The 144,179-nt window shown below is 40.7% G+C and overlaps 1 protein-coding gene across 1 annotated transcript; it reads left to right on the top strand.

Annotated features, from left to right (window-relative positions):
* The first annotated feature begins 22,178 nt into the window (after nt 1-22,178).
* On the top strand, nt 22,179-97,631 carry LOC119855080 (polyadenylate-binding protein 1-like). Its single transcript, XM_038400527.1, is given in 3 exon segments — nt 22,179-22,286; nt 95,858-96,079; nt 96,082-97,631. Coding segments are annotated over 3 exon segments (1,632 nt in total). The 3' UTR covers nt 97,384-97,631.
* The last annotated feature ends 46,548 nt before the right edge of the window (nt 97,632-144,179 follow it).

Below are 144,179 nucleotides of genomic sequence, written 5' to 3' on the forward strand. Positions count from 1 at the left end.
ACAGTAATTGGTTTCATTCACCTCCTCTTGTCTAATGCTATCTAAAATCTCAAAAAGTACAGTACAGATATCTAACTTTACAAAAATGAGCTCAAAAACACATTTAAACTGACTCAGTCAAATTCATCCCTGTTGTAACTATTAGTACTATCAGGGATGATGTTGGCACATTATGTGTGATCCCAGTCCTTAAGTTACTGAGATTTACAATAAGAATTCCTTTTCACTGTAATATAGTGAGTTTCTTCTGTTTGATTCAACCACATAATCTGTACAGATTGTTTCTGCATATGCATTGCTAATCAGAAAACATAATTAATTCTGAATACTTAAGCATCAAACTGGCATAATTGATAACATATGACAAAGAATAGGCTTACTGAGGGAAAGAATAGGTGGATATTTAATTTCAATAATTTTTTTTGGCTCAAGAGTTTTCAGATGATCCTGGTCCAAAATCATACACAGGATATTAATTTCCTGGATTATCAGAAGTGGGTGTGTCAGTGTAGAGTAGAAGTCTGTGGTCTTTGGAATGGAGTGTTATGTATCCCCCAGAGACCCCAGCAGGCTATTCCAATGAAGTCTCTGAAGGCCATTGAAAAAAACTGTTTGCAATTTGTAAAACATCAGTTATAGCAAATGTAACCCGAAATCACCAAATAGCCCACATACAATCAGATAAGAAACCAAGGTATCTGCCAGCTTGGCTATAGTACTTTTATGTTCATTCTTCTTCATTCACCCCAGTGAATTTAGATCTGATGTTTAACATACATGTCTTCCGTTGGTTTTGTTCAAAACACTAAAAAGAGTCTGATGAATAGAGTAGCTTCAGTGATTTCTCATGGGTATCATTACTGAGGAAATCACATACTTGCTATTTGTTTGCTCAATATATCCATTTCACTTTGGATTGAATTCTCTAAGTAAAAAATGTTTTGATCTATGCTTAGAAAAATGGTCTAAACTTTTAAAAAAATTCTGGACAACTATTCCAAATTAGTGCAAATTAGAGTAGTTTGAATAACTGCTTTTTTTTACTAAACTCAGCAGAACTTTAAAGGATAATGTCAGGTATTATTTAATGTACTAATTCATCATTAATGTTATATGTATGGCTAATACATATATAAGCTGAACCAATATTCCCAAATTAATTTGTAAAGCAAGGGTTTTTGATAGATAGATAGATAGATATTGTGTTCAGATGGGGAAAATGATGATATTTTGTGAATTTATTCCATCTAAGGTACAAATGATTTTACCTTGTATCTACCCAAACAGTTGAAATATTGCAGAAAAAATTATACCCATCATACCAGCTGGGATTTGACCCTTCAAAAATTTATGCTCAGGGGCTGCTCTGTTTTTCCTCTAGCTGCCTAAGGGCTCTGTTTCCATCCAGAATACTCATAGAGCTGAGCACTACAGGAACATTAGATTCTTCTCTCAGTCCTCCCCCTTACACGCTGCCTACATCAGGGTCTGTCAGGAGGAACAACATACTACTCTTTGCATTGTCCTTATTCTGCTACAGTGCTAGGAGAATGGTCCCTGGGCCAGCTCCCATTCCTGTATGACACTTAGCTCTGGTCTACACTAGGCATTGAGGTCGAATTTAGCAGCGTTAAATTGATGCAACCCTGCACCCGTCCACATGACGAAGCCCTTTTTTTCGACTTAAAGGGCTTTTAAAATCGATTTCCTTACTCCACCCCCGACAAGGGGATTAGCGCTGAAAATCAGTTTTGCTGGGTCGAATTTGGGGTACTGTGGACATAATTAGATTGTATTGGCCTCCGGGAGCTATCGCAGAGTGCTCCATTGTGACCGCTCTGGACAGCACTCTCAACTCAGATGCACTGACCAGGTAGACAGGAAAAGGCCCGCGAACTTTTGAATTTCAATTTCCTGTTTGGCCAGTGTGGCAAGCTGCAGGTGACCATGCAGAGCTCATCAGCAGAGGTGACCATGATAGAGTCCCAGAATCGCAAAAGAGCTCCAGCATGGACCGAACGGGAGGTACGGGATCTGATCGCTGTATGGGGAGAGGAATCCATGCTATCAGAACTACGTTCCAGTTTTCGAAATGCCAAAACATTTGTGAAAATCTCCCAGGGCATGAAGGACAGAGGCCATAACAGGGACCCGAAGCAGTGCCACGTGAAATTTAAGGAGCTGCAAGCACAGGTGGATCACAAGGGACATTTCATCAACATCAACATGGGATGGCCGGGAAAGGTACATGACGCTCGCATCTTCAGGAACTCTGGTCTGTTTCAAAAGCTGCAGGAAGGGACTTTCTTCCCAGACCAGAAAATAACCGTTGGGGATGTTGAAATGCCTATAGTTATCCTTGGGGACCCAGTCTACCCCTTAATGCCATGGCTCATGAAGCCATACATAGGCAGCCTGGAGAGTAGTCAGGAGCTGTTCAACTACAGGCTGAGCAAGTGCAGAATGGTGGTAGAATGTGCATTTGGACATTTAAAAGCATGCTGGCGCAGTTTACTGACTCGGTTAGACCTCAGCAAAACCAATATTCCCACACTTATTACTGCTTGCTGTGCACTCCACAATATCTGTGAGGGTAAGGGGGAGACATTTATGGCGGGGTGGGAGGTTGAGGCAAATCGCCTGGCTGCTGGTTACGCACAGCCAGACACCAGGGCGGTTAGAAGAGCACAAGAGGGTGCGGTGTGCATCAGAGAAGCTTTGAAAACCAGTTTCATGACTGGCCAGGCTACGGTGTGAAAGTTCTGTTTGTTTCTCCTTGATGAAACCCCCCGCCCCTTGGTTCACTCTACTTCCCTGTAAGCTAACCACCCTCCCCACCTCCCTTCGATCACTGCTTGCGGTGATCACTGCTTCACATTCATGCATTCTTTATTAATTCATCACACAAATAGGGGGATCATTACCAACGTAGCCCAGGAGGGGTGGTGGAAGAGGGAAGGACAAGGCCACACAGCACTTTAAGAGTTTAAAAAGTATTGAATGCCAGCCTTCCGTTACTTGGGCAATCCTCTGGGGTGGAGTGGCTGGGTGGCCGGAAGCCCCCCCACCGCGTTCTTGGGCGTCTGGGTGAGGAGGCTATGGAACTTGGGGAGGAGGGCAGTTGGTTACGCAGGGGCTGTAGCGGCGGTCTGTGCTCCTGCTGCCTTTTCTGCAGCTCAACCATACGCTGGAGCATGTTAGTTTGATCCTCCAGCAGCCGCAGCATTGAATCCTGCCTCCTTTCATCACGCTGCCGCCACCTTTCAGCTTCAGCCCTCTCTTCAGCCCACCACTTACTCTCTTCAGCCCGCCACCTCTCCTCCCAGTCACTTTGTGCTTTCCTGCACTCTGACATTGTCTGCCTCCATTCATTTGTCTGTGCTCTGTCTGTGTGGGAGGACAGCATGAGCTCAGAGAACATTTCATTGCAAGTGCGTTTTTTTCGCCTTCTAATCTTCGCTAGCCTCTGGGAAGGAGAAGATCCTGTGATCCTTGAAACACATGCAGCTGGTGGAGAAAAAAAAAGGGACAGTGCTATTTGAAAAAAGACACTTTTTATAGAACAATGGGTACACTCTTTCACGGTAAACCTTGCTGTTAACATTATATACATAGCACATGTGCTTTTGTTACAAGTTCGCATTTTGCCTCCCCCCACCGCGTGGCTAACAGCGGGGAACATTTCTGTTCAGCCACAGGCAAACAGCCCAGCAGGAACGGGCACCTCTCAATGTCCCCTTAAGAAAAGCACCCTATTTCAACCAGGTGACCATGAATGATATCACTCTCCTGAGGATAATACAGAGAGATAAAGAACGGATGTTGTTTGAACGCCAGCAAACATACACTGCAATGCTTTGTTCTACAATGATTCCTGAGTACGTGCTACTGGCCTGGAGTGGTAAAGTGTCCTACCATGGTGGATGGAATAAAGCTGCCCTCCCCAGAAACCTTTTGCAAAGGCTTTGGGAGTATATCCAGGAGAGCCACGAATGCCAGGGCAAATTAATCATTAAACATGCTGGTTCTTAAACCTTGTATAGTATTTTAAAAGGTACACCTCAGGGAGAGGTCCCTTCTCCGCCTGGTGGGTCCGGGAGGCAGCCTTGGGTGTGTTCGGGGTGGTACTGGCTCCAGGTCCAGGATGAGAAACAGTTCCTGGCTGTTGGGAAAACCGGTTTCTCCGCTTGTTTGCTGTGAGCTATCATCTTCCTCGTCCCCAAAACCTGCTTCCGTGTTGCCTCTATTTCCATTGAAGGAGTCAAACAACACAGCTGGGGTAGTGGTGACTGAACCCCCTAAAATGACATGCAGCTCATCATAGAAGCTGCATGTTTGGGGCTCTGACCCAGAGCGGCCATTCGCCTCTCTGGTTTTCTGGTAGGCTTGCCTCAGCTCCTTCAGTTTCACACAGCACTGCTTCGGGTTCCTGTTATGGCCTCTGTCCTTCATGCCCTGGGAGAGTTTGACAAATGTTTTGGCATTTCGAAAATTGGAACGTAGTTCTGATAGCACGGAATTAAAATCAACAAAGGGGGTGGCTTTGCGAGAAACTGAATGGCCGCCTCAAGGATAGAACTCAAAACCTCAAGGATAGAACTCAAAACTGGGTTTAGCAGACCATTGATTTCACAGAGGGAGGGAGGAGAAAATGAATACAAAACAAATCTGGTCTATTTCTTGTTTTGAGCCACTTCATCTATCTTTATACATCTTGCTGGCAGCAGACTGTGCAGTACGACCGCTAGCCATTGACACCTCCTGGGTGCTCGGCAGAAGACGGTGCAGTATGACTACTGGCCATCATCTTCTGCTAGCTGCAGATTAAAAGACAGTGCACTGCTGATAGGACTCAATCGCCATGAGACAAAACAAGAGAAATTACCTGGCTGAGTCACTGTCATGTTTGCCCAGGCGCCTGGTTAAAAGAGCACCCAGGACTACGTCGATGACGGCTACCAGTCATACTGCACTGTCTGCTGCCAAAAGGCAATAAACTGCTGCTGTGTAGCAATGCAGTACCACGTCCGCCAGCACCCAGGAGACATACAGTGACGGTTAGATGAGCGGGCTCCATGCTTGCCGTGGTATGGCGTCTGCACAGGTAACTCAAGAAAAAAGGCGCAAAACGATTGTCTGCCCTTGCTTTTACGGAGGGAAGGAGGGAACGGGGGCCTGACAATATGTACCCAGAACCACCCGCGACAATGTTTTAGCCCCATCAGGCACTGGAATTTGTACCCAGAATTCAAATGGGCGGTGGAGACTGTGGGATAGCTACCCACAGTGCAAAGCTCCGGAAGTCGATGGTTGCCTCGGTATGGTGGACACAATCCGCCGACTACATGCACTTAGAGCATTTGTGTGGGGACACACACACTCGACTGTATAAAAACGCTTTTTACAAAACCAACTTCTATAAATTCGACCTAATTTCGTAGTGTAGACATACCCTTATACACTGCTGAAGCAGACTGGAGCAAGGCCAGAATTGGTCCCTTTATTTCTTGCTGAAAATTTGGTTGGTACTTTCACCTTGAATATTTCACAAAACAAATTATTTTTTTTCAAGTAGAAATCTTGTATCCACCAGAGAATGATCACCAAACAAATCCAGGTCCTTTATAACAGCTCTAGTCCTCCCACTACATGCAAATGTCTTCTAATTCTTTCACCTTTCTAAAAAAAACCCATCAAGATGGTGAATCAAGACTGACCTATAGTTTTGCCATTGTAATGTCAGCATATGACAAGAGCTTATCACACTGAGTTGTCTGTGATATTTTGCTGAATCTAGACAAGAAAATATATGCAGATTCTATTTTGTGATGGCAACTGGTAGTAAAAGTAAATTATTGATGAGTACTGTAATTGTTGCATTGTGTGCATATTGGGTGAAATTCACTCCCAAAGAGTAACAGAGGGTCTTTGCGCTACTCGCATCCCAAGTAGTGAGAGGAAATAGTTAAGGCTCTAGCCTACGATATGTGAGAACTGGGTCTTAGTCTTGTTCAGCTAGACTTTCTGTGGGATTTTGGGAAAGTCACAACATCTCTGTGCCTCAGTTCCCTGACTGTAAAAATAGGGATACTAGTGCTTCCCTCCCTCATGGAGGTGTTGTGAGGATAAATACATTAAAGATTGTGAGGTGCTCAGACACTAGCATAGTGGGGCCACACAAGCTCTTAAGCTAGATAGATTTGAACTCTAGGTTGAAGTCTTAAGTGGGACTTAAGTTGTGCAAAGACCCCCAGTTAGCCCACTGCAGACAGGTGAATTTCACCCAGCATGTAGTTCTCAACTAAACTTCATTTTGTTATTCGTTGCAATGCAATTCTTGTCTGTTTGACATGCCACAAATCAAAGTTAATTTGCTGATACCATGCAATCATGCTTTCTTTCTTTCTTATGTACATTTAGGTTTCTTCAATGCAGCTGACCATTTTAAATAGGTCAAGAATAATCCAATTTTGTAATATTTATGAACCCAAATGCTCATGTAAACTTGAAGTGTTGTATTGTGTCATTTAACTACTGTGTCTTCTGCCTGATATGTAATTCTAGACTGTATGACAACTGAACAAATCAAAACTAATGTAGTATGTAACTTAGGCTTTGTTTTCTGAGCTATCATGAAATCTTTCATAATTCATATGATCTTTGTTCATTATGTAATATGTCTTCAAAAATATATCCACACTAAAAACAAATATAACAATCATAGAAATTAGAATTGGAAGCAATCTATTAGGTCATTTAGAGATCACATCCCCCATACTGCAGGAATTTTCCCTATCGTACATCTTTAACGTGCTGGATGTCTGCTACTTTCTGAATCTGTATATGATTGATTGTACAATTTGAAAGTGAGGTCTTGGGGCAAATATTAGTCAGCCAGTAATTAATCCCACCTAGTGGCAAAGATTAAAACCATGATGCAGTAAGAATGACAACGATTTTAGGCTTGCTGAATCTCTGACTCCTCTGTAATTATTCCATAGCGGAAACAGCCAAGGAAAAGAATCTTCTGGTTATGTGTCCCAGGTAACAGGAGACCTCTATCATATTTCAAGGAGAAATACTGCTGTCTAGGGGAACCCAGAATTTGCTGGACCCAGAATCATTTTCTGACATCCACTTTTGGAAAGCAGACTCGGTCACAAGGCACTTGGGCATTTGTCAAGTGGGTTGGTCCTTTTCTTGAATCTCTGAGCCAGTTTGCTCCCAGTTGCATGCATGTATGCTAAGCATCTGCTCTTCAGAACATTGCTATATCCTTACAGCATGTGATGCCTCAGGCAACTCACAAGAGGAAAACAGTGCTTACCTGAAATTTGCCTGGTGAGGCTGCTCAGTTGTGAAAGCAGCATCAGTTGCAGGTACAATGTGCCTCTCTGCTGTACTGATTTCTTGGAGGTCAACAGCTGTGAAGACTCACAAACCTGAGGTTTTCCTTCTTCTACAACCCCACAAGAATCAAAAACAATCTAAGAGGGGAAAGCATGTAGCTTATTCTGATGGTGCTGGGAGAGAGGAAGCAGGTAAATTTTGTGGGAGAGTGGACTTCATAGAAGTTATGTATGAGTGTGCGACCCGCAATTTGAAAACCACTGCTATATACAAAATGGCAGTCTTCCTTTCATGGCCCTGATAGGGGAACCCGGGCCCACCCTCTACTCCAGGTTCCTGTCCATGAACCCTATCTCTAGCAATGGTGGCCTGCTCACTCCTATGCAGGTTGCTCTTCCCCTGGACTCCTTCTTACATCCTCCTACTTCTCAGCTCTACCTTCTGGCTCCCCCTCTCTCCAAGTTTACCAGCCCAAACTCCTTCGTCCCAGGGAGTAACTGCAGGCTACCTGGCACTTTAGCCCCAAACATACCTCCCTTCTCCCAGAAAATGACTGCAGCCTTTTTCTGCTGTCAATTTCCTGTTTTTATTCCAGCTCTGCCTGTTCTTTCTCAGCTGGGCTACATCCCCAAGCAGCCTTTCCATCCCTGGCTCTCCCTCAAGCTAATTGGACCCCTTCTCCAAGCAGCCTTTCCATCCCTGGCTCTCCCTCAAGCTAATTGGATCCCTTCTCAGAATCATGAATCTTTTCAAGGCTGGTATGGAGTGAATAACCCATCACATGTTAATTTCGTAGACACAAGGTGGGTGAGGTAATATCTTTTATTTTACTACATTCTGTTGGTGAGAGAGACAAGTTTTTGAGCTTACACAGAAGGTCTAAGGAAGAATTCTGTGTAAACTCAAAAGCTTGTCTCTCTCACCAACAGAAAATGGTTCAATAAAAGATATTACATCACCCACCTTGTCTCTCTAATATCCTGGGACCAACAAGACTACGACAACAGTGTGTGTTAATTTTATATCATTCTAGTTTTTTAATCAAAATGCCGTGCAGTCCTAAGTCAAACATCTTATAGAAGTCTAAGTCTAAGTTTATTACATCATCGCAAGCTTTGCTGCTGAGCCCCCAGCCTGCAAGAAGGACCAGGAACACCCCTTCTCTCCCCATTCTTAAAGTTATAGCATGCAAGTCCAATACAGTTCTCAGTACAACACATCATCACCTCTAGGAATCAGCCATAACCTTTTCCCCATACACTCAATGGAATACCTAGTTGATCAGCTGTATGGCTTTCAGGGGATTGAAGAATCTCCCTGAATAGAATCTCTGTTGTTCACTCTCTTCCCAACAATGGGAAGTGGTTAACAATGGAATTGAAGTGGTTTCTCTGCCTTATGAGTTACTGCAGTTCCTCCTTGCTAGATAAATTTTTTCTAAAGTGTCCAATTTTAAAAAATCTACTGTGGTCAGAAGTGAAAGTCCAAATTTGGGCATTTAAGTCCATATTTAGACATCCTAACAAATGGCATGATTTTCAGAGGAGCTCAACACTCATATCTTCCAGTTAAATCAATAGATTTAGGTACCTGTCAGGGGGTTGAACTCTAAACCTGGCAGTACCACCTAGTGTCGACAGCCAGTGGCCATATGGCCCAGTGGTAAGAGTCAGTGGCCTGCATAAGGGAATCTGGACCCTCCCTGCTCCAGGTTCCAATCCAGGACCCTATGAATAATAGCTCATATATGTGGCCAAGGGGCTCCCTTTCACCTGTTCCATAGGCCACTTCCTACCCCGGCTTTGGTTCCTCTGTCAGTGCCACCAGTCTGTTCCTGGATTCCCGCTGGAGTTCTCTCTGATCACATTCTAGAAGGCTTTCTCTATCAGTGTTTGTGTTCCCAGGGTACATGGGGTGAAAGGCCTGTGGTAGCTCAGCAGGGGGACGAGTCCTGGCTGTTTCTCAGCAGGAGCCTGCAGCACGCAACTGCCTCCCCCTCTCACTCTGTCCACTCAGACTGACCTGAGCTGCTCCCTTTCAAACCCCACCTCTGGTGTGATCATGCCCAGCAGGTGCAGCTGAGTGGGGCTTTCTGGCCCCAAAGCTATTCTGTAACTCCCAGTTCACCAGTGTCGGGCTCATATATCCCATCCCTGTACCAACTTTGGAAAATGTTGATGTATGTCCCTCGTTTTCAAAAAATATCATATTGAAATCAGTGAATTATTTGTTTTGTAGTACCACTCTTCTGTTTTCCTTGGTAGTGAATCTGTATCTAGAGGAAGTAAGGTTTCTTGCTGAAAAAAACAAGACAATTTCATTAATTCTAAAATTAGAATTGAGATTCATTATAATAATATATCTGGCTGTGAGAGAAAAATTACATAATCATAAAAGCCATCATAAATTCTCTTTTATCTGATTTAGTATTGAATGCATACTTTTACATCCTGAGATATGACAACCTCTACTTCATGGTTCTGATTGCAATCAAGGTCCATTATTTCTCTGTATCTGATGGTCTTCATTAATGTTTCATAACAGTTTTGGAGCTAGAGTACCTGGCTGCTGCAGCCCAAAAACAATGTCCAAATCTGTTTTTATAGACAAAGAGAGTGAAACTTTCTTAATGAATGAAGCTCATATCATCAATCCCCATGGCTTTAACCTATTTTTTACCCAGGATCTTATCGTGTTAATCTCAGCTATTCTAGAAGGACTAGAGAACAAACAAATTATTTGTCTCATTTCTCTCACTTAAATCCTTTGATCTCTCTAAATACATTTCCAGATAGATGATTCACTGACTGATCTCTTTATCTGTGGCATCTCTCTATAGATACACTTTAATCACCTCTCAAAAGTCATATTTTGAACTTCCCCTTTAAATATCTATCTAATGTTTGATATTTAACCAAGGCCCTGATATGTAATGCTAATATTTTGCTGAACAACAATATTTTATTCCTTCTAATTGTCTTACTCCGCATTTATCATAGTCTAATTTTAGTAAATGTAATAAACCAAATGAATATCCCCAAAAGATTTAGTGTTGTGTTGTGACTTGTTTTGCTAAACACCAATTTGAGTCACAGCTTTGAACAACAGCTAAAGGAATAACACATGACAAGGTATATATCCCTAATAGGTATTCATTGCTAAGAAATAAACTGTTAATATTGAATGTCCCTAAGAGACAAAGAGCCCGATTCTGATCTCAGTTATACCAGTATAAAACCAGTGTAGGAGAGATCAGAATCAACAATTTTTCCCCAATAGTCTATCATAATCACTCAGGATCGGGTTGTGCTAGGCAAGCATAGGCCTCTGTATGGAGCAGTGTAGAACCATACCACCCCATGCGATTTCAAAGAGGCTTTTTGCCTCCAGAGGCACCATGCCTACTAGAGACTCCTGTGGATCATGCATACTGGACATCTCTTAAGCTGAAACATCTTTCTACCCCTTCTTTCACACACATATTTAATCAGGTCAGTGAGCTATCTCCTCCCAATTCCCTTTGAGATGGGATGGATTAAACCCCACAGGGCAGTTGCGCCTAAATAATTTTATTGGGCTAGAGCACAGCTGAAGAATCAATTTCGCTAAAATGTCATGTCTATGTCAGTATAGACAAGGACAAGTCACATTCACCACAGTATCAGCTAGTCATAATTAAACCCTGGTCCTACAGAGTTCATCCATGACTAGCTGACATGACACTGAACATGATTTGTCCTTGACTATACTGACTGTGAAAACATGGTTGCATCATGTTAACTAACTGGTTTCTGCAGTCAGGCTCTAAGATAAAATGTTTTCTTGAAGGGATCAGTCCTGCTTGCAAAGGATATGATTAGGTACTATTTCTGCACATGGAGCTTCATTTGTGCTATTCTGCCCCTTGTGCACCTGTGCAAGATCAGAGCAATATTTACCCCTAGTTAATTCACTGTAACTAATTTCTGAGCAAGTTCCACTTTTTTTTCCTTAGAAAACATTTTTGAGAGAACTTGTGGTCAGTATCATCTCTAGAGCTGGTTGGGAATTTTTAAAGAAATCTGGGGGTCAAAAAATGCCAATTTGTCAAAACCAAAAGTGTTTGTGAAACAAGATCAGTTTCCACAAATCTTCCAACTGAAGAAGAAGAAGTCGGAAAATAAATTAAAATAGTCAAAATACTTTATTTTTGCATTTTCAAAACCAAAAAAAAAAAAACCCTGGGTTTCTGGTTCAAAACAACTTTTTAGAAATTTAAGCTGATTAAACTGAAAAAGTTTTTAAAAAGGAAAAAGGTGAAATGCAAATGAAATGTTTCAAAAAATTATTTAAGCCAAATGTTTTGATTGGCCTGAACCAAAACATTTTTCAGTTTTTCCCATTCACATTTTAGAGACTGATTCTTTGTTCTGTTTTGGGACCGTAAACATTTCTAAACTCTTAAAATATTTGCAGGATGGAAAAAACATTTCCTGACCAGCTTTCATTAAATTCATCTATATAACAAGAACTTGCTAGTCCTATCATCTTCTTTACGCTGATAGGAGAATAGAATCATAGAAGTGTAGAACTGGAAGGGACCTTGACAAGTCAACTAATACAGTCCCCTGTACTCATAGCAGGACTAAGTATTATCTAGACCTTCAAGACAGGTATCAGTCTAACCTGGTCTTAAAAATATCCAAAGATGGAGATTCTGCAACCTCCATGGGCAATTTATTTCAGTGCTTAACCACACTGACAGTTACATAGTTTTCCCTAATGTTCAACCTAACCCGCCCTTGCTGCAATTTAAGCCCATTGTTTCTTAACTGATCCTCAGAGGTTAAGGGGAATAATTTTATTCCCTCCTCCTTGAAACAACCTTTTATGTACTTGAAAACTGTTCTCATGCCCCCTCTCAGTCTTCTCTTCTCCAGACTAAACAAACCCAGCTTTTTCAATCTTTCTTCACAGATCATGTTTTCCGGATCTTTACTCATATGTGTTGCTCTTGTATGGACTTTCTCCAATTTGTCCAGATCATTCCTGAAATGTGACATCCAGAACTGGACACAATACTCCAGCTGAGGCCAAATCACTGTGGAGTAGAGCGTAAGAATTACTCTAGTGTCTTGCTTACAACACTCCTGCTAGTACATCCCAGAATAATGTTTGCTTTATTTGAAACAGTGTTGCACTGTTGACTCATATTTAGCTTGTGATCTGCAGTACTCCTTCCTAGGCAGTCATTTCCCATTTTGTATGTGTGCAACTGATTGTTCCTTCTTAAATGGAGTACTTTGCATTTGTCCTTATTGAATTTCATCCTTTTACTTCAGACCATTTTTTCAGTTGGTCCAGATCATTTTGAAATTTAATATCCTCCAAAGCACTTGCAACTCTTCCCAGCTTGATATTGTGTGAAAACTTTATAAGTGTACACTATGATCTTATCTAAATCACTGATGAAGATATTGAACAGAACTGGATCCAGAACTGGTCCCTGCAGGACCCCACTCAATATGCCCTTCCACTTTGACAGTGAACTACTCATAACTACTCTCTGGGAATGGTTTTCCAACCAGTTATGCACCACCTTATAACAACACCATCTAGGTTGCGTTTCCCTAGCTTGTTTATAAGAAGGTCATGAAAGATAGTATCAAAAGCCTTACTAAAATCAAAATATACCACATCTTTGGCTTCTCCTCCATTCACAAGGTTTGTTACCATGTCAAAGAAAGCCATTAGGTTGTTTGACATGATTTGTTCTTGACAAAGCCATGACGACTGTTAATTATCACATTATAGATATTTTCAAATTGTTTGCTTAATTATTGGCTCCATTATCTTTCCAGATACTGAAGTTAAGGTGAATGGTGTGTAATTCCACAGGTTGTTATTTCCCTTTTTTATAGATCAGCAATATATTTGCCCTCTTCAAGTCCTTTGGAATCTCTCCAGTCTTCCATGGTTTTTCAACGATAATTGCTAATGGCTCAGCTATCTCCTCAGTCAGTTCTTTGAGTATTCTAGGACAGTGGTTCTCAAACTGTGAGTCGGGATCCCAAAGTCGGTTGCAACCCCATTTTAATGGGGTCACCAGGACTGTTGTTAAACTTGCTGGGGCCCAGGGCTGAAGTCAAAGTCCAAACGCCACCGCCCAGGGCTAAAGCCCTCAAGCTTTGGCACCCCCCATGGTGAAAGTGCTCAGGCTTTGGTCCCCCTACCAGGGGTCTTGTAATAATTTTTGTTGTCAGGAGGGGGTTGCAGCACAATGAAGTTTGAGAAACCCTGTTCTAGGATATATTTCATCAGGCCCTGGTGATTTGAAGATGTCTAACTTGTCTAAATAATTTTTGACTTGTTCTTTCTTCATTTTAGCCTCTGATCCTACCTCATTTTCACTGGCATTCACTATGTTAGCTGACCAATCACTCCTAGACTTTTTGGTGAAAACAAACAAAAAAGCCATATAAAACTTCTGCCATTTCCACATATTCTGTTGTTGTTCCCCCCCCCACCCCGTTGAGTAATGGCCTACCCTGTCCTTGGTCTTCCTCTTGCTTCTAATGTATTTAGAGAATAGTTTCTTGTTACCCTGTATGTCTCTAGATAATTTAATCTCATTTTGTGCCATGACCTTTCTAATTTTGTCCCAATGTACTTGTGTTATTTGTTTATATTCATCCTTTATAATTTGACATAGTTTCCACTTTTTGTAGGGCTCTTTTTTTTGAGTTTCAGGTCATGGAAGATCTCCTGGTTAAGGCAGGGTGGTCCTTTGCCATACTTCCTATCTTTCCTACGCAGTGGATAATTTGCTTTTGTGCCCTTACTAATGTCTCTGAAAAACTGCCAACTCTCTTGAACTGTTTTTCACCTGAGACTTAATTCCCATGGAAACTTACCTACAAATTCCTTGAGTTTGCTGAAATCCAGTATTTTTTTGTGCTGTTTTCCCTCCTCCCATTCTTTAGAATTGTGAACTCTACCATTTCATGATCACTTTCACCTAAGCTGCCTTCCATTTTCAAATTCTCAACCAATTCTTTCCAGTTTGTCAAAATCAAATCTAGAACAGCCTCTCCCCTCATAGCTTTCTCCACCTTTTGAACTAAAAAAAAATCCAACTCAGTTATGGGAAAGTTGAACTTGAATCTATTCAAGCTAAGTAGCTTTTGTTTCAGCCTCTCTTTCTCTTTCAGAGACCAAAATTCTTCCTTAGATTTTGTTCAGTAAAGGAGTCAGCCTAATTCTATATGTTCCAAAAATTCTAAAGATACTGAATACTGAGAGGTGGATGTGATGATTGTTTTGCCATCCCTGTTAGCGTTATTCTTTACAGATTCTCAATGGAAATTCCATTCTCAATGGAAATCAAATATCAAATTATATGGACGATCCTCTTTGTCAAACAGTAGAAGTTGAAAGCTTCAGTAATAAAGAACAGTTTTCAAAATGCTGGGTGTAGATCTGCTAATGATTCAACCAGAACCCTCTTGGTAACTTATGATTTCTACATTTAAGGACATTTGAAATCAATTACTACTTTGGCAAGGAATTTCCAGAGATGTCTCTTTGAAAACTGAGCAACAATCAATTCATCTATTTCAACCATAAGACTATTTTCTTAGATGCCCACTCTAACATTCATGCTTCCAAAGCCCTTCTTTTGTAAAACTGAGCTCTGTTGACTAAGATGGTAATATTCAAATCAAGCCCAAACAATAAAGAAAGAGGAACACACATTATGATTTTTTTCCTTTTATGGAGCTTAGTTATCTAGATTTTGCTATGGAAATACAATAATTAATAACAAACAAAACTGATCAAACTGTAAAAAGAACAGGAGTACTTGTGGCATCTTGGAGACTAGCAAATTTATTAGCGCATAAGCTTTCATGGCTACAGCCCACTTCATCGGATGCAGGTGCCACAAGTACTCCTGTTCTTTTTGCAGATATAGACTAACATGGCTGCTACTCTGAAACCTGATCAAATGGTGCATTTTTTGGCTAGTCATAACACCAGTGAAAAGGCAAATCTCTGCTACTGCGAACTTTTGTATGCCTATGTTTAGCTAGAACCAGTGACAAATTCCTGTATCTTCTCAGATAATATTGTGACTGAAATAATAAGTGACTACAGATGAGTGATGAGCATATTATAGCCATATATAAGAGAAGAAGGGAGCTTATCGAGGAGTTGAAATTGAATCTAAGCATCACCCTGTAATGGTAGAAGTACCATGAAACAGGGTAACTAAAGGAAAGCTGAAAAAGCATCATTACACTACAGGACTCAGAAAAGGAGTCTCAGTTAAGGCTGGTGATAGAAAGTTAATTTACTCTGCTCACTGCTCAGACTAAGGCCTTGGCTACACTTGCAAGTTAGAGCACATAAAATCAGCTTCGGGCACACTAACTCCTGAAGTGTCCACACTGGCAGGGCACTTAGAGTGCCTGGACTCTGCAGCTGGAGCACTCCTGGTAATCCACCTCCATGACAATAATAGAGCTTGCTGCGCCCTGGCTGAAATGCCAGGGTGTCAGTGTGGACAATGTGTTGCATTACTGCACTGTGATTGGCCTCCAGAAACATCCCATAATCCCTTGAAGTCAAGTGGCCACTCTGGTCGTTGTTTTGAACTCGGCTTCATGCACGTGGATATTCCCTTTCAAAGCTATGTTTCTGACAGACGGCAGGCTTCTGCTCCAGGACAAAGCAAACCATTACTGTGGAATGCTCCTGCTGCAGAGGCAGGCACGCATGCGTGTGAGAGAGAGAGGTGGGCGTAGGGGGCTCATGTCAGGGTTCCCCGTTCTCCCTGCCTCTGTCTGTCAGCATGCTGTCTTGTAAGTTCACACTGACCCCAAAACACACTGTCTCTCCCCCCATATACACACACAACACACTCCCTGTCACACTCCACCACTCCCCATTTGAAAAGCAGGCTGCAGTCACTTGCACGCTAGGATAGCTACCACAATGCACTGCTCTTTGTGGCATTGCAAGAGCTGCTAATGTGGCCACGCCACTGCGCTTGCAGGTGACAGTGTGAACACGTGGCAGCACTTTCCCTGCTGCAGTCTCCGAGGGCTGGTTTAACTCCTGGCACTCTACATCTGCAAGTGTAGCCATGCCCTAAGAAAGGGGATGTAGTGAGACTGTGTATTACTTGCTAGAAAGCTATATCAGAATAGCTGGAGAAAGGGAAGAACACCCTGGAATTGATTTGAACTAGCACCTGATTCAGTGCTCATTGACATCAATACAAAGTTTCACATGGATTTCAGTGGCCTTTAGATTAGCGGTCCCCCCCAGTCCCTCATCCCTGAAAGCAGTAAAATTTGGATTGGGATCTAGATTTTGAACCTCCAGGAGCTTGGGATGTTCAGCTCAGGATATTTATAGTCAGGATTGTTACAGAGACAACAGCCAGCTACAAAATCCATATACAGATCTAGGTTGGTTCATATCTGTGGGGCCTTTCTCTCCATGTAATATTACTTTCCCTAATGAGAGAGGCCATTTAATCCATCCATTACCTGGAGCAAGAATTTGTGAAGCCACTCTAAGAACACTATTAACCCAGGATTAAAAAAAAAAAAAAAAACACACACACACCACAGATAGCAGGTATATTCATTTAACTTCCTTACAGAAATATAAAACTATGCGTAACTGATTCAGTCAAAATGATAGGGAGAGATGAGGTTAAGGGATGGAGAGAAGGGAGATGGAAACATAGGGAGCCAGTGATGGCAATTGTAGCAGCGCATCGGGCAATTGTGAGTGATTTGGAGGTTACAGTTTAACAAAGAACAGGAATAAAGTCTTAATGAGCATAAATGAAAACTGAAATATCCAGCAAGATGTGCTAAGAATTGGTGACAGAGCAGATCCATTAATAACAGAAGGAGGAAGGGTTAACCAAGAACAATTTTTAAATGGCTGAGATAGCAACTCCCATTTAAAATCCATCTTTTGCAGGAAAAAGAAGAGGTTTGAGCAATACAGAACTAAAGACCTTGTCAGATAGCTATAGATAAAAATCAAGCAAGGAAATATCTGGAAAAGATATTTATAAATGAATCAGTAGGTCTGGTTGATGTGCATGCTTGAAGTTTAAAATAATTAATTCACAGACTTACTGAACCACTGCCAATTTATTTTTGAAGACTAATGGAGGACTGGGTACATACCAGGAGAAGGTGGAGGAAATAATGTAAACATAGGAGGAGGAAACTAGTGCTCATATGGAGCCAGCCTTGAATGATCTGTTTTCCATTAATTTTTACTTCAGTCCCCAGTAAAATAATAGAACCAATATTATGATATAAAAACAAACATCTAATGGATACCTGACTCATAGCACTGAGGAAGCATAGGTTTAAAAACAAATAATCTTGTCAGACAAATATGATTGCTTTTTTGTAGAAGGGCAAATGCAATGGATGGAGAGAACACAGTTGATTACATGTGTCTGGGACAGTTTCATGAATGCATCTTTCCAAGGGGAGCATTGTGATCATGTAGTCTGACTTCCCGTATAACATGGGCTGTAGAACTTCCCCAAAATTATCCCTAGAGCATACATCTTTTAGAAAAACATCCAATCTTGATTTAAAAATAGCCCACCACATCCCTGGATAAAAAGAAATAACCATGACCTTGGATAAATTGTTACAATGATTAATTATCCTCTCTGTTAAAAAATGTATGCCTCACTTCCAGTCTGAATTTGTCTATCTACAAATTCCATCCATTAGATCATATTATACCTTTCTCCACTAGATTCAAGAACCCATTATCAAATATTTGTTCCCCCTGTAGGTACTTAATAGATTAAAATCAAGTCACCCTTTAACCTTCTCTTCGTTAAGCTAAATAGCTTGAGCTCAAGTCTATCATTTTAAAGCAGGTTTTTTAATCCTTTAATCATTTCCCTGGCTCTTCTCTGAACCCACTCCAGTTTACCAACATCCTCCTTGTTGGTATTGTCTTGTCTCATATATTCTGCAGAGATATGGAAGACAGGGCAAACAGTAGAACTGGGTGAAAAATTTTTAGCCAAAACTTCTTTCCACAGGAATTAGCAGATGCAGGTCAACTGAAACATTTTTTGGGTTTGTGTCAAATTCACTGACTTGTTTTGGTTAGGAATATAAATCTGAAAAAAATCTAAATATTTTGATTTGACATTTTTGAAATTAAATGTTTTGATTTTTGTTTGAAATTTACTTAAAATTTTATTTTTTAAAAGTAAAACATTTTTAAAAGCTCAAACAAAAAACATTTTGTTCAAACCAAAACAAATGTTTGGGTATTTTTACTTTTTAGTTCACCGAATTATATATATAGTTTAATTGATTTTTTCCCAGTTTTCTTAGAATGGCCAGCAAACCAAGAAATCAATTAGTTAGACCGCTCTAGTAAAGAACACTTCAGTTAAAATTGACAGATGATACTAAATAGAGACAGAGATTTAATAGAAGGGGGACATTTCATCTACAGATGTCCTCTTGCTCCTGCAGAAAGACATGGGGTATCCATATTTGAAATGGCATATCAGGACAATGAGCATACTATATGTACTGTCCCACCTGGGAAACACCAAAGAATCTGCTTGAGGTTGGATTAGCTTTGATGCACAGTTAATTCATCCAATGGAACCCACTTTTTGTACATGTTCCAGACCAGGGAATGCCTGCAAGTGTGCTAGCACAGAGCATCTGTGCCTGCTGGCGAAGCCAAGATCCTTACAGATCTTTGTTTTGTGGGTGCTAAGGATTTCCTTGTCACCTATGGACTAATCAGATGGTAACTCTGCAAGACGAACCTATACTGTATCTTATGGGGACTAGCTGGTATAGCCAAGGATAAGATAGATATGGCTGCACTGCTCATGGTCAGAGAATAGCAACATGTGATTAGATTGGAAAAATGAAAGAAGGACTTCACTCTATGAGCACTGCTGTACATGAGTGACTTTACTCTTGGGAGTTGCCCCATTGAATTCAGTGGGGTTACTTGACAGTAAGATTACTCATGTGTTTAAGTGTTTGCAGGATTGGGTACGAAGACTGTGCATGTAGGAAAAAATAAAAACAGAACAGGCATTCAATGGAGGCTTCATATCTGGAAACAAAACTAATAGAATTAGATACGTGCTAGGAGTCAACAGGATAGATCTAAGTTATAATCAGCTAAATGCATGTTAAGTATAATTTATGAGTAGTTGCTTATCCTTGCAGTTGATTTATGAAGAAGGATTAAGAGGCAAATACTGAACCTATAGCCACAGTGTTAGGGGCTTATTCCTTCACCCACTTACTTCCCTGGTCCTTCTCTCATGAACAGAGAGCAACAATACCCAAAGTCCAAAGGTGTAAACAATTCAATGTTTATTGGGGTGAACTTCCAGCAAGCATGATTCCAGTTTCCTTCCTTAGTGTCCCCCTTCCCAGCTCTGACACCACAGAGCCTTACCTGTGTCCCTGTTCCCATTCCCCCCATTAGCAAAACATGATTCCAATTTCCCCACCCCCATGCCAATTTCCCTGTTCCCATTCTCCCCCCACACTTCCTGATATAGTAAAACTTGAGTTCTGCTTAACTATACCTTAACCAATCATTTTCCTGAAATTTAACTAACCAATCCTAACATATTGTAACATGATTATGTAACCAATTATATCCCTCCACCTTTATTAGTTTACACCCAGCAAACTTAATTATACAGCAGATGGAAACAATCACAGAACCAGACAGATTATACAGACAAACAATAGGGAAATTGTAGTTGTAAGAATGCATGATAGAGATCTTGTAGGTGTTTGTCTCTGTCTGAGGGGTTGGAGCAAATGTGGTTATATCGTAGAGCTTGGCCGTAGACAATGGATCGTGTGGTGTGATCTGGATGAAAGCTAGAGGCATGTAAGTAGTAATAGCGGTCAGTAGGTTTCTGATATAGGGTGGTGTTTATGTGACCATGGCGTATTAGCACTGTAGCGTCCAGGAAGTGGATCTCTTGTGTGGACTGGTCCAGGCTGAGGTTGATGGTGGGATGGAAATTGATGAAATCATGGTGGAATTCCTCAAGGGCTTCTTTTCCATGAGTCCAGATGATGAAGATGTCATCAACGTAGTGCAAATAGAGTAGGGGCATTAGGGGACGAGAGCTGAGGAAGCGTTGTTCTAAGTCAGCCATAAAAATGTTGGAATTCTGTGGGGCCATGCGGGTACATGCATCCGATGAAGTGAGCTGTAGCCCACAAAAGCTTATGCTCAAATAAATTTGTTAGTCTCTAAGGTGCCACAAGTACTTTTTCTTTTTTGCAAATACAGACTAATACGGCTGCTACTCTGAAACCTGAAATAGGGAAATGGGGACTGTGATAAAACAACACAGAAATAAGGATTTCACATCCCAGCTATTGATAAGTGAGTTCTTGCCAGACAGGATGCTATCAAACTAAGTTTCCTTTTACATCTTCTAGGCACTTCCCTTTCTTTGGAGGTGTTAGGAATACAATTCTGTCCTGATAGTGCCTAACAGCCCAATAGTACCTTATTTCAATGTGACTAATTTGGAATGTGAGGATGTGACCATTCCCTTCACAGTTTATGGCTGCTTCTGCTGCTTAGCCAAAAGATCTTAGCCTAAGAACAGGGCCTCAGACTGTCACAGTAAGAGAAGGCCTTTACACCAGCAGACAGTGATTTTGATTCTTTCTTTTATACCTCTATAACTAGCTAAGTGATAAGAATACACCTAAATTCTTAGTGGATAGGCTTTTACAGGCAGGCCTGAATATCTATATTTAACACTCAGGTGCAGAGATCCTCTGGCAGTGGTCTTTGTGCACCTCCAGTGTGCAAGTTGAGGCAGAGTTTTACAGAGGTGATTGTTAGAATTTTAATTGCAGAAAAAAATGTTTCTTTTAAGAACCTGATTGCTTTTTCATTGTTCTTAAGATCCAAGGGTTTGGGTCTGTGTTCAGCTATGCAAATTGGTGAGGAAAGGAGGTGTAGGGTTTGGGAGGATTTTGGAGGGAAAAGTTTCCAAGCGGGCTCTTTCACGGTTATATATATTTGTTAGATGGTTGGTGGTGGCAGCAATAAAGTCCAAGGGCAAAAGGTAAATAGTTTACCTTTTACCTTGGGGAGTTTAACCTAAGCTGGTAAAAATAAGCTTAGGGGGTTTTCATGCAGGTCCCCACATCTGTACCCTAGAGTTCAGAGTGGGGAAGGCTTGATAAAAATCCTCACTAATTTGCATAGGTGAACACGGACCCAAATCCTCTGTAAAATCAGGATGGTAAATACCTTACAGGGTAATCAGATTCAAAACAGAGAATCCCTCTAGGCAAAACCTTAAGTTACAAAAAGACACAAAAACAGGAATATACATTGCAGTCAGCACAACTTATTTTTTCAGCCATTTAAACAAAACAGAATCTAACACATATCTAGCTAGATTGCTTACTAAGTTCTAAGACTCCATTCCTTTTCTGTTTCCAGAAAAAGCATTACACAGACAGAGAGAGCCTTTGTTTCTCCACCCCACCCCCACCCCCCGCCAGCTTTGAAAATATCTTGTCTCCTCATTGGTCATTGTGGTCAGGTGCCAGTGAGGTTATCCTAGCTTCTTAACCCTTTACAGGTGAAAGGGTTTTTCCTCTGGCCAGGAGGAATTTTAAAAGTGTTTACACTTCCCTTTATATTTATGACAGGCTCAGATACTTCTTCATGGTATTGGTATTGCTTCATGAAGATCCCCCAGTGCCTAGCTGACATATTTGAGCTAGGTTCTGGGCTAGCTCCTACAAGTGTAAAATATGGATGAGAAGGACATGACAAGTGTCTACAATGATCTGAAGGGAGTAAATTCTAATGGTGGAGAAGAATTGTTTGGAGTGGTAAAAGCTGGAAGCAATAGTACAAAGGTAGGAAAAGTAACAATGAGGCTGTACTGTATATGGAAAAAGAACATCTTGAAACTGATCCCTGTTATGCTGTGGAATATTTCCCAGTCCCAAAATAGCTTGGACATTTCAAAGATGGCTGGAAAAAGACTTGGAAAGTATACCATAAGGAATACTACTGTATTGCCAGGGAAATGGACTAGAATATCTTATAGGTCTGTTCCTTCTCTAGCTTCTATGATTTTAATATAAATAGTCTCATCTCCAGGAGATGATTCCATGTGATGTAATGAAAATAAGGAAGAGTTCCGAATTTGATGTAAAATGACTTCAACTGATGTCAGTGGAACTATGCTGGTTTACAGCAAGCCTCTCTTAAAATGTTCTTCTCTTCTGTGATGTCAATTCTTAGCCTTAGTCAAATAATTATCTCAATCTTTTGAACCCCTCTCACTTTTGGAAGAATTAATTCAATCTGGTAAAACAATGTAATTTCAATCTGCTATGTATGTGGAAATGTATTTTGAAACTAAATGTGCCCTTTAGCACTGGCCTTTTTCTGTGTCAAATTATGTATAGATTTTCTTAGCATTAGGCTCTCACTTCAGAAAGTGGTCCAATTGGCCTGGCATAACTTAAACAAGAGGTAGCTAGTGCTACCATATGCAGCTGTATTACAGAACAGTGAGGCTTTCAGAAAGATGCATTTCTTCACCAGACAGGAACTGCACACAGCCGATCATTGGTAACTGTACAGCTGGGATCTGAAGGTATTGTTCAGTGGAACTGAGTCAGCGCATCTACTCAGGCATGAAAAAGAAGAACTGTATTTTAATCCTGACACAGAACACAGTAAATTATCAAAGAAAATAAGAGGCTGGTGACAATATGCTGTTGTGTTAAAGCCTTCAGAATTGAAAGCCTGAACTTCTCTCTCCTGCACATTGTGACTAAAGGTGGGAAGTAAAAAACATTTGGAGCACTGTCTTAGAGCAAGTTAAAAAAATTAGAGGAACCCAGTCTGAATGCAGATGTGATGCTACAAAAGTGCTCTCTGAAGGGTTCTGCCCATTAAAAAATGAGATTAAAATAAAAGTTTAGATCCAGATTCATATCCAGATCCAAACTTCCCCAAAATTTGATGATTTTTGAAGCTGGGATTTATTTTAGGGACATCTCTAATATAAATGTTTGGTAGAGTATTTTTTGTGAAGGTGGGAAGCATCAGATTTTGTCCCTGCACTAGTCTTTATTTTTATGCTATGACAAGTTATATGGTACCATAAACCTTCCCATCTCATGTATATTGGGAGGAGTAATAAACCCAAAGATGAATGCTTTCAAACGTCCAGGAATGACAGGTATCTAATATAAATGCACTATATGAAGTTATGTTTTTTCTTATGCGAGCATGTGTTTGTGTTTATATTTATACACACATTATATATTTCTAAATAAACTTTCAAAAGAAACTAATTTAATTTGAAAATACACTAAAAAAATAAAATCCACAGTATTAATCAAATGTAGTGCATCATTCATAATGTATTTGTATTAGTCTGGGTCATTACTACAGAATATTGCTCTTTTTTATGTTCTTATAAGCAGGATTTTTACATAAAAATAGCAATGATCAATATCCAGCATAAGTAAAGTACTGGTAACGTGAAATATATTTGGTCTTAGCTGAATGAATTTTATACCAATAATTACAAAGAAATTTGTGGTACAGATTCCCTACTAATGTAAATGGATAAAACTTCACTGAAGTCAATAGGGCTACAGCAGAAAGCATACACCAGCAGACAATATGCACACAAATTTCAAGTCCACTATCTATGGAATTATGGTTCTCTAAATCAGAAAAATAAATGCAACTGTTGGACCCTTTGGCCTGAAATATTTTTAAATGTTATTTAACAAACTACTTCAGTTGGTTGAAGTGTTAGAACTCTTGTAAATTCCTGTTGCTCCTATACACTGCCTTGTGTTTCCATTTTTTTAAAAGAGGAGGGGGCTCCATAAAAAGAAAGGTGAAGGTTTAAATATCAACATATCTAACTACTCTGTGTCTATGTCTTTCCTAGGCATTTCTAATGTGCCTTTGGATTCCAGATGACTTCAGGTAGGGCTAACTAGTGTCTGCCTGTGCAATTAAACTGTTCACTCTCAGGCACACCAAGGACTAAAGAAATTGAGAGGCCTAGAAATAGTTTGACAAATAGAAGTTGCAAAGTATAGTATTGTCAATTCTTGTGACTATATCACGAGTCTCATGATAGATATTTGGTGTTTTACATAAAACTCCCCTGACTGCTGGAGTTAGGACATTACATGAGAATTTCAGTTTTAATCTAATAGAAAATATGTTGCTAGCCATCATGGTTACAGAGAAAAGCTTGAAATGGTGACCATAAAGGCTCTGACACCAGTAGGCAAATAAAAAGAATTCCACACCATAGCCAGAACAGCATAGTGGAATGCAGCAGCAATGAGGTCATGAAGAGATCTTTGCTGCTGCTTTTTTGTTTGACTGGCAGGTGTCTCAAGGAAGGGATGCTGTTAATTTCTGGAGGATCCAGGAGATAGGAGAGAGAACTTGTAGAGAGGAAGCAGCTTAAGAGGAGGAAGCAGGAGGCACTGCAGAAGTAAGGTTGTCAAGTGAGGAGACATATCAAGAGGGCTTACAGATGCTGGAGATGGGCCAGAAGCTCCTGCCAACATGAGACCAATGGTCATCTGTACAGGATATTTTCAGTATATCTAGATAGCTCAGATACTTGGTCTGTTGTTCCTGGGTTCCAGCCCTGCACAGATTTGTACACATGCTGAACTTTTCATACTCTAAGCTGTCCCACTGAAGTCAGAGTTAGATTGTAAAGAGCAGGCACAGAAAATGAAGTCTTTTTTTTCTTCTTCTTCTTCATATGAGGCCCTTAGAGTGCCTCAGAACATTGGGGAATCCTGATTGAATATCCATTTATTAGCAAAGAGTTAATAATTTATCCTTTTGCAGTAATGTCAACCATTCTACAATGTATTAACGAACCCAAAGAAGGAAAAACTTATTTAGAGATCTCCTTCATTTTTTGTTGTCACATTTCCAAGTACTTAGCTATGGGCATGTACTGTGCAAATTTAATGAATGTAAATTGCCCTCTATGTACATCACACAGTGGCTTTTATATACAAAGTATACAGTTTAGCAAGGGAGAATAGTAAAGGACATATTATAACTTAACATCAAATGCATGAATGTAGCCTATGTTTTTCAGAGAACAAAGACTGACTTTTTGTAGACGTGTATGTTTTATTCATCACTGAATAACTGGGCTATAAGAGTATAATCTGTAACATTATTGACTTGCAATATGTGCATTTTCGCTTTAGTGTTTGGCCACATTCAGTTTGCTTTCTGCCATTATCTGCTGCTCACTTTATCTATAATTAAAGTGAATAAATTTTTTTTAATGTACTTACTGTTATGTAGCATTAAGTAGTAGTTATAGTCATAAAACTTCATTTGTGCATTAAAATCATAAGATGATGTGGAATGTACCCTAAAAACACTCTTTTACATTGCATAAATATAATGAAAGGTACTTTTAAAAACAAAAGCATAATGTATTAACAAACATTTATTTTAATCTATAATGACTCAATGTATATAGCACCCCATTAATATTAATTTTATATGTTCTTTACAACCACTGGTAATCCAAAAAAGGATTCATAGATACTAAGGTCAGAATGGTCCCTTCTGACCATCTAGTCTGACCTCCTGCACAGCGCAGGCCACAGAGTCTCACCCACCCACTCCTATGAAAAACCTCACCCACGTCTGAGCTATTGAAGTCCTTAAATCATGGTTTTAAAGACTTCAAGGAGCAGAGAAGCCTCTCTGAAGTCAACCATGCCCCATGCTACAGAGGAAGGTGAAAAACCTCCAGGGCATCTCCAGTCTGCCCTGCAGGAAAATTCCTTCCCGACCCCAAATACGGCGATCCGAGTGTGTGTGTTTGCTTGCTGAGGAAGTATCCGAGCGTGTGTTTGCTGGGAGGGCAGGGAGAGAGCCTGAGTGAGTGTCTGATTGGCTGCTAGCCTGCAGGGGGCGGGCATTAGGGTGTCTGTGTGTTTGCGTCAGGGAAGCCTGGCTGTTTAAAAATAGCCAGAGCCTCGCGAACCAGCTGAGCGGCAGCGGAGCAGCGGGGACAGCAGAGCAGCTCACAGCAGGAGTTTGCCTGGGAGTTCGTCTGGAGTGAGCCCAGTGAGGCTTACATCTTGCCAACGTCTCTGAGGAAGCTCATAGTAGGTAGGTGATATGGAAGGGGGGGTTCAGCTGTTGTGACCTGCACTGGATGTGCCATGTTTGTCTTTCTTCCACAGGACAGAAGCGACTTTGTCTGTACAAAGTGCAAGCTGGTCTCCATATTGGAAGAGAAGATTGAAGGTCTGGAGCAACAGGTAACGACCCTGTGTTGTATACGAGAGACTGAGGATTTTCTGGACCAAACTCAGGATAGCCTTCTAGGGGCACAAAGCTCTAAAGATATAGAGCAGGTTGCACAGAGGAGCCAAGAGGCCAGTGAAGAAGCTTGGCAACATGTGACCTCCAGAAGAGGTAAGCGGAATGTCCGGGTTCCAGTAACACAGACACAGGTAACTAACCGCTTTCATGTTCTCTCCACAGGTACCAATGCGGAGAGTGGACCAGATGATATGTCTGGGGGGAGAAAGCAGAAGGAGACTCCGCTGGTTGGGAGGCATGAGATGCGATGTCCTGAGGTTGGGGGTTCCACGACCACCACTCCCAAGAGGAGAAGGCGGGTGGTGGTGGTCGGGGACTCTCTCCTCCGGGGGACTGAGTCATCTATCTGCCGCCCTGACCGGGAAAACCGAGAAGTCTGCTGCTTGCCAGGGGCTAAGATTCGTGATGTGACGGAGAGACTGCCGAGACTCATCAAGCCCTCGGATCGCTACCCCTTCCTGCTTCTCCACGTGGGCACCAATGATACTGCCAAGAATGACCTTGAGTGGATCACTGCGGACTACGTGGCTCTGGGAAGAAGGATAAAGGAGTTGGAGGCGCAAGTGGTGTTCTCGTCCATCCTCCCCGTGGAAGGAAAAGGCCTGGATAGGGACCATCGAATCGTGGAGGTCAACGAATGGCTACGCAGGTGGTGTCGGAGAGAAGGCTTTGGATTCTTTGACCATGGGATGGTGTTCCATGAAGGAGGAGTGCTGGGCAGAGACGGGCTCCATCTTACGAAGAGAGGGAAGAACATCTTTGCCAGCAGGCTGGCTAACCTAGTGAGGAGGGCTTTAAACTAGGATCACCGGGGGAAGGAGACCAAAGCCCTGAGGTAAGTGGGAAAGCGGGATACCGGGAGGAAGCACAGGCAGGAATGTCTGTGAGGGGAGGGCTCCTGCCTCATACTGGGAATGAGGGGCGATCAACAGGTTATCTCAAGTGCTTATATACAAATGCACAAAGCCTTGGAAACAAGCAGGGAGAACTGGAGGTCCTGGTGATGTCAAGGAATTATGACGTGATTGGAATAACAGAGACTTGGTGGGATAACTCACATAACTGGAGTACAGTCATGGATGGTTATAAACTGTTCAGGAAGGACAGGCAGGGCAGAAAAGGTGGGGGAGTAGCACTGTATGTAAGGGAGCAGTATGACTGCTCAGAGCTCCGGTACGAAACTGTGGAAAAACCTGAGTGTCTCTGGATTAAGTTTAGAAGTGTGTGCAACAAGAGTGATGTCATGGTGGGAGTCTGCTATAGACCACCGGACCAGGGGGATGAGGTGGATGAGGCTTTCTTCCGGCAACTCACGGAAGCTACTAGATCGCATGCCCTGATTCTCATGGGTGACTTTAATTTTCCTGATATCTGCTGGGAGAGCAATACAGCGGTGCATAGACAATCCAGGAAGTTTTTGGAAAGCGTAGGGGACAATTTCCTGGTGCAAGTGCTAGGGGAGCCAACTAGGGGGAGCGCTTTTCTTGACCTGCTGCTCACAAACCGGGTAGAATTAGTGGGGGAAGCAAAAGTGGATGGGAATCTAGGAGGCAGTGACCATGAGTTGGTTGAGTTCAGGATCCTGACGCAGGGAAGAAAGGTAAGCAGCAGGATACGGACCCTGGACTTCAGGAAAGCAGACTTTGACTCCCTCAGGGAACAGATGGCCAGGATCCCCTGGGGGACTAACATGAAAGGGAAGGGAGTCCAGGAGAGCTGGCTGTATTTCAAGGAATCCCTGTTGAGGTTACAGGGACAAACCATCCCGATGAGTCGAAAGAATAGTAAATATGGCAGGCGACCAGCTTGGCTTAATGGTGAAATCCTAGCGGATCTTAAACATAAAAAAGAAGCTTACAAGAAGTGGAAGGTTGGACATATGACCAGGGAAGAGTATAAAAATATTGCTCGAGCATGTAGGAAAGATATCAGGAGGGCCAAATCGCACCTGGAGCTGCAGCTAGCAAGAGATGTCAAGAGTAACAAGAAGGGTTTCTTCAGGTATGTTGGCAACAAGAAGAAAGCCAAGGAAAGTGTGGGCCCCTTACTGAATGAGGGAGGCAAGCTAGTGACAGAGGATGTGGAAAAAGCTAATGTACTCAATGCTTTTTTTGCCTCTGTTTTCACTAACAAGGTCAGCTCCCAGACTGCTGTGCTGGGCATCACAAAATGGGGAAGAGATGGCCAGCCCTCTGTAGAGATAGAGGTGGTTAGGGACTATTTAGAAAAGCTGGACGTGCACAAGTCCATGGGGCCGGACGAATTGCATCCGAGAGTGCTGAGGGAATTGGCGGCTGTGATTGCAGAGCCCTTGGCCATTATCTTTGAAAACTCGTGGCGAACGGGGGAAGTCCCGGATGACTGGAAAAAGGCTAATGTAGTGCCCATCTTTAAAAAAGGGAAGAAGGAGGATCCTGGGAACTACAGGCCGGTCAGCCTCACCTCAGTCCCTGGAAAAATCATGGAGCAGGTCCTCAAAGAATCAATCCTGAAGCACTTAGAGGAGAGGAAAGTGATCAGGAACAGTCAGCATGGATTCACCAAGGGAAGGTCATGCCTGACTAATCTAATCGCCTTTTATGATGAGATTACTGGTTCTGTGGATGAAGGGAAAGCAGTGGATGTATTGTTTCTTGACTTTAGCAAAGCTTTTGACACGGTCTCCCACAGCATTCTTGTCAGCAAGTTAAGGAAGTATGGGCTGGATGAATGCACTATAAGGTGGGTAGAAAGCTGGCTAGATTGTCGGGCTCAACGGGTAGTGATCAATGGCTCCATGTCTAGTTGGCAGCCGGTGTCAAGTGGAGTGCCCCAGGGGTCGGTCCTGGGGCCCGTTTTGTTCAATATCTTCATAAATGATCTGGAGGATGGTGTGGATTGCACTCTCAGCAAATTTGCGGATGATACTAAACTGGGAGGAGTGGTAGATACGCTGGAGGGGAGGGATAGGATACAGAAGGACCTAGACAAATTGGAAGATTGGGCCAAAAGAAATCTAATGAGGTTCAATAAGGATAAGTGCAGGGTCCTGCACTTAGGATGGAAGAATCCAATGCACCGCTACAGACTAGGGACCGAATGGCTCGGCAGCAGTTCTGCGGAAAAGGACCTAGGGGTGACAGTGGACGAGAAGCTGGATATGAGTCAGCAGTGTGCCCTTGTTGCCAAGAAGGCCAATGGCATTTTGGGATGTATAAGTAGGGGCATAGCGAGCAGATCGAGGGACGTGATCGTTCCCCTCTATTCGACACTGGTGAGGCCTCATCTGGAGTACTGTGTCCAGTTTTGGGCCCCACACTACAAGAAGGATGTGGATAAATTGGAAAGAGTACAGCGAAGGGCAACAAAAATGATTAGGGGTCTAGAGCACATGACTTACGAGGAGAGGCTGAGGGAGCTGGGTTTGTTTAGTCTGCAGAAGAGAAGAATGAGGGGGGATTTGATAGCTGCTTTCAACTACCTGAAAGGGGGTTTCAAAGAGGATGGCTCTAGACTGTTCTCAATGGTAGCAGATGACAGAACGAGGAGTAATGGTCTCAAGTTGCAATGGGGGAGGTTTAGATTGGATATTAGGAAAAACTTTTTTACTAAGAGGGTGGTGAAACACTGGAATGCGTTACCTAGGGAGGTGGTAGAATCTCCTTCCTTAGAGGTTTTTAAGGTCAGGCTTGACAAAGCCCTGGCTAGGATGATTTAACTGGGACTTGGTCCTGCTTTGAGCAGGGGGTTGGACTAGATGACCTTCTGGGGTCCCTTCCAACCCTGATATTCTATGATTCTATTCTATGATCAGCTAAACCCTGAGCATATGGGCAAGATTCACCAGCCACATACTACAAAAAATTCTTTCCTGGGTAACTCAGATCCCATCCATCTAATATCCCATCTTACGGGATTTGGCCTATTTACCCTGAATATTTAAAGATCAATTATTTACCAAAATCCCATTATCCCATCATACCATCTCCTCCATAAACTTATCGAGTAGAATCTTAAAGCCAGATAGATCTTTTGCCCCCACTGCTTCCCTTGGAAGGCTATTCCAAAACTTCACTCCTCTGATGGTTAAAAACCTTCGTCTGATTTCAAGTCTAAACTTCCTGGTGGCCAGTTTATATCCATTTTGTTCTTGTGTACACATTGGTGCTGAACTGAAATAATTCCTCTTCCTCTCCTATATTTATCCCTCTGATATATTTATAGAGAGCAATCATATCTCCCCTCAACCTTCTTTTAGTTAGGCTAAACAAGCTAAGCTCCTTAAGTCTCCTTTCATAAGACAAGTTTTCCGTTCCTCGGATCATCCTAGTAGCCCTTCTCTGTACCTGCTCCAGTTTGAATTCATCCTTTTTAAACATGAGAGACCAGAACTGCACACAGTATTCTAGGTGAGGTCTCACCAGTGCCTTGTATAACGGTACTAAAACCTCCTTATCCCTACTGGAAATGCCTCTCCTGATGCATCCCAAAACCGCATTAGCTTTTTTCACAGCCATATCACATTGGCAGCTCATAGTCTTCCTATGATCAACCAATACTCCAAGGTCCTTCTCCTCTTCCGTTACTTCTAATTGATGCATCCCCAACTTGTAACTAAAATTCTTGTTATTAATCCCTAAATGCATAACCTTACACTTCTCACTATTAAATTTCATCCTATTACTCCAGTTTACAAGGTCATCCAGATCCTCCTGTACAATATCCCGATCCTTCTCTGAATTGGCAATACCTCCCAGCCTTGCATCATATGCAAACTTTATTAGCACACTCCCTCTTTTTGTGCCAAGGTCAGTAATAAAAAGATTAAATAAGATTGGTCCCAAAACCGATCCCCGAGGAACTCCATTGGTAACCTCCCTCCGACCTGACAGTTCGCCTTTCAGTAGGACCCGTTGCAGTCTCCCCTTTAACCAATTCCTTATCCACCTTTTGATGTTCATATTGATCCCCATCTTCTCCAATTTAACTAATAATTCCCCATGTGGCACGGTATCAAATGCCTTACTGAAATCTAGGTAAATTAGATCCACTGCATTTCCTTTATCTAAAAAATCTGTTACTTTTTCAAAAAAGGAGATTAGGTTGGTTTGGCACGATCTACCTTTTGTAAAACCATGTTGTATTTTGTCCCATTTACCATTGACTTCAATGTCCTTAACTAATTTCTCCTTCAATATTTTTTCCAGGACCTTGCATACTACAGATGTCAAACTAACTGGCCTGTAGTTACCTGGAACACTTTTTTTTCCTTTCTTAAAAATAGGAACTATATTAGCAATTCTCCAATCATTCGGTACTACTCCTGGAGTTTACAGATTCATTAAAAAATTCTTGCTAATGGGCTTGCAATTTCAGGTGCCAATTCCTTTAATATTCTTGGATGAAGATTATCTGGGCCCCCCGATTTAGTCCCATTAAGCTGTTTCAGTTTCGCTTCTACCTCAGATATGGTAATATCTACCTCTCTATCCTCATTCCCATTTGTCATGCTACCATTATCCCCAAGATCCTGAGGCAAAGTATTTGTTTAGATATTGGGCCATGCCTAGATTATCTTTAACCTCCACTCCATCCTCAGTGTTAAGCGGCCCCACTTTTTCCTTTTTAGTTTTCTTCTTATTTATATGGCTATAGAACCTTTTACTATTGGTTTTAATTCCCTTTGCAAGGTCCAACTCTACTCGACTTTTAGCCAGTCTCACTTGATCCCTACATGTTCTGACCTCAATTAGGTAGCTTTCCTTGCTGATCCCTCCCATCTTCCACTCCCTGTATGCTTTCTGCTTCTTCTTAATCACCTCTCTAAGATGCTTGCTCATCCAGCTTGGCCTACAACTCCTTCCTATGAATTTTTCCCCTTTCTTGGGATACAGGCTTCCGATAGCTTCTGCAGTTTTGATTTAAAGTAATCCCAGGCCTCCTCTACCTTTAGATCCATAAGTTCTTCAGTCCAATCCACTTCCCTGACTAATTTCCTTAATTTTTGAAAGTCAGCCCTTTTGAAATCAAAAACCCTAGTTGCAGATTTATTTTTGTTAATCCTTCCATTTAGTTTGAACTGAATTAGATCATGATCACTTGAGCCAAGATTGTCCCCCTACAACCATTTCTTCTATGAGGTCCTCGCTACTCACCAAAATTAAATCTAAAATGGTATCCCCTCTAGTCGGTTCAGCAACTACTTGATGAAGGAATCCATCGCATCTAGGAAAATCTGAGCCCTATTATTATTACTAGCACTGGTCCTCCAGTCTATATCTGGGAAGTTAAAGTCTCCCATGATCATGCAGTTTCCATTAGTATTTACTTTATTAAAGACATTAAAAAGGGCTCTATCCATATCCAAATTAGATCCCGGAGGTCTATAGCACACCCCAAGCACTATCGTAGGAGAGGCTTAACTAGTTTTCTTCCCCAATGTAATTTTTGCCCAGACGGACTCTGTCTTATCCATTGCATCGCTTCTTATTTCTTTACCTTCTACCTCATCATTGATATACAATGCTACTCCACCCCCTTTACCTTTGTTTCTGTCTTTCCTAAACAGCACATACCCTTCAATACCTGCAGTCCATCATGACTACTATTCCACCATGTTTCTGTTATCCCTATAATATCTGGTTTCACTTCCTGCACCAGTAGCTCTAGTTCCTCCATTTTGTTACCTAGACTCCTCGCATTGGTGTATAAACATCTTAATTTTTGCTGTTTGGCCTCGCTCCCATTTTGTACCCTATTAGGCAGTCATTCTACAGCCAGTATAACCTATTAGACTAGTATCCACACAGCCCTCGCTCCTTATATACATTCTCCTACCCACGGCTGTACCCTTTCTTACTTCGTCTTCTTCCCTCTCAATGCTAAAATCTGGCGTGGAGATTTCCTGGACATCTCCCATCCATCTCCCCCTAATTCCTAGTTTAAAGCTCTCTTTATCAGTTGTGCCAGCCTTGATCCTAGAAGTCTATTTCCTTCCCTACTCAGATGAAGTCCATCCCGAGAGAACTGTCCTCTGTCCGTGAATGCCTCCCAGTGGCCATACATCCCAAAACCCTCCTTATAGCACCACTGCCTAAGCCATCTGTTGACAGTCATAATCTTGTCACACCTTTGTTGCCCTTCTCTAAGAACAGGAAGGATCCCGCTAAAGATCACCAGAGCCTCAATTTCCTTAAGCATCTTCCCCAGCCTAGCATAGTCTCCCTTAATACTTTCCAGCGAGAATCTAGCCGTATCATTTGTTCCCACATGAAGGATAATTAGGGGATTCTTTCCCGCTGCCTTTAGGATCCTTTTCAACCTCAGGTCTACATCCCATATCTTAGCACCTGGAAGACAGCACACCCTTCTATTCTCTGGATCAGCTCTAGTTACAGGCCTGTCTATTCTTCTCAATAAAGAGTCCCCGATCACATAGACCTGCCTTTTCCTGGTGACGGTGCTATTCTCCAGTCTCTCCCCTGTTCCCTCTGGCTGCAAGTTCTTTCCATTCCTATTTTCCCTTATAATCTTCTTCAACCCATCCTGTATCTTCCTGGGGCTCATATTTGGTGTAGTCTCCCTTGACTCTTCCCCTTTTTCTATAGGACTAGCCTATCCTCTCTTCTCCCTTACCCTTCCACCTTCAACAAGTACCTGCTGAGCCCCTTCTTCATTTTCCAACTCTGCAAACCTATTCCTAAGCTCTATTTCTCCTTCACTAGCCCGTCTTTTCCTCTGCCTGGTTCTTTTAGTCACTTGTTTCCACTGACCACTTTCCTCACCCAGTCTCCCCTCAAAATTCCCCAGCCCTGCTTCCATCCGTGAGTCTGAGCTTTTCCCTTCAGATACCTCATATCTTTGCTCCATCATCTGCTCAAACCCCTTCCTAAACTCAACGAGACTTTCCACCTGCATCTCCAAACCTCGGATCTTTTCCTCCATCAGCTCTATCAGACGGCATTTCATGCAGAAAAAAACTCTTACCGGTTTCCCCCCTCCAGGATCATGTACATACCACAGCTTCCACATCCAGTCATCCTCAATGTGTCTTTCACTACAGGAGTCACTCCCACAGCTGCCTCTGTATCTGTCATCTCCTTCCCACCTAAATCCTGTTAATCTGGGAAACACAAGCCACACCAAAAAGACCACCCCCCCCAGCAAAAGCAAACCCCAAACAAGCACCACAATCCAAACTCCCCTTGCAAACTCCCACTCAAACTCCCCTGTTTAGACCTCTGTTTGCTAGCTCCTGTGCCACTGCCTGATTGGCTGGCTGGCTACCTTTATAGCACCTCTAGTCAGAAGCCCCACTCCCTAAGCAGGGCTCAGCTGCTCTCCCAGCACAAAGCCCCACCCCCTAATCAGGGCTCAGCTGCTCTCCCAGCACAAAGCCCCTACACACACACACACAAATATTAAAAATACAAAACCAAGTACAACTACCTTCTCCTCCAACAGAACTCCCACTCAAACTCCCCTGTTTAGAGCTCTGTTTGCTAGCTCCTGTGCCGCTGCAGCTGTCTGAGTAAATGTTTTTACCCTAAAAACATTCTTTTACATTGCATAAATATAATGAAAGGTACTTTTAAAAACAAAGCATAATGAATTAACAAACATTTATTTTAATCTATAATGACTCAATGTATATAGCACCCCATTAATATTAATTTTATATGTTCTTTACAACCACTGGTAATGCAAAAAAGGAGTAATTGCTGAGTCATGATATGGGTTTCAGTGGGAATAAACTGGCTATCAGACTTGAGGACGACCTCTGTTTAGCTCAAAAGCTTGTCTCCATCTCTTCCACCAACAGAAATTGGTCCAATCAAAGACTGTAAGGGCACTGAAAGTGTTAAGATCAGCTTAGAATGTGGTTTGCTTTTGTTTCATTTGATCAAATCCAGCTTCTTGTGCTTTGACTTATAATCACTTAAAATTTACCTTTGTAGTTGGTGGATTTGTTTGTTCGTTCTGCCTGAGCCAGTGCATTTGGTTTTAGGGGGCATCACGGATACCCCTTGGGAGGGCAGGCCTGGTGCACATCAATTTCTTTGTTAAATTGACAAACTCATATAAGCTTGCAGTGTCCAGTGGGCACAACTGGACACTGCAAGATGGAGGTTCCTAGGGTTGTGCCTGGGACCTGAGATATTGGCTAGTGTCATTCGGTTGCACAATCTAAGGAGCAGCTTACATGCCAGAGGCTGTGCGTGAACAGCCCAGGAGTGGGGGTTCTCACCTTAGAGCAGGGTAGAGCTCGCTCCCAGAATCAAGGATTGGAGTGACCTAGCAGATCACACCAGATAACACCAGGGGAATGTCACACACATAAAATGATTAGTGATTTTTTTTCCAGTTTCCTTTGGCTTTGTCAAAAGGTAGAATTAAAATCAACACTTTAAAAAAAAATGTACCAGGAGAAAGATGCGTGATGGCAGAGGAGGGAAACTGAACATTTAATCAAAAGTAAATTTCATTTAGTTTGGCTTTCTGTAAAACTGATGTATTGAAAAATGATCAATACAAATGATATATGAAGACATCTGAGCAATCCAAACTCACAAAAATGGGTACTGTCCAGTAAATCTCTATCTAAATAATTGTTCAATTTATGTTTATATGTGTACAGGTTGTCAAAGGGCTATACAGTTAATAAGACCAAGCAGGGTACTGCTCATACAAAACCTATTTGTCAGTATGATGTGATTTACTATTAAGGTATTTTCTTCTTCAGCAAACACTAAAAGGGAAGCTGTACTTCACAATGCAGTCTGCTTTTGGCATCTAACATACTATAGGTCAACTTTTATTTTACTAAAGAATCCGATGGGAGAAGAAGTTCTTTTGTTGTCCACAGAGACACAACAGTACCATCGATTCAAAAGAAATAGACCATAACAAATATTTTGTGAATGTTAAAAAACATAGGTAAATATCTGTAAGATATGCACATCTGGCCAGATCCTCAGCTGAAGTCAATAAACCTATGTCAATTTACATGAGAGGTGGGGGGGGGGTAGAAAGAGAAATGGGGAGAAGAGATGGGGTGCTTAAAACATTTTCATTGACACTGTAAGGGGTTGGTACTGCTTTGTTGCACAGAGGCAGGATATGGGGGGAAGAGTTCATCTATTCTTTCCCTCTTTGTCTTGTATCTCCCTCTCTAACCTTTCAACTGGCAGTTCCTCTTCCATTTCCCCCACCTCAGTTTTTGCTTATACTTCTGCCCCCTGCTATGCTGACCTATAAATAATTAGATATAGATATCCTAACTGAAAAGTGTGCAGACAATGGAAATAAAGATTATTAACAAACCCTTCTCCCACTATACTATCCTTTATTGTCGGTCTTCACTATTACATTTTGTCTGTTCCTAGATTGCAAGCTCCTTGGGGTTCCTACACAGTCTTAAATATTCTGTAAAGCACCCAGCACAGTTAAATCCTCATGGGCCAGGTTATGTTTGCCATGATGCCCGAAGGGAATAAGGAGGCACTAGTGTGCCGCTACTGCTTTCAGAGAGCAGAGTTTAGCAGAAGCCACAGACCTTCTATATCCCTCACTCACGAAAGTGAGCATATAGGGATGAAAATGGGTGGGCAACACTGGTACAATGGGGAACATATTCTGTACAGGTATAGACCTATTGTGGTGTCTCCCCCCCGTAAGCAGTAGGTGGACCAAGAGGGAGATTTTGACTCTGGGTCTAGAAACAGCTCCAAGCAACACACTGCTTCTTACAAATGGAAGATTACAGGTTGATGATATAGCTCTATATAAATCGTACTGAGATGGGTGAAATTTGTCAGCCAAAGCTTTTTGGCAAGAAATCCAAATCTGATGTAACCAAAACATTTCACAAATTCTTGTCAATTTTGCCAAACCTCTTTGGCTAAAAAAAAAACAAAAAAACAAAAACACCTCCAACAATTTTTAAAATAAGTTCTGAAAAATATAAACAATGTATTTTGAATGTTTAAATGAAATATTTTGATTCAAAACCTTTTTGTTTAGGAATTTTCTTAAACAATTCAAAAAAATATTAAATGATTGAAATCAAAATGAAACATTTTGTTTTGGGGGTCAAACAAAACATTTTGTTTAATCTGAAATTTATTTTTAAACCACACACACACACACACACACACACACACACACACACCACACCACTTTTCCATTTGTTAGAAATTAAAAAAAATAAAAGATTTCAGTTCAATCCAAAGCACTTTAAAACTTATTTTTCAGAATTACCAGTGTATCAAAAAATCCATTTTCACCCTGCTCTAGTCATGAGCTGTTTTAAGCCCAATTCTTGTTTTTCCATGTCAAGTGAAAATGGTGGGACTTTATTGGCCACATTAAAGCTCAACGTCAAGGTAATGAGCAGAATTACTGCAGATTAGTCATACGCTCCTTCCCCCCCCCCCCCCCCGTCATTCCCCCCAGTTCTACAATCTTGTTTTTCACAGCTCTCAACTCTCTAGGCTGCAAGGAAAAATTTCTCCTTGCAGCCTAATGTTTCTTTCAGCAGTGAAGGGGTTTACTTAGAACAGCATTAGCAAGGGAGCTTGCATGTCAAAGGTGTTCAGTCTGAAGGACAATTCTGAAATTAATTGAAAGTTCTCTCCATTTGGAAGATTTATAAGTTACTCCTTTTCTTTTTTGTTTAAGTTCTTCACAGCTCTACTTTGTTTTTGCCCCTATTGAATACATTTCTTCAACAAGCAAATACATTTTTATACATCCACACTGTTAAGTTTGCTGAAGGATTTGTGCTCTCGGTAAACAATACCAAATTAAATAAAAAGGGATAATAAGTTATTGTTAGTTTTAACTTCTGCTTGCATCAATCTCTTTAACTAGACTGAATTTTTAGACACTACACAACTTACATTGCAAGCTCTCTGGGGCAGAAACTGTTTTCATTCTGTGTTTGTATAGTACCTAGAAAAAACAGGGTCCTGACCCAGGACTGGGGCTCTGAGGTGAAGCAATGCAAATAGTAAACAACAATAATTAAGAGGAACACATTTGCAACACTAGGATGAAAGCATAAGAATAGATCGGCGACCCACTTAATGTCTTTCATATAAACAATCAATTCAGTATAAAAATAACTGACAGGTACTTTTTAGAGCTATTTTATTGTTTTCCCCCCTATCCTTTGGTCATAGGTAGTTTTTCATTGAATGCATACACCAGTGGACAATCTAGTAGCGCTAGACTTCAAGTCTCAACACGTTGCTTGTTTACTTGTATATGATATTTTAAAAGAAAGGACTATATCGTGCTGATTTCTGTGTGAAGAAAAATAAATACAAACACCAGTATGAATCCTTGCTTACAGGGTAAAATGGAATGTTTATTAGCAAATATTTGTGTACAGGAAGTGCTTTTAAAATTTAAAAATGTGTAGGTATACTGCTGCCCTCTACTGGATGGATTCAGAACTGCACTGCAGCAAACTCACCTCAGACACTGCCACCGTGTTCTATTTACAAAGAATGAAGCCTAGTGCAGATTAAGTTGAACAAGTGGGACTTTATTAAACCAATAGCAAGTACTTGAAATGCAGAGAACTCTGTTTAGAACATTAGTTATGAATTCTAAAGCCAGGGCAGAGGGGACAGCCTTTCCTGCCACGACAACTGAAATGTGTTGAGATTTCACCGCCAGTCAGATTTCTGTTTCTGAATCACTATGCAGAATATTCATTCTGGACAAAACCACCATCACCAGAGCAAAACATCTCAGAACCTTTAGCATTGCCCAGCTGCACCCACCACATGCTCCATGCAAAAGTCAGGCAAATCACCCCAAAGCCTGAAGAGAGGCGATTAGGCCATGGACCTATGCTCCTTCTACACCAGCTGTAGATTGGGCCAGGTGCACCAGAGGGAGCAGGCTTTACTATCCTGTGCACTCTTACTGCACACTGAAAAGTACTTTGAGAGACTGAGTCTCCCTGAGGCATAATCCTTCCACACTGGGCAGCGCCAAAATCTAATCCTTAATAAGAACCTTGACATTTGTGTTTAAATAGGAAAGTGGTACTTTGGAGGCAAATTTAGAATAAGCCTTCCCTTTCTTTAGCAATAAAGTGTTATTAACTAGTGATCTGGAAGCTGCGTGGATTGTAAAATAAAATAAGAGAAAGAGTTTCAGAAGTGATCAACAGGAGTTAAGCCAATATTGAAGTTAGTAGTAAAACTCCCATTGTGAATGTCTTTGGTAGGAATTAGGAAACTGTAAAAGTCTTTGCTAAGACTTGGAATAAGACTACCTGGTGTGATTTCTAATGACAGGAGTTGTTCTTGGTTTGGGAGAGCCAGAGATAAATCTGGCCAAGAATTTCTGGGTTCAGTCCCAGGACAGTAAAATTAAGATTCAAGAGTCTATATCCTGTTTTCCATTATTTTCAAACAGATCATCATACTGTTTTTTTTTCTTAAAAAAAAAAAACCCTCCATTTGGCCACATTCCTCTACCCCTTTCTCCAATCTCTTTCTAAGATATCTAGTTCCTCCTTAAAACTTTTTATAAACTGGTGCATAATAGGGGATTATGCTACCTTTCAAAACCAACCCCCTGGCTTCCCAAAACGTTCCTGGAGAGAGTTACTAATTCATATTTTGATATATTTATCCACTGTAAGCCAATTAATTTATGAAACCTGGAGAATCTACTAACTGAGTGAGGCTGTTCCATTATCTATTTGTAGATGCAGAAAATAAGGGCATGGTCAGAGGATGTGGTGTTCCATATTCTAGCTGCAGAGCTAAAATTATATGGTGAATCTGCTGAGCAGCAAACTTACTATTAGAGAGGCAATGTGGCTGAGGTAATATCTTTTATTGGACCAACTTCTGTTGATGAGAGAAGCTTTTGAGCTACACACAGCTCTTCAGCTCATATTCACACTTTTTGGGGCATTCTGTGATATTTGTCCCTACCATAACCAGCTTCTGGAAATTTCCTCTAATTCCCTTTTCAGATGTGAGAATTTTCCCCACTGGTGTTCTTCTTTTTCACCTTGAATCCATCATCTTACCCCATCTTACATAAACATTAGAGCAAAAACTGATGCATTTACAAATTGTCTGTGATCAGCTTAAAGTGCCAATCTGCAAATGAACCAATAGAAATGTGAGCCATTCCAGACAGTGCCTTTCCAATGCCTCCTCATTGATTGTGTGTTGAAGTAATTTCCATTGAGGAAAAAAGTGGAGAGGGGAAAGAAAAATTTGTGATAGCACAGAACCAGACAACGCCTCAGATACAGAATGTTTTATCAGGCTCTTGCTCCTATTACAGGTTCATTTATGGGTTTACCAATATTGCAAAAATATTGTATAGGTTTGTTGAGAAAGGGAAACTATTTCAATGATTATTAAAAATGTGATTTGCATTTGCAGAGTTAAAAAGGACACTTATGACCGTTCCAGTCTTAGCTTACCCGTGTTTCAAAACCTCTTTCATATTAGTCAGATGCTAATGCTTTTGCAATGGAAACTTCTTTAGAGGGTCTGATTCCAGAGTGAGCTCTTTCTCTGGAGAGGATGCGCTGTCAGGTGGCAAACCGGAAGCTGAGCTTGAAAGCAGAAGCTTGAGTGCTGCTGGAGGAGAAGGAAACTAGTAGGGGAGAACAGGCTTCAGTAGAAGTTGAGGAGCCACATGCAGCATAGGAAGCTCACCTGAGAAAGAATAGGAACTGGAAAACCACATGCAGAGCAATCATTGACCTTGGCACAAAAAGTGGGAGTGTGCTAATAAAGTTTTGCAAAAAGAAAAGGAGTACTTGTGGCACCTTAGAGACTAACAAATTTATTAGAGCATAAGCTTTCGTGAGCTACAGAAGTGAGCTGTAGCTCACGAAAGCTTATGCTCTAATAAATTTGTTAGTCTAAGGTGCCACAAGTACTCCTTTTCTTTTTGCGAATACAGACTAACACGGCTGCTACTCTGAAACCTAATAAAGTTTGCAGATGATACAAAGCTGGGAGGTATTGCCAATTCAGAGAAGGATCGGGATATTATACAGGAGGATCTGGATGACCTTGTAAACTGGAGTAATAGTAATAGGATGAAATTTAATAGTGAGAAGTGTAAGGTTATGTATTTAGGGATTAATAACAAGAATTTCAGTTATAAGTTGGGGACGCATCAATTAGAAGTAACGGAAGAGGAGAAGGACCTTGGAGTATTGGTTGATCATAGGCTGCCAATGTGATATGGCTGTGAAAAAGCTAATGCGGTTTTGGATGCATCAGGAGAGGCATTTCCAGTAGGGATAAGGAGGTTTTAGTACCATTATACATGGCACTGGTGAGACCTCACCTAGAATACTGTGTGCAGTTCTGGTCTCTCATGTTTAAAAAGGATGAATTCAAACTGGAGCAGGTACAGAGAAGGGCTACTAGGATGATCCGAGGAACGGAAAACTTGTCTTATGAAAGGAGACTTAAGGAGCTTAGCTTGTTTAGCCTAACTAAAAGAAGGTTGAGGGGAGATATGATTGCTCTCTATAAATATATCAGAGGGATAAATATAGGAGAGGAAGAGGAATTATTTCAGTTCAGCACCAATGCGTACACAAGAACAAAATGGATATAAACTGGCCACCAGGAAGTTTAGACTTGAAATCAGACGAAGGTTTTTAACCATCAGAGGAGTGAAGTTTTGGAATAGCCTTCCAAGGGAAGCAGTGGGGGCAAAAGATCTATCTGGCTTTAAGATTCTACTCGATAAGTTTATGGAGGAGATGGTATGATGGGATAATGGGATTTTGGTAATTAATTGATCTTTAAATATTCAGGGTAAATAGGCCTAATCCCCTGAGATGGGATCTGAGTTACCCAGGAAATAATTTTCTGTAGTATCTAGCTGGTGAATCTTGCCCATATACTCAGGGTTTAGCTGATTGCCATATTGGGGTCGGGAATGAATTTTCCTCCAGGGCAGATTGGAGATGCCCTGGAGGTTTTTCGCCTTCCTCTGTAGCATGGGGCACGGGTCACTTGAGGGAGGATTCTCTGCTCCTTGAAGTCTTTAAACCACGATTTGAGGACTTCAATAGCTCAGACATAGGTGAGGTTTTTCATAGAAGTGGGTGGGTGAGATTCTGTGGCCTGCGTTGTGCAGGAGGTCGGACTAGATGATCAGAATGGTCCCTTCTGACCTTAGCATCTATGAATCTATGACAGACACTGCAGCAGCTTACAGAATTTGTTGAGAAGCAGCAGAGAGTGATCAGAAGCCCTGCATCCCTGAAAGTTGTGTAGATTTTATGACTATAAGGGACCACTATGATCATCCAGTCTGACCCCTGACTTACTAGGCTTGGAAGGATTAGATTTGTTGGTAAATGTTGATTTCACCATACACACAAACAAATATTTCCATTATAATAATTTAAGTTTACAGATATGCAAAGAAAAATGCTGTTTGAGAACTTAGAGTTGATTTAAGAGTGTTTATATAACCCACATACCTCCTGGGCGGGTGTTCTGTCCCATCTAGTGGCACCAAGACCACTTACAGAGAGAGTTAAATGAGTCTTCTCTACAGCCTTAGTTAAGAACCAGTTGACTTTTAGCTCATGCACTGAACTCTAAAAGTCCCAGGTTCGATCCCACCCACCAATGACTGCGGTCTTTCGGTGTTACACTTACTTTGTACGTTTTGACAATTTGCCTTAATGGTTATAAAGCTTGAACCTTAATGTCTATTGTCATTACACAATTACTGATTGACCTCCTCCGTTCTGATCTCCCCATAATTTCCCACAGCTGTGACAATTTATATCAGTTTTTAAAATGCTTAAAAAGATACTAAACGTACAAAAAATAAAAATCAGGTTCTGCCAAGCCTATGTGTAGAATTTCACCAAGTGATTTCTGCATCAAGCTCATAAATTCTGGTTGAGCTATATCTTTTAGAAAGACATCCAATCTTGATTTAAAGAGTTCAAGTGAAAATCTACCACATCAGTAGCTACGTTGTTCTAATGGTTATTACCCTAGTAATAATTTGCCTTTTTCTAGTCTGAATTTGTCTAGCTACAGCTTCCTTCTATTGGAACTTATGCCTTGCTCTGGAAAATTAAAGAGCCCCGAAGTCTTTTACCCATATAAACTTGGATCAAGTCACCTTATAACCTTTCTATTCAGTACTATAAACCACACAGACAGAGCTTCTTTAGCCTTTCACTGAGAGGCATGTTTTCCATCTCTATGGATCTACTTTCCCCTCCAAAAAGCCTGAAAGGAACTTGTGGAGACATTGAGCCAGCTAACCCAGACTTTTAAAGGGACAGCAGCATGAAGAAGGCTATCAATCATACCCGAAGTATGAAAAGTACTGATAAACAGCACAAATGGTGGCACTATTTGACAATCCCCGCTCAAGAAAATTCCAGGATTATCCTATACAGTTTTGGCAAAGTAGAAAAGGATGTGTGCGCATTTTTGTAATATTTCTCAATGGATTCCAGACCACCATTGGGTTGTTGCTGGAACATCAAACACATTGTATCAACCCTGCTGTCTTCTATGAAAAGACAGGTTTGGGAAGATATGTTAAAAACCAAATCACTGCAATGGCAATGAGGCTTTCCAACCTGCCCTGAGTTGTCTGGCAGGGTTTCAATTTGAAAGCAGCAACCCATGTTTTCTCCATAACTCAAGGGTTAATATATTTTATTATTGCCACTGGGGAGTAGAGCAACCTCAAAATTTTCATGCCACTAGAGTGCCCCTTAAAGTTTAAATGTACTCATTAAGCGGTTTCTCTGTGTGTGTGTGTGTGTGTCTGATGTGAAATATAACAGCAGTAAAACCTACTATTTTATTATTTGCCCCTCAGAGATAGGAGTCTTTAAGATCAGTCAACACAGACTGAAAAAGAAAAAAGAAAAGTCTCCAAGAATAAAACACTGCAAGTGTCTTCGATGCCCATTGTTTGGGTGAGGAGTTGTGGGGAAGCATTTAAAAAGTGCTCCTTTGGAATCTCCTTTTCTCTCTTTTATTTTTTCAGTTATGAGCATTTTGAGGTACATAGATTTACCATGTGGAATTTGAGGCTTAGAACAACATTTGCCCCACTCTCTGTTTCCCTAACATGCCTATGGAAGGAAATAGGACATAACCTGCTAGGATGCAATGTTCTGGGACCTCCACTTTCAAAGTACTCACCTATAGCTACAAATTTTATTGAGGATAGAAAGAATTTGAAAAGCTGCTTAGCTGAGCACCAAGATGTTGTTACAGGAGGCCAAGACTGGTTGTCCATGATTTTAAAGGAATTGTTTAATAGAATATATTGTGTGCCTATTTTCTCAGAAACATCTGTCCTAAATGTTGTGTTCTTATATCCTTGTTCCCTATGTGTCAAGAGGACGTCTCTGAGCTCCTAGAAAGGAGCTTGTTGCCAGGATAGCCAATGTTATGGTGACTTTGGAACAGGTGGAGTAACTCCTCTGTTTCATGTTCATTAGGTCATTCTTTAGCAAGTCACAAAGGCTTTGGTTAGTATAGAGATAGAGCCTATACCTCTAAATATTCCCCTGCTTGATGAAACCCAAGAAGCTATAGCAAGTCTGGTAGACCTTGTTAGGAAGTAAAACTTGTTTTCTCCTTCCACAGCCTCCTGATGAAGTAGTGGCCAAACTTTGTAGGCTGCTCTATGGCCTCCTCCCCTCCTACAAATAAGGATCATTTCTCTTCCCTTCCTCACTAACAAGCAATTCTTCTCTCCTTCCCTATAGCAATCTACTCAGACCCTACAAGCTGCTTCCCCAAACCTCCATCTGATTGTCTAGCTGTCTTTACCAGTAAGGTAGGTCCTCTGCCTGTCTTGGTCAGAGACCCTCTCTTGTTCTTGGGCTTCCTGTTTCAGTTGATGCCTCTTTTGTAGCTTAACTGCTGGCTTAGCAGTTAATGGTTAACTGATTTTTAACCCACATGTCCTTATATTTAATGGAGTATGCCCTGTCTACAGCTAATGTTCTGGTACCTTTCCATATAGCCTCCTAACCATTATGAAAATCCCAGTTGGCTGCTTAAACCCTTGTCTATACTACAATGCCTAACATTTATACGCTGCCAGCCTATACACCCAGAGGTCCTGGCCCAAATTTAGTGCCCTGTAAAAGAAAATCTCTTAACTTTCATCAAGGCAGCTATGTGCTAGCTAAGTGTTTAAAGACCAAGTTCAGTGGCTACAGATCTTTGAATATCCGGGCAATGTCAGTCCTATGTATCGGAGTATTCACACAGCACTAACTAAATCCCCAAAGTTCTATTCCAGCATGCACCGATTTTACTTTGATTCTCCAAGCACAGTAGGTTTTGTAAAGTCCTGCTGAAGAATCTGGAACTTGGGGGCATTTGTTTTAATTAATTCACACATTCCAATTCCTCCACTTCCGAGTCTGATATTTTTTGGCTACAAACTGCTTTGTACTCAGTCCTTGTTCCCTCCTATTACTTCCAACTGTAATTAATTCTCTGACAGTCGCTAATATGAACCTTGCCTTTCTTCACACCTTCCCCTCCAAAAAAAAAAAAAAAAAAAAAAAAAAAAAAAAAAAAAACACAAACCACCATATTTAGGTACTACAATACAGTGATCTCCCTCCAACCATCAGCTTACACTAAAATAGTTGTGTTGATTCATTTCCTTTTCACCGTGTAAGTTTCCCCCCTGTTCAGTGTTGAACTATTTCACAGTTCCTTTAGGCTTTCCCTTTATGGTGTGCCTACTGAGTGCATTTAGATTTGCAATGAGAAGATGGCATAACAGCAGACAGCTTGTGAGCCAAAGCCCTTGAGCTTTGAGGGGCTTGTCTGCCTGAAGGGAGAACATATCACCGTAGCTCTGCTAAAGTTCCATTTTGTTAATAAAATGTGTAACATGTAGCAGGCTAAATGAAAAAAAAATGAAACTAGGTTATAATTCCTAAAAGGACCTCAGGGATGCGTTAGACTGACAGGACACCAATTTGTATCTTTTCTTGGACATTATAATGGTGGAATATCAGAACCATTTTATAGGGGTGAATACTACAAAGTTCACAAGCATTCTCTCAGCTGGAATAGACTTTGGAATGTAGTTACAATGAAAGTGCAATTTTTACCCTTTATCTGTCTGTTATTTCTATCTTTTATGAACATGGGAACAGACTGATATTCCTAAAATACATCAGACCAAATGCAAATCTCAACTCAAAAGGAATGAATCACTGTAGTGTAGAAACCATAATAAAACCCACCTCACTTATTCTGTTCTTAATTATCATGCTTGCATCTACTATTGTCCTATTTTGTATAATAAATTGCATACCATATCCTAAACATATTAATTCCTTCTTGCTGATTCTTTTAAACTTTTTTTGTTGTAAATTAGTTTTGGCACAGGAGCACGCGCACACACACACACACACACACACACACACACACACACCTCCCTGCCCCCATCCAAATTTCAATAACTAATTACTACCTTTGTTGCTCTGCTGTCTACATTAGCAATGTTAATTCCTGCAACAAAAAAACCCTGGGTTCGATCCTGTCCTCAATAGGAGTTGATGTTGATGAAAGTTATTTAATACCTGTGGTAAGAGAAGCAGGCTTATTGAAATTACTAGTTATTATATTATTAGTTTGGTGCTGGTGTTAATGGGTCCCACTCAGGATTAGGACTCTATTGTGCAAGGTGCTGTACAAACAGAGACAGGGAAAGTACTTTCACCAAAAAACAAATAATCTAATTTGAAAAATACAAAGATCTGCAGCAAGGCCAGCCTGTATGAGGCTGTATGTAAAAATGTTTTTACAAGAAAGCACTGAAAAGTGAAGAAATAGTAGTAGTACCATCACTAGTTGTTATTGTTTAACATTTGTATGCAAGTGTAGTATGTGTGCATTGCACTTTATGCAGACAGTAAAAAACTAAAGGGTTTATATTCAAGGTTCTGATTCTGCAACCAATTTAGTAGGAGTAGATTCCCTGGCTCATGGAGGGAGTCATTACAGGATCAGGGCTTATATCTTTAGCATTGCGCAGTTTAAGAAACATAACATAGTATAGGACAATAAATGAATGCTTTTTCCAACTGAAATTGCAGAGGCTATGTAGGCAACGTACTTGCCTAATTTGGGAACTAGCCATAGCACCAAGGTTAAGATCCTTCCCAAAGTGCTGCTGAATATTTAACAACCAGCAAATAATCAGAACTTCAGGTTTAGGTCTCCTTCAGAAGACATTACCTTAGTGCCGTATAGCCAACTACCACCACCATGGGGGAATTTATTTAATACTGATTTAGAGGAAAGGGGTCCACTTGATGAACTACAGTGCTACTCTCTACAACATACAAGTATGCTTTCCAGGTCTCCCATCCACAGACTAGCCCAGCCTGACCGTGATTAGATCTGACAGCATTTCAGTTTAAGGTGGATTGGCAAGAGATGTAAGGTAACCAGTTATTAGCAGAAAGAAAAAAAAAACTTCAAAAAAAAAAAAAGAGATTATTAAACATTTTAGAGAAATACTTACAAAGCTCTAGACTCAGTACCCCAAAAGCTTCAAATTTTCTTTTTTTCCTATCTAGCTCATATCATATCATACTCATACTTATGCTTTGTCTTCTCTTCTTCAATTTCAAAACTCACCAGCATTACTACCCTCAGAACCTGATAGGAAAGTTCATTTGGGGCATTTTCTAGGTTATCAGCTCAGCTCATACAGCTGCAAACACAGCTGGAGTTGCAATTGCCACTGATTTCCATTAACAGTTAACAGTGTGGAATGCTCATACATGGTGTTTCTACAGTATGTAAAATCCCTATATTCTCTCTTGTTTTTTAATTAACAGAGGACAATTTATTTGTAATGTTGAAACTTAGTTCCTAGTGCCCATTCAAGAACAGCCAAAATTAGTTAATGTTTATAGTAGCTAAATTCTGACCTCAGATCAGATGGGCAAGTATCATTATGTAAAAAATAGCTACTGCTCATTACCAAAAATGTACTCACATGTATGAACTTGGGAGACTGGAAATAAACCAGAGGAGATTCTGCCTCAAGATTATGGTTTGAATATGGACTAGATCAATAATAAATGGAAATTGTTACTAGCCAATAGCTGTTAACTGATCTCTGTAGAGTGGGTTGGTGGTCCTAGTATACATCTATCTGCATAGTACTTGGTACTAATTGTTATACTTTCTGGAAGACTCAGAAGGAGATAAACAATGGAACAGTTATAGGGGCTAAGCTACCCTATCAAGCTCAGGCCTTGTCTACACTAAACTTATAAAGGTATTTGAAAATATTTTCAAGCACACTTGCAAACTATAGCAGTTTCTGTCTGTGATTTCTCTGAATGCTAGCCATTCACAAAATGGTGGATCTTCTCAACTGAGAGAAAAATTAATTAGTTTTTAATTGCACCAACTGAACCCTATGGTTAGCTTCACCAGGGATACAGCTGACTCCCTGAATCCCACTATAATGTTGGATAATGTTTTCTCAGAGTGGTCATGTTAGAATCTAACTCTCTCCCCTTTTTATCTTACTACTGTTATTTCTGATAAAACAGACTCCACAGGGTAGGAAAATAACATATAAAACTATCATTTATTTACCATTTGTGACAGGGTGTTGGACAAGGAATGCTTAATCAGCCCCGTGCCAGGTGCCACGCCAGACCCAATTAAGGGGAATAGATTGGAACTGGCTGAATAGACTTGTGCCTGGCTGGCAACTAGAAACAGCTGCAGCCTAATTAGCCAGGGGCTATAAAGGTTGGAGGGGAGAGTAAGGGAGAGGTAAGAGGGCTTGGTGGCTCTAGTTTATAGCTTGTGAATCCTGGCTAAAATTCTGTATATAGATAGTGGGAAATAGATATAAATAAAGTACACTAGTGATTGTATCAACTGACTGGTTTGTGAGGGTAGCAGGGTCAGAAGCAAGAGGGCCCTAGCTGTGCCTTGCTGCAACATTAGACTCCAGTAGAAATGTATATAGAAGTATATAAAAATTGGAAGGGAAAAAGCAAACTAGGCTTGAAAAAACAAAAGATATTACTAAAGGACTCAGTATAACCCAGATTAGCCTCAAGAGCATTTAAAGCATACTTAAGGACAACTGGTAATATATAGCATGGATTTAGGTAAGACTCTTATGTCTTATCAGATATCTTTTGTGTGGAAGGGGAAAAGCCCTGTTATGTACATCCCATCCTCTGGGGAGGAGGGAGTAAACTGACTACATAGGAGTATTCACACATCCCCAAAACTAAGTAGAAGACTCTTTCTCTTCAGGTCCCACTCTCTTGTCAGCTGAAGTGCTAATTATGACTCTGAGGTATCATTCTATTGTCCCTGGTGCAGGGTTGAGGGGGGCACACAGGAAACTAGAGATCATTGGCCCCTCTGTTAATATATTGTTGATAGTGAACTTCCTGGCAAAGTATTGCCTACTCATGTAGGCGTGTAACTCCCACTCTCTAGCAAGAGCAGCACTGCTTCAGGGAAACTGTCTCCAAGATGGCCCCCTTTCCCGGCTGGTTCTGATTGGTCCACAAAAGGAAGGGAGAAGACAGGGAGAAGCAGAGCACCAGTGGCTGAAGAGGTATCCAGCCCAGAAGAAGAAGCTAGCACAAACTTGCCTCCACCCACCTCTCAAACAGAATAATTGTCACTGTCTGATGCTTCTGCTCTGAGGCAGGGCAGCGGGAAAAAAAGTAGTTAGCTGCTGGTCTGGGTGCCGGGGGGAACCCAGCTCTGATCCATCCTCAGCAGTTCCCGAGGCAGCAAATTGAGAGCAAAACACATGGAGGAGACTGCCTCCTACCGAACCACCAAAATACCTGATGAATGGAGCATGGACAGGGAAGTGAACAAAAGGGGGATGAGGAAAGAGAAAGATCTAGAGTAAAAGGAAGGAGAAGCACATGAAAGAATTGTAGGCTGGTTGAAGAGAGGAAGAGACAACAAAGGGAGGAGCTGGAAAAGGAAGGGAAGTAAATGGATCTATTGCAAGTTACAAGAAAGGTCATGTGTGTGGGAAAGGGGGCTCAGAAGTGGACAGACTTTTAAGTAGAGAGGTCTCACTCATAATTTGCATTTGAGGCTTGTCCATATATTATGAAACCCTGAACTGAGGGGCCCTCAAAGTTAAAGAGCACATCTGCAGTTGTGGAAACAGAAATTATGCCTAAATGGGAGGAAAGGAGTCAGCAAGCAGGGAAGTAATTTTGGAATTATTTGTAAACCAGGGTAGAAACTAAATTTGATTCAGGAGTGGGCAGGTAACCAGTGAAGATGATGAATGAGATATGGTCATCCTTCCAGGGACAGCTGCATCAGAGCCATGGAAATTTAGATTGATGCATTTAATTTACAGCATTAATATGCAAGTACAATACCTATATAAAAAGTAGAGCACTTACCTTAGAGGTAATGCCAAGTCTCTTACCATTATTACAAGCATAATAATGCTCATAGGAGGGGTCATATAGCCAGTTTATCCAACACTCAGGGACAGTAGTAATGTTGAAAGATATGCAAGCGTAGGTGTAAATATTATTAAAATATCCTCCAAATTCAATACTTTACTGTACATTTATTTTCAACTTTATTTTTACAATAGCCTTTAAATAACATTCTTATTGAATTAATAGTACATAACCTTCTATCAGTTACAGAATTATTCTATATCATATATATATTTGCATTGTCAATGGAGGATTGTAGTGTTAGGCACAACATAAATCCCGGTCTGGGACCAGGCAAAAACTTTTTCTACTGGCAGTTGATTTTTCAAATTGTATGTTGCTTTTTAGAGCTGCACAAGCTCCTTTTCAAAAGCTTCAGAATATCTATAACAGAACGCTATGATAGGAATAATATTGGTAGGACATGTGATCCTTTACTGCCACAGGTGTTTAAAAAAAGACTTCAACCTCATAGAAACAACCTACCCATGGTCTTTTTCAATTATAAGAAAATGGAAGAAAAAGAAATTAAATGTAATGTAGATCCTTCTCTTTCATGGTCTGCTGAACATGAATATACAAGTAAAACAAACAAACTTTTTTGTATAATCAGCTTAGTGATTGAAACTGGGGGAGGGGCAAAGAATTCATTTCTATTTGTGACAAATACTCCCCAAATCAAAATGAAAGTTAAAATTCAGGCTAAATATCAGCAGTGCACAAATGACTATTGCCTTAATTGAAACACAGAATGAAGGAGTGAGCCTGTGACACATACGCTTAGAGCCTGGTGAGCTTTCATATATCTAACTCTGCCCAAAAATCTGTCTAAGAGGGCCAAGGACCAAAGCAAAAAAATATTTTCCAGTCTTAGGGCCTATTCCTGCAACATCATTTCTACAGAGAGGTGCTGAAGGCACTCAATTGTCATTAGCTACACATTATGTCTGAATCTTACAGAATCCAGCCCTTAGAATCTTCTTCTTTCTTTATAATATTCTGCTTAATATGTTCCAGAAATGAATTGTTTTATACAAAAGAACACAGGGACAACATGACAATTACTAGCTGTAACCAGAGCTGAGTAAATACTTAAATATTCCACTGATATTTGCATGAGCTTCTAAACAAATGCACTTTGCTTTTGTGTGCATTCATTTTGTTTTTTCTTTGTGGTTAAGTCACCCTGTGCAATGAATCTCTTTTTTAGATGTTAAGTAGGACTGAAATGAGGCATAGGTTCTGAGCTACTGTTTTGCACTCCTTTGTGGATGAATTTCATCTTCTTTGAATACATATTTTAACAAATGAGTTTCCTGACAGATATTTGTACAAACATATTTTCAGTGAACATTGGAAAATATTCACACAAAAAGAAATTTGAATGTTTAAATATGAGCATTCATACCAGAAATAAGATTCCCCTTCCCCCCTCATAATTATCTAGTCAGAGAACAGAAGCAAACCATGTGATATAGCTATTCAATCAAAGCTGACCAGCATAGTTGAAAGTTCAGTCATTGAACAATCACACAACAAACTTCTCATGAACAACCTACAGGCCAAGAAGTACTGACAGAAATGATTTGAGGGCCCACTTCTGCCAACATTGCTCACACTGAGTGGATACTTTCTCTGTGCATAGTCCTATGAATTGTGTACTGGTAGATTCAGGTAGTAATCATACTGGGTAAGACAGGCAGAATTGGTCCCTTTATTACTACAAATGATGAATGAATTCAAGAGAATGTTCACTTTTCTCTCTGAAACTGTCTATAAGGAGTTTAAGTACAATTCATGTAATAAATTATTCTGTATAAACTATTCACCCAATTCTACGTATGCAAATGCACCAATTTCATTTTTTGGACTTGCATTTGCTGCTTTGACTGCTCATACATGAAGAAAAGGGTCTGTGAAAACCCCAACTTTCATGAATGCAGATTCTGAGGGTGTATAATTGAGCATTTGAAAATCTGGGTCTAATTCTAGTAAGAATTAAAATGCATTTATGTGGGCAAACCACAAAAACTTCAGAGCACAGGTTTGGATGAATGTCCAAATTACATCTAAAATACATCTAAATCTAATTAATCTGTAAAATGGTGTAGGAAATGTCCTGGAACAAGAAATGGCTTTCTCATGATTTTTGCACTTCTACTTTCAGACCAAAAAAGAAAATGAAACACACATTTCAGACCCCCTGCCACCCCCACCCCCCTACACACACACAAAAGGTTCAATTTGCATTTGAGTGTAAGAATGGGCTAAAGTTTACAGGATTCTACTTTTTCTGAACATCTTCATCTATCCCGATTGTTGAACTGAAATAGTTGGTAAAACCTCATTAAATATCTTGTTTCATGTTATTATGCGTTTCACAAATTAATGCATTAACAATCAATAACAGGAAAGAATTTCTCATAGTATAAGTACTTGTTAATACCTCTTCCAACAGAAACTGGATGTGTGATCAATCAGGGATCTTAGAACTTTTCTAATCCCTTAGGAGGATCTTCACAGTTATAGAAGTTACTATGTTGGGAAGGATTTGGTAATGGGCTTCATTTCATGTTCAGAGATCAATATGGAGAACAGGATTCATGGAGAAGTGAATTACTGAATTTATTGATTAGAGATGGGAGTTGCAGCACCTTCTGTCTACATAACAGAGAGATGCTGGTGTATTATGTTTTGCTGCAGTGTGAGATGTACCTCCCATACGAGACCTTTGAAATATTCCAGTATAGGACAAATGCTGGCCTTAGACAAGGTATGTGATATGTAAAAGGTATGTTTGATACTGTGACTTGATGATATTGCTCATTGTGAATAATACACTGTGTTGTTAATGGATGGGGCAGAGACTGTGGTGGTGTATTACCTGAACTACCTGAACAGGCAGGTGCTCATTAACTTCAGGCATAGGTATTAATAAACCTAAGAAAAAGCCAGCAGAGAAAGAGAAAGCAGGCAGGCAGGGTTAAGGCATTAAATGATGTAAAAGAAAATGTACTCTGTCTTGAAATAGCAATTAAATTTAATGTTTTGAATAAAGGGACAATCTTAGAAAGATTAGCTTGACTTAAATAGCTCATTTAAATGTTTCAGCTCTGTGATCCAAAGGTTTGACAAATGAAACAATAACCATTGACTTCAGTTTGCAAGTGTAATGTTTGCACTGATTTTTACCTTGATGTAATGCTCACTATTGAATGCCATAATGGAAACTCCTTTATTCCTTCATGTTTTCCACCCTAAATTTTAACAATTGTTTTCTTTTAATGAAAAATTGTGACTGAAAAAGAGATGCTGTCAGAAGCTATTTTTCCAGCCACAGACTTGCACATGTAACCCATATTTATTATCCATCTGTATTTGTCTCTGTCTTGAAAAATAACTATTTATTTTTGAACTGCTTGTAGCAATATTTAATCACTGAACCCTTTAATTACTTATGCTGCTGACAAGCAGGGCTCATTCAAATGCAGTGAGAAAATAGCTTTTTAGATGCAAGCTGAATTAAAATGGTAAACGAGCAAACCTTTTCCTCTTTGATATGCTGCCCCTTTTACAGCAGACTGTGAGTAGCCACAGCTAATTTCATAGATGCTGAAGTTACCCAGTTTATACTTGATGATGATGATGATGATGAATAGTTTACCAAAGAGATCTGGCATGCTGAAATTCAGTTTCTAGAATTACCTGCACAAAAGGTGTCTGTTAAAACTATGACAAGTTTCAGAATAGCAGCCGTGTTAGTCTGTATTTGCAAAAAGAAAAGGAGTACTTGTGGCACCTTAGAGACTAACAAATTTATTTGAGCATAAGCTTTCGTGAGCTACAGCTCACTTCATCGGATCACTTCACTGCATTTCTTTTCTTTTTGTTAAAACTATGTGTTTCACAACCAGGAAGAGGGCAGTCAGTCCCTATGGCTGGAGCAAGAGTTGGGAGTCAGGCCAAATCCGGTACCAGGAGGTCAGATTCCAGGACAAGCCTGAGAGCAAACCAAGAGTTGGGCATCAGGAGGCAGGCAGGGTCAGGTTACCAGGAAATCAGGGTTAGGTACCAGGTTATGCACACAAGTCAAAGAGCAAAGTCAAGCACAAACCAGGGACATAAGCCAGAGTCTAGGGTCTATTACCAGCTGAAGTAAAGTCAGACTGGCAGATTTCATTGTTGCTCAGACAGTTTCCCATCATGGCTTCCTGGTTTAAGTACTGATACCAGCCAATCAGTGGGATATGAGGGGCTGCCTCACAAGTCCTGCTGGGCAGTACTTCCTGCCAATCCCCGCGTCACGGGGTCCTCCCGTGGGAGGTTAGCCTAAACCTCTGGTGGTGAGGTAGTAGAATCAGCAGCGTAGAACCCTATGGTCTCAGATTCTAGCCCTGCTGGTTCTTACAGTAGGGAATAAGCCTATATATATTGGATGGAGCTCGTTAATCAGATGTCATTCTTCTGATTGGTCCTTTGCCTCTTATTCATAATTTCAAGTTTGTGTCAGCTTTCTTCAGTGTATTGATCATCCTCCATTCAATTTTAGCTTTCAGTAGTATGCCACTTCTATGCATGTGCAGTGTGTAACCTAACAAATTTACCAGTGAGTTAGCTAGTAAAAATTAGTAAGTGTTCCTATTTCTATGTCCATTTTAATTATTTAGGGGTCTAGTATAAGATTGAATCCATCATTTTTCACAAGCACTTTATTCTTAGCACAGTTAGATGGATAGAGAACAAGTATTTCAGATCTAGACTTCAGTTTTGAAAGAGATTTACTTAATCTTACCATGAGTGGATACCTTTACCAAGTTGTTCCACAGAAATAGTCCACACACTATGTAAAGTGCAAAGTTTACCCACTTGCTAGAGTTTTTGGTTTTATCAACAAAGACATCAGCAATTTGGTAATATAAAATTCCATTCAAATCTTCTTCCCAGGCTCTGCAAATTTCACCCACAGGACTGCCCAGCCCCACACCCTAGATCCTCTCTTCCCAGAGAACTATACCATTATATCCATATGAAAGAAAGAAAAGGAGTACTTGTGGCACCTTAGAGACTAACAAATTTATTTGAGCATAAGCTTTCGTGAGCTACAGCTCATAGCTCACGAAAGCTTATGCTCAAATAAATTTGTTAGTCTCTAAGGGGCCACAAGTACTCCTTTTCTTTTTGTGAATACAGACTAACACGGCTGCTACTCTGAAACCAGTTATATCCATATGGAATAATATGTCATGTGCCTTAATGTATTGTCAAAAGCCACTTAATCCTTTCCCAACAAACTGCTAATGGGATGGGGGCCTTTCAAGCAAACACTGCAAAACTATGATATAGCTCTCCCAACTCCCAGAATCATGCCCAAGGCAAGCTCTCTGTTTTTTGCCTATTGACAATGCTTGTGGTATCCATATTATTGTTAGGATGAACTGATGGCTGTGGAAGAGGAAATCTATGACCTCCTGGGTTCCCCTGGAAACCAAGGGGAGACTGAAGATGTATCCAGTCTCATCTCACAATAATGGCCCAGTTTAGTGAGAATGCATCCCACACTGAATCAGCCTCACTTATACCCACTCACAAGAGAATTACCACCAATGGATAGGTCCCATAGTTCTTGCAGATGTGATGAACCTGAACAGGTTCTGTCTCCATGAAGGCACTCAGATTGTACCAAACCTATGCAACTTCACTCCACTCTGCTGCTACCATTCTCTCCTCTATTTGTACGAGCACAGCAAATCCCAGGTAACTGTAGTGAGGAGGCAGGCCTCCCTTGGTTGTGAAGGGAATGCTGCAAGCTGCCTGGAGGGCGGAGCCAGGAGGGCCTTGCCCCACCCCCCAAAAGCAGAGGGGTAGAACAGGAAGGGGAAGTATAAAAGGCCGGCCCAGCAGCTCAGCTGAGAGGCAGCTGCTGAAGGAGACAGATGTTTCTTCCCTGCTGCTGGAGTGGGATGCTAAGGAGAACTGCTGCTGCCCTGGAGAGCAGCCTAAGCTTCCAGAGAGCCCTGCCACTCCTGATGCTGAGGAGCTGCTGCTTCTACCCTTGGCAGTATATCCTGGGGAGGCTGAGGATGACCCTGGATGCAGGCACACTCAAGGGGCAAAGTAGGAAGCAGCCCAGGGAAACCAAGCAACAGTCTGGTTGAGAACTGGCCTGATATAGGGCCAGTGTGTTGCAGGTGGATTCCCATTGACCCAGGGTGGACCACTCTGCCACTGTTAGGGCCCTGGGCTGGGATATGGTGGAGTTGGGAGGGGGTGGCGTGTCTTCCTTTCCACCCCATCCCTGGGGTGGCAGTACTCTCCCTCCTTAGGCCATGAGGCCTGCACTCCTTGGGCATCCCTACCTAAGTCCCATAGACTGTACTGATGCTACAGCTCTTCCTTGACTGCTTGCTGCCCCACTCTGCTTAACGGCTGGGTAAATAAACTACTACTGCTCTGCATGGTTGCAGGCCAGAGCCCAAACTATTTACAACCCTGCCCTGCTAGAAGGCTGGGGCCCATTCAGAACCACTAATTTCCGCCCCCCCTTTTTTTTTCTTTGTGTGAAGACTCTAGCAGATCAAACTACAAGGAGATGTGGCCTCCCTCAGATGCAGACACAGAGGGCTGGCCATGCCAGCTTACAGAACCCACAACACCACATTTCTACATTAGTATGCTCCAGAAAATAATGCTTTTGTATGTGCCCCCATCTTTTATACAAAAAACAGACAACAGAAGGAGCTGGGTGACTTTTCTCTAGAATGTGAATCAGTGTTCTATGTGGCCTTGCTGAGGCTAGGACCACAGATCTCCCCAATATCACAGTCCATCATGGGACATCATTTTTATAATCCTGTTTCCTACAAGCAAGGCAAACTTCTTCCTAGAATCTGAGTGAATCTTTGTGGCTCCACCTTAGAGTCCTTGAGTTTTCTCAGGGTTGGTTGGTCCATCCCATAGGCTTTCCTGTGTGGAATAGCTACTGTGTTGCTTTGGTGGCCTGCCTAGTGGCTCAGATTTCACATAGTCTTCCATGTGCCACACACACACAATCCATCAGCATACACAGCTGGGACCAGCACACACTCAAATCTGCAATCTTGCAGAGAGAGTGTATAAAACTGGTCCAGTACAATAAAGTCTATCATTTTTCCCACTGACTGAGACTGAACCTGTGAGTTGTACAGTTAATCAACCACTAGGCAAAAACATGCAGCTGCACACCTAAGGAAAAGGCCGCACTCTCCATTCTTTATTACTTCTGAGATCTCCAATCACTACAGAGGATGGTAGCTTTGTAACTGTAGCACAGGGCCCAATACTCATTATGTGTTTCATGTTTTAAAAAGATGATAAACGGATGGCCCAGATCTATTTCTACTGATCAGGAGTGGCTACCCTCTCAAGGATGACCAGGAAGGCTTTGGTCATCACCTGATCCCAGAAGCACCAGTGCTACTGGCATCCAGAAGATAATGGGTACCCAATTAGTTAAAATGAATGCAGATTTAATGAAAGTATTTGAACCCTTTAATGAAAAGATTCTAAATTCCTCTATTTCTCCATAGTGATCTCACTGAAGTCTGTCTTTTCACAGAAAGGCAAATGTTCTCTTTTTACCTGTCACTGCTGTGGATTCTTACATAGACTTTTTTTTTTATAAAGGCACAGCTGGAGAGACTTTTGGAATTAAGCACGTTAAAGTAATTTCACCTGGAATCTATTTCTTACATAAAATGAATCCGATTAGTTTTAAAACAACTTCCTGGGGCCTGCTTGTCCTTCAGTCAGCTTGGTGGAACCCCTATGTGTGTGAAACAAATACAGAAGCACACACACATCCGGAGAGGATAACTAGAATCAAAGTTGAACTATCTTCATGACAAAACTTTTAAAAGAAGTCACATTTTACACTTTATATCCAACCATTAATATGTTTGGATTTTTATGTTCCAGGCGATGGAGCACCCCATTAGAAGAACTGGCTAATGACTCACTTTCAATGTTCTAATGCTTGTTATAGGAAGATATTTTAATTAACTTTAAAACTCCCAGTAACTAGTGAAAGAATATTTGGGACCAAATTTTTGAAAAATAAGAGTTCACAATTTGTATATCCAATATGAGTTAAAATGCAGACATGGGTAGTTGTGTGGAGAGGGACTAGTATATATGGTTACCCGTTTTGACAAGACAATTGTCTGTTTGTTCATGCAGGCACCTATTTTGTGGGTGCAACTCAAGAGTTTGTTTTTAAAATACGGCCCTTGGTTTCTTAACCATTAGTTTTAGATGCCGAGATGTGTGAGTCACCCTTCCATAATATGCAAAATGTCTAGCATTATATATTGCACAATGTCCCTGCCCAAGTTAAAAACCATAGGAGGAAAGTTTTCATGGGGAAACCACTGAGCAGATTATCTCGCTTTATGCTATCATGGAGAAGCAAGATGCCTGCACTCATGGAAAAGCCAAAAATTCCATAGGATCCTCCATGCAGAGGCTCTGAAACCCCAATGAAGTTCTGACCCATGGCATCTTCTCCTACTTTGCAGCAGCAGTTCCTGGGGGACGTAAGGAACAAGATCCATGAAAAAATGGTTTTTGCCGAAATTGAAAAATGTCAACTAGCTTTAAGACCAATGACACAATTAACAAATAAGGACACAGGACTAAACAAAAAGAGAGCCTAGAATAGGACCAGACTAAGTGTAGCCATTGGTTTGTTCCCATTTATAACCTCTGAGTATAAGCAATCCTGTATCACTGTCTGTTATTACTAAAGTCACTTACTATCTCTGGAAGGCTATATTTCCACAAGCATTCTTGAGTGTGAATAGAAATATGTTTCAGTGTTTCTCCATGTGACATTGCCTGATGCACACACATAAGGCATAATTCAGTGCTCAACTGTGAAAGGATGCTTCTGCCATTGCTGCAGGGGAAAATAATTAACTGCAATTATATGGCTGTTGATGAACAGAATGATGTTTTCAGAAACAACCTGGTAAAGGAAACCTTGGGGGTGTGGGGGAAAATATCCTTTCAGAGAGTCTTTAGAGCAGGATGTCAAATTGCAAAGAAAGAGCTAGACTGAGACCTTAAGTCACAGTCCAGCAGAAGCAGGTGTGACAATGATATATATACACAACTAGCAGCTCCTGGAGGCACCAGCACTGAGGCTTCCAGAATATCTCTGGGAATGCTGTGACAGTCAGCTGTTACGACTTTCATGAAGCCCCATGCCTTGGTGACACCTTCACTTCTTGTGAGCCATGGGTTACAAGGAATGAGACTGTACCCGGCTTCCACTTAGGTGGCAAGAAGGTGGGACAGCACGTAAATATTTAGATATTTATTTTATTTATACTTTTTAAAATGCACCCATCAATGTGCCCAAATGCTCTGGGTGCATGTTCGTTTAACAACAATTTAATCTCTACCGAATTGCTGACTCTCACAGAAACTCCTTTCTTGCTCTCCCATTACTATGCCCCTTATGTCACTTAGAGAGACAAGGTGAGTGTAGTAATATCTTTTATTGGACCAACTTCTGTTCTTGAGAGACAAGCTTACCTAGAGCTCTTCTTCACTTGACATTCACACAGGGTGAGGCACAATTTAACTCAAACTGTGAAAATTTAAAAATCTAAACTAAAAGTGAGGGAGACTCAGATTTGATCTCTTGCTTCCTGGCATCCACCTCATGCCATGGAAAAAAAAGTATTGTAAGTGTGACATAATATGGTATAATATAATTTACTAGTTATCGTTGTATAGTTAGGTAGGTGATGTATTAAGACTACTGCTTATCATGATGACTAACATCCTGACCCTCCACCTCCATCTGTCTGTATCCACCTGTTACTCGTTGTCTTATACTTAGATTGTAAGCTGTTTGGGGCAGAGAATGTCTTTTTCTTCTGTGTTTGTACAGCACATAGCCCAATGGGGCCCTTGTCTCCTAAGTTCTATATTAAATAATCAAAATAAAAAAATAATTAATTATAGTTCTTTTTCCCCCCTCCCTTAGGTAAGGTGTGTTGGGAGGAGAGTACCTGAAAAGAAAGATAAATGAAGGAGAGGAGATATTGCTGGGAAAGGTTAGGAAAAAGAGAAGGGTGTGGGCAGGGTGGGGAGAAAGGGAACACAGAGGATGGGTGGAGGGAGGCTGAATGGTAAGGGAAGGGGTAGGAGGGAACTGGAGCAAACACTCAATCAGCACAGAGGAAAAAGTCCAATCAGAAACTGATGATGGGTGCAGGCCCAATTTGTATGTGGGGGGGGGGGGTGTGCTGAGAACCATTGAACCAAACTGTAAACCCTGTACAGAATGGAAACTGCGTCAAGCCAGGGGATATGGCAGCACCCCTAGTCCCAGCACCTCTGTATCTCGGGGGACTTAGGGTAAAGGTGTAACTGCAGTGGTGTTACTACCTCCTGTGAAACAACTGTACCTTCTACAAATTCTACAAATGCTTGTCTCTGCTCTTTCTGACTTTCTGGATGACTCCTGCAACCAATTTCTCTTATCCCAGAGTTCAACTGGCTTGGGAAAGAACTAGACTGCATGCACCATGGTGCCCCTAAAGAAGAGGTCTCCCCTGCACATTTCTCAGACGAAGGGCTTTAGAGGAGGTGTAATGCCAGAAGAATCTCCAGCTTCCCCCTAGCACTTCACCTGCTGCAGCTGCTTTAATCTGTAGAAATATTTGCACTAGCACAAAAGGAAGCCTATAAAATAACATTCAGCCCAAATCCTTAGGGCCAAATTCTCATTTGAGTAAATGTGCATGTGATGACACAAGTAAGTTCTATGGTAGCTGTTGCTGGAAGGAATTTGCACCATCAGGCCATGTAGAAGCAGCAGAGGCAAGCCACTCTGCAGTCTTAGGGTTGTAGTAGCCCCTGCTGATGTAGTCCCAGCCCCATCATCTCAGTTGGGGTCAGGGTCGGGGTTCTAGGGGTATGTCTGTGCACATTTGTTCTTGTGCTTTTTCAGGGAGTTTCTTGAGCAAATGCTGTAGTTTCTTTTGGTAACTCTCAGTGGGATCAGAGGATAATGGCTTGTAGAAAGTGGTGTTGGAGAGCTGCCTAGTAGCCTCTTGTTCGTACTCCGACCTATTCATGATGACGACAGCACCTCCTTTGTCAGCCTTTTTGATTATGATGTCAGAGTTGTTTCTTAGGTTTCAGAGTAGCAGCCGTGTTAGTCTGTGTTCGCAAAAAGAAAAGGAGTACTTGTGGCACCTTAGAGACTAACAAATTTATTAGAGCATAAGCTTTCGTGAGCTACAGTTTCTGAGGCTTTGGATGGCATTGTGTTCTGCATGGCCATGGCTACATTTACCACTTGTAGCATAACAATAAAAATGACCCTTTACCCAGGAAAGAATTTTCTGTAGTATCTGGCTGGTGAATCTTGCCCATATGCTCAGGGCTTAGCTGATTGCCATATTTGGGGTCGGGAAGGAATTTTCCTCCAGGGCAGATTGGAGAGACCCTGGAGGTTTTTCGCCTTCCTCTGTAGCATGGGGCATGGGTGACTTGAGGGAGGCTTCTCCGCTCCTTGAAGTCTTTAAACCATGATTTAAGGACTTCAATAGCTCAGACATAGGTGAGGTTTTTCGTAGGAGTGGGTGGGTGAGATTCTGTGGCCTGCACTGTGCAGGAGGTCGGACTAAGGTCAGAAGGGACCATTCTGATCATCTAGTCCGACCTCCTGCACAGCGCAGGCCACAGAATCTCACCCACCCACTCATATGAAAAACCTCACCCATGTCTGAGCTATTGAAGTCCTTAAATCATGGTTCAAAGACTTCAAGGAGCAGAGAAGCCTCCCTCAAGTCAACCATGCCCCATGCTACAGAAGAAGGCGAAAAACCTCCAGGGCCTCTCCAATCTGCCCTGGAGGAAAATTCCTTCCCGACCCCAAATATGGCAATCAGCTAAACCCTGAGCATATGGGCAAGATTCACCAGCCAGATACCCAGGAAAGAATTTTCTATAGTAACTCAGATCCCATCCATCTAATATCCCATCTCAGGGGATTTGGCCTATTTACCCTGAATATTTAAAGATCAATTACTTACCAAAATCCCATTATCCCATCATACCATCTCCTCCATAAACTTATCGAGTAGAATCTTAAAGCCAGATAGATCTTTTGCCCCCACTGCTTCCCTTGGAAGGCTATTCCAAAACTTCACTCCTCTGATGGTTAAAAACCTTCGTCTGATTTCAAGTCTAAACTTCCTGGTGGCCAGTTTATACCCCTTTGTTCTTGTGTCCACATTGGTGCTGAGGTTAAATAATTCCTCTCCCTCTCCTGTATTTATCCCTCTGATATATTTATAGAGAGCAATCATATCTCCCCTCAACCTTCTTTTAGTTAGGCTAAACAAGCCAAGCTCTTAAGTCTCCTTTCATAAGACAAGTTTTCCATTCCTCGGATCATCCTAGTAGCCCTTCTCTGTACCTGCTCCAGTTTGAATTCATCCTTTTTAAACATGGGAGACCAGAACTGCACACAGTATTCTAGGTGAGGTCTCACCAGTGCCTTGTATAACGCTACTAAAACCTCCTTATCCGTACTGGAAATGCCTCTCCTGATGCATCCCAAAACCGCATTAGCTTTTTTCACAGCCATATCACATTGGCAGCTCATAGTCATCCTATGATCAACCAATACTCCAAGGTCCTTCTCCTCTTCCGTTACTTCTAATTGATGCGTCCCCAACTTATAGCTAAAATTCTTGTTATTAATCCCTAAATGCATAACCTTACACTTCTCACTATTAAATTTCATCCTATTACTATTACTCCAGTTTACAAGGTAATCCAGATCCTCCTGTATAATATCCCGATCCTTCTCCGAATTGGCAATACCTCCCAGCTTTGTATCATCTGCAAACTTTGTTAGCACACTCCCACTTTTTGTGCCAAGGTCAGTAATAAAAAGATTAAATAAGATTGGTCCCAAAACCGATCCCTCAGGAACTCCACTGGTAACCTCCCTCCAACCTGACAGTTCGCCTTTCAGTAGGACCCGTTGCAGTCTCCCCTTTAACCAATTCCTTATCCACCTTTTGATGTTCATATTGATTCCCATCTTCTCCAATTTAACTAATAATTCCCCATGTGGCACGGTATCAAATGCCTTACTGAAATCTAGGTAAATTAGATCCACTGCATTTCCTTTATCTAAAAATCTGTTACTTTTTCAAAAAAGGAGATTAGGTTGGTTTGGCACGATCTACCTTTTGTAAAACCATGTTGTATTTTGTCCCATTTACCATTGACTTCAATGTCCTTAACTAGTTTCTCCTTCAAAATTTTTTCCAGGACCTTGCATACTACAGATGTCAAACTAACTGGCCTGTAGTTACCCGGATCACTTTTTTTTCCGTTCTTAAAAATAGGAACTATATTAGCAAATCTCCAATCATTCGGTACTATTCCTGAGTTTACAGATACATTAAAAATTCTTGCTAATGGGCTTGCAATTTCAGGTGCCAATTCCTTTAATATTCTTGGATGAAGATTATCTGGGCCCCCTGATTTAGTCCCATTAAACTGTTTCAGTTTCGCTTCTACCTCTGATATGGTAATATCTACCTCTATATCCTCCTTCCCATTTGCCATGCTACCATTATCCCCAAGATCCTCTTTAGCCTTATTAAAGACTGAGGCAAAGTATTTGTTTAGATATTGGGCCATGCCTAGATTATCTTTAACCTCCACTCCATCCTCAGTGTTAAGCGGCCCCACTTTTTCCTTTTAGTTTTCTTCTTATTTATATGGCTATAGAACCTTTTACTATTGGTTTTAATTCCCTTTGCAAGGTCCAACTCTACTCGACTTTTAGCCTGTCTCACTTGATCCCTACATGTTCTGACCTCAATTAGGTAGCTTTCCTTGCTGATCCCTCCCATCTTCCACTCCCTGTATGCTTTCTGCTTCTTCTTAATCACCTCTCTAAGATGCTTGCTCATCCAGCTTGGTCTACAACTCCTTCCTATGAATTTTTTCCCCTTTCTTGGGATACAGGCTTCCGATAGCTTCTGCAGTTTTGATTTAAAGTAATCCCAGGCCTCCTCTACCTTTAGATCCATAAGTTCTTCAGTCCAATCCACTTCCCTAACTAATTTCCTTAATTTTTGAAAGTCAGCCCTTTTGAAATCAAAAACCCTAGTTGCAGATTTATTTTTGTTAATCCTTCCATTTAGTTTGAACTGAATTAGCTCATGATCACTTGAGCCAAGATTGTCCCCTACAACCATTTCTTCTATGAGGTCCTCGCTACTCACCAAAATTAAATCTAAAATGGTATCCCCTCTAGTCGGTTCAGCAACTACTTGATGAAGGAATCCATCAGCTATCGCATCTAGGAAATCTGAGCCCTATTATTATTACTAGCACTGGTCCTCCAGTCTATATCTGGGAAGTTAAAGTCTCCCATGATCACGCAGTTTCCATTAGTATTTACTTTATTAAAGACATTAAAAAGGGCTGTATCCATATCCAAATTAGATCCCGGAGGTCTATAGCACACCCCAAGCACTATCGTAGGAGAGGCTTTACTAGTTTTATTTCCCCGATGTAATTTTTGCCCAGACAGACTCTGTTTTATCCATTGCATCGCTTCTTATTTCTTTACATTCTACCTCATCATTGATATACAATGCTACTCCACCCCCTTTACCTTTGTTTCTGTCTTTCCTAAAGAGCACATACCCTTCAATACCTGTAGTCCCGTCATGACTACTATTCCACCATGTTTCTGTTATCCCTATAATATCTGGTTTCACTTCCTGCACCAGTAGCTCTAGTTCCTCCATTTTGTTAACTAGACTCCTCGCATTGGTGTACAAACATCTTAATTTTTGCTGTTTGGCCTCGCTCACATTTTATACCCTATTAGGCACAGTCATTCTACATCCAGTATAACCTATTAGACTAGTATCCACACCGCCCTCACTCCTTATATACATTCTCCTACCCACGGCTGTATCCATTCTTACTTCATCTTCTTCCCTCTCAATGCTAAAATCTGGCGTGGAGATTTTCTGGACATCTCCCATCCATCTCCCCCCAATTCTAGTTTAAAGCTCTCTTTATCAGTTGTGCCAGCCTCGATCCTAGAAGTCTATTTCCTTCCCTACTGAGATGAAGTCCATCCCGAGAGAACTGACCTCTGTCCATGAATGCCTCCCAGTGGTCATACATCCCAAAGCCCTCCTTATAGCACCACTGCCTAAGCCATCTGTTGACAGTCATAATCTTGTCAGACCTTTTGGTCCCTTCTGACCTTAGTATCTATGAATCTATGATACTGCTTTTCCACAATTTCAGCTCGTGCACGTCGGCGGAAGCACTCTATGTAGAAATCCAGTCTGCTGTTTCGATCTTCAGGAGGAGTCCACCGAGAATCCTTCTTTTTGTAGTGTTGGTAGGAAGGTCTCTGTGGATTAATATGTTGGTCAGAGGTGTGTTGGAAATATTCCTTGAGTCGGAGACGTTGAAAATAGGATTCTAAGTCACCACAGAACTGTATCATGTTCGTGGGGGTGGAGGGGAAAAAGGAGAGGCCCCGAGATAGGACAGATTCTTCTGCTGGGCTAAGAGTATAGTTGGATAGATTAACAATATTGCTGGGTGGGTTACGGGAACCACTGTTGTGGCCCCTTGTGGCATGTAGTAGTTTAGATAGCTTGGTGTCCTTTTTCTTTTGTAGAGAAGCAAAGTGTATGTTGTAAATGGTTGTCTAGTTTTTGTAAACTCCAGCCACGAGGACGTTTGTGTGGAAGGTTGGTTCTTTATGAGAGTATCCATTTTTGAGAGCTCATTCTTAATCTTTCCCTGTTTGCTGTAGAGGATGTTGATCAGGTGGTTCCGCAGTTTCTTTGAGAGTGTGTGGCACAACCTGTCAGCATAGTCTGTGTGGTATGTAGATTGTAATGGATTTTTACCTTCAGTCCTTTTGGTATGATGTCCATCTGCTTGCATTTGGAGAGGAAGATGATGTCTGTCTGTATCTGTACGAGTTTTTTCATGAAGTTGACAGATTTCCACTCTATACGGCTAAATTCAGTGCCTTGCATGACAGGTTTCAGAGTAGCAGCCGTGTTAATCTGTATTCACAAAAGAAAAGGAGTACTTGTGGCACCTTAGAGACTAACAAATTTATTTGAGCATAAGCTTTCGTGAGCTACAGCTCACTTCATCGGATGCATTTGGTGGAAAATACAGAGGGGAGATTGACATACACACACAGAGAACATGAAACAATGGGTTTATCATACACACTGTAAGGAGAGTGATCACTTAAGATGAGCCATCACCAGCAGCGGGGGCGGGGGGAAAGGAGGAAAACCTTTCATGGTGACAAGCAAGGTAGGCTATTTCCAGCAGTTAAGAATATCTGAGGAACAGTGGGGGGCGGGGTGGGGGGGAGAAATAACATGGGGAAATAGTTTTACACAAAGATGGACTACAAGCCGTCAGGAACAGTATCCCCAATAATGTCACGGCTAACCTGGTGGCTGAACTTTGTGACTTTGTTCTCACCCATAACTATTTCACATTTGGGGACAATATATACCTTCAAATCAGCGCCACTGCGATGGGTATCCGCATGGCCCCACAGTATGCCAACATTTTTATGGCTGACTTAGAACAATGCTTCCTCAGCTCTCGTCCCCTAATGCCCCTACTCTATTTCCGCTACATTGATGACATCTTCATCATCTGGACCCATGGAAAAGAAGCCCTTGAGGAATTCCACCATGATTTCAACAATTTCCATCCCACCATCAACCTCAGCCTGGACCAGTCCACACAAGAGATCCACTTCCTGGACACTACGGTGCTAATAAGCGATGGTCACATAAACACCACCCTATATCGGAAACCTACTGACCGCTATTCCTACCTATATGCCTCTAGCTTTCATCCAGATCATACCACACGATCCATTGTCTACAACGAAGCTCTACGATATAACCGCATTTGCTCCAACTCCTCAGACAGAGACAAACACCTACAAGATCTCTATCATGCATTCCTACAACTACAATACCCACATGCTGAAGTGAAGAAACAGATTGACAGAGCCAGAAGAGTACCCAGAAGTCACCTACTACAGGACAGGCCCAACAAAGAAAATAACAGAATGCCACTAGCCATCACCTTCAGCCCCCAACTAAAACCTCTATCAGAGGCTCGTTCACCTGCGCATCTACCAATGTGATATATGCCATCATGTGCCAGCAATGCCCTTCTGCCATGTACATTGGTCAAACTGGACAGTCTCTACGTAAAAGAATATGTGGACACAAATCAGACATCAAGAATTATAACATTCAAAAACCAGTTGGAGAACACTTCAGTCTCTCCGGTCACTTGATTACAGACCTGAGAGTGGCTATTCTTCAATAAAAAAAACTTCAAAAACAGACTCCAACGACGAGACTGCTGAATTGGAATTAATTTGCAAATGGATACAATTAACTTAGGCTTGAATAGAGACTGGGAATGGAATGAGTCATTACACAAAGTAAAACTATTTCCCCATGTTATTTCTCCCCCCCACCCCACCCCCCACTGTTCCTCAGATATTCTTGTTAACTGCTGGAAATAGCCTACCTTGCTTGTCACCATGAAGGTTTCCTCCTCCCCCCCCCCCGCTACTGGTGATGGCTCATCTTAAGTGATCCTTACAGTGTGTATGATAAACCCATTGTTTCATGTTCTCTGTGTGTGTATGTCAATCTCCCCTCTGTATTTTCCACCAAATGGATCTGATGAAGTGAGCTGTAGCTCACAAAAGCTTATGCTCAAATAAATTTGTTAGTCTCTAAGGTGCCACAAGTACTCCTTTTCTTTTTACAGGGTGTTTAGTAATGGTTGGCTATATGTTGTGAAAGAAGAAGAGACAGACTGGGCAGAACTGATGAACACATTTGTGTTTTCTGATTAGAGATGGATGAGAAGAGAGAATTGGAGATTCTGGGGTGCCTGGATTTAGGTACAGAGAGGATGGATCAGAAGATGCCAGGGTACTTGACCATGTGGGAAGACATAACTTGAGCTATTATATTTTGATATTGTTGTACTGCTTTGGCAACATGGTGAGAATTTTTCTAGTTCTATTAGGACTCAAAAAGGCCTGATCACACTTGTTTTGTTGCAGCCATTCTATCCCCTCTGGTGCCAGGCACCTATGCTGACACCTGTCTGGGGGTCATCTTCCTCTGGCCAGTTGCCAGCTCTGTGGCCTGATCTTCCAGCAATACTGCACAAAGAAGTCACGCTGCACCCAAGTCAAGTACCATTTCTGCCTAGCTCAGGTGTTACTGTACTAATAAAGCACACATACAGGCAATTTAGATCTGGAAAGCATTCTTCACACTGGATTTATAGTGGATTCTGCTTTTCATATCTCCCTGACCCCAGAAGCATACCAAATTTTCTTTCTGGTTGTTGTTAGTAAACCAGCAAAACCAGTGTAATTCCAAATTCCTGACATGGATGGGAAAGCCCCCTCCGGAAGTCAAAGAGCAGTAAGTCTAAAATAACTGATGATTCAAATACTACCATATAGGAATACCAAATTTCATTGTGGGCTTGCGCCTGTGGGTGTTGTGTTGTTCCCAGTTATCTTGTATCCATGATCCAGTGAGTTCATTGAGTTCACACTGCTCTGATTTGATTCCCAAACACTTACTCCCTACTAGGGCATCTTGTTTCCTCTGTAGGCTTCTGTGACTATTCTTCTGTTTCCATAAATAATTAATTATTTTAAAATTATTTTTAATAAACAGTCTTTATTTAAAATGAGGTAAAAGTGGCCCCATAAATTAGTGCATCGGCCTATTAGAGAGTCTGATCTTGTTCTCATTAAAGTTAATGACAAAGATCCAATTGATTCCAATAAAAGCAGACACAGGTCTAGTGGTAGTAAAAGATCAGTTCATAACTCCTGCACTGTGGCCTTGATTAAGCTAATGTCTGCTTAGAGGTCTTTTTTTTCAGAGGGTTGTTGACAAGGAATCAAGAGATATGTGGTACAATAAGGTGCCCTAAATATTTTGTTTATAAGAGAAGAGAAGATGCCCGCTGGCATTTCTAATCTTCAAATATTCTTTAACACTAAAACATAAAGACTGAGGTCAAAATTAATCCTGACATTGGGTGTCTAAGTCATAAACACCAGAATCTTTGCAAGCAAGTCACAGGGTAAGCAGAACAATTATCAGGTCCCATCAAACTCATTGTTACCTGGGTTCTGAGAGGATCTTCTCAAAAGATGCTGGGCAGTTATCATGATGAGACCACAGCTTCCTTTGGGTCACCACTTAAATCTCATAGGACTTTAGGGGACCTGATCCTGGAAGCTGCTAAGCACTTTGAGGTGCTGGGACTCCTCAACGTCCATTGAATTCAGAAGAGCTGGGAGTGCTCAGAACCTTGCAGGATAGAACCCTCAAAGGGTGCAATGTTTCAAACAACTCTGCAGCTGTCTGAAGTCACCTAGATACTGATATCTCAGCAACTGTTTCATTCTTTTTTTTCTTTTTTTACTGAAAGTAGGATCCTAGCCAAAAACACTCCAAACAACTTCTACCAGTCCCCATTAGGCTGGCAGTCCTTGGCATATCCAATATATTCTTCCTTGTTGATATCAGTCTCAGAGGTATTCGTTTTTTATGTCTTCCCTGCATCCTTTCTTATTATAGATGACTCAAGAGGGGAAAAGATACAAAATCATGTATGTTTTATTAAAATAAACATCTGAGCTAGGAAAGAATTAAAGCTAATGAGAATAACATATGGTATTGTATGAAGGGTTAATAGCTCAGTACTTAAGACAACTATTCATAGGTGAGCAGTTAGTTCTTCACCTTGCATTTAACCTGAGGTTCATTGAATTCAAATTTACCTCCTTCATGTTTCAGAGCAGCTATGCAAACAGGGATAGCTCACTTCCCAGAGATCACCAGACATATTGACCCCAAGCCCAGGGAAGTTGAGTGGCATATGGCATTTGCTTGGAAGCAATTGTGACAGAGCTAATGCTCCACCAAAAAAATTGTAGTGAAGCTTCAGAATGGCTGGGAAATTGAATACAAAACTGGCTTTTCTGGACTTCTCAAACTGTTGCTAAAGTTGTAACATTTGCTGCTGCAGTTGCTGTTATTAGCCGTCCTTGTTAAAGGCAGTTAATGGGAACTATGTTTTAAAAAATAGGCTATTATTCATGTGTATTCACTCATAGTTCTCCTCTCAAGAAAATATCTCACTGCTACATCCTGAATCTTTCCGAGCTACTGAGAAATCTTGACAATACTATGGTAGTTTGTCTGCTGCCTGTGGCTACTTCTGCCAGTTCCAAGTTTCAAATGTGAAAGATTTTCTTTGAGATTTGCAGTTTCCTTTACATTTCCTAAATATATCGCATCTCTTTCTAGATTTTTTTATCAGGATTCAGTTTTTCTAATTTACTGTTCAACTGTTCAGGAAATCTTGATGCCTTACAGTATTTGCCACTGTTCCCAGGAGATTATATGTCTGTTATTGGCATCTGCCGCTAGAATTAAATAATTTTTAGATATACAGTATCGCCTTCTTGTGTTCAAAAATTTCTCCTACCATTTTTAGAAGTTCTACCTTCTATTCCACTGACTTCTTGGTTCTTTCTGCTTAAAAAAAATTGTATTTTTTTTATCCTTAAACAGGTTTTCTCATTACTTTTGTAAGTCTGTATATCACTTTTTCTGTACCGCCTCCAAGGAAGATGAGGTGTAAATTTTGTGCCCAGATTCATATTTACTTTTATAGGCAATCTTGTGCCTCTTGACATATGCTGTCTTCATCGATTTTGAAGCTCTTGGAGGAGAGGAAGAAGATCAGGAACAGTCAACGTGGATTCACCAAGGGCAAGTCATGCCTGACCAAGCTGATTGCCATCTATGATGAGATAACTGCCTCTGTGGATATAGGAAAAGGAGTGGACGTGATATACTTTGACTTTAGTAAAGCTTCTGATATGGTCTCCCATAGTATTCTTGCCAGCAAGTAAAGAGGTATGGATTAGATGAATGGACTATAAGGTGGATAGAAAGCTTGCTAGATTGTCAGACTCACAGGTACAGATCAATGGCTCAATGTCTAGTTGGCAGCCGGTATCAAGTGGAGTGCCCCAGGGTTCTGTCCTGAAGCTGGTTTTGTTCAACATCTTCATTAATGATCTGGATGATGGGGTGGATTGCACCCTCAGCAAGTTCACAGATGACACTAGGCTGGGGGGAGAGGTAGATATGCTGGAAGGTAGGGATAGGGTCCAGAGTGACTTAGACAAATTGGAGGATTGGGCCAAAGAAATCTGATGAGATTCAACAACAACAAGTGTAGAGTCCTGCACTTAGGATGGAAGAATCCCATGCACTGCTACAGGCTGGGGACCAACTGGATAAGGGGCAGTTCTGCAGAAAAGTACCTGGGGATTACAGTGGACAAGATGCTGGATATGAGTCACCAGTGTGCTCTCATTGCAAGAAGGCTAACGGCATATTGGGCTGCATTAGTAGGAGCACTGCCAGTAGATCGAGGGAAGTAACTATTCCCCTCTATTCGCACTGGTGAGGCCATATCTGCAGTATTGTCCAGGTATGAGCCCAGAACTATAGAAAATTATGTGGACAAATTGGAGAGAGTACAGTGGGAGGGCAACGGAAATGATTAGGGCGCTGGGGTACAAGACTTACGAGGCGAGGCTGAGGAACTGGGGTTATTTAGTCTGTAGAAGAGAAGAGTGAGGGGAATTTGATAGCAGCCTTCAACTACCTGAAGCGGGGGTTCCAAAGAGGATGGAGCTAGGCTGTTCTCAGTGGTGGCAGATGACAGAACAAGGAGCAATGGTCTCAAGTTGCAGTGGGGAGGTCTTGGTTGGATATTAGGAAAAAACTATTTCAATAGGAGGGTGGTGAAGCACTGGAATGGATTATCTAGGGAGGTGGTGGAATCTCCATTCTTAGAGGTTTTTTAAAGTCCAGCTTGACAAGCCCTGTCTGAGATGATTAGTTGGTGTTGGTCCTGCTTTAAGCAGGGGGTTGGACTAGATGACCTCCTGAGGTCTCTTCCAGCCCTAAACTTCTATGATTCTATTATTCAGACCAAGCCCATACAATGCAGAGTAATAGTGAGGTGATGACTCCTTGGCCTTAACAAATTATAGAAACAGTACGGATCTGGGGGTAAGTTTAGTTGAAGAAAGACACGCACATTAAAGAATACAAGCCAATGAGGTCCCCATTTAACTTGAATAACAAAAAGAAAGATGTAAGGATAAGTGTATGAACAAAAACAAAATTACATGCATCTAGGTCTATGTAACCCACAGGTGGAGCTAGCAGCATACAGGGCCAGGTTCAATATCTGGGTTCCTTTTCAATAATGCAGTACAGAAACACTCATGCCCCACCCAGTAATCTCGGAAAATTACACACCACCCCTGGGTGCCTCTGAGAAGCAATACTTCCCCATTCGCAAGCATAGAGTCTGAGTGTAGAAAAGAAAGGAGGCGTGGATATCTGTCCCCACCCCTTTTACTTTCTCAGGGGTCTGACGTTCGAGCCTCTGGCTTAATGAGGTCCTTTCAGCTGAGGGTGACCCCCTCATTTGGGACAGGTTAAGAACAGTTATGCTCCGCTTTAGTCATACAGTAAAGACTACAACATTGATAACATTTCACTACCCCTGCGTTCAGTTTTAAAGTGATTTGTAACCTAACATCAGCCAAAGTTGATCACTTTGAGTACCACTACTATCTGCTGTCTATATAAGCAAAGTACGTGTGTTCATGTAAATACAGTTTGCTCCTGACTGTCTTGTATGAAGGACCATAAAGAACACCACCCAGTAATCCTCTAGGCTCTGTTTTCTGGTAAATTCAGAAACTCTGGATCTTTGGGTACACTTGAAAAGAATCACTCTTTTCCTTCCTCTCTATTACCAAATGATTCTGGAAGACAGAATAGGTACCCCCAATGGTGGATTTGAGACACATACTGGCAGCATTGAGTTAACTGCAAAGCCATGTGGAAATCAATGAACCCTTTTGCTCAGTGGTAGGTCACGTTAACTCATCTCCCTAGAGCTGTATTAGTACAGCACTATACTGATTAAAAACATAAAATAAAATAACCATAGCTGTATACCTTCTCTCATAGCCCCCCTTCCCTGTCTACAATCAGGTAACAAGATTAGCTAACACACATGAGCTAATATTAATAAGGGATTTTAACTTCCCTGATGTCTGTCGGAAGACTATTGCAGCAAAATATAACACATCCTGCAAATTTTTAGTGTGGATAGGGGACAGCTTTCTGATTCAGAAAGTTGAGGAAAACAACTAGGGGGGTCATCCACTTTGGATCTGATTTTGACCACCAGGAATGGAAGTTGGGAGGAGGTGATCATGATCTGACCGAATTCAAGATCTTATGGAAAGCAGGAATCACAACCTCAACATGAGTCAGCAATATGATGCTGTTGCAAAAAAAGCAAATGTAATTTAGGTGGCATTAACAGAGGCACAGCATGAAGTCCACAGGAGGTGATAGTGCTGCTCTAATTGGCACTGGTTAGGTCGCAACTGGAGTACTGTGTCCAAATTGGTCACACTGTAGAGAAGGATATAGCGAAACTGGAAAGTATCCAGAGGAGAACAACAAAGATGATCAAAGGGATGGAATGCAAATCATATGAGCAAAGGCTGAAGAATTGGGTGTGTTTCCTTTGGAAAAGAGGAGATTAATGTTGGATATGATAGCAGTTTTCAGACACAGTTTTGAAAGGCTGCCATAAAAAGATGGGGAAAAGTTGTTCTCTTTTACCACAGAGGGCAAGACAAGAGGCAATGGGCACAAACTACAGCATAGCAAATTTAAATTAAATCTCAGGACAAAAATCCTATTTGTAGGAACAGTAGAACAATGCAACAGACTGCCTTGGGAGGTTATGGAAGCTTCTTCATTGGAGGTTTTCAAAAGAAGGCTGGATAGCTATCAGTCTTGGCTGGTTTAGACACAACAAATCCACGCAGGGGTAGTGAAATGTTATCAATGTTGTAGTTTTTACTGTATGACTAACCCTGCAAGGGGGTTAGACAAGATGGCCCTTGTGATCCCTTCTAACCCTATGATTCTATCTCTGATGCATTCAGTATAGGGCCATGGTCAGGAAAGTAGCTTCTACCTCCAGCAAGAGGATGGAGTATTTTCTATTCTCAGGGTGAAATTCACCCCATGCAGAAGGCAACACAAAGACTATGCCCATTAAAGGTTGGTGAGCGCTTGTACTCTGATACTCATTTACATTAATGCCTCTTTAAACCTAGCAGTATAAAGGGACCTTAGTGCAAATGGAAATCAGGCCCCAAATCTCTGCACCAGGCCTTGTTCAGGCTTTGGTGAAATGCCCTAAAGACAGTTGTGCCAACATAAAATAGACTGCTGTCGAATAACTTACACTCAAAAGATTAGCAGTTAAAATACAGCATAATACACCCAATTTTTCCATAAGAAAAGAGCATATACATATAGATTCATTTAGAATGAACTCTATAATTGGAAGAAATCTGAAGCTCTCCATAGCAGAACACAGTGAGTGTGTCCCCATTGTAGCATGTGGCATCTGAACGCAAAATGGCAGCTCAACAGCGGTGAGGGGGACATCTCTTCATATATGTATATTACACAGGAAACAACTCAATACAGATACAGGGTGCTAAGAGAGCATCTGGTCTTCTGTTTGTAAATAGAAACCTGAAGGCTGAATAGTCACATGTACTGCCTCAAACAAGCTGTGGTGGCTTATACTGAGGACCTCCATCATATGAGTGAGAGACACAGACCATGATCTTTGCTTATGCTGTTTGTGGATCAGGTATTATCTCTACCCTACTCTTTTTTTTTTCTCCCCAGGTCTGTCATTGGCCAGGGAAAGTCTTGATATTGGTTATCCTTAACTTTCTTCATGTGTTTATATTGACTTATATTGATAAGTTGGCAAGAGACTGTGTATCAGTTAGGGAAGCATCTAGCAGTCATGGGGGAAATGGCTGAAAGTGCAAATGAATTAAAGGTCTTTTATCTCTGGTGATAGTACATTTCCAGTAAAGGCTAGGATGTAATTTATTTTCTTCTTGTTGTTTCCAATGAAAAAAGCAAGAGTCCTAATGAAAATATTTTCAAAGCAATCAGTGAAAAACTATTTGTGAATGTGGATGGACCAGGAGTCATTCAGAAACTGAAAAGTCAGATTTCAAAGGTGGAATCATTAACATACTGCAGATTGCTTGTTTAATGCATGATCTTTCAATGTGTTTGAAATTATGCATCTATTTTGGCTTAAATGAAAAACTTGGATTAAAGTTTATAAATATAAAAATAGCAAACATTTCTTATTGGTATTCATAAAACAAGCAAGTTTGGGGAGAAAGTCAATGGAGGGAAGATGATAATCTGGCATTTCTTTAAATTTATATTTTATTGGATTTTAGTTAACACACTTAATGACAGTGCTTCCTTGCAGGGCACATGGCTCCTGCAAAGTGGTCAGCATAGGCAAGATGCTGTGGTCCTTAACCAGAATAAAGTTAATGGGTTAACACGTTGAGCAAAGCTTGCAACGAAAGAACACCACTGTACAGACCTACTAAGGTGTGAGAACTTATGGCACTGTGTTTTACTATCTGTTACTTACGCCGTGTGCTGTTGAGTGGCTCCATTTGGGGTGCCAACATGAGTCCCGTCTAAGGGCTTGATTTCAGAAAGTGAGCACATACAGTCTGAAAAATTGGATCTCTCCAAGTTGTCTCAAGTTAGCTATCCCAAAAATGGAGGCACCCATAAAGGATAAATCACTTTTGACAAATCTTGGTGTATGATTTTATTGGTCTTGTATTTTGTCAATCACATTGGACATATTACACATGGATTCTGAAGCAGAACTCCCTTTTGGCATGAGTTATGAAATCCATATGATGTGATATAGCCCTATTTTGGCCCTTAACAAATAATTAGTAATAATAATGAAAGACACTTCATGGGACCGCTACATTTTTCCCAGGTTCAAAGAGAGCCATTCTTGAATACTAATGTACAGTATTTTTCAAGATCGAAAGCGGCGTGTAACATTTTTATTTAGACGTCACACTACTTTTGGTCTGGATCCTACAACTCCTAACAAGTAGTCACTCTGCAGTTAATGAGACTACAGAAGTGAATAAGTTAATTCATGTAAGTATGACTGGACTTAACACTGGATTGTTTGAAAAATGCAACTAAGTTACAGAAACATAAGATTATGTAGTATTCATTATAGATCTTTATTAAATGAGTTACTGTCCTCTCAAGATACTTTTTTCATTCATTTTTCATGGTTTACTTATATAATAATTTATACAGATGTTACAATTAATAAAATCTTGCCAACAAATCATACAATATATGTTGCCACAGTAGGTCACTCTCGATAGGTCAAAGTTCTCTGGAGTATTTTACTCCAATAATGTCTTAAGAATATTACTGTCAAGCTATCTTACTGTCAAAATGTTTTTTGAATTACAACCAAAACTAATTACTTTAAATAATCCCCTACATATATTTACCATGTTTCACTTGCAAGATATATACAAGTTTCCATACATTTCTCAGCACTTGGGTATTTTCAACAATGAGTGGATTATACAGAAACACAGAAACAGTTAAATGTCTGTAGCCATGGTTATGTTTATAGAAACATATATTGGGATACATAAGACATAGGCATTTCCCTTGTTTATTGATCAACAGCATGATCATTTCACACTTATACGACTACCCATACTATAGGTTTTCACTAATAAGGGTTCTTCTTAACATTCGTTTGTTGAGAGAGCCATGATTCAAAAGTTTGTAGGCACTAAACAGTGAATTATGTAAGTATATTCAGCATGAGCATTAAAAGTGGGTATTAAGTCTTCATGAGAAAATATTACTGCTTCTTATGATAATGTTCCGAAGAGGTTCATATTCAGTGAGAGAATTTCCACCGTATGTTATATCATAAGGGATTAACCGTACTTGTGATAAACTACTTGCTGACACTGAATCAGATATCCTTGTAAATCCTTAATGCAATCATAACAACAGTTTACCCAGTCATTGCCACATCCCTTTTGGATTTTACTGTAATCGGTGCAAACAGATGTAACATAACTGAATTCGGCTCAGGTAGCATTGTCATATCATTGCCGGGAAGACAATGTGGGCATTTTCTTTCTTTCTTTCTTTTGTCAATTTTAGAATATCCTACATGTTTTCCAAATATGCATATATCAACATGCGTGACAGATTAAAATGGACTGATTCTTGGATTTCACTGGGTCATTGATGCAACAATGACCATGTAAGCAGAATACTGAACTGCTGATTAATTTGCATTATGAGTTTTATAGGCAAAAGTCCAACCAAAACCCTCCCTGTGTAATTTCCTAAGGAAATACTTACACAGCCCAGCTTTGTCAACAGTCTGATTAGAATTGTTTCCCGTACTATAGCAAATATTTAGTGGGAGACATTGTCTAAACCAGTGAAATTGTCATGATGACAAAAATAATTCCCTTCCTGTAAAAATTGTATTTTACCACACATTTTACAAAAATCCACCCCCCCACACATTGGATTTTAGCATAGTTACCAGTTATTTCCAGATAAAGTTCCTCTAGACAAATGTAAAATTATGGTTTGTGCTGCTTCTAACATTGATATTATACTCAAAATGAACATTTTGAGATCTACAAATTAAATGAACAATGTAAATTACATGTACCTAAAATAAATTCATTCTAACATACAACTGCCTTTCAAAGTTGTGGCATAACCCAGATAGTCTATGCAGTGGTGGGCAATCTGCAGCCCATGTGCCACACAGCCCTCAGGGGTAATCCACTGGCGGGCCGCAAGACGGTTTGTTTACATTGATGTCCGCAGGCACGGCGGCCCGCAGCTCCCAGTGGCTATGGTTCACCATTCCTGGCCAATGGGAGCTGCAGGAAGTGGCAGCCAGCACATCCCTGCAGCCTGCGCCGCTTCCCACAGCTCTCATTGGCCGGGACCGGTGAATCGCAGCCACTGGGAGCTGTGGGCGGCTGTGCCTGTGGACAGTCAATGTAAAACAAACTGTCTCGTGGCCTGCCAGCAGATTACCCTGCAGGCCACGTGTGGCCGGCAGGTTGCCCACCACTGGTCTATTGGATTCTAAACACTTGCTCTTATGACTTCATTTCCTGTCCTAAATATTTGTATATTTTGTTGTGCTCTAGAAAACACCTGCTGCACTCCACTCAGGTAGAACCAGGTAGATTGGGCTGTTATGTGGATTTCCCCAATACCAGTTTCCACAGAATTCCTTCAGTTTCCACAGAATTTAAACTTTCATTTAAAAAGTCCTTTGACATTTCCAACCTATCATACATCTCAACCTGCTAAGGCCTAAATGTGGGATGCAATATCTAACAAAGACCAAAAATAAAGGAGGCCCAAAAACTGTTCAGGCAGTCAACATTAAATGCTGTTGGATTCTTTCCTTTGATGTAAATAACTTTGATGTTCTATAATCTCCGTTTCATGATTGTTAGTTTCTGACATAAAACATTTTCAGTGATAAAAGTTAGGGAGAGACACAGCAAATTACAGAAACACACATAAATTTGAAACTGGATTGAGTGGCATCCCTCAAAAGGAAGGACACTTGAGAGGCCTGGCACCAGCAGCAATTATGATGGCAAAGATAATATCCCAAGAGTAAACTGACAGCAAACTGTCTGTTTGGGACTGTGAACACACGGTCTGAGACACAGTGGCTAGGTATTGCCTATGTGAAGGTGGTTTTGTTAATGAAGGAGTTTAGTTGTTTTCGATCATTTCTGTTCCACTGGCAGAATTAGTTTAATTGCTTTGCTGATAGAATTGATTTACTATAGTTATTATACAGTCCTCAGAAATGTATGTTTTAAGTCTCAGAGACTGGGGCCTAGATTTTTCAAGGTATTCAGACATGCTCTGCTCAGCATTGCAAGGCTTCAGTCCCATTTTCAAAAGTGATTTAGGCAATTAGGAGCCTAAACCCCATCGGTTTTCAGTGAGACTTGGGTATGTCTACATGGCAAAAAAAAAAAAAAACACGGCAGTGAGTCAGAGTCTGGGTCTACTTGGCTCTCACTAGAGTGTTAAAAATAGCTGTGTAGATGTTTGGGCTCAGGCTCTGAAGCATTTGCAAATAGGATGTAACCATCTAAGGGACGTTTACATGTACATACCGTGCAGCAAGCAGGGGTATAAATCAATGGAGCTTTAGCACGTCACACACTAACTGTCTGTGTGGACCCTGCTGCTGCCCACTGGAAGTTCCCTAGTGCACTTCCAAACTGCAGTATGCCAATGTGCCCTAGGGAACCTTTAGTGTGCAGCAGCTGGGGCCACACAAACAGTTACTGAACTACACACTGGAACGCTATAGAATTATACCTCAGCTTGTTGTGCAGCAAGTGTTCAGGTAAGCATACCCTAAGTCACTTAGGCCTTGCAACCCTGAACACAGCAATGCCTAAATAACTTTAAAATTCTGTGCCTCATTGTATAGGAGCTCTCTAGCTGAGGGGGGAAGGTTGAACAACATCTTGTGCCAGTTGCTAATTTGTTGTTGTTTGGTTAATTGAGGGTAAGGCAGAAACGGCCCAGTTTATCTCATTTTGTACGTACATACCATTTTTACCATTGTTTATTCATAGAAGCAAACGGCAAGAGTTACTTCCATTTTTTCTTCCCACAGAATAGGTGTATGTTTTTATTTCCATCTTGTAAGATGGGAAGGACACGGACTCACTTCCCTACGTGCAATAATTGTACAATAACTAAAGTCAATCAATCATCCCAAGTTTGATCAAATCTTTGTAAGAGCCAGGCTAACCAAGAGATGCAAAGATTTAGACTTGGCACAAAAACATTTAAACAGTGTTAAATTAATGACAAATCAGAAAGAGGTCATTTCCATTAGCATCATTCAAACCACTCACAATAGCTTTACTTTAGTACATTCCTAAATAGAACAGGCAAGGATTTGAGAGGCATAATCACTTCCCATACCACTCAGTGATTCAGCAAATACGGAAACCACTGCAGAAGGAGGGCCAAACCACAGGATCTGTAGCCAGTCTGTCTGTAAATGTTTTGGAACTATTTAAATAATGAATAATAATAAACTGCCAGTGGTGGCAGTAATGGTTCCTGGAGGAAGGGACTAATTATAGCCCACTCTCCCCTGTCAGGGAATTGTTTTACAGCTTTGGGGCATTATTGATGTACTCGAGTTATGTGTCTTTAAAGATTAAAGCCAACTATGAAATCAGGAACCCAGGGGGGCTTAGCAATAGAAACTCCAGGAAAAATTGAGACTATGTAAACTTCTCATGGTTATTCATTTTGGGCCTGATCCTGTGAAGTGTTGTGCATCATTAACTGTTTTGAAGTTGGTAGGAGGTAATGGCATGTGACACGTTATGAGGAAAATGCTGGAAAACGGGCCTGGAAGCACTGTGGAACTCCATGGATTCAGGATGGAATGCACCACTTCTGATCTATAAGAAGATTATTATAGTGTATGTTGTCAAGGTAGCTCTTTTATGCTAACAATATTGACAGCCAAACAAAAATACAAATGCTGCTAACAATCTGTCCCTTCTCTTATAATTCGTATTGCTGTGTTTGTAGTGATGGCCAAAACACTTGCATTTTACTGTAGGGTTATGCTTTGCGGCATTGTGCTCTTGTAATTGGGAATGGTAAAAAGATATCTAGAAAACTTGTTAGTTAAATGTTTTTGCAATTGACAGCATGGTTACTACTCCCAGATTTTCCAGCAACAGCTCATTTGCCATGACAATACCAAGCACTGAAAATGTATTCTTTAGGTATGTGCAGAAGCAAAAATTATACTAACAAAACATTTGTAAAAATTGGTTTACACTTTATGGTGTAGTTTTTATCCAGGATGCAGGAAAACTCTGTTCTCATTAGTTTTTATTTTAGAAGAAGAAGAACACAGAAAAAGTTAGTCTAATTTTCATAAAGTTTCACATTCATAAAAGAAAACATCTCTCCAATAAGTAAAGTCCATTGGCCAGTAGGTAAAGAATAGGTAAACTAGCAGCTAAAATGTCTGTTTTATAGTGCAAAGGCAGAGATTTCCAATCCCAAAGATGTTGTGCTTTTATTAGAAATAATTCATATATTTTATTCTCTGTCAGAAACAACACTATATATTCACATATCTTGATCATCTCCAAATGCTCTGGATTTAATGAAACTATTTAAACAACTATTTTCTTTATTCAAGAAACAAAACTTAATATACAGCATTACATCTGTTTTTCATAAGATCTTAAATGCATGCTGATCTTGCTCTGTACTAGAGAACACATTATAAGCCTCGTTGTCAATGCTGTATTTATTAGCATTATTTTAATACTCAGTATATTTCTGTTGTATCATGTGAATATAATGAAAGCTTTCCACACATATCTGAACATCTAAAAAATCCTTGGGATGATGAGCAAAGAATGCTTTATCTATTGACCCACTTTGGCTTCACACCTTCATTCAAGCCTTATTTGAAAAGTCCCATATTTTACCTTGGCTGTATTAGATTATTGACTCTTTGGGAATCATATAGTTTGTTTGTTCATTCTGTAATGTGGGTTTATTTATAGTACTATATTAATCTATATTAGTAATGGACCTGGTTCCCAGTCATTTCTCAGGCAAAATTCCATAGAAGACAAGGGCTCAATAACAAGAGAGGGCAGAATGTTTAGGGACAGATTGTACCTGGCCCTTCTGAGTAAGCACATGGGAGAGAGTGAGGGTATGAGTAGCACAGCAATTGTTCTTCCTAACTTTCTGGGGTCACAAGTCACCCCAAGGGCCACGTCTCAACTTCCTCTCTGCACCAACCCTCCAAACCAGCGAACTGCACAGAGGATACATAACATCCCATCCAAAGGGATGGTGAAATGTGTGCACTTCCCTCATATGCTAAGGAACTGGGGGGAGGGATGATGCCTTTTTAGGCACAATCCCTCCCAAAGCTTCCCCACTACAATGCAACCATGCACCATTGTAACAATGGCCTGTCCTTAACTGCAAAATTTGGCCCTTGCTGTCTTACATTATAAAGGTAGGGAATTCAAATATCATTAAGCTTTTTCCTTTATGAATAAATGACTCCAATAATCCATCAATGAAGTCGTATCTCTATTAATTCTTGTAACTTTTGTAAACGTAAAAAATACCTAATTCAAAACTTTTAACATATTTATAGTCAAATTAGTGAAATAAGTTATCACATCTTTACTGTATGGAACTATCTCTAGGAAGAGTTACATTGTAAAGATCTAGCCATGCAAATGGCCATGTTTCCTTGGCTTCCCCCTGAGAGTTCATAATCCATACATGGTAGTTTTGGATTAGGGAAAGGACACCAGGTTAGAACTAATTGTGTCTTGTCTGGTTAAAATGATGCCAACCCCAAGCATATAAAGTGATTAAAGTGTGAGGTTCAAATCTCTATTTGCTGTCAGATAAAGTCACATTGCTGTAGCAATTCCAGGACAAAAAATTCTCTCTCTATAGCGAGGTAGGAGTCTTTGCTAAATCCTCTCTCAAACCAAAAAAAAAAAAAAAAAAAAAAGACAAAGGAAGCAATCAACAAGTTCAAATACAATTCAAAACCCTATCATTTGACATGTACCCTCCATTCATATCATAACACAGCAAAAATTAGTACCAGATTCCACTATTTTTAAATTATTTTATGGGCATTTCTAGGGCATTTCAGTATTGGGAAAAAATCTTTTTTCATGCACTGGATTATCAAGATGCTAATGAAGACCTGATGTTGTGAAGTTCTGAATGCCTCCGGAGGAGTGCTGAACCCCTCCAGTTGCCATAGCAGGGACCTCATTGAATGTCAATGGGGCTTAAGCTTCTAAGTCCCTGAGGCTCTTTTGAAAATATTACCCACAAAGCACAAGTCAGGAGGGCGATGCAATGCTGGCATAAATTTATTTTTGCATTCCCCCAGTTCTGAGTCACTTTGCACTGGGCCTCACCCCAGCATAAGTTATGCCAGTTGCCAATGACCCCAATACAGCAGCTGGGGAAGCCAAGTCACACTTTCTATGCTGACATGAGAGGTGATGTAGAAGCCGCTACAATGGCTATATTCATAACAGGATCCTCTCTGAACTGGGATGATCTGAATCAAGCCAGATTTCCCTGTTTCTGTGGCATAGAGTAGCTGCACCATAGCCAAGAATCTGACCCAGGGATATTAAGAATACGAGATAATTCAGATCAATGCTATTAAATGCACCTCACTTCTTAGTCCCTATCATTTACCAAAGTTCAGGTTAGTTTCCTTACCTTTCTGTGAAAAATCAAGTTTTCACATCTCAGTCTTAATAGAATCTAACTTCCAAGCTTATTATTTTCACCATGACAAACAAAGGTGTTGGCTGAGTTTAGCAGCAAGAAAACCTGAAGATAATTAATGATCATTAATGAGCTCTGTCCTCATTGGAACCTGCCTGTCAGGGACAATGGCTAGGACTTCAGGAGGTAAAGAAAATTCTCTTCTCTGATATTTTCATTACAGAAGATAATTCAGGATCACTTTTCATTAGTTGAACTGGAAAGTGTCACTTGAGCTTTTAGAAGTACTATCCTCATTATGTTGGATTCTACTGGAGAGGTGTTTGCATCAGTGAATCCCCATTAAAGGTCAACTGACAATACTGAAAAGTTGGAGAAGAGAAATCATTAAATGAACATTATTGATCAGTGTGTAATTGTCCCATTAAAATTCATGAAGTTGCCAATGATTGCTCTTTGCCAATAAAAATAACTTACTGGGGGAGTGTGTATTTGATGTTATATCAAACATCTGGGACTTTTACAAGCAGTTGCTTTTTAAACAGAAGTTAACTTTTATCCAGGCACAAGGCAAGCATGCTTATCCAGCTTATCTGCTTATCCAGCATTTCCACCTTCTAAAATAATTTGCGATGAAGCTGTAAGAATCGAAGCATGTGCTATTTCTCACAAAACTTAGCTTTGGGTTCTTGCCTCCTATAAGCAATGACAGAGGACAGCTAGTTAAATCAGGATTCGTAGGACTTTCACTTATCAATATTTTTATGGGCCATCATCTTCCCCATGAAATCCTGCCCTTCTTTCCCATTCATATGCCACATTTGCTCCATGATGCTTCATCCCATTGCCAGGGTGACAGGCAGCCTCCCCATTCTGTTGCTCTTAAACAAACAGCTGAGTGGGGCTGCAAAGTGATTCATCACAATTCTCCTCCCCCAGGAAGATCTCAGCTTGCCCTGATCTGATATGTGAGACCCTAATAACAGTCAAGAACCTGGGTGTCTCTCTCTCTCTCTCTCTCTCTTTTCCATTTACTCTTGAAAGAAATTAATCATCTTCAACTCATTAGTTTTTAAATATTTCTAATGTTCCTGGACTTCCAAGTCTTTTACTTATTTCACGCAAATGGATACAATTAACATGCTATTACATTGTGAGTGAGGAACACTGTAAAATCTCTATGCTGTCCATATTCCATAGCACTGGAATCAACATAGCTGACACCATTAAAAAATTTCTAAACAGCCTGTGTTTCTCCTTGGGCCTGTCAGTGCCAACTATAGGTTTTGAGGGCAGCTCGTGTCATCATTGACCTCATTTTGTAGGCCACAAAGCCTAGAGTAAGTTATCAAGCAATCTCAAGCTAATGCCTATTTTTCTTCCTAATTACTTGAAATTTAGTCCATTGTCTAACTAGCCCATTTTGTTCTTTTTCCACTGTGCTGATTAAAAGCCTGGCAAGGATAAGCAAGGGGGAGGAGCAAGAGACTTCCAACAGCAGCAGCTGTCTATGGAGATCAGCTGCTAGAGGTGAGAGAAACATGCCCTGCATACACCAAAAGATAACTGCTAGCTGTGGGAGGGAGAAGATTCTATATCTCCACCAAGTAATCTGCCAGGTCAACTTGGAGAAAAGCAAAGGGAGCTATGATGATTTAGGCCAGCCAAGAATCTGATACTCTTAATGTCCCCTGCTCCCCCTCCACTTCAAAGAAATCCAAAACTGGTAAAGCATTGAGGGAACAGGGAAGCTATTCTGGGAAGATCAGCAGGCTGTTGTTTTGTCCGACCAACTCACTGAGCAGTGATCCATCCACAGGAAGAGCTGCCAGTCTCCCTTTCTCCCTTTGAGAGAAGAGATGAAACAAGACTGACTGAGTTGCACTAGCTTCTCTCTTTTCCCCACTAAAGCATGATGGGATGGAATCCACTATTCTGAGAGGGGCTTCCTGGTGTCATCTTAATCATAACTGTTATTTTTTGTTCTTTGCAAAGCTCAGCTAATGTGCTCAGGAGGTCTAGTTCCACCCCATCCTGTAGCTGGCAGATTTTGATAGGGTTTCCTCCCCTACCCTTCCCTACATAACAGATCTTAGACTGCTGAGCCTGTCTTCAGGCAAGCACTGCCTACCTCTGCTAAGGAGAGCTGTGGGTACGAGGCATCTCTCAGAATCAGGTCCATAGTGAAGATCAGTAGGGAGAACTGTCCAACTTGCTCTAAAGAAACGCATCTTTAAGGAACTATCTGAAGCAATCTCAGAACTGTTAGCAATTACCTTTGAGAACTCATGGAGGACGGGTGAAGTCCCAGAGGACCAGAGAAGGGCAAATATAGTATATCTTTAAAATAGGAAACAAAGAGGACCCATGAAATTATAGACTAATCAGCCAAAATTAAATAACTGGAAAGATACTGGAACAAATTGTTAAACAATCATTTTGTAAGCACCTAGAGCAGGGGTACTCAATAGACCGCAATCCAGCCCACTGCCAGAGGCTATTTATCAGACGCAAAACTCTGGGAGGCTGTGGGCAATTAGTGCAGGGAGGTCTAATGCTGGGAGAGGAGTGACTGGTTGCGTGCTGGCGGGCTTCGGAGAGCTGGTGCCCAAGGCTGACTCATAACAGGAGGGGGCAGGTGTCCCCCCCCCTCCCTAAATGAAGCCCACCAGGTGCACTGGGGAGCACCAGGCTCAGGCTTCATCCCTGTGGGAGGCAGGCAGGGGGTTGGGTCTTCAGGCCCATGGGAGGTGCACCGGGGCTGGGGCTTCAGGCCTGCTGGAGGCTGATAACAGTTATCAAATGTGTTAAGAACTGTTATAAAGAGGATGAGAATCAAGTGTTCTCCATGTCCATGGCAGGCAGGACAAGAAGTAGTGTGCTTAATATTCAGCAAGGGAGATTTAAGTTCAATATTAGGAAATTTTTCAAAATACAAGGATAGTTAAGCTCTGGAATAGGCTTCCCAGGGAGATTATGGAATCCCTGTCATTGGAATTCTTTAAGAACAGCTTGGACAAACACGTGTCAAGGATAATCTAATTTTACTTGGTCCTGCCTCAGAGCAGGCGTGGATTTGATAACCTTTCTGTTGCCTCCTGCACAACATTTCTATCATTCTATCCTTATATCCTGCTTTAAATAACTTTTATTTATAAACGTCTTGACAGCTTTCTATATTAGAAAGATGCAGCTATACTGTAGGGAAATCCCGCACATCATATTCAGTTTCTTTACAAGGACAAAACTACAAGTAGAAAGTGAATTCAGGATTTCTGACTGGTATTTTTTTGTTTAAATCACACAGTATATCATATCCTGTGATGTTAAGGAATATATTTATTTTTGACCGCTATTATCCCAGTTCGGTAGGTTGACGGACACCTCTAATCCAGTCCTATATGTAATCCTATATGTAAACACTAATAGAATATAGAAGGACAAGCTTTGTGCTTCATGAATAGCTTTTGTATCTGTATTAGTTTACTGCCAAATTATAAATTCAGACAGATTCATAGTATCAGTCTTCAGTGCACGAGCAGCATCAATCACTCAAGCTTTATTGCATCAGCTTTTGTTGTAGCACAGTTATATATCATATTAAAATACACAACAAGAATGCACAATGGAAGTACACAACACAAATCCATAGTAATACACAATAAAATATCATAAAAAGACATTGCTCTGCTGTATGGATAGGGCTAACATTGCAAATGCTAGGTAGCAGCACTGTCGAGCATATTTCACCATTTTTTTTAGCATTCTCCATAGTCTTAAATTGCACTGTTACCAATCAGGACTTTATATCTATTTAACCTTTCAAGTTCTACTAATATGTGTGCCTCTCCAAAAACAGACATTCTTCACTTCCACCAAGTAACCATCTAAACATTTCTTCCTTACTCATATTTCCATATTTACCAGGAAAGTATTCAACCAGTTTCTCCTATAGATGATCTACCATACTATCTCGTTTCACGAAGGTGTTCCTTCAAATGGCATGCTTTGCTTATATCATAGATGATGAATGAAAACAAGGTTGAAGAAGACCTGCTTCTTCTTCTTCTTCTTCTTCATTGTACAGTTGCTGGCTATTCCATTTTGTTTTTGTACTTTAGTTTCTCCCTTTGATTCTTCATCCTCAGCTCTGAAAGCTGTGGGACATACTTGTCTTAATTTCCAACAGTCTCTTTTGAAGAGGAACACACTGGGGCTACTCCAGACATTTTGTACCTCGCTGGTGGTGTAAAGCAGCTAGATACCTGAGACCTTCTACAGCCCTGTGGGACTATTTTGAATCCCACACTATTACGGCAGTGGGTGCTGCCCAGGATCCCGTCCCACACAGGGCTCTACTACTTTCCCCCCACCACCACCTGTATAGGAGAATCCCTGGGTGGGCACAGTGCCAACATAGCAGCTCCTGCTCTATTCCTGCCCTTCCTCACCCCTGCCCAGGCAACATTACATGGGGAAAGAGGGCATAGCTGGGGCATCTTTCCATCCCCAGATGTCAGAACACCTTTCCTGGCACTACAGACAGTCAAATTTAAAAGCTACTCTATTTTACATCAGAGAATGAGTAGGTGCCAGATGGCCTTGGGTGCTGGGGAGCATAAAGCTGGAGTAATATAATCTTTGTCTTACCTTTCTGGTCCTGCACCATGCACATCTCAGCTGGACCAGAAAGCCTATGCCATAGATTCAGGGGTGTAAGTCTTTTTAAATAATTCCAGCAGCAGTAATGAGGAGTGCTTACTTATTTATAGCATGCCTACAAACAAGGCACCTGATTCAGATTTCACTTACTTCACCTCACACTGGTGTAATTCTTGTGGTGTGTCAGAGTTACTGATAATTTTCACTAGTATGAGATCAAAATCGGGCCCAAAGTCTCTGGAGCTGTGTTTTCCCTGGATTGATTTGCTACAGGATGATGATCATCATTTTTGTTTGCTTAAACAAAAAGTAATAAACATCATACTTGAAGTTGTTTTTCCCCCATGAAAAATTCTGTTTCTTTGTTATAAGCTCACCTCTCTTTTGCTGTCCATGTGAATTGCATTCTGACTGTATGCCTTTATTTGTGTGTGCATGTTATAATTTTTCTTTCATCCGTCCCACTGAAAATTGTGTTGGTCTAGCTGCTGGTCCTAATAATGTCTGAACACTAGACCCGTTGGACCAGTTGCTGTACCTCAAGAAGTAGCCTTGGCAGAAAAATGTGCTATCAAATACTGTGTTTCTTGTTAATTTTTTTTTGACTTACAGTAGATAGAAAAAAATCACTATCTAATTAATGTAATGAACAGCTTGCCATAATGTATTGCCTCTGAAGAATAATAAAACATTGATTGTTATGTTCTATAGGAGTTAAAAGGCTACTATCAAGGTATTTTTCATCCTTTTTAGTCCATTTTTCCTCTCTGTTTTATAATAATTAGAGATGAGAGCCGACGTGTTCAGATCTGGATCTAAATCTTCTCAAAATGTCACAATGTGTTTCTTAGCTCAGCCCACTTTTAAGATAGAAGCATCCAGAACATTTGCACCCTAGCCTGGATCTACAGTTCAGAAGTTCATAGCTGTTTTGACCAAGAGCTTGGGGTTGTCCTATTATAGAGAAAAGAAAAGAGACAACTGCAAAAATTTGGATTTGCAGCCAAATCTGGAATCAGACTTGGTTCAGACTTATCTGTAATAATCATCCTCTTGACACTTATTATTGCTGTGGTTTTGTAGGATTGCTCATGGACACAAGGGCTACTGAAGTCTTTCCCAAGGAGGGCCGGAGAATTAGAAAGAGCACTGGAGCATTTGTTTTATGTAAGTAATATAATGATTAGATAGATTTTGTGAGGGAGTATAAAATAAATTGGACTTTACAGTATTCAAAGAATCACAGAATATTAGACTTATTGTTTTAGATAGGTTTCAGAGTAGCAGCCGTGTTAGTCTGTATTCGCAAAAAGAAAAGGAGTACTTGTGGCACCTTAGAGACTAACAAATTTATTAGAGCATAAGCTTTCGTGAGCTACAGCTCACTTCATCGGATGCATTCGATGAAGTGAGCTGTAGCTCACGAAAGCTTATGCTCTAATAAATTTGTTAGTCTCTAAGGTGCCACAAGTACTCCTTTTCTTTTTTTTTAGATAGGTTTACTCTGAAACAGAAGAAAGGCAGAATTGTAGGTAAAGCACTAGACTGGGATTCAAGAGCCATGAGTTCAATTCCTGGCTTGTTGCAGATTTCCTGAGTGATTTGGGGCAAGTCAAATGCTCACGTGGTGCACTTCAGTGGAGCTGCGTGAAGTTACTCCAGTCAAAAATCTGTTTTTTTAATTCTGCTGTGCTTAAATTCCTCATTTGGAAAATGGGAGTAATATACTCTCTTGTCTCTCCTCCTACCCTTTGTCTGTCTTCTACGTTTGGATCGCAAGCCCTTTGGGGCGGGGACTGTCTCTTACTATATGTTATATAGTGCTTAGCTCCATGGAGCCCTCATCTCACATGAGGCCTCAAGTCCCTACTGTAAATACAAATAATAATAATAATAATTAATAATAAATAATAATTCTGTGAATAATACTAACTATTTGCTTATCCCTTTCCTGCATTTACACATACACACTACAATCCATAGAGGTGTCTATTCCATGAGAGGATAGAAAAACAGATTGAGGAGAAAACTGCCCTTTCTCCAACTTGTTAATATACCACTTTGTTCAGGTATGCACTATAGTTTTCATTGCAGAACTTCTACGGAATTTGAACAAAATTATCCCTTAAAATTATCATGCTTCAGTCGGTTAACATAATGCAGCAGGAGCGAGGGACTCTGCTCTCTGCAGATATCAGACCCATTACCCAACAGAAGCTTCTGTGGTTAAAGCAAACCACAAGTAAAAACCTAAGCTGAACATTTTGCAGAGGTTGCTTCAAATTAAGCCTGAGGCAGCCCTCTGAACTCAGTGAGCTGCTACTGGATCATACTACACATTATAGTCTTTCCATGGCATAGGACTATTGAATCTTGTTATGTGCTCACAAGAGACCTGCTCCTGGTCTTATGCACAGCAGTGTGAGTCGGGGTAGCACCATTTAAATCAGCAGCATTACACCTATGCAAAGCTGCTGGACAGTAAATAAGATCACAATCATGCCCAAATGTTCAATAAGAACTAGTCTGTTAATTATTTTCAGAGATGATTGATGAGATATTCTATTTTGAAATCCCATTCTTATTGTCTGTGGCATAGCAAGTGATCCAGCCTGAAATTTGAATTCAGCTTTTATCAGCACTATAGAATAGTCTCCGTTTTAGGGAGCATTTAGGGACCAGAGATTTGGTATGCAAACTTCACCAGAATGTTTAATTATTTAGCATATATTCATGGGATTATCAGGGTGCCACTGTTATGGAAGGATGCTTACCATCTGCAGAATCACACAGTGCTTAATCCTGTGTGTGCTGCAACCATAGAACATGTCTAGGACCTAACTTTTCCTGAGGAGGGCCCTTTGGTTTCAGTAGCTTGTCAAAACACATGGCATATGGTCATAGCACTACACTTCGCTGGATTACCCCAGATGTCTAAAGGCAATATAGTAGTTAAAAAGTTTGTCACTACCTATGCATGTAATTGGAACTAAAGAGTGACCTGGGAGCATTTTTTTTAGTATTTTAATTGAGTTTTTTATTTGTATGTCAGTTCAAATGAAAGCTGCCTACATGAAACTTCAGATCAAAGCCCCTTAGTTCTGGATATGATAAATTAAGGTGGGCTTTATTATCTCAGAAAAGCCACCTAATAAAACAAGGGCCCAAGTAAGCTTGATGGGCCTTAATTTTCGAGCTCAGGCCTTATGACCTGACACAGTGAACTTATTGCTTGTACATAATTTCAGTCAGAAAATAGTTTCTAAAAGTTGACAGTAGTTAGTGAGGTTTTAGATGTACTTTTCCTTACTTTGACAGCTTAGAATTGGATGTGAGGAGACTGCCAAGATTTTGTAGTGCAATTAAGTGACAAGCAAACCTTAAAGGGATTTAGAGTCAGGCTGTAAGTTGAAAACCAGGTTCATGTCTGGATTTAGATTTGATTTCAATGGTATGCCTTCCTGTTTGTCTTCCCTTGAGCTTTGGCCACTCCAGCAACAGACACTGAAATTAGATTATAAATGTTAAGTTCTATAACAAGTTCACAATGAAAATGATTTTTATAGGACTCTGGAGATTTTCTTCGTTATCTTTGAAGTAAAGTAACTTTCCATATTTGTGACTTTTTCCCCCATTCTAATAATTGGATTGTCACTCCATTTTGCTATCTTCACTTTTGTATATACAGGTTTGCACTTCTTACATTTGCAACTCTTCATTTCTGTGGGTTTGTTTGTTTTGTTTTGTTTGTTTTTTGTCTTTGTCTTTTGAACCACGTCCCTATTCTATTTTCCATTTCCATTCCAGTCTAAGTTACTCATTTAACAGCTTTCCTTTTCCCTACTACTTCAATTCTGCCTCACTATCTCCATTCCAAACCCTGGCAGATACTTTAACTTCTTTTTTCCAATTGCTCCTCCGTCTCCTTTTTCAATTCTGATCCATTCAGCCTTTTCTTTTACTACCGAGCTGATCAACACATGGAATTCAAAGAAGGAAAGAAAAGTACAGCTATCTAGGGTGGAGCATTTTCCTGTGCTTGAAAGGCTTATTTCACAAAGGTAATGGTTTGCCTTCAGTAGTATGTTTATATCTGATCTCCTCTTAGCATCTGACTATCACATTTCTCCTCTTCCAGTTTGTCTAATTAGTAAGCATTTTAATAGGCATACACACCAGTGTACAATTGTTGAACTATGGCAGAAAACAACAGGTTCTCACCCTGGAGAGTTTACAATCTACTGGATGCTTTGTATGAAAATGTTGTACATTGAGATCAAAGAGATAAACAGCAATGATGAATTCCTGATTCCACTGACATTAACAGCAAAACTCCTTTTGACTATAACGGAGCCAAGATTTCACCCTAGGAGCCTGGGGGTGACACTCGGGCCATTTCTACCTCCTTATGCTGCCAGAGCAACAGCAGCAACAAAAACAGTGTAATAAAAAATTAAGCCCTAACAATTTGAAAATTCAACCCATTCACTTACTGCAAAAAACAGACAGACATGATCCTGCATATGGAAATGTTTCAGGCAGCCAGATTCTGCCTGCTTCCTCATGATAGAGTAACTGAGGGTTCCTTTCCTTCTGTTCACTGACAAAACAGTCTGCTACGATTTGATATATTAGTCTTAGTCTCTTCCAACACCTCCTGACTAAAATGTTTTTGCTTTGAGTCAAACATGTCATTTCTCTTTTAAATACAAAGATAAATGAATAGTATGTAAATAATTATGGCAAACAGTGCTTACTTATTGAAATAGGAAAGTCATCCTCCCTTGATAAAAAGGATTATATTTAGCAGACAGATTATCAAAGACTGGAAAAGTGACACCTCTCTGAAGTAAAGGGATTGTATGCATCACACTGCACTGCAAGTTTTCTGTGTTTAAGACAAACAAATGCATCAAATATTCTGAGAGTCACTAAAAGCAAAATAATGTAAAGTGCACATGGGATCCCACAGAGAGGCTTGTATAATGCATACTGAACCTCAGATTATGGTACTGTGAATTTTTCCCCCCTCCTCCCCCCCAAAAAAATCACCTTTCACTTACAGCACTTTAATGCTACTCTGCCCCTTCAGCTTTTAACCTGCTTTAAGAATTAGGGCTCGTCAAAATTACAACTGTAATTGAGTCAGGGGACTCAATTCCCATCTAGTTGCTCCCAATGCCATTACAGCATGGTTTCAAAGTTAGCTCCCATCTACTCTATAATAGCTCCACTGCAACTCATAAACCGTGTTGTAATTGCATCATAGGCCAGAGAGTTTGGAACCGAGTCCCTTGACCCAGTTATAGTTGTAGTGTAGACAGTGTCTTACTCAGTTAGAGCTCAAGCTAAAATAGCTGACTCCAGCTACAGCAAATTGAGATGCTGTATCTCCTGATGATGATCTTTTGTATTTAATATCATTACAAAAATTTGTTTGCTTTCTATGTCCTCTCTATTTCCCAAACATAAATATACAAAAAAGAAAAGGAGTACTTGTGGCACCTTAGAGACTAACAAATTTATTTGAGCATAAGCTTTCGTGAGCTACAGCTCACTTCATAAGATGCATCGGACGCATCCGATGAAGTGAGCTGTAGCTCATGAAAGCTTATGCTCAGATAAAATTGTTAGTCTCTAAGGTGCCCCAAGTACTCCTTTTCTTTTTTGCGAATACAAACTAACATGGCTGCTACTCTGAAACCTATAAATATACAGTATTCTAACCCAAGGGAGGAGAAATGTCCTCTTTATTAATTAGGCTCTCTGACTCTGAACTAGAGAGATTCTGGGCTAGCCATACTCCAGTCCATAGCAGAAGGACCCCAGTGGTAGAAAGCCTACTTGGGAGAGTGGGAGACTCCGTGGCACAAGCAATCTGCCAAAATCCCCTCCACCAAACCTGCCAGCAGCAGCTGAGGAGGGGAAGTGATGCAGCCTTTTAGCAGCATCCACTGAAAAGACTTCTCTGGAGCTCATAATAAAGACCCTTTACATATGTAGATAGGCTGAGTATTTGTGAATGTTGCTGAGGTGGTAATTAAGATTTTGTGAAAGCAATGCTTTAAATTTCTGTACTGTGCTAAAAATTCTTTCCCCCTCGGGTTTATAAAACATTAATTTGTATTTTTTATTTTACTTTTTTTGTTTGTTTTAAATCAATAGGTAAATCTAGGACCAGCATTAGTTTTGCTAGCCCTGGCATTTGCTCTGTACATAAGCTTCAAAGTTTCCTTTCCTTTTTTTATTTATTTTATATTTTGCATCATCAAGGTTTTTCACGTAAAGGTTTACACCCTGGTATCTGGTGATCCTATCCTGCTTCATTTGTTCAAATTTGCGCTTGAGCTCCGTTTGTCTTTCCACTTTTTTCTGAGCCCAGCCAAACTTTGCTTTTGGAAACATCCTCTCCTGTAAGGTAGTATGTGATGAAAATGGGTCCAAGGGCTATGGATTTGTACATTTTGAGACCCAGGAAGCAGCAGAAATAGCTATTGAAAAAATAAACAGTATGCTGCTTAATGACCACAAAGTATTTGTTGGAAGGTTTAAATCCCATAAAGAACGAGAAGCAGAACTTGGAGCTAAAGCAAAGGAGTTCACCATATCATAATCATAATCAAGAATTTTGGAGAAGACATGGATGATGAAAGACTTAAGGAACTCTTTGGCAAGTTTGGCCCTTCCTTAAGTGTCAAAGTTATGACCGATGAGAGTGGAAAAACCAAAGGCTTTGGCTTTGTTAGTTTTGAAAGACGTGAAGATGCTCAGAAAGCTGTGGATGAGATGAATGGAAAGGAGCTCAATGGAAAGCAAATTTATGTTGGCCGGGCTCAGAAAAAAGTGGAAAGACAAACGGAGCTCAAGCGCAAATTTGAACAAATGAAGCAGGATAGGATCACCAGATACCAGGGTGTAAACCTTTACGTGAAAAATCTTGATGATGGGATTGATGATGAGCGTTTACGAAAAGAATTCTCCCCATTTGGTACAATCACTAGTGCAAAGGTCATGATGGAAGGCGGCCGCAGTAAAGGATTTGGGTTTGTATGCTTTTCTTCACCAGAAGAAGCAACCAAAGCTGTCACAGAAATGAATGGTAGAATTGTGGCCACTAAACCATTATATGTAGCTCTAGCCCAACGCAAAGAAGAGCGCCAGGCTCACCTCACCAACCAATAAATGCAGAGAATGGCAAGTGTGAGAGCAGTACCTAATCCTGTAATCAACCCCTACCAACCAGCACCTCCTTCAGGTTACTTCATGGCTGCTCTCCCACCGACTCAGAACCGTGCTGCATATTATCCAACTAGCCAACTTGCTCAACTCAGACCAAGTCCTCGCTGGACTGCTCAGGGTGCTAGACCTCATCCATTCCAGAACATGCCTGGTGCTATCCACCCAGCAGCTCCCAGACCACCATTTATTACTATGAGACCAGCTTCTTCACAGGTTCCACGAGTCATGTCAACACAACGTGTTGCTAATACATCAACACAGACAATGGGTCCCCGTCCTGCAGCAGCTCCTGCTGCGGCCACTCCTGCTGTACGCACAGTTCCACAGTACAAATATGCTGCAGGTGTTCGTAATCCTCAGCAACATCTTAACACACAACCACAGGTTGCTATGCAGCAGCCAGCTGTCCATGTGCAAGGTCAGGAACCCTTGACTGCTTCCATGTTGGCTTCTGCCCCTTCACAAAAACAAAAGCAGATGTTAGGTGAACGGCTGTTTCCCCTTATTCAAGCTATGCACCCTACTCAGGCAGGTAAAATCACCGGTATGTTGTTGGAGATTGACAACTCTGAACTCCTTCATATGCTTGAGTCTCCTGAGTCTCTTCGTTCGAAGGTTGATGAAGCTGTAGCTGTACTACAAGCCCACCAAGCTAAAGAGGCTGCTTAGAAAGCAGTTAACAATCCCACTGGGGTTCCAAGTGTTTAATATAAAGATCCGGGACTTCAAACTAGAACTTCGCTTCACCGAAGAAAAAAAATCTAAACATGGAAAAATGATTAAATATTGAGAAAAACATTGCAAAATATAAAATAAATATAAAAAGGAAAGGAAACTTTGAAGCTTATGTACAGAGCAAATGCCAGGGCTAGCAAAACTAATGCTGGTCCTAGATTTACCTATTGATTTAAAACAAACAAAAAAAGTAAAATAAAAAATACAAATTAATGTTTTATAAACCCAGGGGGAAAGAATTTTCAGCACAGTACAGAAATTTAAAGCATTCCTTTTTTTAATTTTGAAATTCTTTACTGTGGAAAAGCTCAGAATATAACCACTGTTTTAGTTAACAGTGAGAATTGATAGCTGAGCAAAGAAACATAATTAAGATTTTGTGTTATAAAATGAGGGAGATTGTGGTATTTCCCCTTATCTGCTGAAGGCTAAAAAAAGTTCCTTGTGAAGATGCAGAATCTGTCACTGTTAATAGAAACATGCTGTGTGGACAATAGGGTAAGAGGTGTCTCATGACTTTGCATTTCTTGCCAGGAGTTTGCATTGAGGGAATGTCACACCCTTACAGATAACCTGTGTGTGCAGGCAGGGGCACTTATTCTTACACAGGATGGAATTTCTGTTTTTCTAGGGCTCCCTGGTTTTTTTTTAAACCAATTTATATACTTCAGCCAGTGAGAATTTGCTCAACAAAAGGTTTTACAGTTAAGTCATTATAATCTGTCATTTACAGCACACCGGACAACAAAACCAAGACGCACGAGTTGCAAATATTTGACATTTGTCACAAGTTTCAATTCCTTATGTCCCATGTCAATCGGTTCCAAGATGGAGAGGTGTGCAACAGCAAAATGAGGGCCACCATCCCTGTAGGGAAGCTCTGGTTCAGATCCATTAAAACAGTGGGAAATGGCAGTCATCTTTACTAGGAAAGGAATACTTGAGGCACCTTAGAGACTAACAAATTTATTAGAGCATAAGCTTTCGTGAGCTACAGCTCACTTCATCGGATGCATTTGGTGGAAAAAACAGAGGAGAGATTTATATACACACATACAGAGAACATGAAACAATGGGTTTATCATACACACTGTAAGGAGAGTGATCACTTAAGATAAGCCATCACCAGCAGCAGGGGGGGGAAAGGAGGAAAACCTTTCATGGTGACAAGCAAGGTAGGCTAATTCCAGCAGTAAACAAGAATATCAGAGGAACAGTGGGGGGTGGGGTGGGAGGGAGAAATACCATGGGGAAATAGTTTTACTTTGTGTAATGACTCATCCATTCCCAGTTTCTATTCAAGCCTAAGTTAATTGTATCCAGTTTGCAAATTAATTCCAATTCAGCAGTCTCTCGTTGGAGTCTGTTTTTGAAGCTTTTTGTTGAAGTATAGCCACTCTTAGGTCTGTGATCGAGTGACCAGAGAGATTGAAGTGTTCTCCAACTGGTTTTTGAATGTTATAATTCTTGACGTCTGAATTGTGTCCATTCATTCTTTTACGTAGAGACTGTCCAGTTTGGCCAATGTACATGGCAGAGGGGCATTGCTGGCACATGATGGCATATATCACATTGGTAGATGCGCAGGTGAACGAGCCTCTGATAGTGTGGCTGATGTGATTAGGCCCTATGATGGTATCCCCTGAATAGATATGTGGACAGAGTTGGCAACGGGCTTTGTTGCAAGGATAGGTTCCTGGGTTAGTGGTTCTGTTGTGTGGTGTGTGGTTGCTGGTGAGTATTTGCTTCAGATTGGGGGGCTGTCTGTAAGCAAGGACTGGTCTGTCTCCCAAGATCTGTGAGAGTGATAGCTCATCCTTCAGGATAGGTTGTAGATCCTTGATGATGCGTTGGAGAGGTTTTAGTTGGGGGCTGAAGGTGATGGCTAGTGGTGTTCTGTTGTTTTCTTTGTTGGGCCTGTCCTGTAGTAGGTGACTTCTGGGTACTCTTCTGGCTCTGTCAATCTGTTTCTTCACTTCAGCAGGTGGGTATTGTAGTTGTAGGAATGCATGATAGAGATCTTGTAGGTGTTTGTCTCTGTCTGAGGGGTTGGAGCAAATGCGGTTATATCGTAGCGCTTGGCTGTAGACAATAGATCGAGTGGTATGATCTGGATGAAAGCTAGAGGCATGTAGGTAGGAATAGCGGTCAGTAGGTTTCCGATACAGGGTGGTGTTTATGTGACCATTGCTTATTAGCACCGTAGTGTCCAGGAAGTGGATCTCTTGTGTGGACTGGTCCAGGCTGAGGTTGATGGTGGGATGGAAATAGTTGAAATCATGGTGGAATTCCTCAAGAGCTTCTTTTCCATGGGTCCAGATGATGAAGATGTCATCAATGTAGCGCAAGTAGAGTAGGGGCATTAGGGGACGAGAGCTGAGGAAGCGTTGTTCTAAGTCAGCCATAAAAATGTTGGCATGCTGTGGGGCCATGCGGGTACCCATCGCAGTGCCGCTGATTTGAAGGTATACATTGTCACCAAATGTGAAATAGTTATGGGTCAGGACAAAGTCACAAAGTTCAGCCACCAGGTTAGCCGTGACAGTATCGGGGATACTGTTCCTGACGGCTTGTAGTCCATCTTTGTGTGGAATGTTGGTGTAGAGGGCTTCTCGTCCCCTAATGCCCCTACTCTACTTGCGCTACATTGATGACATCTTCATCATCTGGACCACTAACCAGAACCACTAACCCAGGAACCTATCCTTGCAACAAAGCCCGTTGCCAACTCTGTCCACATATCTATTCAGGGGATACCATCATAGGGCCTAATCATATCAGCCACACTATCAGAGGCTCGTTCACCTGCGCATCTACCAATGTGATATATGCCATCATGTGCCAGCAATGCCCCTCTGCCATGTACATTGGCCAAACTGGACAGTCTCTACGTAAAAGAATGAATGGACACAATTCAGTCGTCAAGAATTATAACATTCAAAAACCAGTTGGAGAACACTTCAATCTCTCTGGTCACTCGATCACAGACCTAAGAGTGGCTATACTTCAACAAAAAAGCTTCAAAAACAGACTCCAACGAGAGACTGCTGAATTGGAATTAATTTGCAAACTGGATACAATTAACTTAGGCTTGAAATAGAGACTGGGAATGGATGAGTCATTACACAAAGTAAAACTATTTCCCCATGGTATTTCTCCCTCCCACCCCACCCCCCACTGTTCCTCTGATATTCTTGTTAACTGCTGGAATTAGCCTACCTTGCTTGTCACCATGAAAGGTTTTCCTCCTTTCCCCCCCCCGCTGCTTGTGATGGTTTATTTTAAGTGATCACTCTCCTTACAGTGTGTATGATAAACCCATTGTTTCATGTTCTCTGTGTGTGTGTGTATAAATCTCTCCTCTGTTTTTTCCACCAAATGCATCCGATGAAGTGAGCTGTAGCTCACGAAAGCTTATGCTCTAATAAATTTGTTAGTCTCTAAGGTGCCACAAGTACTCCTTTTCTTTTTGCGAATACAGACTAACACGGCTGCTACTCTGAAATCTTTACTAGGGACAACCTCACAGCAAGGCTTTAGCAAATAGCAGCCATCTTCCCTGATGACAGTCTGTCATTTCAATTCTACTAGACATGTACTCCTTTCATATCCATATCCACAGAGCAATTCAAAAGGCCCTGAAAGGGCCTGAAAGGAATCTGAAAGGAAGTGGCATTTATCATGAAGAACAGAAATCTGCTGAAATTTTCTGTTTAAGCACTTTCCATTCCCACCACCACCATCTCAAAAGGGTATGATTTGAACCTTGTTACTTGTCCATTTATCAAGGTTTCACAGAATTGACTTTGGGGCTTAGGTCATGTGGAAGTTTTATAATATAGCACAGAGAAAGTCAACAAGACTTGAATCGAAAATGTTTTCAAAAGGGAATTTAAATATGCTGCACAGGATAGAAGGAAAGATTTTATGGATGTTCTTCGTGGTGGGATTTCCGATCCAGGATGTTCCTGTCATAGGTGCTGGAACTAGGGGTGTTGGGGGAAACTGTTGCACCCCTACTTCAAGTGGTTTCCATCAGATACAGGGCTTACAGTTTGGTTCAATGGCTCTCAGCAACCCCACTATACAAATTGTTCCAGGACCCTTGGTTCCTGCTAGCAGAGTCATTCTAAACTTTAATTTCCTGTCACTGATTATGGGCCAAATTCTACACTCCTTTCTTGCACTGAGCAATGTTTACTCACATGAGTAAATTCCCACAGTAGTGAGTAAGAAATGCAGAGTCAGGCACCAAATTCCTGTCCTTACTTACTAACTACTCTAATTTACTAGTTGTTTTAATGTCTGACTAAATTTAAAAGCAAGAGTCTGTTTTCATGGTTAGAGATGAAAGTGTAACTATCCATGAATAGGACATACTACAGCTAGGAGAGCTTGGGAAAATCCACTTTGAAAGCAAACTCTTGATGCAAATGAAAACTTGCCAAGTGTGTGAGCCCTCTGGGTAATCTTAACTGAAGATTATATCAAGCCCTTCTGTGGAAAAAACCCATGTGAAGAGTGTTTTGTGTGAAAAAATTTTTTATCAGAAACTTGTGGAGTTTCTCCACACATCATATGGTCAGAGAATAGGGTTTACCTCCCTGCATAGTGAGACAGGGTGAGGCCCTTCAACCCTGGAAATGTGCTGAAATCTGCAAGAAAGTTAGTTATACAGTTCTCAGGCCACTACAGAGGCCTTTTTGGGCTATTTGCATAGAATGTCAGCCACTGACATATATTACTCAATAGATCCTACCACCTCCTTGTGGTAGAATAAGCCTGCTCTCTAACCCCACTTCCAAGATGACTGGAGTTCAGAACAAGTCCTCATAGGAAATAATGACAGTCAAAACTAAATCCCATGTAGGATGGTTCTCCTTGGTCCATGATCCCCTGGCCCTTGCAACAGACGGGGGATGATATCTTGGCCTCACTGAAGTCAAAGGGAGTTTTGCCATTGACTTGACTTGAATCCAGATTTCACTTGAGACTCTCTCATGTGGTATTTGCACAAATGGGATTCCATGGACTTAGAGGGGGGAATATGCTGTGTAAGCTCATATCCTCCTCCTGACAGATTTTGCTCCAATACTGTAGATTACTTTCATATCCTTCACACCTGAAATAGGCAGTAGTGAGTTCTGCCATTGGGATATCTAGAGCACTGTGAAAAATATAAGGAAATAAAATCAGAAGAAAGCAAATGTACGTTCATCCCAATTCCATGCACCAGAACTCATTCACAAAGGTCTCAGCCACCTGTAATCCATTCAATTGTAATTTTAACCAATTTTCTCCAAATCTGGTAGCTGGATGTTCACAATTAATTGGGCCAGAAATTAAATTTTGCCCACAATTGACTGAGTGTACAAAATTGGGAGCACAACATTAATAAGTCAGCTTGAGGCCCATTTTAAAATGGGGACTCATCCCATTTACTGCTCCGTTGGCCGCCTTTCAGAGCACCTGGAAACAGATTGGCAGCTCAGCAGTACAGTAGAATAATTTTCATCATAAACAGCACAAGTAAAGAGCAATGAATAGGTAATGTTAGAGAGGCTTACACGTTCAGTGTCACATTTTGGTAAACAACAAGCTGCAGCTCTAATAGGTCTATTGGATGTCTACTGTAAATTATCAATGTTTCTCCATAAGAAGAAGAGACAAGAGATTCAAAAGCTTGAATGGCTTCAGACAAGGCCATAAATATCTGTCTGTTTATTCCATGTTTAACCAGTTTTTTAAAATGATCTTTCTCTTGCCCACTTCAACCTTCCTCACACCCAATACTTCTCCCTCCTCCTTCTCAATGCACCCAGTTATAGTACTTCATCTTTCCCTTGACTTTTCTTTTCCCTCCAGCTCTTCATCTTGATACTCATCTCTTATTTCTCTTCTGCCAGGCTAGTACAATCAAGTTTGAACTCATCATTCTGGCTTGGACATGATGATTCCTATTTTCCCCCCACCCCACTATGGCAGTGCTTCTTTTTCATTTTCAGCCACCCACTAACTTGATCTATGATCTGTTTTGCTCTTACACCTTCAAAAATTCTTTTGATGATATCCAACAGATCCATGGTGTTTGGTTTCATTAAGTTTAACAGCTTTTGCTGGGCCAGCTAATTATTTCAAATGTCATCAACCCTGGGGTTTTGCCTCAAAATGAACTGGAAAGCCTAACTTTAGGAAAGCCCTAGGGTATTCATGATTTAAAGAGAGCAGCCATACCAGATGAGTGCACCATATCTACAAAACTCAGGCCTTAAAAAGGATTTGCAAGATAAAAAATGTAAAGGTAAGTAACAGTAAAAGGCACTTTCAGGAAGCCAAAAAACTGATTGAAAGGAGTTCTTGTCCAAAGAGATTTGAGCCTTCAGAAAGGTCTGTCTTCTTTTCAGTCCTTTGGTTTTATTGTTTTTCTAAATTGGTTCCTAAAGTGGTAGGTAGTGTTGCTATGCACCATTACACATTTATTTCGTGTTGCCCCAGAGAGAGCTGGGTTTAGTGGGCCCTGAAGTAACTCCTAAATTTATGCTGCAGTTTGCAAAGCATTTTTATATCCTTCCAGATGACAAGTGCTATATAAATGTAAGTTATTATCATCATCCCCAGCCCAACTTCTCAAGTATTCTGAAGAATCACGTATTTATGGTTCAAGCAATAAAACTGTCTCTGGCTTTTGAGTCTGATATAGGTGGGAGCCCATTCTAGCTAGATATGGCTTTTTGGTCATCTCAACCCAATATATGAAACCTTTTTCTCCCAAATTGCAGAAAAGTTAGAATAAAGGTATGAAATGAAAAATATTTACTAGCAGAAACATGAGATGCAGCTTTGAATGAAGAAATTCTACAGAAGTGGTTAGACTTGAGAAAAGCTATTTGAAAAAAATTCATACTGTTGTCAAGCAGTATATCACATATTCATGATTTTGGAGGTAGTGAGGAGTGGGATTTAGATGTATCTTGATTTTTTTTAACCTTGAAAGTGGAAAACATATCAAAATTGAAAGATTTGGGGCGGGGGGGTGCTAAAATTTCTCTAAAAAATTGTGAGGTTTCTGCCAGGGCCAATTTCACAATTTCTTCCAGTGGAGTAGAATTTTGCTACGGTCATTGAGAAGCTCTGTTCATTGGTATTAGAGCAGAACTGTGCCCTGGAGTTTATTCATAAAAACTTATCAGAATAGTATTCACACATTCACAAAATAAATATTGTACACTTCACCCAGACATCTTGGAAAAGATAGATGAGCCAGAGTAAATAAATAAAGAACTCCTCCTTCCTTCTCCTGAACCATCACCTAAAACTTGCATTGAACTGGAAGCATTTGGAATATCTATAGCTATATAGATATTAGTGGGCAAGGTTCTAGCCAAGACCAGAAGCAAAAATGCAGAAATGCCAGAAGAGGGACAGTGTTCATTATATTTCCAGTCAAGCTGGAAGCAGAATTATTAGAGATTTCATTGGAAAGCCTTTTCTCATCACAATACCTTCCCTTTTCTGCAGACCCAAGTGGTTCAGAATCTTAATGTAAAGTTTGATTAAAGCATCTGAATCTTTGGGTGCCTATCTGAGCTGAATCGCCCGGTGTTTTGAGGTTCACCCATTATTGTCTATTAATAAGCCCTTTAGAACAGTGGTTGTCCTGTTTTACATAATTATATTTTAAAACATTGTCAGCAGATGCAGTCCTTGTCATCAACCACATGCTTTTCACTACCCTGCAACATCTGCATTGGTGAAACTAGGCCCTAAAAATGTCCTCTGTGTTCCAAACCTTCACCACTGCTATATGCATGCTATGCAGCAGCATCTCATAGGCTGTGAAATAATTAAATTGCTGTTCAAATGCATAAACTTTAGTGGCACAACAGAAAAATAGCAACAAAACTGGAAAGCAGACAACTGTTTGTTCATATAAGCTACTTAAAACCTATTTCTTTTTTGTAAATAGAAGTATTTTATCTTATTGTGTTTATCTACACTGATTAAAAAGAGTGGAGAAATATAGTCAGATAGCTTTGAAAATGTAAGCACTGTGGGACTACATAGATTCTCCCTCCTTAAAAATATGAATATGTCCTCCTAAAGAACTTACCTTGGAAGGGAGTCCTTGGATAGATTTTTCCTCTTTTCTGGGCTTCCCCTATAGAAAACCCTTCTCCCTTTGTAGAACTCTTCATACTTGATGGGGATCATCTCTTTTATATCCCTTTGATGAAAGCATGAAATCTTCAAGTCTCCTGTTCCATCTCATCACAGTTCTTGATGAATTAGCATTTTTGTTGTTAAAATACAGTAGTGTGATTTTTGTCCCATTTGAGTTGTAGCTACCTAGGAATATAAGAACTGCCATACTAGATTAGATCAATTGCTTATCAAGTCCAGTATTCTCTCTGTCTGACAATAGCCAATGCTTTGGAGAAAGCTGCAAGACATCTCATCCTGAACTACTATCACTTGTCCATATGAGAAGTTTCTTCCTAACTATGTCAGTTAGTGATAGGCCCTATAGCATGAGAGTTTATATCTCTTAGCCACATAAGTGTCCAGTCCTTGTTGGAATCATACTAAACTCTTGATAAGATATGTCAATGTGATGTCATGATGATAAGTTCTGAAAGTAAATTAGGTATTGTTTGGGAAAGTATTTTGTCTTTTTTCAGCTTTAAAATTTGTGGCCTTTCCCATTTTTTAAACATCCCCTTATTCTTGTTGCATGGAAAGGAGTACATAAGAGTATCCTATTTCTTTTGTCCAAGGACAAGTACCTATGTGGTTCTAGTTAATTAAACTTTCTTTTACATTAAATTTATAAAGCGCCAATTTTGTGCTGATTTGGGGTGTTTCTCTAGCTGCTGGTTTCATAATGTCTCAGACAGATTCTTTTTATGATGCAGCTAAAACTGATTCCCTATATAAATGTAAGATGTTTTCACTGCATCTTTTAAAAGTGGTGTCTGATTTCACAAGGAGCATAACCTAGCTAAAAAAGGAAGTCTATATTAGTTACTTCAGTATCCATAGTAGACTCTGAGCACAAGTTCGCGAGCCCCCCAAATCACTGTGTTAATTACTTCACAGTCACAAAATAAATATTCTCTGCCAAGAAACATTTTTATTAGCCTACCTGTTGTATTGAAAAGCAAAGCAAAAAAAAAAGTAGAAACAAGGTACGTGACCTAGATCAATATTTGGATTAATGTCTCCCATTCCAGCTAACCATTAGACAAGGCCATCAGCAGTATGCAAAAAAAGAATCAAGTTTTGGCAATATCAAATAAGATTTTTCTTACTTTTTATCCAGCTGAAATTTGCAGGAGAACAATATCTGCACAAACTACATACAAACCATTTACTTCTTAACATCACTGTTCAAGGTCATGAAGTGAAAAGACTGTCAAAAAAGATACGACTGATAAAGTTGCTACAATACGGCTATGTTGCCTATAAGGACATTATTGGTTAATATATCAGTTTTGATTTCTTGGGTAATTTGAAAGGCATTTTAGCTTCTTATATTTATCACATAAGGTATGCGAAAAACAAGGGACAATTTTGCTCCTATTTGCTCCTATTATCAGTCTGGTATGTAAAATATGTTTGGCCATTTTTTAAACAAGAATCAGTGCAGACATTCTGACTGCATTTGATTGTAGGCACTTAGACAGTGGTGTTCTGAAAAGGAAGTATGGGTCACACAGCAGCCAGATGAATGTAGAGCTAGTATTACTGGATGTGTTGCCTGAATGCTTAAAATCATAAAAGGTAACACATCTTTATGTGGCTAAAATTATCTTTATCTTTATCTTTAAATGTATCTTTATGAGGCTAAAATTAAGACATGCAGCATATAATTCATGGGCCAGATCCTTGGTTGATCTATATCAATCAGCCTAGCTCTGTCTATTTACAACAGGTGAGGATCTGGCTCCAACACAGAGAGTCTAAAATCTATAGTCGTCAATTGAGGAAAAACTCCCATCAAAGTCAATGGGCATTTTGCTCAATTCAAGACCACAGAATTTGACCAGATATCGTTAAGAAGTCTAAAATCTGTGAAGACTCTGGACACTATTCCACACAGCCCCATCTCCTCCAGGGTGAATAACTCACTGCCGTTGATTTCAGTAGGAGTTACTCAGATTTTGCAGGGGAAAACAAGGACCCCCAAATGACTCCATGTTCACCTGTTAGAGAAATGCACTAATGTCTTGCCTAAGGGTCTCATGTAGTAATACCCTCTTTGGTGGCAGCAGACTCTGATATGTTCTTTGTGGAGATGCCTCTGCCTTTTTCACTGGAGGTAGTATTTGCTCTTTAATCCCTGCAGGAAAATGAGAGGATCTGGACCATAAAAAACTGAAGATTCCCTACGGGGTGAATACAGAACCACCTGTAGAGAAGGTTGTGCCTCTGCAACAGCTCTGGGCGCTTGAGGTTCTACCCCAACTCCCTGACACTGTTGCTTGGGAGCCATGCTGTCTGGCCACCTCTTGACCCACAGCTCTTCGTTGCTTTTAATACTCAAAAAACAGAATGTGCAAACAAACTAGTAAAATCTTGGGGCTTCATCCTGGAAATATTTTCAGTGCACGTATAATAACTTTACTCACATGAGGAGTCTGCAGTGGGTATAATCACCTGAATAAAGCTACTTATGTATGATTGCAGGATCTGTTCTTTACACAATAATCCCCCATTCAGAAGCGGAAAGTGCATGAAATACAAGCACATATAATGAATCAAAGACATAGAGTCATATTATGCAATAAGTTTTAAGCAATGGGGAAATTGGTGTCACAATGTAGTCCAGATTCAAGAAATGTATCTTTTTAAGAGCCTTCCCACATCCAAAAACTGCAGCTCATTAGTTAAGTGTTTATCCATGTTTCTTTTACTTAAAATGTGTTTAAATATGCTGGTAGAAAATAATCACTAGAAAGAAATTCTGGGTTAGTGTGATTATTGTCAGAAAGTGACTTTTTTTAAAATGGCATCTTTTAATGTATCTTTTCCCTGTGAGCATTAGGAACATATCAGCTTACTGACAGGTTTTTTTTTTTTTTTTTTACTACTGTTAGCACTATAAAGAGCTAGGACAGGGTGAGTTGAATACTACTGTGTCTTTCCCAGAATCGCTAAATAAATTTCAACTGCAATTCTTTATTATTGATGGTGATGTAATAGACAAACACACACACAATTCTTGCTTTTCAGATACCAGGTGGAATTCTGAGTGCAGGCATTTAGGAAAATCATCCTCAGACTTAAAAACTGAACAGATTTGATATGGAAGTCATTGAATGAATAACCAGGGATCTTCACAATGACAGCTTTACAGTCACTTCAGCAGCATCACTTTAAAGTTGAAACATACATTTTGTCTTACAGCAACTGGGGCATGTTTCATAAAATCTGGTTCAAATTCTTTTCTTGTGAAGTTTTGTGCTTTGCTTTTAGTTTCTTTATGATGTATTCCTTTGTTACAGGACACTCTCATTTTGTTCCTAAATCTGTCTCTTGCCTATGTGCTTGTTCTGTGCTCTTGCTGTTTTCCATGTTGTTGTTCTCTGACATGCTTTTCTTTCTCAGTTTCTTTAACTTTTCCCTCTCACTTTCTTTTGTTTCTTTGTTTTATCGTTTATATCCTATTTGTCTGCCTTTCCTTTGTTTGTCTTTACTCGCAGGATACAGAATATGGCATTTCTAGGATCCCAGAGCTGGGCTGTATTTATTTATAAAGAATTAAATCCACCTCCAAAAGAGGGCAGAGGATCAAGGCCTGGTCATACATCGTTTAAGCCTCACAGGGTCTGTCTACACTGCAACCGGGAGGTGTGATTCCCAGCATGGGTAGACAAACTGGAGCTAACTCAGCTTAAACAAGCACATTAAAAAATAGCCGCATTGATGTTGCAGCACTAGTGGTGGCTCGGGCTAGCTACCTGAGCTCAGACCCTGGGAGTTGGGCTGGCCTAGATTTGAGCAGCTACAGCAAGCTGCTGCCCAGTCTGTCAACCCTGCTATTTTTAGCATGCTATCTTGAGCTGTGCTAACACAAGTCAATCTTCCTGGGCTGGCAGTCACAGCTCCCAGCAGAAGTGTAGACATACCCACAGAGTGCTGCACAGGACAAGAGGACAATAGGCAAATCATCTAGGCATGGTCTTGTGGTCCATGGAGAGGTTCCTCACTACTTCTGAAAGTCTAGCATGGAGATTTTGGGAGCAAGCTGGGAAACCGTTCACTGGATTCTCAATGCCACATTGCCAGTGACCTCAAACACTTCATAGAGGCTGTGTAAGAATTCTACTACCCACCTCACAGTCTTCCTAGGGCTTGAGGGATGACTTCCATTTCCTCCATTCTCCCGCAAACAATTCCAAATTCTTTGATCTGTTCATGGGAAGGGGAAAATGTCACCCTAACAGACACACATGAATTTACATGATCAATAAAGAGCCCTGTTTGGTTAGTTGTGACAAGACCCAATTTAGGAATTGTTATCTATTGGTGTTTCCACCAAATTTTTGAATAATAATAAGAATTCAATAATAAAACCTCATTATTAGCAGACTAAATAATAAATGTTGCCATCATAACATTTCTCCCACAACATAAACACTAGTAATTAAATAATAATATTAAGCAATGTCTCATATTTCATTAGAGTGATTATATATATATAAAATCAGTCTAAATAGAATATATATATATATATATATATATTCTCACATTGAAAATCGGCAGAAATAGGTTGACCAGCAAAAAAAACAGATATATTATCTAAAATTTTCAACTTTCAAGTGTCTCAACCACTATGCATCAAATGTTCCCTTCCATTGCATGGTAAGAAGGGAAGCAAATGAATGCAAATATGGGTGGAGGGCCTGGAAAACAGCAGGAGGAGAAGTAGAACTGGTCAGAAATGTTTCAAGAAAACAGTTCTGTCAGAAAATGCCAAATTGTAGAATACAAAATGTTTTGCAGAAACATCTTGAGTTTGATGAAGTTTCAGCAAATCAAAGAAAATCTGCCTGGGTTCCTGCCAGTTTGCTAGGTGGGCTGCTGGGGAACCTGGGTTTTTGGGGTCTGTAGCTCTGGGGCAAACACTTATCTGAGCTGCCCTGGAACTGGGAACTCTGATGTACAAGGCTCCATAGCTTTGGAGCAGACATCCATGCTGGGGCTTCCAGGCTCCCTGCTTTGGAGCCAGAAGCCTGACAGCCCTGAGTGTCACAGCTCTAATTTGGGCTTGACTCCTAGTTCCACAGCCTGGAAATGCTGAGTACCCCAGCTAAATCTGGGGCTTTAGGACTTCCACACTTTCAGCTGTGGAGCTGGGGGCCTGAAGTCCTGAGGTCCCCTGCCTATCATAGTCATCGTAGCAAGGCTGCCCTGAAGCCCCAGACTCTTGGATCCCTGTTGTATGAAAATGACATTCTTCTCAATTTTACCACTGTTAGTAGCAGCAATTAAACAGACAAAAGTATCACTTCCACTCAACCACTGTCATGGTCCTGGGAAATTAAACCAAGTCTAGAAAAAGCAACATTTCCTGCATACTGGAAATCCCACATTTTGGCCAGCTCTAGTAGTAGGTGCACAGAATGTACTCACCTTCCCGGGGAGCTTGTGGAAGCTCTCTGTGCAAACACTGTTTATACGATCTGTGGGCCTTTGGAGGAAAATGGAGCTGGAGAGTAGCCACTCTGCATGGCATGATCTCCTGGTAGAGCAGTGCACTGCAAATGGCAAATTGTGTACTATTTATTGCTGTGAATGAATCATGCCTGTTAAGAATGTAAGTCCAAAAGTCTGGAGATTTTAGGCAAATGACAACGTCTTTGTGTATTTGAAGATGAATATTAAATGTTTCATTCATAAAGACAACAAAAATTGTCCCAATTAGCAGAATTTATGGCCAGATTTTCAGAGATATTTAGGAGCCTACAGATGCAGATAGGAGACTACTAGGATTTTCAAAAAGGCCAAGGCAAGTTAGACTCTGAAGTCTCACTGAAGTCAATGGAAGTTAAGCAATTTAGGTGCCTTTGAAAATCCTGTTAGGTGCCTATCTGCATCTTTAGGCTCTTAACCCTTATAATCAAATCTGTCCATCAAAATATCCTTGTGAGAAGGCCAACAAACATGTTTTAGTCTTCAAAGTACTGAGACTAGTGTTGCACCAGAATACCTAACACCTTCTATACTGGAGGAAAGTCACCCTGCCACCCTGTAATCCGCAAAAGCTATGTACTTCCTTAGAGTGTCCCTCATCACCGAGATCTCACTGTTGCTCAGCATTCCTCCAGGTAACACATGGAAGCAATGCTCTCTAGCACCCTCTCGGGCCTAGATTTTTTTAAAGGTATTTAGTGATTGCTCCGTTCAGCGTTGTGAGGCTTAAAGGCCAGAATTTCAAAAGTACTTAGGTGCCTAAAGATGTAAATAAGCATCTCATAGGATTATCAAGAGTGCCTTGGTGCCTAACTCCCATACAGTTCAGCCAGACCCCAAGACCTCAACTGGCCTGCAAGGTATGGCATAGTGTCAAATGTAAATCTCCATCTGAGTTGACTGCAACTATGAATGAACATGTGTGTAGGATTAAACTTGTAACTTTGATGTGTTCAGGTTACAGTCAGGTTCATTAAAGATATACCTTTACCCCCACAAAATCTTCCATTGTCAGGGTCAAAACTGCAATTAATTCTGCTGGTAATTACAATTTAGCACTACACTGCATATCAAATAGCACTTTTAGACCTCCATCCCTTATTATAGCGGCAGTATTCAAACAGTCATAATTACCAGAGTAGCTATATTTTACTCTTAAATTATAAGTTATATTAGTTATCTGGGCCTTGTATGTGTGTTGTGGGGAGACAGAGAAATTCCCAGTTGTAGCTCGCAAGTGGCATATTAATGAAATAAATGGAACACTGTTAGGAGCAGTGATATGTGTGTGTGTGTATAAAATCTTAAGTATAAAATCAACCTTATAAAATTCTATTTGACCACTCACCCACAGCAACTACATTGGTTTGTTGATTTTTTTTGTTTTGTTTTGATTGGGTAAAATACAGAGAACAAGATGAGAGTTGGCCCTCGTGTGGTTGCAGAGTTGGGGCGAATAAGGAACTTCATGTCTGACCCCCATTTGAGCAGCCTGTATAAAGAGCTGAGCAGAATGGGGCTACTGCCAAGGTTATCTTCCCTCCCTCCTGCTGCAACTCACCTAAAAGGGAACAGGGAAGAGTTGGAGTAACCAGTATCATGACCACATCCCACCCTCAAGAGCCAAGATAAGGGAGCTGGCCAGCCATGTGAGGTGAGAATATGTGCTTTTCTCCCTGCCCTTTCCTAGAAAAACTCCCATGTAGCAGTGTGGTGCAACAAAATGCCTTTTTACAGACTGCAAAAAGAAAAGAAGTACTTGTGGCACCTTAGAGACTAACAAATTTATTTGAGCATAAGCTTTCGTGAGCTACAGCTCACTTCATCGGATGCATTTTCCTCAAAAAGTCTGCCCTGCAAAATTCATTATCAAGCATCAGGGTAAAGGGCTGGTGAGTAAACCTTGTGCCTGGACTGGTAATTTTTCATGAGAGTTTTCCTAAGCTGTCTTAAACCATGTTTTGCCGATAATTGATTCATAACTATTACAATATAATAAACAAATAATATCATAGGATAGTATATGATCACTACAAAGGGGATCTTACAAAGAAGTAAAACAGGCTGCAACCTTTCATTGGCCCAGAGTTTTCAGTTTCTCTATTTATTTTCAGTAACTCATTTCTGACTTAACATTCTGCAACTGAAGCAACTGAGCTGTTACAGTTCATTACCCCCATTCCCTAGACATCCACGACTAATCCTTGTTTATTATTTAGCCATACAAATAGGCTCTTGGTTCACATTTGGAATAAACTGAAGGAGCATTTTTTTAAGTTATAAAAAGACTCTATGATCCAGGAATGTACAAAAATAAGAGATATGCAGGTTTCAGACCCTTCCCCTCATTCCTTCTACAAACCCGGCCCCCCCACACACCCCACCACCACACACACCTTTTGTAAAGAGTCCTAGATCCATAATATGTAGAGCTAAAAGGCCAAACAGCCACTTGATGTGGACAGTGATTATTTTTCATAGAAATGTTCCTTTTCTTATTATTAACCTTGAAACTTAAGAAGAATGGAAGGCCTGTTTAGAGCCTGAGCAGCTAAACCAACCTGAAGCTCCCAACTGCCTACTTCTTTATAGCTAATTTCAGAAAAACATTTGGCAAAAGACCTCTAAGCTGGTGACCTCATAAGTGAGAATGAGTGTTCAGTTTCTCTAAACCGGTAGCAGAAAGCCAGGCAGAGGAAGTGGGAGAAGGCACTAAGCAAAATCGGTAGAGTGAATCAGGGTAGCTTTAGAGATAATACTGTTCTCTTTATCTTAATAAAATACAATATTAGAAGAAAGTGACTTTCTATGTTCCTTTACCTTTGTCATGTGACACTGTGCGTACTCAGGAGTAAAACTGGGTGAATCAGAAAATTTCAATTTGGTGGCAGTTCCAAAAAATTGAGGAAATGTTCTGTTATTGAATAAAAAATGTCCTGTTTAGACCTGTTCTAGAGCAAAGATTGGGTCTCCCAATCCCCCATGAGTCCTGTAGCTACTAGGCTAAAGCTAATAAGGGTGGAAGGAAGGGTACAACAGTACTACCACCTCCTCCTCTGCTGGCCGTTTTGTGAACACCTGAAGCGATTAGTGTCAAATTCATTAATAGTTCTGACTGACCAAAACTGCATTTTTCATCAAATAAACTCTGCTTGAAAAATTTTGTCCAGCTCTATTCAGGACTTGAGAAAAGACCAAAACAATAGTGCAGAATGTAATTGATATAACAGACTTGCTGTCAGTTTTAGTTTATCATGACCCAGAAATGAACTCTAACTTCTCTCCCATGCCCTCCTAGCTCCACATCTATTCTCTCTTCCTATTACCACCACCACCATTCAGTCTGTCACTCAGGCATGTAATTGAGGAGTCATCCAAGCCATGTACAAATCCTGCTGCTCCATCCTCTGCAACTTTCTTAAAGATCTGTCCTTTTCTTTTTGCCCCTACCAGGGCAAATCTCTTGTTCAGAACCTCAATCTCCTGTCTCAGTGCCAGATTCTCCATGACCTCCCTGACACCCACATTGCTCCACTCCAAGCCATGCAGTATGCTACCTTTAAATTAAGTTTCTTTGTCTATTGCCCTAATCATATGCCTCCCTCTCTGAAACCCTGCATTTGCCCCTACTCTTCCATCACATCAAGTGTCTTTTCCTTACATTCAGAGCCCTATCTAACTCGGCCTCCAGTACCTTTCTGACTCATTTGGTGTTGTCCTCTCACCTCTACCATTCCATTTTCTTTCTGCTTTCTTCCACTCTGCCGTCACAGGTGGGGCATCATTTCTGTTTTGATCCAAAAGGCAACTACCCTCTCCCATTCAGATCCCTCCTGAAGACCCATCTCTATTGCGACAACTACAAGAAGTTAGCTAACAATGATCAGACTGAGGTACAACTGAGGATAACGTACAAATCTTAAGAACTACTGAGTTGTGTTATCAAACATTATATTACCGAAACTTGGCTAATCTCATCATGATGAATAACTTGTATGTTGTAACTTGTTCCCTTCCCTTCACTATCTGTCTGTTTTGTCTTAGATTGTGATGTCTTTGGGGCAAACCATGTGCCTCTTAGGTGCGTACAGCACTCAGCACATTGTGGACATTATTGGAAACATCATAATAATCTTCATTCCATGCCACAGGATAATCAGTCATTGAGCTCAGCCATAAAGGAGGACGTCTCTATAACTATCCAGGACTTGGAGAAATTATCACACCCACTTGGGGTGATGTAATGCCCACTGAAGTCAGTGGTAAAGGTCCCATTGACTTCAATGGGCTTTTCATCAAACCAAAATTTGGTCTCTGAAGACAGTCATTTTGAAAATGAGACTGAAGCCATCAAAAATAATGTGGAAGTTACTACCTCAAATCTCCATTGTCTTGGAGAGAAACCAAATTGCTGGAAAATCAAATTTGATCCTGGAATGTGCTGGCAGTCATCACACAGTACTGACTGAGAAAGAGGCCTTAGAAGTGACTAGAGTCCTGGGGAAAATCTGATGTTTATCATTTATTATTTAAAAGATAATTTAATTTATATTGATGAATACAATTATATTCTACTAATCTTTTCCATATGTAAGTTACATCATTCTCATTTCCTGGGTACCTGAGCCCCTGCTACCTGGGTACCTGATATTAGTATAAACAGGGTCTGAATGAGCTCTCCCCAACTTCTAGTGATGCACTGGGGGAAAAAGATCTCAGGAGCAGACCGTATCTTCATAGACACACCTACTCTGACAGAGCTGCTTTGCCAAAGTGATCAATTTAGGCTGGTTCGGGGTTCAATTCACTCTAGCACTGAATGCAGGGGTAATGAAATGTTGTTATCCTTATTGTATGAGTAAAAGGCAGCAGAAATGTATTTAACCTGCCCTGATTGAGGGTATCACACTAATCAACTGAGTAATAAACTGAACCTGACTTTCTAAGCAAGGGTAGGAATGCAAAGGTGAGAGGGGGCGAGGGCAGGTTCTGATTATGCCTAAAGAAGCCTAGACACCAGTTGACCGTCCCCTCTCCAATGTTTAAAAATAAGCTGAGTGCACTTCTTGTTTCTGTTCAGAGATTACTAGAGGTAAAGTCACTGATGAACAGACCTGGGGGCTAAACCTTCAGCCTGATATGGGCATAGTGTTGCAGTAGAAGACAATGAAGAGGCAGTAGCACAGAGGTTCCCCACTACCCAGTGAAATCACCAAGAGCTGAAATCACTAAGAGCTGGGCTCAGGGTGGGAACCTGAGAATATGGCATTGCAGAAGTGGCAGTGAGCAGCAAGCATCAGCAATGAACAGTGACAGAGATGCTGTTATCTCTGCTGGCCACCAGTGAACAGTGACAGCAGTGAGCCAGGTGCAGAGGGAGTAGCAGTAGTGCAGGCACTGCTTGACACACATGAATGCATCTCTGAATTCTGCATCTTTACTGATGAAGGACAAGCAACTGTGAATGGGGTGTAGCAGAGGGAAAGGGAAATGGCATGTCAAAAGGGTGATTCGTGCATCAGACTTTCACACTGCCAGGTGGGGCACTGAGACAAAAGGACACTGCTCAGTGTAGTGTGGGGTGGGTGTTTGCACTTTCAAATTGAGCTTGTGGCATTTTCCCAAATTAATGCTGTGTTCCCTTTCAATAACAAAGTTTTCTTTTGTTACACACAGACTCAGTGCTTGTGAGTGGGGAAGTCTTGCCTCTGAGAGGGGCCCAGGGTGATATTTATGTGTCCCAGATTACTGGGTAGGGCTTAAGTCAGTTCTCTTTTGTATTGTAAAGAGGAACCTCTAGATATTGAGCCCAGCTCTTGTTGCTGCTAACTACACCTGGCAGAAGGATTACATTAGCAACTGTAAAAGGATTTAATGAATGTATATACAAAAACAAAATGTCCAATCAGAAGCTCCAAACTAGTCTACTTCATGGATATCAACAAAATTGGACAATGATAAAAGAAATACATTAAGAACCATACCTAATTAGGGGTCAGTGTGGAGTTGCAACATGACACTAAGAGCTCAGGCAGGCCTTTGCCCAAAGATCAGTTTTTATGCCACCCCTTCAGAGGTTACAAAAGGCATTTCCCTCTGTGGTCAGCCAGCTCTGTTTGGTAGGACTAAAGGGTTAGAGTCATGGCATCACCTACATCTCACCACTTTTGGGCAACAGTGCCAATGTTATACCAATAAAATAAAAACCAGCAGGATCTTATTAAAGGGAATAAGGCAAAATGCCACATTTATTGTGAATACAGAAAGAATCATAGTAAGCAGTTAGTTATAGCTATAACATTCCATTCAGTTTCATATTTATTCACACATTCATTCATACACACACACACACACACAGGTTCTGCCAGGTTGTTATCTTAGTTACCAGGCTTAGAGTTGCTTGTGCCAAGCCACTGGCCAGGTGGCCTGTGGAGGGAGCAGGGCCTTCTCAGATGCTCATCTGATGCTCCTGGAAGTTGGTTTGCAGAATCAGACCCCAAAGTTCTCAGTTTCTAGTCCATTTTTATAGGAATTTATTCCTATTCCAGTCTATGGGAATTGCTTCATCATGCTGTTGCTGAATCATTCAGCAGATGCCACATTCCTGATGGCTCCGTGCTGCCAGATGTTATCTTGTTCTTCAGTTCTCCCATCCTTGAGGCTGTTGGGTGGATTCCAGTCTACCCTCCGGGGGTCCTCTGGTTGTTTCCACTTGATGCCTTCTTCAGCCGATGGACACTGGAGTCTTAGGCTAACACCTCCCTGATGATTCATTTATTATCCACACCAAGCATCCATCCACATACATCCTCTATCTCTATTTTAATCACAATTGTTAACAAAGCGAGATGAATACAATAAAAGGGCAGGGAGTCTCTGTGTGCTGTTTCTGTTGTTACAAAGTATCGCTTTGAGTCTCTCTCTGTGTGAGTAGTTGTTGTTACAAAGTATTGCTTTGAGAACAGACTCTGTCTTAGAAACTTGCAAGTTTCACACAGAGAGGGAAAAAAACAGTAAAAATAAAAGAGACCAAAAACCAAGAGACCTATTAATTAGTAATACCCTGGTATTTCAACTATGGGGAATCAAATTCATTTGTGATTTTAATACAGAACTTCTTTAATATGATCCAACATAACACCAATTCAAATATTTCTTGTGTTGGGAGGAAATTCCAGTCCCTCAACAGGCAGGGACCTTGTTCTGGTCCCCGCTTGCTCCCTCCTCCTCTTCCCAAGGGGGACCCAGGGCCTCTCTCAGCTGGGGAGTCTGCCTTCCCTCTTACCCACACAATGAACACAACCTGCGTTCCACAATACAGGAACAGACTATCCATGTGCCAGATTGCAAAACCATTTAACGTGGCTGATTGGACAGAGGGGCAGCCAAGCCAAATTTCAATGGCATAGCGACCCCGTGCACCTAGTCATAACACCACACATCAAAATTTGGCCCAGCCACCCCTCTGTCTGTATGGAGAGGCAGCTGGGTCAAATTTCAATGGCACTGCGACCATATAACTGGGGCAATACTCTGGGCCCTTATGGCAGCACCTGTACTGATTTAATATGGGATTACTGCTTAAGAATGACTTAAGTAGCCTATGGAACTTTGAACAAACGCAAAAACCTTGCAGGGGGCATTCACTTCCCCAGCCCCCACAACTGGCAACCCTGCTTTTGGAGTGGCTTGCATACCATGCAACACTAACAGGGAGTTATGCACCTATTCTAAGGGGAATGCAATTTTAACTGGCCTCTGGGTGCAGACCCCTGTGCACTCCCACACCCATCTAGCAAAGAATGCACAAGCTACAGTGCTATATCTCACTAAACCCTGGATTACCAACAAACAAAGCAGTGAGTATTTTTAGAAACATATAACTTAATTTCTATCTAGTGCCTCTTGCTATTATTGTATCATGTTATAGATTCATAGATACTAAGGTCAGAAGGGACCATTCTGATCATGTGGTCCAACCTCCTGCACAGCGCAGGCCACAGAATCTCACCCACCCACTCCTACAAAAAACCTCACCTATGTCTGAGCTATTGAAGTCCTTAAATCATAGTTTAAAGACTTCAAGAAGCAGAGAAGCCTCCCTCAAGTCACTCATGCCCCATGCTACAGAGGAAGACGAAAAACCTCCAGGGCCTCTCCAATCTGCCCTGGAGGAAAATTCCTTCCCGACCCCAAATATGGCAATCAGCTAAACCCTGAGCATATGGGCAAGATTCACCAGCCAGATATCCAGGAAAGAATTTTCTATAGTAACTCAGATCCCATCCATCTAATATCCCATCTCAGGGGATTTGGCCTATTTACCCTGAATATTTAAAGATCAATTACTTACCAAAATCCCATTATCCCATCATACCATCTCCTCCATAAACTTATCGAGTAGAATCTTAAAACCAGATAGATCTTTTGCCCCCACTGCTTCCCTTGGGAGGCTATTCCAAAACTTCACTCCTCTGATGGTTAGAAACCTTCGTCTAATTTCAAGTCTAAACTTCCTGGTGGCCAGTTTATACCCATTTGTTCTTGTGTACACATTGGTGCTGAGCTGAAATAATTCCTCTCCCTCTCCTGTATTTATCCCTCTGATATATTTATAGAGAGCAATCATATCTCCCCTCAACCTTCTTTTAGTTAGGCTAAACAGGCCAAGTTCCTTAAGTCTCCTTTCATAAGACAAGTTTTCCATTCCTTGGATCATCCTAGTAGCCCTTCTCTGAACCTGCTCCAGTTTGAATTCATTCTTTTTAAACATGGGAGACCAGAACTGCACACAGTATTCTAGGTGAGATCTCACCAGTGCCTTGTATAATGGTACTAAAACCTCCTTATCCCTACTGGAAATGCCTCTCCTGATGCATCCCAAAACCGCATTAGCTTTTTTCACAGCCGTATCACATTGGCAGCTTATAGTCATCCTATGATCAACCAATACTCCAAGGTCCTTCTCCTCTTCCGTTACTTCTAATTGATGCGTCCCCAACTTATAACTGAAATTCTTATTATTAATCCCTAAATGCATAACCTTACACTTCTCACTATTAAATTTCATCCTATTACTATTACTCCAGTTTACAAGGTCATCCAGATCCTCCTGTATAATATCTCGATCCTTCTCCAAATTGGCAATACCTCCCAGCTTTGTATCATCTGCAAACTTTATTAGCACACTCCCACTTTTTGTGCCAAGGTCAGTAATAAAAAGATTAAATAAGATTGGTCCCAAAACCGATCCCTGAGGAACTCCACTGGTAACCTCCCTCCAACCTGACAGTTCTCCTTTCAGTAGGACCCATTGCAGTCTCCCCTTTAACCAATTCCTTATCCACCTTTTGATGTTCATATTGATCCCCATCTTCTCCAATTTAACTAATAATTCCCCATGTGGCACAGTATCAAATGCCTTACTGAAATCTAGGTAAATTAGATCCACTGCATTTCCTTTATCTAAAAAATCTGTTACTTTTTCAAAAAAGGAGATTAGGAGGTGTTAAATTGTTTCTCTATGAAAGATCCATCTCACGTATTTGATTATTTGAATCCAATTTTAATTTAAAACTTGCTACTAGGTTCCTTTTTCCTTCTATCACAATTTATAATTTTATTTCATTTATATATAAAACAATGACTCCAGTGGCATGATCAATTTAACAATCTAAGGTTTCTAGACTGCAAAATCAGACAAGTAAATTAAGCAACACATTGTTACTTGATGTATCTATAGAAAAATCTACAGGAATCAAATGGAATGAAGAAACTTCTATCCAGAATTAATTTATATCGAAGACACTCTGAAGACTGTTAATTTGCTCAGCAGCATCCTCTAAGAGGAACCTACTCAGCCCCATTACGTCTGCTTTGTGCAGCTCCAGCAGTACAAAGCAGACTGACAGCCAGCTTAATTAAGCATCTGAGGATTTCACTTTTATATGGGAATCCTCCGGTGGTGTACATCTGAAATAGGCTTAGCTGTCAGTTGGTTAGGAAACCAACATGTGCGTCTATGCATCTACCTTAGGTCATCCCCACCTGACATACAAATTGATTAACTTTGTTTCAGTATATTTTATTTTAACTTAATAATTAAGAACCAGATTGTGATCCCCTTATTCATGTTGAATAATACTTTAATTCCATGATCAATCCCTTTGCAGTCAATGGAATGGCTTGCGGAGAAAGATAGTATATCTAGTTTGATGAACGGCATCACAGTTTGGCCCTAAAGACATGGATTATTCTTTCCACAGCTCTGCGTATAAAGAATTTCAAAGATGGAAATATGGTAGTTTCCTGAATAATATGTGAAGATCTGTGGGTCTAGTCCTAAACTAGTATATGTTGGCATAGCACCATTGAAATCAATTACTCCAATTTATTTCAGTTTACACAAGTGGAAAATCTGGCCCACAGTATTTACCAAAGTAGAGCAGTGTAAGAAAAACCTTTCAAGTGTGTAAAAGTAATAATGGACAGGAGGTCAACATTTAGGCCCTAATCCAAGAATCTAATCAATGCAGGCAGAGCCGTGTCCATTGCCAACTCCTAATTAAGTCAATAGGACTCTCCATAGAGTAGGGTCCACCTCAATAAATCAGGATATTATATGGTGATCTAAACAGGAAAGTTGAGTTGAACGGGACAATTTTCGGTCCTCTAGTTAACAGAGAGAGTGCTTTCAAAAGTATTTTTTAAAAAATGATTTTGGTAAACAGAGTAAAAGTGAAGATTTATGAAACCATAGCAACAAGGACAAATACACAAACACATTTCCCTCACTTTAGGGTATGTCTCAGAGTTCTATTTGATGGACACTATTTAATAATTTATATTCTCTTTGGAGGTCCCTTTTATATTAGGTCCATTTTTTCTTGTCACAAAATGCTTTTTGAAATTTCAGTAAAAAGTATCACAGTATGTGTTTCAATATAGCCACTCAGGAACAGTTTTGATTTAGTACACACACACATTACAAGAGCTATCACAGTTATATTTAGTACTGTGGTTCATTTGTGGACTCATGAACAGGCAAAGCAAAGACTTTACTCACAAGATTTCCTGCTTTCTCCCACAATGATACTGTGCACATAATACAGTACGGAGACTAGCACAATAGTCTTATGTTAGGTTTTGCATTATTATTATAAAAAAGAGTGTATTATGCTTTTATATGTCATCTTGCAGGTGATTAATATTTATATCAGCCATGCATATTACATTTCCATTTCTTAGCATTAAAATTGGCATTAAGATTGGATTAAATAACTCATTTTCTATTGAAATTTGACATTACTGCACATTAACTACTGTTATTGTTGTAAACATGTAAATCATTGTAAGAGTGTTTGTTTTCGTTGTATATTATAATATATTAGGCACTTTATATTCAGCATGTGTTGGATTTGAATATTTAATTTAGTGCTTATAATTCCTGATGAAGTATAGGGAATTTTAACCTTTTTAATTTATTTTAAGATTTAGTAATATAAAGTGACAAAAACATGGTTATCTTCAAAGTTTGCTGATCTACATTCAAGTTTATATATCAAGGAAGTTTACAATTATACAAAAAAACCCAAGGGACAGATTCTCCATTGTGTTCTGGCTCCTTTGCACTAATCTGGAACAAAGAGCAGCTGGATCTGGCCAGCTGAGAATTCCGCCAGCATGAGAGAGTTCTCAACTAGTGCAGACCCTTCATAGTCAGCCAAGCCACCATCCCTACTGGGTATGGTACATTGGAGCCATGTCAGGAGCAGAGAAGAGCATGAAGTGTGTGGAGCACTTCTGGGGGGAAAAGAGTCATATGAGCCACTGAAGACTGTTGGCAGTTTGTGTAGGTTAGAGTAGGAGCTAGGGGTCTTCATAGATATTAGAGAGTCTGTGGCACTTTTTGTAAGTCCTTAGCCAAAATTTCCTTTCCTTTCCCGCACTTTTGTGCAGTATGTTGTGCTAGTTTTGCCATTCCCTCCACAATAGTAAGACCTTGCAGTATGTCCTGAAGGTCATCAGCTCCAGGATCAACAGGGGAATCAAACTCCAGAGTTGAGGGACCTTTGCAGAAACAAACCTACTACCAGCCCTCTCCCATTTAAACTAGGACCTGTTCACTTGAGCATCTCTGCTGCTAACAGTTGCTGTGGAATCAAACAAGGAGAGAGGGAGTCATTTACATAGCTAGAACCCAAACTTCTTTGAGAAACCAGTTGGTAGCCAATACAGTTGTAATGTGTCTTTTATGTGTCCTTTATGTGTCCTAATGTGTACAATACTAGTTAGTAAGTACACAGCTTCATTAGGCACCAGTGGCACTATGCAGCATCCATTCATTGGATCAAGCAGTAGATGAAGCTTCCCAGTGATCTCAGGTTGAGCACTAAATAATCCAACTTTGATGTGACACAGGAAGGGTTAGTCATAGAAGTCCAGCTGTGGAGGAAAGAGATGCATCCTTCTTCCCAACACACATGAAATCATACCCTTGGTTACCTTGCTTTCTGGAATCTGAAGAGCTGAAAACATCCCCATTATGCTGGGTGACAAGTGGAGACATACTCCCCCAGTCATGGAAGCCAGTACCAACTTTGCTGTTTCTTCTGGTTGCTTCCCCAGTCCAGAATCAGTATTACATTCTTATCTGGGTGGAGCTAACCAGCTAGGCCTATCTCCTCAGTCTCAGGCAGACATCAGGTAAACTGCTCAACTGCACCAACTAAATGTGGAGAAATGAAGTCACCTTTGCACCCATTATATTTCCCAACAAAAATCACTGCCACCAGCAACCCCTTTTTAAATTGGCCTAGTCCTAATATTGGATTTAACAGTAACAGCTGTTGACTTTTATCTCCACTTATTTGGAGGGCGGGGGAGGAATGGCACACCAAAGAGCCACCTTAACATCCCCTTAAATTATTGCTGGCACAATTGGCTGCCCTTACCAACTGACCAACTACAACTTAACAATTGTTATGTAACACAATACAGCAATAAATAGTAAATAGAACAGGCTGCACAGCAAGCATGTAGAGTTTGGGATAACAAAATGCTCTCTTACCCATAGAAAAAGCAGTAATAGCCCAAGTGGGTTTCCTTATCAACTGAATCTCTCTGTCTACCACTTAGTAGTAGCTCTATAATATAGTTTAATAGTAACTGACAGTAAATGTATAGTAAGAGGCAGATCTAAAGTATACTGCCTTTTGAGGAGTATTTCTGGACTCAGGAGAAGTTGACTTAACTAAGCAGCAAATGGTGGCTCAGAACAGGTGACACACAATGTGGTGTGTTTTTGGTTTTCCCCACAGCAGATTGGAAGAACACAGTTCCCACTAGTGTGTGCATGTGAGAGAGAAATAAATGTGTAGGTTCTGTGCATGCACAGATACATCACCAAAAGAAACAAACAACCCCGCACCAAAACACCCTTTAAGAATGGGAGGAGGCAGCATGTACACGAGGCAGCCTCATGATTGCTGTGGGAAAGCAGCTATATTCCCTCAAAATCTGGGGACAACCTGAGAGAGATCCTTGGCCCCATGACAAATTGGGAGGACAGACCCTGGAATGCCACACCAGCCCAGCCCTACTCCCTACCACTGGAGGCAACACATTTAAGCTATTTTGTGTAGGCTACAAGTATACCTTAGATTATGATATAGGCCTTCTTTTTAAAGCACTTTGAGATCTACAGATGAAAAGAGCTGAATCAGAGTTCAGTAAAATTATTATTACTATGGAGTTCAGAGGGGCACTTTTATGCTACGAAGTAGATTGAGTTAGCAAACTCCAGGAGTACAAGTGCTCTGTTGTCTCATTGCCTTGGAGAGGAGTAATGTGGTATGATATTACTGATATTGATTACAACATCAGTTGTTGGGATATTGCTGATTACAACATCAGTTGTTGGGAAAGAGTGGAAGTAGATACACTCTACTTATAATCTGTGTAATTGTTCTTTTATAAAGCACCAAATCCTGCTCCCTCCTGTGTGAGTGAAAAAGGCTTTGAACCCCCAGACACCATGTGCTACCACTTTAGAAAGTAGGTATTGGGATTTGAGCAACTCACACATCTTTGCTCCCCACAGAACTCTTCTCTGCAGGGGCTCCCTGTGCCCCAACACACAGAGGAGCTCAGAGGGAGCAGCAGGCTGAAGCAAGAGGTGGGGAAGTTAGATCAGGGACTTTGTGGGGCCCCCTGGCAAAAAGGGAGTGCCTCTGCTGCCAGGACTACTGCCTTCCTGAGGCTGCTGTAGAAGATCCTCATGCCACTCCATGGCTTTAGGGGGAAGAAGTCTTTGTCCAGAAGCTGCAGAGAATAACAGCAAAGTCACTTGGCCAACATTTTGGGGCGAGGATTTGTCCTAATAAGTGCAACATCAAATCTAGACTTTTGCTTCTGCCAGAAAACTGGTAACAAGTGAAAAAGTGATCTTGCAATAATCTTACATAAGTTCTGCTTATGGCTATGTGCATAGATTTCATGTAATTGGCAATGTGAGTGATTACAAAAAAGTACTTTTCAAAATTTCAAATGCAGCACAACGATTGAAATAATTGAAAAACTTTTGGAGCCTATCAAGAAATAACTGGCTCTTTTTCAGTGCCATGCTTTATGAATAGGTAGCTTTTTAGCAACTGAAATACTTCCTGAAGAGACAGAAAAAAATCCAAAAAAATTAAATATCTAGCCAATATTTGCCTGAAGTGATATGACATAAATCAAGCACATAGGACTTTGTCTGACATTTAAAGTATTTACACTATTTCGGGCCAACAGCTTTAAGCAGTCCCAGCTCCTTGTCACATTATTTCTGTGGGTAATGCAGTTTGTGAAAACTTGTTTGAAGAGGTATTGGTGTATAATGATTGGAGCAGGAGACTTACCTCTACCAAAGCCTCACTGTGCAACTTTGGCACATTAGATATTGTACATCTCTAGATACCTCACTTTTAGCCATTTGCAGAGAGGGTATACTTACCATACAGATGTTGTGAGTTTTAAAGAGTAAAAAGCTTGTAAATCACATTCAGATCATTAAACAAAATGTACACTATACCCCTAAAAATACTACATGTTCTATAGCAATAACCCAGTAATATCACTATTTTAAGTTGTCATAATTTAGACTATTACTGTAGCATACTGTTATATTTTTTAAAATAGTAAGTACAGCGTCTTATTTGTAATTTTTAAAATTTGGAAAATATCATCTATTAATCCTGACAAACGTAATGGGTTCTATTCTCCTCTCTCCCACTGAAACTGGCTCCTTTGCATTACTCAGGTGGCACAATGGAGCCAGAGTCTGGTCACAGGTGGCTATCCCAGCACAGGAAACAAGTTAAGGAGAACAGTAACATATCAAGGGTAGAGATGAAATGCAAAGTGTCATACCAATTCTCAGCTGGCATTCAGTGTCTTATGGACCACAGCCAACTGATGTAAGTTAGAGATGCCCCTAGGTGCTCTAACTTACACTAGAACTAGCACAGATCAGACCATATAATCAGAGAATCATAACTGGCTCTTTAATGACTCCCACTCCCATTATCCAACACCAAGCAGAAGCAGGACAGAATCTGGCCCAGTGTCTTCACAAGAGTGTGTCACAGATCCTAGCGAGCATCCCTTACTGTTATGAAGGGAATCCAAGCCTCTATGCTCTGGATCCCCAGGGTGTTTCATGCCCCTGGAGCCTGAATGGAGTCCAGCCACTGTCCCAATTTCAGGGTCCCTAGCACACTTTCAGAGCACAGACCTTCTTTCTCTCTGGCACCTGCCTGTGAATGTTAGAACCTACTGTCCAACCACCTCTGACCCTTCAGACTCCCCAGTAATTGAACTCCACCTAAAGGTGTGAAGCTTCTGATTTATAGTTCAATACTTTCAGGAGCATGCAGGAGTTGTACAGCATACATACATTTTACAAAGTAAGTGTGTGTGTGTGTGTGGGTGTGTAACATCTTCATGCTCTTTATTTAACATATAAGCATCGGAGAGTACAAATCATACAAAACAGTAAAATGTCCTAAATGCAATGTCCCTCACTAGCTCACCCTTCCTTTGGGAGATCATCAGTGAAATCAGGCAGGTCCTCCACCCCACTGCCTACCCTGCCCTGCAGCAGTCTCCCGCATCTTAATCTGGTGCAAAATGGCTCTCTCCCCTAAGGAAAAAATACCCCTGTGCCAGCACCAACTTCCTAATATGAGCACAAACCCCTGCCTTTGTTGCCAAGGTAACTTCACATCTACCTAACAAGTTCTTCTGGGCAGGGACCATCTTTTGTCTATAGTGACTAGACTTCCAAGGACTGGTTAGGAGTCAACTACCCTCACTTACTCTTTTGCTACAAGCCTTTAGAATTTTCAACTCAACATGGAGGCAAACAGACAATAGAGAAAGCAAAAGGGTGCCTGTCTGAAATAGAGTTTGCTGCCTGATACACACTTATAGGGTTCATAATCTCACACAGAATTCAGAAATTGTACAGATATATTCCCAGTTCATATTCCCAGTTCATATTCCCAGTATGCCACATGCAACAACGTAAGATCCTCAAGGACTTTCTTATTTTATTTTTATTTGTACATTTTTTTTCGGGTCAAATCATTAATAAAATCATATTACACCTAACAAACACCTAAAGTACATTTCCATCAGCATGATTTGTTTGAAAAGGTAGCAATGGCTTCCATTTTACTTCAGCAGGCAATTTATTTCAAACATAGGCTGTTGTAGTTAAAATTGTTTCTGCTGCCTGTATCTCTACTTTTAACTTAGCACATTGAAAATCACAACATTCAATGATGATTATTCATTTAATCTATTCATATGAAACCGTGACCTTCCACCCAAACTGAGATCCTCTTCATGGATACTTTTTCTCTGGTTTTTGATCTTGAACCAAAAATAACATTTGATGTTGGCAATATTCAAAAATAGTCTATTTTGTATTAGATGAGAAGAGACAATCTCCTGCTGTTTGAATAACTCTCTGGTCCTGATTACTCAGAAAAAATCTGCTGGATTCAAACATTTCATTTTCACTAGTCTTGCTCTGTCCTTTTATACAGCAGAAGCTGCTAGATGAACTAACAGCAGCTTTCCCATCAACATGAAGAGTGTTACATTGTTTTATGTTGTGAACCACTGTCGGGCAATATGATTCACCTGACTGACAAAATGCCATCCCTCCCTGTAAACAGTTTATTAATGTGAGAACATCTGTTTTGTGCTGAAAAGGCTGCTGACAGCTTCTGCATCTTTAGCTGCTACCAGATTGAGGGGAAAATATTATATCAATGTGAGTACTTATGTCCTATTAACTTTAATGGGAATAGCAAGCATACCATAACAAGGGAAGAATAGGCACAAAGAAGATTCAAACCAAATCAGAATGGATTTTAAAAGTAAATCAAGCAGAATGTTCCAAGAACAAATGAATAACATCTGCTCACATTCTGAGACATTTTAGTTGCCCTGCCCGCCATAGTTGAGGAACTCAAGGATGAGTTCAGTTATGCAATTCTTGACATTATCACATAGGACATTGACCATCTAAGTTCACAGGGATCCCATCTAACTGTCTGAAGACAGCTTTTTTACCACCTAAGCCAGAAGAGAACCTCTGGCATTAGGTATAAGCTGTGCTAAATTTGCCTCAGCTAAAAACAATTTTTGAACATATCTTACTCCCCTCAACTTGAGGCAATGTTATGCCTTTTCCTATGAAATGCTTTGCTGTAATCAATGCATGTTAGACCATTCTATTGACCTTATTCCTTAAACATAAGTAAATCAGTTGCATCATTCGGAAGTGCAGTTTTTTTAAGAATGCTAAGGATCAAAGCCAAGCAGCTTACTGAGTTGAATGCAATATTATCTGAGTCAGTTGGGGGGTTAAATCTTGTCATTGCATATAACCTGTGATCCAAGACATTTGTTGTGACTGACAAGATAAAAAGTCCATAAGTGTTCACATTATGTACATTTTCAGTTCGATACTGGGGAAAAAATTGCTATTTGTTTCCAACATGAGATCTGATGACCAGATTGCCCATGAATCCATTCCAAACACAGGTGCATAGTCAAGGTGCAGCCAGATTCATTACTTTTGTATCAATCATCTGCACCTGGCTTCTGGTTCATATTTCATGCCATGATAAATTTAAACACCGTATCAGTCTTCAAGTTAGAAAACACAACGTTTGATAAAATTGACTTGAATAAGATGCAGAGAGACAAATTCATCTCTGGTATAAAACCATTTACTCCAGTGAAAGAATTTGATTTGGCCCACAGAGTAAGGCTTTGATTTTTGTACGTGCATGTATCCATTTCCCAGCAGATTATCTAGGCTGGGCTCTATTGTGATCTTCAATTATAGAGTTTATAAGAATCATGCAGCAGGTGGTGGTTAACTCAGTGTGAATTTTACCTCACATATAGTTGAGGGACAATGCCTACTTTTCACCTTTATAATGCACTGTGCAATTTGGTATATATAACCTTAATGGGTCTTTTTTTCTGAAAACACACCAAATTTAAGGGTCATTCTGTCACAGTTTTCTATGAAAAGTTGAGCAACGCTGAGTTTGTCTTTAAAACTGCCAGTGCTTTCTATCCAGCATATGCTACTACTCCTTCTTTTGGTCAGGAAGTTACTGTTGCATCAATACCTTGTGTGATGGAGATGGATACACTCCAGCCTTTTATATGGGTTTGTTGGGGAATGTAATACGGACGATAAGGAGGCAGCTGAGCATCTCAGGGATATCCAGGTAGGTTTTTAAATAAAAAAAATTTGACAATCTGATTTCAAGATGGTGTTGAGTAATGGATAACATACAGCTTTATAGTGGTAGCTAATGTAGCATCTTTTGATGCAGGATCATCATGAGACAATGCTGGTCAGGCTATGGACTAGCAGAGATTGCATTCATTCTCTGCAGGAGTGTTCCAGACAGGTATTTTTTAGGGTGTGTATATTAATTGTTATTAAATGTGCATAAAGAAATTGGGAGAGCTGGTAGGGAGGGAACAGCATCAATATGCTATTCATCATATAATGATATCCAGAACAGTATTACCATCTCATCTGATCATGGCAAGTCTGTCTCAGTGCTGTCCTGCTGCTAGATAAAGAGTGAATGGGAAAGAGGTGGTTGAAACTCAGCCAGATTCAGTGGACATAGAGCTCAGAAATCTATTCATAGTGAGTACTTCAACTGATAAACTCAGCCTTTCTTTTCTTGTTGTGAATTTTCCATGAAAAGGACTTTGATTTTTATTAATATGTTTGTTATTCAAAATTGCTCAATTGTAGCCTTGTCTATGCAACAAAGATTACCTGTTGCCCATGTAAGATGTCAGAAGTGGGTAGAGCTGAACTGGTTCAGAGCATTGTTTAGATAATAGTAGAGAAGGGGCAAACATTTTGCAATGTTTCAGTAACTGAACAGAAGAGGAGGCAGTTGACATTGAGGACCTGTGTGACTCTGGAAAGTTTTGGAAGGATAACTATTATTGCATGGAGGAGCAACTCAAGTCAATGCAAAAAAAAACAAAAATAAAATTGTGTGAGATACATAATAATACTAAAGGCCTTGTAATGATCTCTCTAAAAAGTTTGTGTAGTGTATTTGGTGTAAGTATTTGAAAACACATGAGGAAAGTCCAGTAGACCAACTTATTACATTTAGAAGAGAGGAATTCTGCTAAGAAACATAAAGGGTAACACTTGGTAGCACAGACGCCATGATCCAATGAATCTGAAGCATGGACAAAGAGCTGTGAACCAACTGAAGGCTCCAAGGGAACATGGGAACGAACAACAGAACTTACTATGATCAAGAGACATTGGAAAAGGTAGGAAGAGGTCCAGAATCCCCAGACTTATTTATATTTTTTAAATGTTCCTAAGCTCATCAAGCTATCAAACTGGAATTCCTTTTCCCTTCACTAAATGCAGAACTATAAAATATCAGTTTACTCATGCCTAGAAATATCACTTGAGACCTGCAGTACAATATGAACCAGAGTCCAATCAGGCAAATGGAAATCAACTCATTAAAATATTAGGGATGGACCTGTTTTCCTTAATCTTGGACCCACTTAAACTTGAATGATAGAGATAACGATTTGTGTTCCAGTGTGGAGAGACTTTGAACAAAGTTGCTGAAAGGAAAAGAGAAATTATGACAACACATTCAGCACTATCTATATTTATGGTATACACTTGTGCCTGCTTAGCTTTTGAAATATGTTTTTCTAACTCTTATACAAATACTCAATTTCATTTAGCTAGAAAAAACAAGGGTGGTTTTTTGTTTTGTTTTTTTGTTTTGTTTTTAAACTGAATCACCTTGCAAAAAAGCAAAGGTTTAAATTGCAAGACCAAAAAAAAAAAAGAAAAACCCCACACTTGTTAATTAAAGCTGGTTTTGGAAACAGAAAGGACTTGATAGTTTCATAAAACTTAACAACACAAGGATTGCCTCCAATGAAAGCTCCATGTTGGAATGAGCCTCTGAACCCACTTGTAGTCATTATTATAATAAAGGTCCTAAGCTCTTATATAAACAAAAAACACTATTTATATCACTTCCAGTTATGAGTCTGCAAAACTTCATTGTTACTCACATAAGTAAAATGAGTTTAACTGCAGATTTATACAGATATGATAGCACTCTTCTTGCTGTACTTCCAGGGACCTGTTGATATTGGTTTTGCACACTTACATTTCTTTTATTCCCGCACAAGAGTATGGGTATTGGATGATGATTTGGGTTTAAGAGTAGTTTATTGTAGGAAGATTAACCCCTATATTTACTGAAGGGGTACCAAGTTTTAGTCTTGCCACTCACATTGATGTCAATGAAATTCATGCAGTTAAAACCCTACAGACCACCCTCTAAAGTTTAGGGGAAAGTGTTTTGTTTTGTTTTTGAAGTGGGCTGTATCTGTACAAAGCATATCACATAACTTTTGATGCTGTGTTTGTATATCTGTTCAGGAAAGTTCCTATGGAATGTAATATAGATAAAATCAGTAGGTGTCTATATAGAAAATGAAATAGAAAATGATAGCTTTTCTATTGTTTTTTCAATCATCCTATAGAATTCTGTAGCAGGGATATAATTCACATGGTGATTAAAAAATTCATAAAAACGGAAATAAGTTTCTATTGAATTCTATAGGAATTTCCCATAAAAGTGTTTAACAATTCTATCAATAGTACCTGCTCTGTTTAACTCTTACCATATTATGGTTCTCTGCTTTTTTATATCAGTTTAATTGGATGGTTTCACAATTTCTTAATGATATTTGATGATTGGGATAATCCCAAAGGTATATTTGCAGGTAATTGCAAGTCTCGTGTTTTTTGCTCAAGAGTAGTAATTACTAATATCTCCATGAAGCATTTTCCCTTAAGATAGGATGATTACAATAATTATCTTCATCTCTGCAATTACTACTTAGTAACTATTTGGATAGTCATATCCCTTCATTTGAACCTCAATTTCATACTTTTATTAACTGCCTAATAATGAAAAGAATGTCACAAACTACATCTCTCTCCTCCTTTGGAACGGCTATGTAGAAACATCCCAAAGACCTGCAAGTATGTACTGCTACCTAGACAAACAAATGGCTTTGTTCCAAAAATGTTACAGCTGCATGAGAGCTGCTAATGATCCATCTATCTACACATGCAATATGACAGCTGATTTACTTGGAGAGGGTTTAGAGGGCAAAGACTCCACTAGAAAGAGGGGCAATTTCAGCATTGATGTATAAGGTGGCATAAATCAGACCCTGTAACAGGTTCTAAGATTCTGTATAGGAACGAAGGGCCCTTTGTCAAATTACACTAACCTCAGATACTAAAACTATGGATTAAAATTCAAGATATGAGTGAAGCTACTAAAGCTAGATCCAGTTAGCCTAACTGGGATATAAAAGGGGTAGAAGCAGTGGCAGTTATTTTTTTGTACATAATTCTACATTTGTAATTTCAATGTTCATGATAAAGAGATTGCATTGCAGTACTTGTATTAGGTGAACTGAAAAATATATTTCTTTTGTTTTTTACAGTGCAAATATTCGTAATAAAAATAATAATATTAAGTGAGCACTGTACACTTCGTATTCTGTGTTGTTATTGAAATAAATATATTTGAAAATGTAGAAAAGCATCCAAAAATATTTACTACATTTCAATTGATATTCTATAGGGCTGTCAAGAGATTAAAAAAAATCATGATTAATCGTGTGATTAAAAAAAATGAATCGCAATTAATTGTGCAATTAATCACACTGTTAAACAATAATAGAATACAATTTATTTAAATATTTGGGTGTTTTCTACATTTTAAAATATATTGTTTTCAGTTACAACACATAATATTAAGTGTACAGTGCTCACTTTATTTTTGATTACAACTATTTGCATTGTAAATAAACAAAAGAAATAGTATTTTTCAATTCACCTAATAGAAGTACTGTTGTGCAATCTCTTTATCATGAAAGTTGAACTTACATATATAGAATTATGTACAAAAAACTGCATTCAAAAACAAAACAATGTAAAATTTTAGAGCATACAAGTCCGCTCAGTCCTACTTCTTATTTAGCCAATCACTCAGACAAACAAATTTGTTTACATTTTCAGAAGATAATGCCACCTGTTTCTTGTTTACAATGTCACTTAAAGGTGAGAACAAACATTCTCATGGCTCTATTGTAGCCAGTGTCCGAAAGTATTTATGTGCCAGATGCTCTAAAGATTCATATATCCCTTCATGCTTCAACCACTATTCCAGGAGACATGAGTCCATGCTGATGACGGGTTCTGCTTGATAACAATCCAAAGCAGTGCGGACCGAGGCATGTTCATTTTCATTATCTGAGTCAGGTGCCACCAAAAGAAGGTTCATTTTCTTTTTTGGTGGTTTCCACATCAGAGTGTTGCTCTTTTAAGACTTCTGAAAGCATGCTCCACGCCTCGTCCCTTTCAGATTTTGGAAGGTACTTCAGATTCTTAAACCTTGGGTCGAGTGCTGTAGCTTTCTTTAGAAATCTCATATTGGTACCTTCTTTGGATTTTGTGAAATCTGCAGTGAAAGTGTTCTTAAAATAAACAACATGTGCTGGGTCATCAGCAGAGACTGCTATAACATGAAATATATGGCAGAATGTGGGTAATACAGAGCAGGGAACATACAATTCTCCCCCAAGGAGTTCAGATGTAGGGACAGGATTTTATAATTGTACTATAAAAATTGATGTAAACTTTGAATTAATTCTGTCAGCCACCCCTTTTGAATAAGAGAAAGCAATGACTGTCTGAGACTGGCATCTTGTTTCCTATATGCATTGTAAACTTCCCTCTAATAATTTCTTTGGTTTAAGGTTTAGTGAATAAAAGACAAAAAGAAAAGGAGGACTTGTGGCACCTTAGAGACTAACAAATTTATTAGTGCATCCGATGAAGTGAGCTGTAGCTCACGAAAGCTTATGCTCTAATAAATTGGTTAGTCTCTAAGGTGCCACAAGTACTCCTTTTCTTTTTGCGAATACAGACTAACAGGGCTGCTACTCTGAAACCTGAGTAAAAGACAGGATCTTGTATTGTGTCTTTGTTAATTAGATTAAAGGAATGTTAAAGGCCTGAGCCACAATGTAAACTGTTTTGACCACAAGATTTAGTGAAATTTAATTTACAATGTATTCTGCTAAATATAAAATACTGCTGTCTTCTCTGTGAGAGATTGTTTGTGTGAATGAGGAATGCATGCATCAGGAAAAGATAAAGTGTGAAAGCCATCACAATGTCCAGATGGTCAAGAAAAAGTGAGAGACTTGGAAACACCAGGAGACAATCAGAAAACATCCATTGTATCAGATGCTAAACATGTTAGCAGCATTGACAGCCTCAGAGGTGAGGCAACCACTCCTGAAGGCAAGACAACAAATAGGCGATAACAATGGGAAGCCCAACAATAACCATCAAATGATAACAGCTGAAAACCCCAAGATTACCACCACTTAAGGACTAATGATTACAGGATGACATTGCAAAATGCACGGACTCAAATGGGAATTTAGAAGTATAAAGCTGGGGTGTTTTGCCATGAAACTCTGGGTTCAGTCCTGACAAAACCTTGGAGCATTGCGACCAACAGAGCCCAGCTCTTCACTCGTGTTCAGTCTAACTGGCCATTAGATTGATTCGAGCTACAACAGAATGGTAACTATAGAAACATCAAATGGCAGGACTGTGTGCATGGTGTGTATGTGTGTGTGACTGAAAAGCACATGCTAAGTTGTATTTTCAATAAATATGGCATATTTGACTTCTCTCTTATAAAAGATCCTATGTGCTTTGTATAGTATAACAGAGTCACAATTTTAATTAATGCATTGTTTTAATGAGCGTCATCAGCATGGGAGAATGTCCTCTGGAATAGTGGCCAAAGCATGAAGGGGCATATGAATGTTTAGCATATCTGGCACATAAATACCTTGTAATGTCGGCTACAAAAGTGCCATACAAATGCCTGTTCTCACTTTTAGGTCACATTGTACACAAAAAACAGACAGTAGCATCTCCTGCAAATGTAAACAAATGTGTTTCTCTTAGCGATTGGCTGAACAAGAAGTAGGACTGAGTGGACTGGTAGGCTGTGAAGTTTTATATTGTTTTGTTTTTGAGTGCAGTTATGTAACCAAAAAAAATCTACATTTGTTAGTTGCACTTCCATGACAAAGAGCCAGAAGACTACCCAGAAGTCACCTACTACAGGACAGGCCCAACAAAGAAAACAACAGAACGCCACTAGCCATCACCTTCAGCCCCCAACTAAAACCTCTCCAACGCATCATCAAGGATCTACAACCTATCCTGAAGGACGAGCCATCGCTCTCTCAGATCTTGGGAGACAGACCAGTCCTTGCTTACAGACAGCCCCCCAATCTGAAGCAAATACTCACCAGCAACCACACACCACACAACAGAACCACTAACCCAGGAACCTATCCTTGCAACAAAGCCCATTGCCAACTCTGTCCACATATCTATTCAGGGGACACCATCATAGGGCCTAATCACATCAGCCACACTATCAGAGGCTCGTTCACCTGCGCATCTACCAATGTGATATATGCCATCATGTGCCAGCAATGCCCCTCTGCCATGTACATTGGCCAAACTGGACAGTCTCTACGTAAAAGAATGAATGGACACAAATCAGACGTCAAGAATTATAACATTCAAAAACCAGTTGGAGAACACTTCAATCTCTCTGGTCACTCGATCACAGACCTAAGAGTGGCTATACTTCAACAAAAAAGCTTCAAAAACAGACTCCAACGAGAGACTGCTGAATTGGAATTAATTTGCAAACTGGATACAATTAACTTAGGCTTGAATAGAGACTGGGAATGGATGAGTCATTACACAAAGTAAAACTATTTCCCCATGGTATTTCTCCCTCCCACCCCACCCCCCACTGTTCCTCTGATATTCTTGTTAACTGCTGGAATTAGCCTACCTTGCTTGTCACCAAGAAAGGTTTTCCTCCTTTCCCCCCCCTGCTGTTGGTGATGGCTTATCTTAAGTGATCACTCTCCTTACAGTGTGTATGATAAACCCATTGTTTCATGTTCTCTGTGTGTGTGTATATAAATCTCTCCTCTGTTTTTTCCACCAAATGCATCCGATGAAGTGAGCTGTAGCTCACGAAAGCTTATGCTCTAGTGAATTTGTTAGTCTCTAAGGTGCCAAGAGTACTCCTTTTCTTTTTGCGAATACAGACTAACACGGCTGCTACTCTGAAACCTACTTCCACTACAGTACTTGTATGAGGTGAACTGAAAAATACTATTTCTTTCGTTGTTCATTTTTACAGTGCAAATATTTGTAATCAAAAGTAATATACATTTGATTTCAATTACAACACAGAATACAATATAGATAAAAATGTAGAAAAAATACAAAATATTTAATACATTTTAATTGGTATTCTATTGTTTAACAGTGCAATTAAAACAGTGATTAATCACAATTAAGTTTTTTGAGTTAATTGCGTGAGTTAACAGTGATTAATTAACAGCTCTAACATGAATTGATTTCCCCCTTTCCTGTTTCCATTCTTCTTTTAAAAGATTGAAAATATTCCATCAAATTCATAGAATCATAGAATATTAGGGTTCGAAGAGATCTCAGGAGGTCATCTAGTCCCAACCCCCTGCTCAAAGTAGGACCAACACCAACTAAATCATCCCACCACGGCTTTGTAAGCCAGGCCTTAAAAACTTCTAAAGAAGGAGCTACAACCACCTCCCTAGGTAATACATTCCAGTGCTTCACCATCCTCCTATTGAAATAGTTTTTCCTAATATCGAACCTAGACCTTCCCCACTGCAACTTGAGACTATTACTCCTTGTTCCGTCATCTGGTTCCACTGAGAACAGTCTAGATCCATCCTCTTTCGAACCCCCTTTCAGGTAGTTGAAAGCAGCTCTCAAATCCCCCCTCATTCTTCTCTTCTGCAGACTAAACAATCCCAGTTCCCTCAGCCTCTCCTCATAGGTCATGTGCTGTAGCCCCCTAATCATTTTTGTTGCTCTCCGCTGGACTCTTTCCAATTTTTCCACATCCTTCTTGTAGTGTGGGGCCCAAAACTGGACACAATACTCCAGATGAGGCCTCACAAATGCCAAATAATGGGGAATGATCACATCCCTCGATCTGCTGGCAATGCCCCTACTTATATAGCCCAAAATGCTGTTAGCCTTCTGTTGACTCATATCCAACTACTCGTCCATTGTAACCCCTAGGTCCTTTTCTGCAGAACTGTTGCCTAGCCACTCGGTCCCTAGTCTGTAGCTGTGCATGGGATTCTTCCGTCCTAAGTGCAGGACTCTGCACTTGTTTTTGTTGAACCTCATCAGATTTCTTTTGGCCTAGTCCTCTAATTTGTCTAAGTCACTCTTGATGCTATCCCTACCTTCCAGCATATCAACCACTCCTCCCAGTTTAGTGCCACCTGCAAACTTGCTGAGGGTGCAGTCCACACCATCCTCCAGATCATTAATGAAGATATTCAGCAAAACCAGCCCCAGGACCGACCCATGGGACACTCCACTTGATACCAGTTACAAACTAGACATGGAGCCATTGATCACTACCCCTTGAGTCTGACGGATTTAGTCAGCTTTCTATCCACCTTATAGTCCATTCATCCAGCCCATACTTCTTTAACTTGCTGGCAAGAATACTGTGGGAGACCATATCAAAAGCTTTGCTAAAGTCAAGGAATAACGTCCACTGCTTTCCCCTCATCCACAGAGCCAGTTATCTCGTCATAGAAGGCAATTAGGTAATTTAGGCATGACTTGTCCTTGGTGAATCCATGCTGACTGTTCCTGATCACTTTCCTCTGCTGTAAGTGCTTCAGAATTGATTCCTTGAGGACGTGATTCATGATTTTTTCAGGGACTGAGATGAGGCTGACTGGCCTGTAGTTCCCCGGATCCTCCGCTTTCCCTTTTTTAAAGATAACATTAGCCTTTTTCCAGTCATCCAGGACCTCCCCCAATCACCATGAGTTTTAAAAGATAATGGCCAATGGCTCTGCAATTACATCGCCAACTCCTTTAGCACCCTCGGATGCAGTGCATCCAGTCCCATGGACTTGTGCTCGCCCAGCTTTTCTAAATAGTCCCAAACCATTTCTTTCTCCACAGAGGGCTGGTCACCTCCTCCCCATACTGTGCTGCCCACCTTGTTCATGAAAAAAGAGGCAAAAAAGCATTGACTACATTAGCTTTTTCCACATCCTCTGTCACTAGGTTGCCTCCCTCATTCAGTAAGGGGCCCACACTTTCCTTAGCCTTCTTCTTGTTGCTAACATACCTAAAGAAACCCTTCTTGTTACTCTTAACATCCCTTTTTAGCTGCAACTCCAAGTGTGATTTGGCCTTCTTGATTTTATTTTTGCATGCCCAAGCAGTATTTGTATACTCCTCCCCGGTCATTTTTCCAATCTTCCACTTCTTGTAAGCTTCTTTTTTGTGTATAAGATCAGCAAGGATTTCACTGTTAAGCCAAGCTGGTCACCTGCCATATTTACCATATTCTTTGTACACATCGGGATGGTTTGTTCCTGCAACCTCAATAAGGATTCTTTAAAATACAGCCAGCTCTCCTGGACACCTTTCCCCCTTATGTTGTTCTCCCAGTGGATCCTGCCCATCAGTTCCCTGAGGGAGTCAAAGTCTGCTTTTCTGAAGTCCAGGGTCCATATTCTGCTGCTTTCCTTTCTTCTTTGTGTCAGGATCCTGAACTCGACCATCTCCTGGTCACTCCTTCCCAGGTTCCCATCCACTTTTGCTTCCCCTACTAATTCTTCTTGGTTTGTGAGCAGCTGGCCAAGAAGAGCTCTGCCCCAGTTGGTTCCTCCAGCACTTGCACTAGAAAATTGTCCCCTACACTTTCCAAAACTTCCTGGATCGTCTGTGCACTGCTATATTACTCTCCCAGCAGATATCAGGGTGATTGAAGTCTCCCATAAGAATCAGGGCCTGTGATCTAGTAGCTTCTGTTAAGTTTCAAAGTAGCAGCCATGTTAGTCTGTATTCGCAAAAAGAAAAGGAGTACTAGTGGCACCTTAGAGACTAACAAATTTATTTGAGCATAAGTTTTCGTGAGCTACAGCTCACTTCATCGGATGCATTTGGTGGAAAATACAGAGGGGAGATTGATATACACACACAGAGAACATGAAACAATGGGTTTTATCATACACACTGTAAGGAGAGTGATCACTTAAGATGAGCCATCACCAGCAGCGGGGGGTGGGGGAGGGAGGAAAACCTTTCATGGTGACAAGCAAGGTAGGCTATTTCCAGCAGTTAACAAGAACATCTGAGGAACGGTGGGGGGGGGAGAAATAACATGGGGAAATAGTTTTACTTTGTGTAATGACTCATCCATTCCCAGTCTCTATTCAAGCCTAAGTTAATTGTATCCAGTTTGCAAATTAATTCCAACTCCGCAGTCTCTCGTTGAGTCTGTTTTTGAAATTTTTTTGTTGAAGAATAGCCACCCTCAGGTCTGTAATCGAGTGACTGGAGAGATTGAAGTGTTCTCCAATTGATTTTTGAATGTTATAATTCTTGACGTCTGATTTGTGTCCATTTATTCTTTTATGTAGAGACTGTCCAGTTTAACCAATGTACATGGCAGAGGGGCATTGCTGGCACATGATGGCATATATCACATTGGTAGATGCGCAGTGAATGAGCCTCTGATAGTGTGGCTGATGTTATTAGGCCCTATGTTGGTGTCCCCTGAATAGATATGTGGGCAGAGTTGGCAACGGGCTTTGTTGCAAGGATAGGTTCCTGGGTTAGTGGTTCTGGTGTGTGGTGTGTGGTTGCTGGTGAGTATTTGCTTCAGATTGGGGGGCTGTCTGTAAGCAAAGACTGGCCTGTCTCCTAAGATCTGTGAGAGTGATGGGTCATCCTTCAGGATGGGTTGTAGATCCTTGATGATGTGTTGGAGAGGTTTTAGTTGGGGGCTGAAGGTGATGGCTAGTGGCGTTCTGTTATTTTTTTTGTTGGGCCTGTCCTGTAGTAGGTGACTTCTGGGTACTCTTCTGGCTCTGTCAATCTGTTTCTTCACTTCAGCAGGTGGGTATTGTAGTTGTAGGAATGCATGATAGTGATCTTGTAGGTGTTTGTCTCTGTCTGAGGGGTTGGAGCAAATGCGGTTATATCGTAGAGCTTGGCTGTAGACCATGGATCGTGTGGTATGATCTGGATGAAAGCTAGAGGCATGTAGGTAGGAATAGCGGTCAGTAGGTTTCCGATATAGGGTGGTGTTTATGTGACCATCACTTATTAGCACCGTAGTGTCCAGGAAGTGGATCTCTTGTGTGGACTGGTCCAGGCTGAGGTTGATGGTGGGATGGAAATTGTTGAAATCATGGTGGAATTCCTCAAGGGCTTCTTTTCTATGGGTCCAGATGATGAAGGTGTCATCAATGTAGCGCAAGGAGAGTAGGGGTATTAGGGGACGAGAGCTGAGGAAGCATTGTTCTAAGTCAGCCATAAAAATGTTGGCATACTGTGGGGCCATGCGGGTACCCATCGCAGTGCTGCTGATTTGAAGGTATACATTGTCCCCAAATGTGAAACAGTTATGGGTGAGGACAAAGTCACAAAGTTCAGCCACCAGGTTAGCCATGACATTATCAGGTATAGTGTTCCTGACGGCTTGTAGTCCATCTTTGTGTGGAATGTTGGTGTAGAGGGCTTCTACATCCATAGTGGCTAGGATGGTATTTTTAGGAAGATCACCAATGGATTGTAGTTTCCTCAGGAAGTCAGTCGTGTCTCGAAGGTAGCTGGGAGTGCTGGTAACGTAGGGCCTGAGAAGGGAGTCTACATAGCCAGACAATCCTGCTGTCAGGGTGCCAATGCCTGAGATGATGGGGCGTCCAGGATTTCCAGGTTTATGGATCTTGGGTAGCAGATAGAATACCCCAGGTCGGGGTTCTAGGGGTGTGTCTGTGCGGATTTGTTCTTTCTTGAGCAAATGCTGTAGTTTCTTTTGGTAACTCTCAGTGGGATCAGAGGGTAATGGCTTGTAGAAAGTGGTGTTGGAGAGCTGCCTAGTAGACTCTTGTTCATACTCCGACCTATTCATGATGACGACAGCTCCTCCTTTGTCAGCCTTTTTGATTATGATGTCAGAGTTGTTTCTGAGGCTGTGGATGGCATTGTGTTCTGCACGGCTGAGGTTATGGGGCAAGTGATGCTGCTTTTTCGGTGGAAGCACTCTATGTAGAAGTCCAGTCTCTACGTAAAAGAATAACTGTATACAAATCAGACGTCAAGAATTATAACATTCAAAAACTAATTGGAGAACACTTCAATCTCTCTGGTCACTCGATTACAGACCTGAGGGTGGCTATTCTTCAACAAAAAAATTTCAAAAACAGACTCCAACGAGAGACTGCGGAATTGGAATTAATTTGCAAACTGGATACAATTAACTTAGGCTTGAATAGAGACTGGGAATGGACAGTATCGGGGATACTGTTCCTGACGGCTCGTAGTCCATCTTTGTGTGGAATGTTGGTGTAGAGGGCTTCTACATCCATAGTGGCTAGGATGGTGTTTTTAGGAAGATTACCAATGGACTGTAGTTTCCTCAGGAAATCGGTGGTGTCTCGAAGATAGCTGGGAGTGCTGGTAACGAAGGGCCTGAGGAGGGAGTCTACATAGCCAGACAATCCTGCTGTCAAGGTGCCAATGCCTGAGATGATGGGGCGTCCAGGATTTCCAGGTTTATGGATCTTGGGTAGCAGATAGAATACCCCAGGTCGGGGCTCCAGGGGTGTGTCTGGTGCGGATTTGTTCTTGTGCTTTTTCAGGGAGTTTCTTGAGCAAATGCTGTAGTTTCTTTTGGTAACTCTCAGTGGGATCAGAGGGTAATGGCTTGTAGAAAGTGGTGTTGGAGAGCTGCCTAGTAGCCTCTTGTTCATACTCCGACCTATTCATGATGACGACAGCACCTCCTTTGTCAGCCTTTTTGATTATCATGTCAGAGTTGTTTTTGAGGCTGTGGATGGCACTGTGTTCTGCATGGCTGAGGTTATGGGGTAAGCGATGCTGCTTTTCCACAATTTCAGCTCGTGCACGTCGGCGGAAGCAGTCTATGTAGAAATCCAGGCTGCTGTTTCGACCTTCAGGAGGAGTCCACCCAGAATCCTTCTTTTTGTAGTGTTGGCAGGAAGGTCTCTGTGGGTTAATATGTTGGTCAGAGGTGTGTTGGAAATATTCCTTGAGTCTTGAATAGACTCAGACTTGAATAGTCTTCCTTTAGGCTTGAATAGAGACTGGGAATGGATGAGTCATTACACAAAGTAAAACTATTTCCCCATGGTATTTCTCCCCCCCACCCCACCCCCCACTGTTCCTCAGATGTTCTTGTTAACTGCTGGAAATAGCCTACCTTGCTTGTCACCATGAAAGGTTTTCCTCCCTCCCCCACCCCCCGCTGCTGGTGATGGCTCATCTTAAGTGATCACTCTCCTTACAGTGTGTATGATAAAACCCATTGTTTCATGTTCTCTGTGTGTGTATATCAATCTCCCCTCTGTATTTTCCACCAAATGCATCCGATGAAGTGAGCTGTAGCTCACGAAAGCTTATGCTCAAATAAATTTGTTAGTCTCTAAGGTGCCACAAGTATTCCTTTTCTTTTAGCTTCTGTTAGTTGCCGGAAGAAAGCCTCGTCCACCTCATCCCCCTTGTCTGGTGGTCTATAGCAGACCCCCACCACGACATCACCCTTGTTGCTCACAGTTCTAAACTTAATCTAGAGATTTTTCTGCAGTTTCATACCGGAGTTCTGAGCAGTCATACTGCTCTCTTACTTACAATGTAACTCCCCCACCTTTTCTGCCCTGCCTGTCCTTCCTGAACAGTATATATCCATCCAGTTTATATACTCCCCATGCTGTGTTGCCCAGTGCAGCAGTCTGGGAGCTGATCTTGTCTGTGAAGACCAAGGCAAAAAAAGCATTGAGTACTTCAGCTTTTTCCACATCATCTGTCATTAAAATTAGAGTTTTGTAGTCTAGAGTTTAACCTTTTCAATATGCTTCCTTTTGATTTGCTAACCACTCCATTACTCCCTATTTAAATCTTCCTTTTAATTTGCTAACCACTCCATTACTCTCTATTTAAATCTTAATTAATATGTGGGGAAACAGTAGCATAGCCAGCCAGTGAAAATCCAGGATGGAAGTTAAAATAGTACAGCATGCTCGCATACTCCACAGAACATATCGAGCAGTAAAAAGCTGATCCTTCATTCCCATCACAAATTTTGTAGTAGGAACACAAACTGATAAAGCATGAATCTGTTCTCTTGACAAACCTTTTTCATGGCAAAGGACATAACTAAAATATGGGGAAAGTAGTGCACAAACTTAAA

This window comes from Dermochelys coriacea, chromosome 4, assembly GCF_009764565.3.
Source record: "Dermochelys coriacea isolate rDerCor1 chromosome 4, rDerCor1.pri.v4, whole genome shotgun sequence".
NCBI lineage: Eukaryota > Metazoa > Chordata > Testudines > Dermochelyidae > Dermochelys > Dermochelys coriacea.